This window comes from Phyllobates terribilis, unplaced genomic scaffold, assembly GCF_046119375.1.
Source record: "Phyllobates terribilis strain yellow unplaced genomic scaffold, ASM4611937v1 Scaffold_3__8_contigs__length_932513732, whole genome shotgun sequence".
Classification (NCBI taxonomy): domain Eukaryota; kingdom Metazoa; phylum Chordata; class Amphibia; order Anura; family Dendrobatidae; genus Phyllobates; species Phyllobates terribilis.
In genome coordinates, this window is record NW_027362763.1 from 107,351,833 (window position 1) to 107,496,011 (window position 144,179).

The window sequence follows — 144,179 nt, forward strand, 5'->3', positions numbered from 1 at the left end:
GGGCACACGGATGATGAATGGGGACACACGAATGATGAATGGGGGCACACGGATGATGAATGGGGACACACGGATGATGAATGAGGACACACGGATGATGAATGGGGACACACGGATGATGAATGGGGGCACACGGATGATGAATGGGGGCACACGGATAATGAATGGGGGCACACGGATGATGAACGGGGACACACGGATGATGAACGGGGGCACACGGATGATGAATGGGGGCACACGGATGATGAATGAGGACACACAGATGATGTATGAGGACACACGGATGATGAATGGGGACACACAGAGGATAAATGGGGACAAACGGATGATGAATGGGGACACACGGAATGTAAATGGGGACACACGGAAGATAAATGGGGACACACGGATGATGAATGAGGACACACGGATGATGAATGGGGACACACTGATGATGAATGGGGACAAACAGATAATGAATGGGGACACAAGGATGATGAATGGGGACAAACGAATGATGAATGAGGATACACGGATGATGAATGAGGATACACGGATGGTAAATGGGGACAGACGGACGATAAATGGGGACACACGGATGATGAATGGGGACACACGGACGATGAATGGGGACACACGGATAAATGGGGACACACGGATAAATGGGGACACACGGATGATAAATGGGGACACGCGGATGATAAATGGGGACACACGGATGATGAATGAGGACAGATGGATGATAAATGGGGACACACGGATGATGAATGGGGACAGACGGATGATGAATGGAGACACACGGATGATGAATGAGGACACACGGATGATGAATGGGGACACACGGAAGATAAATGGGGACACACGGAGGATAAATGGGGACACACAGATGATGAATGAGGACAGACGGATGATAAATGGGGACACACGGATGATGAATGGGGACACACAGATGATGAATGGGGTCACATACAGATAATGAATGGGGACACACGGACGATGAATGGGCACACGGAAGGTAAATGGGGACACACGGAAGATAAATGGGATACACAGATGATGAATGAGGACAGACGGATGATAAATAGGGACACACGGATGAAGAATGGGGACAAACGGATGATGAATGAGGACACACGGATGATAAATGGGGACACACGGATGATGAATGGGGACACACGGATGATAAATGGGGACACACAGATAATGAATGGGGACACACGGAAGGTAAATGGGGATACATGAAAGATAAATGGGGACACGGATGATGAATGGGGACACACGGATGATAAATGGGGACAAACAGATGATGAATGGGGACAGACGGATGATGAATGGGGACAGACGGATGATAAATGGGGACAGACGGATGATGAATGGGGACATACAGATGATGAATGAAGACACACGGATGATAAATGAGGACACATGGATGGTGAATGGGGACACACGGATGATGAATGGGGGGACACGGATGGTGAATGAGTACACACGGATGATGAATGGTGAAAAACAGATGATGAATGGGGACACACGGAAGATAAATGGGGACACACGGATGATGAATGAGGACACACAGATGATGAATGGGTACACACGGATGATGAATGGAGACACAAGAATGATGAATGGGGACACACGGATGATGAAAGGGGACACACAGATGATGAATGGGGACACACAGATGATGAAACGGGACACACGGAGGATCAATGGGGACACACGGATGATAAATGGGGACAGACGGATGATGAATGAGGACACACGGATGATGAATGAGGACACACGGATGATGAATGGGGACACACGGATGATAAATGGGAACACACGGATGATGAATGAGGACACACAGATGATGAATGACGACATACGGATGATGAATGAGAACACACGGATGATGAATGGAGACGCACGGATGATGAATGGGGACACACGGAAGATAAATGGGGACACACGGAGGATAAATGGGGACACACAGATGATGAATGAGGATACACGGATGATGAATGGGGACACACGGATGATGAATGGGGACACACGGATGATGAATGAGGACACATGGATGATAAATGGGGACACACGGATAATGAATGAGGACACACGGAAGAGAAATGGGGACACACGGATGATAAATGGGGACACACGGATGATAAATGGGGACACACGGATTATGAATGGGGACACACGGATGATGAATGGGGACACACGGATGATGAATGGGAACAGACGGATGATGAATGGGGACAGACGGATGATGAATGGGGACAGACGGATGATGAATGAGGACAGACGGATTATAAATGGGGACAGACGGATGATGAATGGGGACAGACGGATGATGAATGGGGACAGACGGATGATGAATGAGGACAGACGGATTATAAATGGGGACAGACGGATGATGAATGTGGACAGATGGATGACAAATGGGGACACACGGATGATAAATGGGGACAGACGGATAATGAATGAGGACACACGGATAATGAATGGGGACACACGGATAATGAATGGGGACACACGGATGATGAATGGGGAAACGCGGATGATAAATGGGGACAGACAGATGATGAATGAGGAAACACGGATGGTGAATGAGGACAGACGGATGATAAATGGGGACACACGGATAATGAATGGGGACACACGGATAATGAATGGGGACACACAAATGATGATTCGGGACAGACGGATGATAAATGGGGACAGACGGATGATGAATGAGGACAGACGGATGATAAATGGGGACAGACGGATGATGAATGAGGACAGACGGATGATAAATGGGGACACACGGATAATGAATGGGGACACACGGAAGATAAATGGGGACACACGGAAGATAAATGGGGACACACGGATGATGAATGAGGATACACGGATGATGTATGGGGACACACGGATGATGAATGAGGACACACGGATGATGAATGAGGACAGACGAATGATAAATGGGGACACACGGATGATGAATGAGGACACACGGATGAAAAATGGGGACACGCGGATGATGAATGGGGACACACAGATGATGAATGGGGACACGGATGATGAATGGGGCAGACGGATCATAAATGGGGACACACGGATGATGAATGGGGACAGATGGATGATAAATGAGGACAGACGGATGATGAATGAGGACACACGGATGATGAATGAGGACACACGGATGATAAATGGGGACACACGGATGATAAATGGGGACAGATGGATGATAAATGAGGACAGACGGATGATGAATGAGGACACACGGATGATGAATGAGGACACACGGATGATAAATGGGGACACACGGATTATAAATGGGGACACACAGACGATAAATGGGGACAGATCGATGATAAATGTGGACAGACGGATGATGAATGAGGACAAAAGGATGATGAGTGAGGACACACGGGTGGTGGATGGGAACATACGGATGATCAATGAGGACACACGGATGATGAATGAGGACAGATGGATGATGAATAGGGACACACGGATGATGAATGGGGACAGACGGATGATAAATGGGGACAGATAGATGATGAATGGGGACAGACGGATGATAAATGGGGACACACGGATGATGAATGGGGACACACAGACGATGAATGGGGACACACGGATGATGAATGAGGACACACGGATGATGAATGAGGACACACGGATGGTGAATGGGGACAGACGGATGATAACTGGGGACACATGGATGATGAATGGGGACATACGGATGATAAATGGGGACATACAGAATACAAACGGATGAAATATGGACCATCACATGCAAAGGAGCAAAACGGACATGATCGTGTGAATAGACTGCGTTCACACATTATGGTCAATTTGTGGTTTTTTGGTTGTTATGAAATTGACAAATTTGCAAAATTTGCCTGTACTTTTTTAAAAAATTGAAGAATACAAAAAACGAAATCTTAGTAATTACGGCCCCAAAAAAATCCATCTCATTAATGACTGCAAAAAAATAGCATCAAAGTAATGACTGCAAAAAACGCACGTCTGTAATCCTAGGAAGCAGAGTCATCAGGTCATCAGGTCCTCCATCATCTTCAGATTGTCAACTATCCCAAATTCCCACAATTTTCATGAGCTTTTGGTCCATGTGGCCGTTTTAACCACCCATGGGCCCATTTCACATGTCTGATTTCCTCGCCCGAGCTGCTGTCCGGTTGTGCTCTGGCACTTTACAGACAAGGGTTGTCCCAGTCCCAGTGTGCTGTAGGGTGTGAGGTGCCCCACGCTCACTTGTAGGCCGCAGGCCTCCGCTGCTTCCATGCTTCCACCCTCAGGAGCTGCCGCACACAATGCATAGGACACCAGGTTCTTTGCAACAGACAAACTTTTACTAACCAATCCAAGTACCTCAAGTGGGTGCAGGTGGGATAGGGCACAGTAACTAACACTTCCTTCCTACTTAGTACAACTCCTTTTCAGTCCTGCCACTTGACTACCCCCAAGCCCACTGATTCTGTCAGTCTCAGGGATTTCTTGTTGTCCACTCTGGCAGTGCACCCGGGCCCCCCATGTAATTCCATGTCCACCGACCTCGAGATGTCAGAAGACCAGGACCGCTCCATGGAACCTGGCCAAAGCCTTAGGCTCCAGACGGTGTTGAAATGTCCATCAGGGATCTCCATTTGGCCGCCCACTGCCCTGATCGTTTGGCCCATGCTGTCCCTAGCAGTCCACCGCACCTGAACTTGACCTTTACTATGCACTTCACTAGCTGACACTGAACTTCCACTAACCAGGAACTGGCACAATTTTTACAACCCGGCCTAAGTCTAAATATCCAGTTTAAAGGAATTTTGCCACTATGTAAAGTTATCCATCGTCATCACTGTGGGTCCAACCGCTGGGACTTAGTCCTCAATGATCCTATGGATAGGGCTTAACTTTTATTGGTGGGAAAACCCTTTAAGTCTACATGAATAGTCCCCCCATTATAGCCAGAAGTTTAACAAAGGCCACCAGACCAGTCATGGCAGAAAGAAAAACAAAGCAAAAGTCTATTTAACCAGGGTGATTCCCATAAATGTGTATTGTCAGAAAGAGATTTTTGCAATTTACTGCTTTTTAACCTTTTCAACCATTCTTGAGATATTACCACTTTTGTTTACAGCTTGTTGCCTTGGCGGCCGACCACCTCTGCTAGATAGGGAAACATGCACAGAGCTTACAAGCTTTTTTATATTGAGCTTGTAATTGCTGCTTTGAAGCTGAGCAGAATTGCTTGAATGCGCTGTCACCTGGTAATCCCAGCTAGTTTCAGTGCAGTGCTTACAAGCCAGACAGAAGCGGCGGTCAGTCTCCTAGGCTGCAAATTTTAATAAGCAGTAATTTGCAACAGTGTTTGTTTTTACAAGCATTGTCCGGCAATGCTCATCTATGAAGATAAGAATTAAGAATTAATTAAAAATGCAGGCGTTTTGTAGGCCAGAAACATTTCTGGCATCGATCAGGGAGGCGCATGCTACTTAGGCACCAATGATTGGCAATTCCCTTATAAAGGAAATTTTATTGATAAAATCTACAGTATATGTATGCTAAAATCGTTCAAATAAAAATGTAATTTTTCAATTTTTTTATGACATTTGCCACTGTACCATCAGTTTTTTTTATGACATTTGCCATTTACCATCAGTACATTAATACAGCATCAGAACTACCATCAGTATAGGAACACAGCATCACAACCACCATCAGTACAGGGATACATGACTGGAACCACCATCAGTTCAGAAATACATCACCAGAACTACCATCAGCACAGAAATACAGCATCACAACTACCAACAGTACATGAATACATCATCAGAGCCCCAATCAGTACTGAAATACAGTACCGGAACCACCAACAGTACAGAAATACATCATCATTACCACCATCAGTACATGAATACAGTGCCAAGGTTAGTACAGCGAACAATCGTAATGTCGGGTCAGCCCCATATATAATTGTATTGCAATTATTGTCCTTTCCTTTCCCTCTACTGCCCAGTCTCTACACAGTGCCCCCTCCTCACACTACCCCCCTGCATACTGTCCCCTTCATATTGTGCCCTCACACTATCCCCTCTCTAAACTGACACCCACTGTATATTGTGCCTCCTCTCACTTTTCTCACTCAATACTTACCCCTCACACATTCCTTCCTCCACATACTTTCTCCTCACACATTTCCTCCTCCTCATACTGTCCTCTCACACATCCTCACCTCCCCATACTGTCTCTGTCACGATTCCACCACTTACAATGTCCTGAGGATGCTATGAGTGACAGCTCAGCTGCCCTATAGGATCAGGGGCATGCTGAGCTGTTAGGATTATGAGTGACAGCTCAGCCGCCCAATCAGAGGCAGGGGCGTTCTGAGCTGTCAGTGTTGTGAATGACAGCTCAGCTGTCCAATCTGGTCAGGCCTATGAGGTTTCCTCCAGGTGTCGCCCTTTCTGGGTGATTATCTCGCTATTTAGTTGGCTGGCAATGATTAGAACACTGCCAGTTGTAGCTTAGCTCAAGTGGTGTGTGTCTTGGATTTGCCTTTGACCATCTGTTTGCCTAGCCCCTTTGTCTTGATCCACTAACTTCTTAGAATTCTGACCCCGGACTGTGACCTGACTACGCCTGTCTCTCCCCTCAGAATATGACGTATCCTACTGGCTCTTGACCTCACACTCCTTGACTTCCCCAACTCATGGCTTGTCCATGAGAAGTGACTTAGAGTTACTTTCTCCTCACACATTCCCACCTCCCCATACTGTCCTGTCGAACATTTCTCCCTCCCCATTCTGTCTCTTCATACATTCCACCTCCCCATACTGTCCTGTCGCACATTTTCCCCCTCTCCATTCTGTCTCTTCGCACATTTCCCCCTACTTATACTGTCTCCTCACACACTGCCTGCTCCCTATAGAGTCTTTTCACACATCCTCTCATCCCCATGTCTCCTCACACATCCTTTCCTAACCATACTGTCTACTCATACAACCCCCTGCCCAAAATGTCTGCTTTCAACCCTGAGCCCATATTGTCTCCTCACACATTCTCCCCTACCCATACTGTCTCCTCACACATTTTCCCCTGTCCATACTGTCTCCTCACACTTCCACCCTGTCCATTCTATCTCCTCATGCGTTCCCTTTTCCCGATACTTTCTCCTCACACGTTCATCTCCTCCCCATACTGTCTCTTCACAAATTTCCCCCCTGTACTAGCTACTCACACATCGTTCCCTCCCCATACTGTATCATCACACATTCCCCTGTCCCCATACTGTCTCCTCACACATTTATCCCTCTGCCCATACTGTCTCCCCACACATTCCCCCCTTACCCATACTGTCTCCTTACACATTCTCCCTGTCCATAGTGTCTTCTCACATATTCCCCTGTCCATACTATCTCCTCACACATTCCCCTCTCTTCATACTATCTCCTCACACATTCATCCCCTCCCCATACTGTCTCTTTACACATTCCCCACCTGTACTGGCTCCTCACACATCCTTCCCTCCCCATACTGACTCCTCACACATTCTCCGTCCCCATACTATCTACTCACACAATCCCCCATCCCGTCCATACTGTCTCCACACATATTTTCCCCACGACTCTGCCAATACTGTCTCATCATACTTACCTTACCGCCGATCATGTCCTCTGTGTCACAGCAATGATGTCAGCAACGTGATCAGCTGGACTGAGCCGGCAGTGCCGACAACCATGATTTTAATTGTACTCGTGCCTCAAAGACATGAGCACAGTTGAATGCAGAGAGCTGGTATTTTACACCTTCTCTGAGCAAGCCATCTCAACAGATGGCTCGGAGAATTGCTGAATCCCACTCCGAGGGGGGTGGGCGGCAAATTGCAGCCGCCTGGGACACAGCTCGGACAGCCACATCAGGCGGCCCGATGGCAACCCCTGCTGACTGCGCCTTAGGAAATGCCCGACCTGCCCTCTAGATATGCTACTGAGTTACTAGCATAGCAATTGTTTAGGGTTGCCACAAGCTTTATCAGTGCTGTACCTTTAAATCTGAGGCTGCATTAGGAGCTGTAGTATGCGTTCAGATCGCTGTGTGGTGTCTGAAGACATGCCTTTTGCTACCTGCTGGAATGGAGCTTAGGATTGAGAGGAAACTATGGCATTGACTTGATGTTGGAACTGTATCTAGAGGGGATGAGGAGCGATGTACTGCTGGAGAGAGCTGAGGAGTGATGTGCTGCAGGAGATAGCTGAGAAGCGATGTTCTTCAAGATGGGGTTGAGGAATGATGTTCTACAGGAGGGGGCTGAGGAGCACTATACTGCAGGATGGGGTTGGGAAATCTGTCACGCAAGGTAAGGGAAAGACTAAGTGCAACAGGAAAGGAAGAGGGGGAGGAAGCCCAAACACTAGGGAAAGGGGGAGTGAAGACCCCTAGGCAGATCTGATATCACCCTGCCTACCCTATCATCCCTATATAGGTTCCACACCTATCGCCGAGCAGGAACCTAAACCCTGAATGTCCCTAGAGCTTGGCCCTAGATAGGGAGGGGATAGGGTGAGCACTAGTCAGACGACACTACAAACTAAAGACAACAAAGTAAACAAAGAAAAAAGGATACACTTAGCTTGAGCATACACCAGAGAGATAAGGCCCACTGTCCTCCAACTGCACCAATGAAGAAACTAGCCGACTGCTAGTGCTCCAAGCCAACACAGAGGCACATAGAACTATCACCGGCACCTCTCTGGAGAAACTGAGACTATTTAACTACCCAGCAAGGGTGTGTCAATCAGCAGCAGAAGGTGGAGGCCGCTGCTGGGTCCTAAAGGAAGAAGAATATACCACACCACAGAGATGAGGGAATCAAGAAGGCGTCTGCAATGCCAATCGCAGTGACCTTCTACAGCCAGCTCCAGAGCAACTGTCTGTCACACCTGACACACCCGTGACAAAATCATATACTGCAGGAGGGGGCTGAGGAGTGTTGTTCTGAAGGATTGGGCTGTCTATACAGGGTGAGATGAGTGATGTACTGCAGGAAAAGGCTGTATACAGGGGCTGAGAGTAGAGATATACTGCAGGAGGAAGCTGCATATAGAGGGGTACATGAAGAGTGATGTTCTGCAGGATTAGGTTGTGCATACAGGAGTAGAGGAGCAATGTAGTGCAGGAGGAGGCTGTATACAGAGGGCTGAAAGGAGAGATGTACTGCAGGAAGATGCTGTACATAGATGGGCTGATGAGAAGTGATATTCTGCAAGATGGGGCTGTGTAAACAGGGGTTGAGAGGAGTTATATCCTGCAGGCTGGAACTTTGTATAGAAGGGCATAGAGGTGTGATGTGTAACAGGATGGGACTGTACATAGATGGGGTAGGGAGGAGTGATATACTGCAGGATGGTGATGTACATTGTGGGACTGAGAGGAGTGATGTACTGTAGGTTGAGACAATATTGAGTGGCTGAAAGGAGCAGTGTCCTGCAAAATAGTACTATATATACAGAGCTGAGAGGAGTGATGCACCTCAAGATGGTGCCATTTTATATAGTCGCTGAGAGGAGAGATACACTGCAGGATGCAACTGTTTACACAGGGGCTGAGAGGAGAGATATACTGCAGGAGGAGACTGTATATAGAGTGACTGATGAGGAGTAATGTTCTGACGGATGGGGCTGTGTATACAGGGTCTAGGAGAAGTGCTAAAATGAAGGCTAGGGCTATGTATAGAAGGACTGAGAAGTGTGCCATACTGCAGGATGGGGCTGTATATAGATGGGGCTGGAAGAGTGATATACTGCAGGATGATGCTGTACATAGTGGGGCTGAGAAAAGTGATATACTTCAAGATGAGTTGAGGAGCGATGTACTACAGTAAGGAGCTGAAGAGCGATAAACTGCAGGAGGGGGCTGAAGAGCGATGTACTGCAGTTGCACTGTGTCCGGGATGTTATTATAATGTGGGGAGGGCGAATATATTATAACCTGGTTAAGGGAATTAATTATTCTACTAATTAAGTTGATATTATAATTAGAGGGAAGGTTGTTTATTATTATATTATGGGGGGATGATTACAACAAGGGGGTAAGTGATTGTGATCCTGCAGGGGTGTGAGGGTTCAAGTTGTATCTTCAACTATATAATTGGAAAATATTGTAAGTGCAAATTACTGGATTGTTGTTACGGGCGGCATGGTTTTGCCACCATTAGGGGTGTAACGATCACGGTCGCAGAAGGTGTGACCACGCCCGTGTGGAAGAGGGGCCCACCGACGACAGCACCCATTTAACCTGGATGCACATTCTCAGACGCACATCCAGCTGAAATGTATTGCGGTACAGAATCCCACCGGCTCTTTACACTCATTACATGCTGCTGGCCAATCAGAGGCCGCTAGTAGACGTCGGCGTGCCCATGAATGGCGGAGAATGGCAGTGATATCATGCGCTTCCTGTGCCGGCACACCTAAGTCAGCTGCTCGCTTCTTTGCCTAACGTTGTGGGAGTGGGGGAAGATAATAATTTTTTGTTTCTTCTTAAAATGTGCTGGAGAAGAACGGAAGGGGTCATTAAGCTAGGAAGGGGCCCAGAATGGGGGACATTGTTATAAGATGGGGCCTAAGATGTATTATTACTGGAAGGGGCCAGGATGGGGCACATTATTATAGGAAGGGGCCCAGGAGAGGGGACATTATTAAACAGTGGGCCCAGGATGGGGGACATTGTTATAGGATGGGGCCCAAGATGCATTATTACTGGAAGGGGCCAGGATGGAGGACATTATTATAGGAAGGCGTCCAGGAGAGGGGACATTATTAAATAGTGGACCCAGGATGAGGAACATTATTACATGATGGGGGACATTATACCAGGAAAGGGAAGGGACCCAGCATGGGGGATGTTAATTACAGGAAGGGGTCCAGGAGAGGTGACATTATTACAGGAAGGGGCCAGGGTGAAGGACATTATTACAGGAAGGTGCCCAGGAGAGGGGACATCATTAAATAGTTGACCCAGGATGGGGAACATTATTACATGATGGGAGACAATATACCAGGAAAGGAAAGGGGCCCAGGATGAGGGACATTATTATACGAAGGGGTCCAGGAGAAGGGACATTATTAAATAGTTGGCCCAGGATGGGGAACATTATTACATAATGGGGGACAATATACCAGGAAAGGGAAGGAGCCCAGGATGGGGGACATTATTAGAGGAGGGGGTCCAGGAGAGGGAACATTATTAAATAGTTGGCCCAGGATGGGGGACATTAGTACATGATGGAGGACATTATACCAGGATTGGGACATTAATTATAGGAAGGGGTCCAGGAGAGGGGACATTATTACAGGAAGGGACCAGGATGGAAGACATTATTATATGAAGGGGCCCAGGAGAGGGGACATTATTAAACAGTTGGTCCAGGATCGGGGACATTTTACCAGGAAAGGGAAGGGACCCAGGATGGGGGACATTAATTATAAGAAGGGGTCCAGGAGAGGGGACATTATAACAGGAAGGGGCCAAGATGGAGGACATTATTACAGGAAGGTGCCCAGGAGAGGGGGAACATTATTACATGATGGGAGACAATATACCAGGAAAGGAAAGGGGCCCAGGATGGGGGACATTATTAAAGGAAGGGGTCCAGGAGAGGGAACATTATTAAATAGCTGGCCCAGGATGGGGAACATTATTACATGATGGGGGACAATATATCAGGAAAGGGAAGGGGCCCAGGATGGAGGACATTATTAGAGGAAGGGGTCCAGGAGAGGGGATATTATTACAGGAAGGGACCAGGATGGAAGACATTATTATAGAAGGGGCCCAGGAGAGGGGACATTATTAAATAGTTGGCCCAGGATGGGGGACATTTTAACAGGAAAGGGAAGGGACCCAGGATGGGGGACATTAATTATAAGAAGGGGTCCAGGAGAGGGGACATTATAACAGGAAGGGGCCAAGATGGGGGACATTAATTATAAGAAGGGGTCCAGGAGAGGGGACATTATTACTGGAAGGAACCAGGATGAAGGACATTATTATAGGAAGGGGCCCAGAATGAAGAACATTATTACAGATATTACATGGAGGGCGAACACATGTGTTTACAGGATCTAGATCTGACCAACATGCAGGTGGGGCCCAGGTCCAAATTTTGCAGTGGGGCCCATCGGACTCTAGTCACGCCTCTGGCAGCCATTAACCATCAGTTAAATGTTTCTGATTAATTTCTAATGAGGCAGAGAGTTTTCTGAAATGAGCTGTCAGGAGCCGCTCCTGGGGCACGTGCCGAGTGCTACACGACAACGGCCAGGACCACTTGCTTGCCCCTCACACCACAATTAGTAAATTCTGGCTGATGTGTATGTGTGTATATATATATATATATATATATATATATATATATATATATATATATATGTGTGTGTGTGACCTATATGACTCTTTTTGCATCTCCATCCCTTGCTCTGTCACCCCCTGTGAGTACATGCCCTTACACCCCCTTGGTCTATCACAGTGCTGATCCTGTAGGTTATACACCTGCTTGTGTTGTGTGATCACTTCATTTTACAATGCCATTTAATATTATATTTTTTTAAAGGGGATTTCCATGGCATGTGGAGTGCGGACGATCTCCGGTGCTGAGTGGGGCAGCTCCTCTCCCCAGTGCAGGTGACAATGGAGATGACTGTGCGCTGAGCTCATGGTGACCGCTCTCCCGGACCTGGGCGTGGTCATCCCCAGTTTCATTGTGACGTCACGGCAGATGGGCGGAGCTCCTGTCCTGCTCGCCGCTGCCTGTCACTGACGGCTCATTCCTCCGCTGCCCTTACAGCCGGTGAGCGGCAGCTCCGGCTCAGCGATGGCCGCCAGTCTCTGTGCCATCCTGCCCCGCGGCCAGCCTGCCCTGCCGGAGCGCGGCCATTCCTCTACCCAGCCGGGATACTGCTGAGAGCTGCACGGGGCATGAGCTAACCCCCACACTGCCCGGGACATGGGGGGCACCGGGGACAGGAAGGGCTGCAGCACCCGGACATCTGCTGCTGCTGCTGCGGGCATCTGCCTCCTGGCTGTAAGTACCGCGGTGCCACCCGGCCGCCTCCATTGTGTGCCATGCAGCAGGGCCGGCCCCATCCCGCCGTGCACCTACAGCTGATGATGATAATGATGCTCCTGCTGCAGAACCTCTTTGTTGGCTTCTCACCCTACAGAGCTCTGTGGTATTGGAATTTGCAGGAATGACTTATGGCTATTCAAAGAGGTTCTGCAGCAGTTTACACGGCTTGTAAGATGTTCTGCGCAATGTACAGGTATTCCAAGAGGTTCTGCAGCAGCATATACGAATTTTTAGACTTTCTGTTTGCAGCAGTGTGTGAGAATTCCAAAAGGTTCTGCAGCAGACCTGGGAATGTCAAGAGGTTCTGCAGCAGTTTCTGAGAATTTGAGGAGGTTCTCTAGCAGTGCATGAGTATTTCAAGGGGTTCTTCAGCAGTACACGAGCATGTCAAGAGGTTCTGCAGAAGTGTAGGAGGATTGTAAAGGGGTTCTGCAAGATTGCAACAGCATATGAGAAATTCAAAGGGTTTTAGGACTGTGGCTGAGCATTTCAAGAGGTTCTGCAGCAGTGAAGGAGGTTTTTCAACAGCATATGCGAAATTCAAGAGGTTCTGCAGCAGTTTGACAATTTTAAGCAGTTTCTGCTGCAGTCTGAGACTATCAAGAGGTTCTGCAGCAGTGTAAGGGATTATTAGAAGTTCTGCAGCAGTGTATGAGTATTTTAGGGAGTTTTGCAGCAGTGTTTGAAAATTCCAACAGCTTCTGCAGCAGTGAATAAGAATTTCAAATTCTGCAGCAGTGTCTGGAGACTCGCAAGAGGTTCTGCAGCAGTGTCTGGAGACTCCCAAGAGGTTCTGCAGGTTTTTATGAGACGGCCGAGAGGTTCTGCAGCAGTGTGTGTAGATTCTGACGTGTGGCTTTGAGGTAGGAGGCTCCGGGTGCCTCACAAGTTCTTCACGTTGCGGGTTTCCTATTAGATGACCTGTGTGTGGCTGATGGGCGCTGCAGGCTGGTGTCATACAGTGGTCGCTGGTGTCTGTACATCCCTAGAAGACCATCCCTCTGCTAAAGAGGAGGCTGACAGTGCTGGGACCGTGAATAATCAGGGAGCCGACATTGGCCAATCAGAGGCCAGCTTTTATTTTTAGATAAATTTAGGCTCTAACGTGACTGGTTGCTATGGGCAACACAAACTCTGGGAACCGAGTCTATGAGAACATGTTTTGGTTGCTATGGGCAGCAATGGACATTTTTCCGGTTGCTACTGGAGACCGTAATGTTTTTATCAGATAGAACCGAAGGCGAAAGTCAGTGATATCGGGCGGAGGAGCGGCTGTGTGTGTATGGGGCCGACTGTCTCCAGACCGGTGATGTCAGGGGGGAAGGAACCCACATGGTGGATTTCTGACTGCCCATCCCTTTATTCTCCGGGAGACAAGCTGCCCCCCCAGAGGAGAGAGACCATCGCTGTGTCCTAGAGAAGACTGGAGCTGAGCAATCCTGTGTATGGGAGAGGGAGCGGTCAGCAAAACCGCCAACTGTATGTACACAGTGACTGCACCAGCAGAATAGTGAGTGCAGCTCTGGAGTATAATACAGGATGTAACTCAGGATCAGTACAGGATCAGTAATGTAATGTATGTACACAGTGACTGCACCAGCAGAATAGTGAGTGCAGCTCTGGGGTATAATACAGGATGTAACTCAGGATCAGTAATGTAATGTATGTACACAGTGACTGCACCAGCAGAATAGTGAGTGCAGCTCTGGGGTATAATACAGGATGTAACTCAGGATCAGTAATGTAATGTATGTACACAGTGACTGCACCAGCAGAATAGTGAGTGCAGCTCTGGAGTATAATACAGGATGTAACTCAGGATCAGTAATGTAATGTATGTACACAGTGACTGCACCAGCAGAATAGTGAGTGCAGCTCTGGAGTATAATACAGGATGTAACTCAGGATCCGTACAGGATCAGTAATGTAATGTATGTACACAGTGACTGCACCAGCAGAATAGTAAGTGCAGCTCTGGGGTATAACACAGGATGTAACTCAGGATCAGTAATGTAATGTATGTACACAGTGACTGCACCAGCAGAATAGTGAGTGCAGCTCTGGAGTATAATACAGGATGTAACTCAGGATCAGTACAGGATCAATAATGTAATGTATGTACACAGTGACTGCACCAGCAGAATAGTGAGTGCAGCTCTGGAGTATAATACAGGATGTAACTCAGGATCAGTACAGGATCAATAATGTAATGTATGTACACAGTGACTGCACCAGCAGAATAGTGAGTGCAGCTCTGGAGTATAATACAGGATGTAACTCAGGATCAGTACAGGATCAATAATGTAATGTATGTACACAGTGACTGCACCAGCAGAATAGTGAGTGCAGCTCTGGAGTATAATACAGGATGTAACTCAGGATCAGTAATGTAATGTATGTACACAGTGACTGCACCAGCAGAATAGTGAGTGCAGCTCTGGAGTATAATACAGGATGTAACTCAGGATCAGTACAGGATCAGTAATGTAATGTATGTATACAGTGACTGCACCAGCAGAATAGTGAGTGCAGCTCTGGAGTATAATACAGGATGTAACTCAGGATCAGTACAGGATCAATAATGTAATGTATGTACACAGTGACTGCACCAGCAGAATAGTGAGTGCAGCTCTGGAGTATAATACAGGATGTAACTCAGGATCAGTAATGTAATGTATGTACACAGTGACTGCACCAGCAGAATAGTGAGTGCAGCTCTGGAGTATAATACAGGATGTAACTCAGGATCAGTACAGGATCAGTAATGTAATGTATGTACACAGTGACTGCACCAGCAGAATAGTGAGTGCAGCTCTGGAGTATAATACAGGATGTAACTCAGGATCAGTACAGGATCAGTAATGTAATGTATGTATACAGTGACTGCACCAGCAGAATAGTGAGTGCAGCTCTGGAGTATAATACAGGATGTAACTCAGGATCAGTAATGTAATGTATGTACACAGTGACTGCACCAGCAGAATAGTGAGTGCAGCTCTGGAGTATAATACAGGATGTAACTCAGGATCAGTACAGGATCAGTAATATAATGTATGTACACAGTGACTGCACCAGCAGAATAGTGAGTGCAGCTCTGGAGTATAATACAGGATGTAACTCAGGATCAGTAATGTAATGTATGTACACAGTGACTGCACCAGCAGAATAGTGAGTGCAGCTCTGGAGTATAATACAGGATGTAACTCAGGATCAGTACAGGATCAGTAATGTAATATATGTACACAGTGACTGCACCAGTAGAATAGTGAGTGCAGCTCTGGGGTATAATGCAGGATGTAACTCAGGATCAGTACCGGATCAGTAATGTAATATATGTACACAGTGACTGCACCAGCAGAATAGTGAGCGCAGCTCTGGAGTATAATACAGGATGTAACTCAGGATCAGTAATGTAATGTATGTACACAGTGACTGCACCAGCAGAATAGTGAGTGCCGCTCTGGGGTATAATACAGGATGTAACTCAGGATCAGTAATGTAATGTATGTACACAGTGACTGCACCAGCAGAATAGTGAGTGCAGCTCTGGAGTATAATACAGGATTGTAACTCAGGATCAGTAATGTATGTAGACAGTGACTGCACCAGCAGAATAGTGAGTGCAGCTCTGGAGTATAATACAGGATAAGTAATGTATGTACACAGTGACTGCACCTTTTCTGTAGATTAATTCTCCATGAATAATTAGATTTAATCTTGATCAGACGTGGTTGTGCCTCTTATAATGATCCCATGACACAGTGTGGCACAGAGCGGCAGCCATGTTGCTCTCCTCCGGTCATTAGATAGTGATATGCAGTTGCAGCGGTTGCACAGGACACGTGGCGGTCCCGGTCACCTTCCCTTGTGCAGGTTTCTTGTCTGTAAACTGCATAGAGCGCAGAATATTGTTTATGGCTTATTGTAATCCTATAACACACGCTAATCCCTGTAGTCTGTGGGTGTGTATAATCCTCAGATCTGTCATGTAGAACGTCTCCGTCCAGGATCTGAAGACCGCACCAACCCTGCAGTCACTTAAGAAAAATATGTTCCTAGTAAGGTGATGTGACCCTCAACACGACCCCCGCAGAGGCTTGGTGGGGGTCAGACGTGGACACACTGGACCTTCTCTGATAATTTTGCTTTTGTACGCCGGACGCTGGTGGTTGTTGTTGGCGAGGACTCTTCTGTTGAGAGTTTAGGCGCACGAGGCTCATTGTCAGGAGGACGCTCCCGGCAGGCGACTCCTTAACCTTCCGGCCGGTTAGTGTGCAACGTGTCATCATTTTTATAGCATTACAGTTGTAATTTTTTATCGTCTCTTGTGTTCTCCACGTGAAAAGAAACGCTCGGTCTCGTTGCCAGATGTTTTTTTTTGTTTTCACTGACTGTTCTGGAGGAGAATGGTTTCCGTTGCATCGTACGGTGGCGCGATTATTAGGCTGTGACATTAGCACTACCTTGACAGGTGCAGGCATCAACTTAAAGGGGTCTTTATATAATGCAGCTACATGTCCATACTCTTACTATCCAAAAAACTCTTTTGAATACTGGACAAAAAAATATTTTTGACACTTTGCAGTATAGACTTTGACAGAATCAGCAGAGTCATCTCACTATCATATTGAGGGAGGACAAGTTAAAGTGACCCTCCAACTGGAATTTAAATGTGACCATATATTTTCCTTATTTAATCACCAGACTTGGTACTCTCTGTCGTTGCCTCTCTGTCTGCTTTGTGGCCTTATTTGCCTTTACTGCAAAATGGTGGTCACTGCAGAGACATGGGGGGAAAAGTCTGAAACAGACTTTTCTTGCCTTTCCATCGTCTTGGGATGGACAAGTGACGACTGTGTTATGTCCATCCCTCGGCAGGAAAAAGTCAGGGGAGGCTTGATGCAGACTTTTTACAGTGCTTCCCATCCCTCTAAAGTGGCCATTTTTGTAGTAAAGGAGGCCACCAAACAGACAGCGGCAACGACAACAGAACATAGGGCACCAAGTCTGGTGACTAAACAGGGGGAATGTATAGTCACTTTTAGGTTTGAGTTGGAGGGTCACTTAAGCTTTTCCACTCTCAAATGATAATGAGATGACTCTGCTGACTATGTCACAGTCTATGCTGCAAAGTTTGGAGAAAAGAGAGAATCAGTGATCACTATGGGGCCAAGACTTCTTGATGGAACGTGAATGCTGATAGTTGTCCATATAGTTCTGGGGGTTCCTGGACACAGAATATAGGAGTATAATCTAATTAAAAGCAGTTTGATCCCATTACATCTTTACTTGATTCTTTTTTCCTAGCGGCTTTTACTGAAGCCGCATAACACACAACCTTGTCTTGACATCTCTTATCTTGACGGTTTCTCCAGCAATCAATGAGCCGCAATTCATAAAATAGTTCATCTGATTGACATTGATTCCGAACTTGACTCAATCGTTCTGTCTGAGGATAATGGGCGGAAGGATCAGCGGAAGCGAAGGTCTGATGGAGCGAGGACTGTACTGCAGTGACAAGGGACAATGAAGGATGGGACGGTGCAAGGACTGGTGCATCTGCGCTCCTGTTACGAGGTCGGGGCATTGACTTGTAGGGTCGCTATCTCCAAAAAGTGTCAGATATGAAATCGTTTTCTGTTCTTCCAGCAGAGGACTAATTCACATGTCCGGAACACTCTGCGTAAAGAGAACCTGTCGAGTCCCTTAAATATGTAAACTTTTTTTAAAAGGTGTAAAATCCGGTGTTCTACTGAATCTAGAGATGTTTTTAATTTCTTCCTGTGCCTCTCCCTTCCTGAGATACACCGTCCTCATCTCTGTATATAAATCTAGTCTTATTAGCCAATTGGGTGTGGTCCTCAGCTCTTCTCTGTGGGCGTTTTCAAGAAGACCCTGCCCCCGAGGTTATCAATGCTGCGTTTACATTCAGAAAAGAGGGGTTAACACAGAGACGGAAGAAAAAAAATACATATTAATTAAAAGTCACTGGTTCTCTTTAAGGAGAATTAGACTGATCCACAAAATCTGCAACCAAGCATATCCCACCTGGCCACAGGATAGGATAGGTGATAACCCCTCAGCGATGCCAAAGTTCCCTGTCTGAATGGAGTGATACTGAGCGCGTGCCACCTCCACTCCATTACAGTGAAGGGGTCAGGGGTCGCACATGCTCAATACCATTCATACAGGGGATCATTGTCAATGGGGGGCCCAGAGGTCAGAAACTTTTTGAGTTGCAGTACTTTAAATCACTAACTGATCCGAGTGGCCATCATCAGACGTATCCATTTCCATTAGCAGGTTTGGGGGTTATTTGTGAATTTAGATGGTTTTAAATCAGGGATGTCAAACTCGTACAGAGAGGGCCAAAGTAAAAAACTTGGACAACCAGTATACAGTATAATGGGCCCCGCATAGTCCTCCATACAGAATAATGGGTCCCACATAGTCCTCCATACAGAATGATGGGGCCCACATAGTCCTCCATACAGAATGATGGGCCCCACATAGTCCTCCATACAGAATAATGGGCCCACATAGTCCTCCATACAGAATAATGGGCCCCACATAGTCCTCCATACAGAATAATGGGGCCCACATAGTCCTCCATACAGAATGATGGGGCCCACATAGTCCTCCATACAGAATGATGGGCCCCACATAGTCCTCCATACAGAATAATGGGCCCACATAGTCCTCCATACAGAATAATGGGCCCCACATATAACTCCATACAGAATAATGGGCCCCACATAGTCCTCCATACAGAATAATGGGCCCCACATAGTCCTCCATACAGAATAATGGGCCCCACATAGTCCTCCATACAGAATAATGGGCCCCACATAGTCCTCCATACAGAATGATGGGCGCCACATAGTCCTCCATACAGAATGATGGGCGCCACATAGTCCTCCATACAGAGTAACGGCCCCCACATAGTCCTCCATACGGAGTGACGGCCCCCGCGTAGTCCTCCATACGGAGTGACGGCCCCCGCGTAGTCCTCCATACGGAGTGACGGGCCCCGCGTAGTCCCCCATACGGAGTGACGGGCCCCGCGTAGTCCCCCATACGGAGTGACGGGCCCCGCGTAGTCCCCCATACGGAGTGACGGGCCCCCGCGTAGCCCTCCATACAGAATAATGGAAGGTCGGTGCCGAGGTCGTGGGACAAATATAATTTCCCTGCAGGCCAGAGTTTGATATGTCTTTTAAAGGGTTATTATCCATGTTCATAGATGGATATGGCTGGATAGTGCTGGTAAAAACAAGCAATTTTTTGCAATTTACTGATTATTACAATTTTCAGCCGTTCTTGAGATGTAATCACTTTTTCCTTTTGTTTACAGCTCGTTGCCTTGGAGACCGACCACCGCTGTTAGAGAACAGATCATGCTCAGTGCTTGCAATCTCTTTTTCTATCGAGCTTTTAAGCTGGCCAGGATCGGTGTTGCCTCCTAATCCCAGCTACCTTGAGTGTAGTGTTCACTCTCTAGACAGCAGCAGTGGTCGGTCTCCTAGGCAATGAGTTGGAAAAAAAAAAAGAAATGTGTTAATAAATCTAGAATGGATGGAAATTTTAATGAGCAGTAAATTGCAAAAGTGCTTGTTTTTACGAGCACTATCTGACGATATCCATCTATGGAGATGGGAATTACCACTTTGTGAATAAACCATATGAAGGAGCCGGGTCCAGCTTTCTCCCAGGAGAACGATCTCCAGCTTTTCCCGTTCTCTTCTGCTGGAGGCTTGGTCCCGTGACCTTCATCATTTCTTGCAGTCTCAGCAGCTGGTGTTGGATCAGTGGGTGGATGTTGGTGTCGGGCTGGTCTGGGTGGCTTTGGCAGGTCCCTGCAGTATTCGGGTGGCCTGTGCCAGTCTGTGCCCTCTCTGCCGGGTGAGATGGATGAGTCACGGTACTTTGTATTGGGCTTTTACTCTTGTTTTCTTCGCGGTGATATTTGGCTTCTGCAGCGACCCGTGTCTCACATTCCTGTTTAGTGACAATGGAGTCTGTTGCCACGTGAATTATACCCGTCCCCCGCAGACATGTGAACGGTCTCGTAATTCAGCACAGTGCCACCGACCGCCCGGAGCCCAATCCCGAAAAGAACAGAAATCCAAGGATCATCTGCTCCGCCACGGTTAGGATTCTGCAGAGGGTTTTACATGTTCATTACCATCTCCTAAAATGATGGTCAAAATTGTCATCGTTTTAGATTTCTGCGTTTTGCTATTCGTCTGGCAAATATATTCACAGAACATATGATAAATTGTGTTTAAACACGAAGCTATTGGAGAGCAGGGAAGTGACGCCTAGTTATCAATTCATTTATACTATTCTAGGAGGAATAACAGAGGAATAGCACGTTCTAAAATCACGTCCATACAATATATGGTAATACAGCGTTGTATTTCTATCCACCATTCACAATAGGTGATGTCACAGCTCACCTCCTCCTCCTGTACAATGACTGATAACACCTCTATATACAGTAGATAACACAGGATCCACCATTCCCAATAGGTGATGTCACAGCTCACCTCCTCCTCCTCCTCCTGTACAATGACGGATAACACCTCTATATACAGTTGATAACACAGGATCCACCATTCACAATAGGTGATGTCACAGCTCACCTCCTCCTCCTGTACAATGACTAATAACACCTCTATACACAGTAGATAACACCGGATCCACCAATCACAATAGGTGATGTCACGGCTCACCTCCTCCTCCTGTACAATAACTGATAACACCTCTATATACAGTAGATCACACAGGATCCACCATTCACAATAGGTGATGTCACAGCTCACCTCCTCCTCCTGTACAATGACTGATAACACCTCTATATACAGTAGATGACACAGGATCCACCAGTCACAATAGGTGATGTCACAGCTCACCTCCTCCTCCTCCTGTACCATGACTGATAACACCTCTATATACAGTAGATGACACAGGATCCACCAGTCACAATAGGTGATGTCACAGCTCACCTCCTCCTCCTGTACAATAACTGATAACACAGGATCCACCATTCACAATAGGTGATGTCACAGCTCACCTCCTCCTCCTGTACAATGACTGATAACACCTCTATATACAGTAGATAACACAGGATCCACCATTCACAATAGGTGATATCACAGCTCACCTCCTTCCCTTCTTTTGTCAATCACTATTGCACACAATCCTTAGATGCTTCAATACAAAACATATGGTTAGTCCCTCTTTTGCTGCTAATTAACATGTAGATTTCCTCAAAGAACAGTGCGTGTAGAATACCACTAGTGGCCGATGTGAAAGCGTCACTATATACGGTACTGTATTTATGTAATGTGCCGCAAAACACATGTCAATAGAAATGCATGTAATAAATGATATCCTCCTTCACCTACAAAGAAATAAATACATCTAAAAATGCCATTCTTTAGAGTAAACCACGCTTTATTGCACATATATCAGACAATAAAACATTTATATATACACGACTGTAATAACCTGAAGAATGAATTATTGGAGTGATTTAGTGAAGATGAGATGAATCCTGGAATATCCGAGACCATTGGATCGGGAGCCCCTCTGACTCCCTCACCTACAAATATCGGGGACCCCATGATTCTCCCAGCTGCACAAAGTACTGACCGTGGCCCTGGCCACTAATGATGGCCTCCACCCCGTGTCCTCTCGTCTCGTCCAGTCTTCTTGAGGAAACTCTCTGCAGTATTTCCAGGGAAGAAGCAGAAACCTGCGCTCGGGCGATGGCTGACACGATGACGCTCTTTCACCCATTGCCTCCTGCAGCTTTATCTGCCTCCTGTATTATTGATGACCCTGACTGGGTGAAAAATGAGGTGACCGGCTTCTGGGGGATAATGGCTGCGATACAGTTACAGCTCCTTGTTAGGGTTTAACCCTTGACAAGCTGGAAGCTGCTGCTACGAGCCACCTCCAGGAGGCCATCAGCCCTATCTACAGCAATAAAAGCCCATAAACATAAACTGAGAAAAGTCAGCGGGTAGAGGCATCATTATCTGAACCCAAAGGACAGGTGTCGATTTATTCCTACATTTCCAGGAGGATTAACAGAGGACTGACACTATTATTATTTATTTTTAGAGGACCATTGATTCCACGGTGCTGCACATGAGATGGGGCCACATACAGGATACAAAACTAACAATGACAGAGGGGTACAGAGCGGAGGGTCCCTGCACGGTGTTATAAGGGGAGCACACAATGTGACCATCTTGGTTGGTGAGGAGCAGTTTATGCTTTTGGAAGCTGAGATTACTTTTTACATGCGGCTTTGGGTGTGAACGGAATATAAAACCAAAGCATGTTCTAAGAAATGGCCCCCATTCATCATCCTGGTTTTTAAGCCCCTTTTTTTAATTTTTTATTTTTATTTTGAATCTCGTCGTTCTTTTTGTGATGACATATGTTGCACCAAATTTGTCAAAATGGAGGCTGAATGTTTGCTGAATTTCCACAAATTCTAAGATGTTTAATTTGTCTTTTTTATGCCTTTTTGGAGTAAAAACAATTGCACAATCCTTTTTATTAACCTTTAAACTTCTTTCTTTCTCTTTCTCTCTTTCTTCCCTTTTTTTTTCTCCCTCTCTTCTCCTTTTTTCCCCTTTCTTCTTTTTTTTTCCCCTTCTCTTTTTTCCCCCTCTCTTCTCCCCCCCTCTCTTCTCTCCCCCCTCTCTTCTCCTCCCCCCCTCTCTTCTCCTCCCCCCCCCTCTCTTCTCCTCCCCCCTCTTCTCTTCTCTCCCCCCTCTTCTCTTCTCTCCCCCCTCTTCTCTTCTCTCCCCCCTCTTCTCTTCTCTCCCCCCTCTTCTCTTCTCTCCCCCCTCTTCTCTTCTCTCCCCCCTCTTCTCTTCTCTCCCCCCCTCTTCTCTTCTCTCCCCCCTCTTCTCTTCTCTCCCCCCTCTTCTCTTCTCTCCCCCCCTCTTCTCTTTTTTTTTTTTTTTTTGCCCTGTCTTCTCTTTTGGCCCTGTCTTCTCTTTTGGCCCTGTCTTCTCCTTTTTTTGGCCCTGTCTTCTCCTTTTTTTGGCCCTGTCTTCTCCTTTTTTTGGCCCTGTCTTCTCCTTTTTTTGGCCCTGTCTTCTCCTTTTTTTGGCCCTGTCTTCTCCTTTTTTTGGCCCTGTCTTCTCCTTTTTTTGGCCCTGTCTTCTCCTTTTTTTGGCCCTGTCTTCTCCTTTTTTTGGCCCTGTCTTCTCCTTTTTTTGGCCCTGTCTTCTCCTTTTTTTGGCCCTGTCTTCTCCTTTTTTTGGCCCTGTCTTCTCTTTTGCCCTGTCTTCTCCTTTTTTTCCCAGTAAGCATTGTCGTAGGGACGGGGCCACTTTTTCCAGACTTTTGCAGTGACCGATGACTATTTCCACTGATGTTTGTGGTCAGTGTGTAAGCAGAACTGTGAGTCCGGGCTGATGACTGATGGCCGCGCAGGAGCGAGGTGGTGACAGTCTGCACTGTGAGAAGATGCTGAGCTGTTTCCTCCCAGCAGTCTTTATTGGAGTGTCGGCTGTCAGATTCTTCCTGACGTACGACCCCTCTCATCATATCTGACTACACATAGGCCCCATTCACATGATCGATTCTGCACCAAAATCCACAAAACATTTGCACCCCATGCTTGTGAATAGTGTTTTCGGAAGCCCCGTGCACACGCTCTGAAACATTTCTGGATGTTTTTTAGACTATTCGGGGCAAAAAAAAATTTTCTTTTCAAACTGATCATTTTCAATGCTGGGCTGATGGGCGTTTGTTTGTAGATGAGCCGAAGCAGATAGTGTAAGGACGGAGCGTTCGTCCGTGCCATGATTCGGTCTCACTCCAGTTTTCATGTTCTCGGCAGCACATCTCCTGTACACGTGATGAGATGTGCTGCCTACAATGATTATTTTCGGCAGCAGTAATGATGTGATAAGCCGATGCTTTGGCTGCCGTATTTCCTCGGGCGGATGAATGGCATCTAGTAGATTTTAGCATATTTTTCCCCTTGTTGCTGTTGCGTCACTTTCAGAGCCATTTGCTTGTACAGTGCCGCGCTCTTTACTGTCCCGTTATGACTCCGCACCTCGTGTTTATCTTCTCCCTCCATGGCAACTTGTAGAGCAGATTTTTCTGATTTCTCAGCATCCTCGCCTCTGTCTCCTCTCAGTTCCCCAATCTTCTAATTCTTATAGGCCCCCACCCCCTCCTGATATTCATGGGTGCTTGTACTGGTGACCGGACGTGGTGTACGGGGGGAGGTGGGTTTATGGGATTTCCCTCCTTATGGCCTTTAGGCAGCTATTATATGTTCTCGGCTTTGACCTCTCCCCAAACAAAACTTTTATGTTTGTAACTTGTCTTTACTAGGAGACCTTGAATGACTGGTTGTGTCAGGCGTGTCCTGATGGGGAACTGTGTGAGTCTGGGGCGTAGGCCATGAGACTGCTGAGGAAACCGTAAGTGCGGAGATAGAATTATGTATCTATTAGGAAGCATCGCTGCTTCTGAGCTTGTAACCTACTGGGACTCTGGAATAGTGCCTTAAGATTAAAAAAGTTTAATAAATTGATTAATGCATTACTGATCCTATATTATACTCCAGAGCTGCATTCACTATTCTGCTGGTGCAGTCACTGTGTACATACATTACATTACTGATCCAGAGTTACATCCTGTATTATACTCCAGAGCTGCACTCACTATTCTGCTGGTGCAGTCACTGTGTACATACATTAAATTACTGATCCTGTACTGATCCTGAGTTACATCCTGTATTATACTCCAGAGCTGCACTCCCTATTCTGCTGGTGCAGTCACTGTGTACATACATTACTGATCCTGTACTGATCCTGAGTTACATCCTGTATTATACTCCAGAGCTGCACTCACTATTCTGCTGGTGCAGTCACTGTGTACATACATTACATTACTGATCCTGTACTGATCCTGAGTTACATCCTGTATTATACTCCAGAGCTGCGCTCACTATTCTGCTGGTGCAGTCACTGTGTACATACATTACATTACTGATCCTGAGTTACATCCTGTATTATACTCCAGAGCTGCACTCACTATTCTGCTGGTGCAGTCACTGTGTACATACATTACATTACTGATCCTGAGTTACATCCTGTATTGTACTCCAGAGCTGCACTCCCTATTCTGCTGGTGCAGTCACTGTGTACATACATTACATTACTGATCCTGAGTTACATCCTGTATTATACTCCAGAGCTGCACTCACTATTCTGCTGGTGCAGTCACTGTGTACATGCATTACATTACTGATTCTGTACTGATCCTGAGTTACATCCTGTATTATACTCCAGAGCTGCACTCCCTATTCTGCTGGTGCACTCACTGTGTACATACATTACATTACTGATCCTGTACTGATCCTGAGTTACATCCTGTATTATACTCCAGAGCTGCACTCCCTATTTTGCTGGTGCAGTCACTGTGTACATACATTACTGATCCTGAGTTACATCCTGTATTATACTCCAGAGCTGCACTCACTATTCTGCTCGTGCCGTCACTGTGTACATACATTACATTACTGATCCTGAGTTACATCCTGTATTATACTCCAGAGCTGCACTCACTATTCTGCTGGTGTAGTCACTGTGTACATACATTACATTACTGATCCTGAGTTACATCCTGTATTATACTCCAGAGCTGCACTCACTATTCTGCTGGTGCAGTCACTGTGTACATACATTACATTACTGATCCTGTACTGATCCTGAGTTACATCCTGTATTATACTCCAGAGCTGCACTCACTATTCTGCTGGTGCAGTCACTGTGTACATACATTACATTACTGATCCTGTACTGATCCTGAGTTACATCCTGTATTATACTCCAGAGCTGCACTCACTATTCTGCTGGTGCAGTCACTGTGTACATACATTACATTACTGATTCTGTACTGATCCTGAGTTACATCCTGTATTATACTCCAGATCTGCACTCACTATTCTGCTGGTGCAGTCACTGTGTACATACATTACATTACTGATCCTGAGTTACATCCTGTATTATACTCCAGAGCTGCACTCACTATTCTGCCATTTGGTATTTCATTTCCCTACAGTTACAGTTTACTTGAGCTTGAGCTTACTTGGGTGGTAACTTACTAACCGGTCAGACCTCCACCGATCAACAAGTTATCTTGTGTTCTCTGGACAGTCTCTTTAAAATGAACCCAGACTTGCTGCCACTAGGGGCAGAATTTGGACCGTTTGCCCACATGCTGCTGAAACTCCCATACCCATGTGTGAGATGTGATCCCACTTTCCTCTGCAGCATTGCGGAATCAACTCTGTGGGAGCGAGCAACAATACTATCTAAATCTATATGTCTCCAGCCCGGACTCCTTGGGAATAGTCGTAGGAAAAATTTGCAAGAGTACTCTGCAAAAATGTTACAGATCCATCAGGGCTCCTTTTTTTTATCTTTTGCTATTCCCCTTCCTTTCTCAATGTTAGCGATAGCAGCAGAGAGGAGAAGGGGTGGTACACAGATTTGAGGTGCAGAGAGGGGAGAAACTATCCACAGTCTCAGGGAGGGCAGAGAATACAAACTACATAAGAAACACCGATCTTACATCCAGCCTATATTACTGAGAGACACACTCCCATAAGAGAAAAATCTGAAACTTTGATCAGGCTGAAACTGAGCATCATGGAGTCTGAAAATATATAAATAAATGAAGAATGCCGACTGAAACTTGGTGCTATATAATTAAATGTTGATGAGTTTTATGGAGTAAGTTACAGTTTTAGGGACTTCTCGGTCCAGGAAGATCCTTGGTATTTCCTCCTTGGTATTTCCGGTAGTTCCGGACCTTATTACAGAGAATTCCCTCATTATTCTCACATCATGTTTAGTCATCCTGCAGGAATGCATCCAGTTACTCATTCACAAGGTTCCTGTAACTAAACCGTGAGGTCATCCCTGCTGCTGCCAGTAACAATAGTAAATTACGACAGATAAAGCCGTGACGCTGCATTTCTGGAAAATCTTTTGGGTTATTCATGTGTCTTAATCATAAACTAAACAGCTCATATCTAATGATTTATTCTCCAGTTCTCCTACTGGCAATTACATTCTCATTTACTTAACAGAAACTAAAAAGAACAAAGCTTCCCTGCACGCTACTGACAGATGCTACTGTACCTACAGGTAGAAAAGACATCCGCGTCTGGCGTGGGAGGGCTGGGAGTCCGGGTCTGGCACGGGAGGGCTGGGAGTCCGGGTCTGGCGTCCGGGTTTTGGCGCGGGAGGGCTTGGCGTCCGGGTTTTGGCGCGGGAGGGCTTGGCGTCCGGGTCTTGTCGCGGGAGGGCTTGGCGTCCGGGTCTTGTCGCGGGAGGGCTTGGCGTCCGGGTCTTGTCGCGGGAGGGCTTGGCATCCGGGTCTTGTCGCGGGAGGGCTTGGCGTCCGGGTCTTGTCGCGGGAGGGCTTGGCGTCCGGGTCTTGTCGCGGGAGGGCTTGGCGTCCGGGTCTTGTCGCGGGAGGGCTTGGCGTCCGGGTCTTGGCGCGGGAGGGCTGGGCGTCCGGGTCTTGGCGCGGGAGGGCTGGGCGTCCGGGTCTTGGCGCGGGAGGGCTGGGCGTCCGGGTCTTGGCGCGGGAGGGCTGGGCGTCCGGGTCTTGGCGCGGGAGGGCTGGGCGTCCGGGTCTTGGCGCGGGAGGGCTGGGCGTCCTGATCTTGGCGCGGGAGGGCTGGGCGTCCTTGTCTTGGCGCGGGAGGGCTGGGCGTCCGGGTCTTGGCGTGGGAGGGCCAAACCAAGCATCAGGATAGCTGTGTAGAGAAAGTTAGGGTAGGGAAAGATTGATATTGGGTTTTGTTCTAGATCAGTAGATACATTGGAAGCTAAGATCTAATTTGCTGTTGGGTTGGCCAAAAACCTATAGATGTGATTGCAATTTGCAGATGAGCCTCTACATTGAGAAGTTCTACACCTCCAACTAAAGAACACTGTGCACGCAATATCTTTTGTGTAATGCTTCTCATGGACACATTACTTGTAAAGTTAGAAACGTATCGTCCATTATTGAACTTCTCGCTGTTCCTACCTAAGGAAAATCCTGATAATCTCATTTCTTGTCCTTTCAGATTCTCCTTTTCCATCTTGAACCCACGGGAGCTGAGCCGGGGCAGTTTTCTGATAAAAAGTCAATAACTCTACCATCTGGGAAATATCTGTACACCAATCCAGTGTCGAAGATAAACGTAACCTGTGACAAATGTCCAGCGGGCACGTACGTGTCCAAGCACTGTACCCAGTTTGCCCTTCGAGAGTGTAGCCCTTGCCCGAACGGCACCTTCACAAGACACGAGAATGGGAATGACAGGTGCCATAATTGTAGTCCACCATGTGAACCGCCCATGGTCATGAAAATGCCTTGTTCTGCCTTGTCTGACCGTGAGTGCTCATGCCCATCTGCAATGTACCTCCTGAACGGCACCTGTGTCAATCACACCGTGTGCCCTGTAGGATGGGGAGTGAGAAAAAAGGGAAGCGAGAATGAAAATGTCAAATGTAAGACATGTGCTCACGGTACTTATTCTGATGTGCCTTCTACTACATTGAGATGTAAGACCCAGACCAACTGCTCAGCTCTGGGCCTGATAGTCCTGAAGCCTGGTACAAATGAACGGGACAATATATGTGGACCTATCTCCTCCCCCCCTTCCAAAGACTTCTATTCTACACCCGCTGATTATGGTAAGTTGTGTGATACGGCTCACTTTATTTTCTCAATATTCTACCACGATAACTGTCTACACATTGTTTTTGAGTCTGTTCTACCTCCTCACTCTCCCATCTCTCTATCTTTTTTCTATGACCTATTCTTCTCTTTGCCTCGGCCTTTGGGCCTCTTTGCCTCGGCCTTTGGGCCTCTTTGCCTCGGCCTTTGGGCCTCTTTGCCTCGGCCTTTGGGCCTCTTTGCCTTGGCCTTTGGGCCTCTTTGCCTATGAGTCTGTTCTACCTCCTCACTCTCCCATCTCTCTATCTTTTTTCTATGACCTATTCTTCTCTTTGCCTAGGCCTTTGGGCCTCTTTGCCTCGGCCTTTGGGCCTCTTTGCCTAGGCCTTTGGGCCTCTTTGCCTAGGCCTTTGGGCCTCTTTGCCTTTTTCTACTCTTATACTTTTATGCCTCCTTCCCTAGACCTATTCCCTGTGATTCTTTCACTTGACCTGTTTCCCTGGGCCTTGTCCCCCCCACCCCCAAATCAATCCCTCTATAGCTCTCTCCCTAGACCCATCCCTCTGTGCCTGTTCCTTAGTACCATATCTCCATTGTTCCTCTACAATTTCCTCTTCTTTTTTTCTTCTTCCTTTTTCTACAATCTCCTCACCGCTCACAATAAGGGGTCGTGCACACAAGTTTATTTTTGGTCCTTGCGCAGTTCGTAAAAAAAGAAAAAAAAACAAAATCGGACAGCCCTGGAGCAGTATTATTCAATGGTGCACTGCAGATGAGCGTTTTTATATATTTTTTGTTTTCATGGACCGAATCTGCTTGTGAAAAAAAAACCGCAGCATGCGGTATATTCTTCCGTGTGTCGGATGAGACTCCTCCATTCCAGTCTAAGGGTGTGTAGAAAATAATGAATCCCATACTGAACATCAACACAGCATCTATTTTCTTATGGATACATTTCAATTATTTTACTTAGGAAACTGTAAACGGTTTTGTAAATTATACGTAAAAAAAACCAGACTGCACACAGATGAGAAATGAGAAAAAATTGGATGAAACTCTTGGCGATTTTTTTTATTTTTATTTTTTCATGCGCTCGTGTGAACCCGGCCTTAAACTTATTTTATAATCTTGTTCTAGAAACAGAAATGTTCTATTTGCGCTGCTCCGTGGATGATTCGCCGGTCTCATGTTCCGCAGGGGAGGGATTTGCTCCCGCTTACTCCTCCTCTAACAAATCTGCGTAGGCAGATCAAGGTGACCTGGAGATTTGGGGATATTTTCTTTCCTTAGCTGGAACTAATCATTTTTCTATTTGTCTCTTTTTGGCTGGACACGGGAGGACCTTTTACTTTTAGTTTAGGAGCCTGTATGATCATCCCCCCAAGGTCCAGTGAAACCAAGCAAGTCGCCTACAGGACAAAATGAGTTCTCTAGTGTCACCAATTGGAGATATCTACTCTATATGTCAATGTCAACTTCTTAAGACTCCTCTGATGGGTACATTCAACTGGTGGGACTACATGGCCATTTTTCTACCTCCTGGAGAACTGGGAGCATTGCTTGGGCCCCTCTGCCAGTTGGGGGTCCCCATGAGCAGAATTGGGTACCCTTAGACTAAGAAAGTTAGATGCTAGCTGTGCATCTATATGTATATTGACGACCCGAAACGCGATGGTCATAGTCATAAATGGAAGCTACTTGCAACTGTGACAGTCTGTTTTAAAAAAAATAATAATAATAATTTTTGTAATTTTTCTGGACCCCTTTCAGAGGCGTTCTTTATTTTTTGGCTACACGTCATTTTTGCAGCCTCTGTCTTTCTGACTGCAGAATTTAATTGACAACTTATCACTCTTGTCTTCCTTCTTCCTACCCCTTCTCAGCTGATATAAAGTCACAAGGAAAACTAAGTACACCCTCCTTCAATGGTTCTATGTATCAGGACATTTAAAAAAAAAAAAAAAAAAAAACATCTGGTCCTAAGAAGGACTTAAAGGGAATCTGTCATCAGTTTTTGCTACTCCATCTGAGAGCAGCGTGACGTGGGGACAGCAATTGTGTCACTTACAGGGCTGTTTGCTGCAGTTTTGATAAAAATGGCAGTTTTCTCTGCGACAAATCTAGCAGTGCTCTAAATGCTGAGCTCTGTATAACCCCACCCACACCATGGTGTACACTGTGCATAGGCAGAAAGCTGCCAATCAGTGGTGTGGGCGGGGTTTGAGTACCTGGCAGCAGGTTTACTAGTCCTGTAGTGATAATCTCCTGCTGATAAAACAGTGATTTTATAAAAACTACAGCAAGCAGTCCAGTAAGTGACAAATCACTGGAATCAGGTTCTCTCTCTCTCTCTACATCATGCTGCTCTCAGATTACCTGGTGACAGACTCCCTTTAAAATTGGGTAAATACAACCTCAGATGATCAACACATGACCTATAACACTCTGGAATTATTTCTTTACCAAACTCTTGGCCACAGATATAGCATGTGAGAAATTAAGTACATCCCATGAATAGCTTGTGGAACCACCTTTAGCAGCAATAACCTGTAGTAATGGTTTTCTGTATGTTTGGAGTAATTTTGGCCCGCTCTTCTTTACGGTCATCGAGGTTTTTGGACGCTCATATCTGCGTTGTCCTTTTAAGATCCCACCACATCTTTTATGTTGGGTTAAAGTCTGGACTTTTGGCACTTAAAGCACCACCATGCTTTAATTTTTCAGCCATTCTGGTGTAGATTTGCTGCTGTTCCTGGGATCATTGTCCAGTTTCAGACAAGTTTTAGCTTTTGGATAGATGGCCTCACGCTTGAGTCTAGTAGACTTTGATATACAGAGAAGTTCATGGTCATCTCAATGTCCTGTGGCTGCAAAACAGCCCAAATCGTCACCCCACCACCACTATGCTTGACAGTTGGTATGAGGCATTTGTGATTTGTTTGCATGATGGCCAAACATCTCCACTTTGGTCTTATATTATTCACTCACCAGTAAAAGTTGTGCATATATCAGACACAACGCTGAAGCGCGCGTATTGCTGGTCTCTGGGCGGCTGCTCCATTTGCTGAATCGGAGAACGTCCCATTCACGGAGTATAAAAAATAGTGCAGGATATAAATTAGCAGTGCCCATGAAAAATGATGTGAGTGATAAAAAAAAAAGTATATTTATTTGAATAAATCTTATGTGAGTTTCTATGTATAAATAAGTAATATTTGTTCAGTCTCTTTCTGATTGTGCTGTCATAAACGTGAATATTTAACATGCTGTCTGAGGCCTTTAGAGTCTGAGCTGTAGCTCTTGGGTTTTTTGGAATTTCTATGACCACTGCACTGTCTGATTTTTGGAGTGAATTTTCTTGGACGTCCATTCCTGGGAAGATTGTCAATTGCTTTGAATTTTTTTTTACTACTTGTGAATAATCTTTCTCATTGACCTCCGGCTCACTGCTGCCTATCTGCGGGGAGCCAGCTGGCAATCTGCATGACGTTAGCAGTCACGCCCCGTCGACAAAGCGGTGCAGAAAAGGAAGAGCTGTCCTGTTGACTTGGAGTCGTTGAATCGCCAGCAGGATCGGTCAGTGACTGCTATGAGACTGCGCCGCGTACAACAGGCTGGTAGTTGGCTCAGTTAGCAACTACTTACCTGGTAATTTTTTGGCCCATAATAAAAATATATAGTCCTGGATTACCCCTTTAATTCCTATAGAAGAAGTGAGGGTGTACTTAATTTTTCTGGTTAGGTGTAATTTTTCATTTGATGTTATATTTAAATAATTTTAAGACCTTCTGAGGACCAGATGTTTTTATGGGTTTTTGTTGTTTTCTTTTTTAATTACGCCCGGATATGTAAAACTATACAGTTCAAAGAGGGTGTACTTAGTTTTTCTCATGAACGTTTTGAAAGTTGAGTTGAGCTTTTGTGGTCATTAATGAGCTTGAGAGTACCTCAGAAAAGAAGTTAGGTAAGATTTACAAACTCTCCCATCAGTGATGGTTTCTCAGCTCACTGATGGTTTCTCAGTTAGCTCTTTATGCAGACATCAAATAGTCCAACTTTTTTAATGAAACCCATCGGCAAATATGATTTTTAGCCAAAAATACATGCATTTAGGTAATAAAAAGTGCCCTCGAAGGTGTTCATATCCTGTAAATTTGAGAGCTGTAAAGTCCGACTGTTCCATTTTGGGGTTACTTTTTAGAACAAATAGCTTGTTCCAAAAGCAACTCTCTGCTTCCCCCTGTATGCAAATTAGCTGTCCCCCAGAAGAAAGAAAGAAAAAGTCTTTAACAAGCCTTGCAACACGGTTAAAGCCCCATACACAATATAGCGGTCAGCGACCTCTCCGAGAACGCTCGGCTCGGATGAGAGCTCTTCTAATCTCTTTGAGAGAGCCACTGTCAGACTCCTTGGATGGCGGTTTATCTACTGTAGATAAAAAAAAAAGGATCGTCCATCAGAAGTTTTATTTGTCCGGGAAGGGCCGGGAGGTCCCCTTGCACAAGAGCCTGTCATCTGATCCCACCGAAATCTGCCTGTTTTTACATTGTTAGCCTAATGTGTATGGGGGCTTTAAGGATACAAGCCCAGCTGTAGACAGCTGTGTCGGGTTTATTGCTGCTCATCAGTGCAAACCAGGTACTGATGTGATTCTGGGAGGGTACTCTATTGAGACTCCCAGCTGGTATAGGGATTGAACGGTACACCTGGGGGGTGAGCGGGTGTATGTAAATTAGCTCTCTTCCAGAAGAATAGAGACTGTCTCTCTTTTGGCAGCTATTGGAGGTAGCTGCTGTATAAGCCAATTTTTGACGCTTTTATGATGCCTTACAACATAATTTAAGGTTAGTTTAGCAATGCTGGAATCAACTGTTTCGGGGGTCTTGCCCCTCAGCAGTGCAAAGCAGGGTACTGTATGGCTAATTAAAGGATCAACTAGCTCTAGAGCAAGAGAGTTACTTTTTCTTTTTGGAGGAGATCTAATTTGTAGGGTTGGTGCAAATCGATTCGTAGGTCCTGGTCCTTGGGCCACAACCGTAATCTGTGGCCTCTTGAAAACCTGCCTTTTGCCTGACGGCATCCACATCTCTTCGATTGATTAGCCATCCTGATGTCTTATTCCAGAGAAATCCACGTTTTCCTTAATATGTAAATTAGCTTTTAAGATCTATGGGCCGGACATAGATCTTCCTGAGAATCTGCCTCCGGAGACTTTTATAAATGAAAGGGGGCATTACCAGTGTGAGACATGTAATTACTGACAGTCTGCTCTCCTGATCTCCATGTCTCACACTGGTAACACCTCCTTTCATTTATAATATGCTCTGGAGACAGAGTCTCGGGGAGATCTACCTCCGGCCCATAGATCTTAACAGCTTATTTATATGTTAAGAAAAAACGTGGATTTCTCTGGAATAAGACATCAGATCACAGATATGAAGGTATCAATTTATTCAGCTTCCTGTGACCTAGATGAAGAATATGATGACCTAAAAACAAAGGCAGTGTTACACCAGTGTGTATTTATGACATCATCGTGTTCATTTTCCCTAGACTTTGCCTTTAAACTTCTTCTCGGTTAAACCAACAAACCAATTAATCTATGCGTTTAGGGTCAAGTTTAATTGCTAAATCCGCTAGACATTAATTCAGCTCAGGTAATTAGGAAGTTCTGGCAGAGTTTTGTGCCGGGTGGATGGCTAATGTTTACAATGGAAAGTTACGGAGAAAGGTTTCCAAATTCTTCACTTACCGGCCATGTTCTTACACAAAGGTCTACTTCATCGCACTCTCCTTTCATTTTTATTTATTTTTTGTTTGGTTTCCTAACTTTTCCGTGCAGAAGGTGTTTGGTTTAGTGACCACTTGTCTGAGGGCTGAGCTGGTTGAAGGCACCAGTTCCTGCCAGCACTAACATGTGAGGTCATAGAAGAGTCTGACAAAGAGTTGTATGCGAGTCCTTTTTTTTTTTTTTTGCTTAAAGTAAGAGCACCTTGCCGGGACACATGGCTTTCTATAAGGAGCTGTCACTTGGAGGTTGGTCTTTCTCCAGATTTCGAGAACAGGTCTCGTTGAACGTCTGTGCAGTCTTTGAGATGTTCTCCAGATTTCGAGAATAGGTCTCGTTGAACGTCTGTGCAGTCTTTGAGATGTTCTCTAGATTTCGAGAATAGGTCTCGTTGAACGTCTGTGCAGTCTTTGAGATGTTCTCTAGATTTCGAGAATAGGTCTCATTGAACGTCTGTGTAGTCTTTAAGGATGTTCTCTAGATTTCGAGAACAGGTATCGTTGAATGTCTGTGCAGTCTTTGAGATGTTAGCCAGGCGTCTAGATTCCCACCTCCAATGTTCTCTTTTTCTCCTCCTCTTACAGAGCCGACAGATGTTTACAACGATACTGAAACGAATGAAACAAAATACTTGAACATGACGGAAGATCGAGGCACGGGGCACCCGCAGGAGACTCCAGACAGAAGGCAACCACAGCTAACAGATGAGCATCCTGGTAAATCGAGAGGTGGAGGTGAAGGACTCAAGAGCACCATTTATAAGACCACTAAAAATAGACCTTCCCGACAGGTCCCTCACCACTTTGACATCAACGAGCACTTACCTTGGATGATTGTTCTTTTTCTTCTGCTGGTACTCGTCATCATCGTGGTTTGTAGCGTCAGGAAAAGTTCTCGCACGCTCAAAAAAGGACCAAAGCAGGATCCCAGCTCCATTGTGGAGAAAGCTGGTTTCAAGAAGTCCACGGCTTTGACCCAGAACAGGGAGAAGTGGATCTACTACTGCAACGGGCATGGTGAGTAGTACGGAGATGGTGTCTTGTTGTGAGTGGTCGTTTTTGGTGATCAAGTATCATCCCTCCCATGAATTAGTGTCTCAGGTTTTTTTCTTCTGTTTACAAGGATGATGCACTGTCTAAAACCCTTTGTGGGAATCTAGGAGTCATCTGAGTGATGATCAGATAAGTCCCGTTGGGAAATTTTTATCCTGAACCCTTTTTCCTTCCATTCCGCCTCAACACCCCTTCTGCTCCTCCCCTGGGTTTTTGGTAGAATTTGGAAGTCTCCAGAAAACTCTTCAAGAAATTTGGAAGGTCTCCACTTTTTGCCGGGACCCTACTGTACTTTCTAGGAGAGTTTGTTGGTATGCGTTTAGATTCACCCACTTCCCCCATAACTTTCTGATTACTTGAGTCAGGAGATACCTTTGTGACCCCCACCGATTTTGAGAACAGAGCATTGGCTTACTCCGGCAAACCCATGGCTCCAATCAAACATGACACTTCAGAGTCCTTTCTCCGGGGCGGTGGGGTCTCGATGGCAGAAATCCCTGGTGATCCCATAAGTCGCCCCTATTTTTCCTATTTTTTGACGCTAAATTAGAGGGGTTTTGTAGGGTTTTCCTGTCCTTATCTAGGCCATTAATGCATGATTGCTAGGGGGCACACGTTGGTATAGATAATTTATTTAAGGAACGCTCTGGCCAAACCTTATGGGGCAGATTTATTTAAACTATCTGTTCATACAGAATTATTTAAAAAAAATAATAATTAATTGAGTTAATTGAGCTAAGGTTAAAGGTTACACACCTCCTTGACTTTTTTGAACTCGCTTGTAAGCAAAAAATACATATATTTTTTTCTAATATATAGGGTCGTCATTTCTGTATAGACTTCACACAGCGGATCAGCTTGCAGGGAATAACACTATTTTTTGTAAATCTCTCGTTAATTGCCTTGTGTAATGTAATGTTCACTAATGAGGCGTGATCGCAGCAGGCGCCAAATGATTTATAATTAATGTAATTACCTAGATCGGCTGTAAATGTGTAACCGATGACATCACCGGACGACTGAAGTCACCAAAGCACTACTGATCTTCAGATAATCATTAGTGAAAATCCAACCACTTGATTGGTCCCAGGGGCCTCCTGATCATATTGCTTGGGTGTGCGACCTACTAAGGTCCATGTAGAAGACAACTGAAGCATACATCAGCCTTGTGTAGTTATATAGCTTGAAACCCGGCCTTAAAGGGGTTCTTCTCATCTTCTGAGATGGATACTGTTGGAAAGAGCTTGTGAAAACAAGCACTTTTGCAATTTACTGCTTATTAAAATTTGCAGCCGTTCTTGAGATATTAAAACTTTTCTCTTTTGTTTACAAAATCGTTGTCTTGGAGACCGACCACTACTGTTATCTAGTTTGTAAGCACTGGGCAGAAGCTGGCTGGAATTTGGCGGTAACAGCACGCTCCACCGACCCTAGCCAACTTCAAAACAATGCCTACAAGGTCAATAGAGAAGAGCTTTAAGCACTACACTTTCTCTCTAACAGCGGTGGTCGGTCTCCCAAGGCAACGAGAGGTAAACAAAAGAAAAAGTGTTAATATCTCAAGAACGGCTGAAAATTTTAACAAGCAGTAAATTGCAAAACTGCTTGTATTTACAAGCTCTATTCAATGACACCCATGTATAAAAACGGGAATAACCCCTTAAAGGGAGTCTGTCAGCCCAAAATGACTGTTCAAACTAAGCTCTGTGCACCCAATAGCTCAGTGAACCGTCCCACTTACTTGTATTGGATCAATCTCTGCCTTTCTCTTGCTTGATTGACAGCCGGAGAAGGGACGAAGGTTTTAGCCTTTTTTTTGTGATGTTTTCGGCATTGTATGTAATCAGGTGGTTGTTGTAGGCAATATAGACTTCCCCTCCCCATAGTTTTGGATGTTTTCATTATCTTTTCTTGTTTTTATTACTTCTAGGTATCGGGCCTTGATTCATTATTGCATTTGCACCGCCTTTTTTTTGTATTTTGATGCTCTTTAGCCTGTTTTTCATTTCCGCCTTATACTTTTAATTTTTCACCTTTAAAAAAAAACAAAAACTTTTCTATATGTTTACCTGTGTGTTTTTTTTCTATGTTCGTCATTGCGAACAGGATTTAGGATTCCTTGATGTTTTCGGCTGTTGCATCAATTGTGACTTTTTTTTATAAGTAACAAACTATTTTGCGCAAATGTTCTCCAGCCTCTTGTAATCTTTTTATGTATTTCCGTAATTTTTCCCACACTTGCGTGACATTTTCTTCTAAAAAGTTGTAAAATGGTTAAAGACAAAAATAAAGAAAAATTGTTTGTTTTACGCAAATTTTTAACTAATTTGGGAAATTTTTCTTTTTTATTGGATACTGCAAGTCAAAAAAAAAAGCGTAAAAAAACTCTCCGTCCAGCACGTTCGACTCCGAGATCATTACTATTTTGGAAAACTGTTAGAATAAGTGGGAAATTTAACAAAAAAAATAATTAAAAAAATTATATAATCTTATCGGTGGTTGCCATGGAAAAAGGGAAACTGCAGGCGGTCGTCCATCTAGCGGCACTGAATCTCCAGCGCACGTCTGAAAAAAAAAATAAAAAAATAAATAAATCAGCTATTGAGTTCGTAACCTCCTGCAGCGACGAGGTATCCTCCATCCGGGATCTAATGGGTTAACTCTGAATTACAGCAAAATATATCCCAGTCACCATGAGAAGCTTTGCTCATCCTGATATTGCTGGATCCTGAATAGAATGACAGTTCTGCAGTGAAGACTGACACGCAGATCCAGTAATAGTAGAAATCCCAAGATAGTCTGTGATGACCCCAGGAGGGTTAAAGTCCTGAAGCTTGCTGCCAACTTACCCCCATCAGTCTCCGCTAAAGTCATTGCATAATGTAAATATTTTTTTTTGCAATTTTTTTAATGTCTCCTTGTCGTTAAGTTTTTCACATTTTTTAATGACCTCCGCTTGCAGTCGGAGATTAACTTTTACTTCCAGAAGCCCTGATCCTGCTGTTTGATCCTCTGCTTGAGCTGCCAGGACCACCGTTTCCTCTACGGCTGGGTTCACACTGAGTCTTTTTTTAGTGGAGGATTTTGAGGCAAATCTGCTCCAAAATCGGCTATATATCATCTTTTCCTTTTTCAATGGAAAATCCACTTTGCTGTTCCCCCCCCCCCGACCATGGAGGGGGGTAGGAATTGACATGTCATTTCTTTGAGGAACCTGCTCCAAAATGTTGCAAAAAAAAAAAAAAAAGCCTCGAAAATACTGAAAAGGCAGAATTTCATGGAGTGGATTCCTCTTGAAAAACTAATTGCAAAAAGCTCTGTGACTATATTCTAAGCGAGGTTCACAGCGATCATTGCAAAAAGTTCTATAATTTAGCAAATTTCTGTGTAGTGCCGGCAGAATATTGATTGTTTCTAGGACAGAGGATTCTAGGTGATGTGCTGCCATAACTTACCGCCAGAGCGGCCATTGTGCCCTGCGGCCCAGCACTGCCGGCTGCTGAATGGGGTCAGTAACGGCCCCTCCATCCCCTCATTAGCAGAGCAGTTTGCTGTTTGTCCTCTCTGCCAGGATTTATGATGTGCAGCAGCTATTATATACCGTCCCCCGGGGGCGAGGGTGTTATGAGCGCCCATGCTGGATGTTTTTTGGCTGATTTGCTGGGCACGTTCCTGGCGTGGATGGAGCAAGTCTGAACCAGCTGCACGGAGCTTCAGACGTGGGGGTGCAGGGCTGTGTAGATGTATGGACTGCACGATTTAGAGCAGGAAATCCCCAGAGAAAGTGACGTGTAATAGGACGACATCGCCACGTACCGAGTGCTGAGGGCAGAGGGCAGAAAAGCCACCACCGCTCTGCTGACTCCATAACTGCAGAGTCCTCTAGTGGTAACATCAGCATAAACACTGCGCCCCCGCCAGGAGCTTCATGGCCGAGCAGCTGCATGCAGCCGTACATCACCAAGCACAATGCCGAGCGTCCAGTAGAGTGGTGTAAAGCCGCCACCACTGGACTCTGGAGGAGACGTGTTCTGTGCAGTGATGGACCGCACTTCTCTATATGACATCTGATGGAGGGTGATTCCAGGAAGACGTTGCCCCCTGACTGCGTTGTCCCTGCTTTGGGCTATGGGATGTTTTTTAGGGATATATATTATTTTTTTATGTTGGGAAGGGGTTAAACAACGAGCGCCTCCTGTACTGAGTGTCATGAATGCCCACTGTATCTCCATCATCATGGCACTTAGGACCCCCGGTCTTAGGACCCCCACCAATGTAGAATATTACATTTGGTGCTGACCCCTCTCGCGCCCGATGCGGATTCCTGATGAGACTGTTACCTGTAAGGACAGGAGAACATTTCGCTCTGACATTTACACTCCGTTCTTATTTCCTTCGCGTCGTCCAATAAATCTAACAATTTGGCTCAAACCTTGAATGAGTTTCAGCGCAGATCCTTCCAGCAGCCGCAGAATCTGACAGATGAGGCTCCTGCGCGCCGGGATCCTGGAGGGTTTATGTCATTTCCCAGAAGTGACTGCTCCGACCTTGTGTGAAAACATCGAGTGTCTGTAGATGGCCAAGGAAAATATATGGAGAGCTGAGCCGGGCTTTGTGGTTTATTTTTTAGTTATTGGGACAAACTTGTGATTCATTTTTCTATAATATGGAGATATCTGTGTGATATTTATTGGAGTGTACCTATCCTTACACACCATGCCTGTGGAAATGCCTGCTCTCACACCCCACAGCAAAATACAATTACCATTGGTGTACATATTAGTCTAATATATTCAGGAAGCTGTGCCGATTTTCATGTTCTGTAACTTGCCATTTACTCTTTTTGAGCGGGTGGTTGTTTTTCCGCAGTATTCTGCCAGCACTGTAGGTGCTGGAATTTTCTTTCCCATACTTCCTGGTACATATTACTCCTTCTGTTGTCCAATGGCATGCTTTTCCTGAACTGAAAGATCTGTAGGCAGACCTGTATGTCTGTATGCAATATGACAGACAGAAGAACAAGAACAGACCCACCTCCTACATCCAGTGTAGAGGAACAAAGACCCACCACCACTTCCTGTAGAAGGCCATAGACTCACGCTCACTTCCTGTAGGGGGACAAACACCCGCCCCCACTTACTATACAGAGTCAGAGCCCCCCCACGGTGGCGTGGGGAAGGGGGGCTGCCTCCCTCTACCGCCCGCGTGGGGAAGGGGGGCTGCCCCCCCCCCCACGCGGGCGGTAGAGGGAGGCAGCCCCCCTTCCCCACGCGGGCGGTAGAGGGAGGCAGCCCCCCTTCCCCACGCGGGCGGTAGAGGGAGGCAGCCCCCCTTTCCCACGCGGGCGGTAGAGGGAGGCAGCCCCCCTTCCCCACGCGGGCGGTAGAGGGAGGCAGCCCCCCTTCCCCACGCGGGCGGTAGAGGGAGGCAGCCCCCCTTCCCCACGCGGGCGGTAGAGGGAGGCAGCCCCCCTTCCCCACGCGGGCGGTAGAGGGAGGCAGCCCCCCTTCCCCACGCGGGCGGTAGAGGGAGGCAGCCCCCCTTCCCCACGCGGGCGGTAGAGGGAGGCAGCCCCCCTTCCCCACGCGGGCGGTAGAGGGAGGCAGCCCCCCTTCCCCACGCGGGCGGTAGAGGGAGGCAGCCCCCCTTCCCCACGCGGGCGGTAGAGGGAGGCAGCCCCCCTTCCCCACGCGGGCGGTAGAGGGAGGCAGCCCCCCTTCCCCACGCGGGCGGTAGAGGGAGGCAGCCCTGCCCCTGGGTGGTAGAGGGAGGCAGCCCTGCCCCTGGGTGGTAGAGCACCTGGAATAGTCACAATCGCATGGATACTGCTGTGAAAGGACTGCGGTGCTCCAGCGCTTGGGGCGACCCCCTCTAATCATACATAGATCGGCCTTCACTGCAATATCCTTGAACAATCTCTTATTCTCCCATATTCCTTTTCTAATTGCCGAAACATTTCACTGATGGGGAGGGAGGGAGAGAGAGGAGGAGGAGGATTTGGAGGAGGAGGAGGAGGAGGATTTGTCCATGAAAGAGCTACACGCGCTCATAAAGAATGTTTGGTGTGAAATCTTGCTGGCAGACAGATTCCTTTTAAAATAACTTTACTCGCGAATGATATCGGGTTGTTCAAGAGGCTCCTGGAAAAAGGGGAGACCTCCTGGCCTCTTGGAAGATGTCAAGTTTCTTGCAAGGCAGTGCTTCTCCAGCATTTCCTTCAACAATAACCAGTTGCTTACTGCGTCATCAGGCTTGGCCCCAGCATCCAGATGCACAGTCCCATCGCAATGCTCGGACTGGCCGGCGGCTCTCCTAACCTGAGCGTGACAGCTTGTATTTCTATGCTGCTGTCACCAGTCCACCATGCATTTCATAGAGGGACAATCACGAGTCCACCTCGCGTTACATAGAGGGACAATCACGAGTCCACCACGCGTTACATAGAGGGACAATCACGAGTCCACCTCGCGTTACATAGAGGGACAATCACGAGTCCACCACGCGTTACATAGAGGGACAATCACGAGTCCACCACGCGTTACATAGAGGGACAATCACGAGTCCACCACGCGTTACATAGAGGGACAATCACGAGTCCACCATGCGTTACATAGAGGGACAATCACGAGTCCACCACGCGTTACATAGAGGGACAATCACGAGTCCACCACGCGTTACATAGAGGGACAATCACGAGTCCACCATGCGCTACATAGAGGGACAATCACGAGTCCACCACGCGCTACATAGAGGGACAATCACGAGTCCACCACGCGCTACATAGAGGGACAATCACGAGTCCAGCAAGCGTTACATAGAGGGACAATCACGAGTCCAGCAAGCGTTACATAGAGGGACAATCACGAGTCCACCACGCGCTACATAGAGGGACAATCACGAGTCCAGCAAGCGTTACATAGAGGGACAATCACGAGTCCACCACGCGCTACATAGAGGGACAATCACGAGTCCAGCAAGCGTTACATAGAGGGACAATCACGAGTCCAGCAAGCGTTACATAGAGGGACAATCACGAGTCCACCACGCGCTACATAGAGGGACAATCACGAGTCCAGCAAGCGTTACATAGAGGGACAATCACGAGTCCACCACGCGCTACATAGAGGGACAATCACGAGTCCACCACGCGCTACATAGAGGGACAATCACGAGTCCACCACGCGCTACATAGAGGGACAATCACGAGTCCACCACGCGCTACATAGAGGGACAATCACGAGTCCACCACGCGCTACATAGAGGGACAATCACGAGTCCACCACGCGCTACATAGAGGGACAATCACGAGTCCACCACGCGCTACATAGAGGGACAATCACGAGTCCACCACGCGCTACATAGAGGGACAATCACGAGTCCACCACGCGCTACATAGAGGGACAATCACGAGTCCACCACGCGCTACATAGAGGGAGAATCACATCTGCGCCGGGAGTGCCAGGAGTCAGACCCTCGTTACTCAGCTGCTCTACGGTGACTCCTTTCTGAAAGAGTTGATCTCTGATGAGACTATCCCTCCACGCAGCTGTATTAATTTTTTGCTACATTGATTTTTATGTTATTGAGGTTATCAAATGTTTCCAAAACCCCTTTACACAAGACTAGATGGAAGGTTTGGGTGGAGTTTCACGACGCTCAGCATCTCTGAATCTTTTAAGCTCACTCTGTCCTTTTACAAATAATTCATAATGGTCATAAAACCCGTCCCTGTGGCATCGTACCACTCTGCTCTAATCAAAGCCATCCAATTATTCTTTGTTTACTCAGGACTGACGGCGTCACATTCTCTGCACTGATAGTCCTGACTATCTCAGAACATTGGGTGCATAAGCTTTACTTTTTAGAAGTTTATCTGGGAACTTTTTTTAGTCCGGACACCACTGCCATCTCTACACTAATGTCTGTGCACTCTCCTCCATGCTGCAATGATTCACCAGTCAGTAACTCTGCATCCCTCAGTTTGCAAGAGAGACTTGGTACCCAGGGCTGCATCCCTTCCTTTAAGGGCAGAGCCATACTGTGATAAATGTTCTGCCATCACGGAGGATGGCCCAATACCGACCCCTTTTTTTTGTCTGATCAGTTACTGAGGGGGAAGAGTTGCAATGTACCAGTATTTTCTCAACGCCCACAGAATTGCCACCTACAGGTGGTTCAATTCTTTTGATGTTACTAACAGGCGGCTCCTGCCACTTATGTGGTTGAATTGCTCCCCATAAAATCGCACAAACCCTTTAATAAACTGCAAAGTGTCTATTGTATCTGCTGTGACTACTGAATCAGTAGGGGCTGCTTTGAGTTTAGAGTACTTAAAGTGGTATTACCATCTTCACAAACGGGTATTGTTCCATAGTGCTTTTAAAAACAAGCACTTTTGCAATTTTAATGCTTTTTTTAAACTTCACAGCCGTTCTTGAGATATTAACATTTTTCTTTTGTTTACAGTTCGTTGCCCAGGAGACCGACCACCTTTACTCTTTAACATTGCTCTAAAGATGTTGGGGGTTGGGGAATTGGGGGTAACCGTGTTCTGCAGAGATCCTGGGCAGCTTCAAAACCGTGCTCAACAGCTCGATAGAAAAGAACACTCTTCTGTTTAGCAGCGGTGGTCGGTCTCCAAGGCAACTAGGGATAAACAAAATAAAAATTTTAATATCTCAAAAACGGCTAAAAATTTTTAATAAGCAGCAAATTGCAAAACTGCTTGTATTTACCGGCACTATCCCGACAATGTTTACTTATGAATATGGAATTAACCCTTTAAAGGAATACTGAGCCAATGAAATGAAAGCAATAGATTTTATGATCCTCCTCCATGATGGTCATTATCTGGAGCACAAGGGTATCTGAATATTAATTACCCCATGGATGACCATCATTTCATTCTTTCTGCAGGTATCGACATTCTGAAGTTGGTGGCAGCTCAGGTTGGCAGCCAGTGGCAAGATATCTATCAGTTCCTTTGCAATGCCAATGAGCACGAGGTGGCGGCATTTTCCAACGGCTACACAGCGGATCACGAGCGAGCTTACGCAGCCTTACAGCACTGGACTATACGAGGGCCTGAAGCCAGCCTGGCCAAGCTCATCAGCGCTTTACGTCAGCACCGACGGAATGACGTGGTGGAGAAGATCCGAGGCCTGATGGAGGATACCGTGCAGGTACCGTGACGTCTACTGCCATCACAACCCTTACTGTAGTCCATGTCCAGACCAGACACTCAGATTAGGAGACCCACCTGTCAATCATGGTCTCCATCAGTGCATCCTGTCTCTGAAACCTTCTCTAAGGACATGGCCAAAGTGTCCATCGAGAAGGGGGCTTCTGAGATCTAAAGATCTGTTTGGAATTAGACTTTGCAGTGGTCTACAAGATTGGCTGGTAGAGACTGGGTGGGACGGGAGAATCCCGGAAAAAACTATATTAGGGCTTTCCTATAGTTGCTAGCCCAATAGAAGGTCAAAAGGACCCTCTTTTCTTCTCCTGAGTGAACTGGTGCCTATGGGTAATACCTTTGTTGTATTCGCCAGTTCTGGTGAATATGTGATCTGTGCATAGACGTCACTTTGAATGACAAGGTGTATAAACTCGGCACAACTTGTGCATTTTATGTTTCGGAAGTGCATATTTTAGGCCTTGCTCAGATTACACTTGTAGCCACAAACAGGAATTATTCTTCATATTTTTTTTTTATTTTTTTTTATAAAATGTTACTTGTTAATGCAAATTCCATGATACCAAGTGTTGACTTTATAGAACATTTATAGCTATTTAGGAGTTTAATATGATTTTTTTTCTATTTTATATATTCATATGTTTTGTATAAAAATTGTCCTGGCAAAATTGTCCATAAATTGGAGCCATGGTGCCAGCTGTAACACATCATTGTCCCGTGCAGGACTTTTTCTGTTTGGCTGACGACTATATCCGGCGGCTCCTGGTCCAGGGATGGCACAGTCATGGAGGGATGTGATTCTGTGATAGGCACTGGATTTACTTTGGAGGCTTTTCCGCTGCTAGAGGTGGAGGGTTTGTCGTATGGCTCAAGATTGCACTGTTTGGCTTGAGTAAGATCCAACGTTTGTGATCCCCGGGGTGTGAATTATGGTCGTAGTGCTGCGTCCCATCTTTATATCTGCACAGCAGATGGGGCCGGCTACAATTTCCTTCCAGGCCGGGTGGTATGGCAGCCGCCGTGCATGAAAAATTAAAGGGGGTTGCAGCAGTACACCAGCACTGAAGCCCCTTCATTCCTGGGATCGGGGCAGGTCCCACAGGTTGGACCAGTGATGACAATTACTTGCGATACTTTGCTTCTTCTTCTGTCTTCAGGAGCGAGCCGCGCCTCGGCCACCCGGCTTTCTGCTTGCTGGCGAACAGTGCGCTCCTGATGAATGACAGTTTGGACCAGCAGTATCACTGAGCTGCCGGCCCAAACTGTGCACGCTGCAAGCAAAGGTGGCATCGGAGGCAGTTTGCCAGATCCAGCTTCAGAGCAGCACTTGCAAGCTATGTAGAAAAGAGCTTGCAAGCGCTGCACTCCTTACATGGGAAACCGGCCTCCACTGACTGACAGCAGTAAACTAGAAACTTTACATTTCGGCTGATTCTTGGTGAGGGCACGCCTTTTAGCACCATTTTATCCATTTCTGCTTTTCAGTTTTTATGGCTTCTAAGATCTACTCACCCTGCTTGATTTGTGTCTGTGCATTTACATTGTGGGAATTTAGCAAGTAAGTGATCCAGAATATAATGCGGCTCAGGAATAATATTGTATGGGAGAAAGGAGAAATAATATATGACTTGTATGTCTGTCCACAGTTTTGACAGTAAAAAAAAAACGGCAGAATCATGAATACAGCTCTGGAGTGTAACACTGCCAGTTAAAAGCATTTTTATGTAGATGCACAACTTAAAATGACCTGTTCAAAATACTTCTAACTCTCCAAAAATTAATTATAACTTGTCCGCAAGCAGGGATGTGATTGTATGAAGTGAGTGACACCAGCAGGAGGTGACGGCGGTGGAGCTGTATACAGCAGCGGTGGGATCTGTAATAGATGGTGAGGCGCTGCTCAATAAACCTTCATTAATTTGAGTAGTGTTCAGTACAGAGTCGTTCGCATTTCATCTGGTCATGCTCCATATACCTGGCTTATCCAGTGGCATTTACCATCCAATGCACACGCTGCCTTAACAGAGTGTAATTCGAATTTAATTGAGGTCTCATAAGTTATAGGGTTTTTCTAAGGCTGATATTGATTCCCTATCCTTATCACATCCTTATCCTTTATTATATCTTATTTTTATTCTATTCATAACCGATCCTTACTTATCATAGCCCTAATGTACATTATCCTATCTCAAACTTTATCCTGCCTCCCTGCTCTTGTCTCGCGTCCTTGCCCTTGTCTCGCGTCCTTGCCCTTGTCTCGCGTCCTTGCCCTTGTCTCGCGTCCTTGCCCTTGTCTCGCGTCCTTGCCCTTGTCTCGCGTCCTTGCCCTTGTCTCGCCTCCCTGCCCTGGTCTCGCCTCCCTGCCCTGGTCTCGCCTCCCTGCCCTGGTCTCGCCTCCCTGCCCTGGTCTCGCCTCCCTGCCCTGGTCTCGCCTCCCTGCCCTGGTCTCGCCTCCCTGCCCTGGTCTCGCCTCCCTGCCCTGGTCTCGCCTCCCTGCCCTTGTCTCGCCACCCTGCCCTTGCCTCGCCACCCTGCCCTGGTCTCGCCTCCCTGCCCTGGTCTCGCCTCCCTGCCCTTGTCTCGCCACCCTGCCCTTGCCTCGCCACCCTGCCCTGGTCTCGCGCCCCTGCCCTGGTCTCGCCTCCCTGTCCCCATTCTAACCCCACCCGCAAGACCGGATAGTCTGGAGAAACTAACCTAAGCTGATTTGGCCTTCAGGGATTGAAGAGCAGTGCTCTATAAGTAGTATAGTTTTTATTTTTTTGGACCTAATCAACATAATATATATATAAATGATTGGGTAAAGCATGGAAAGTAATCATTAATGTATTAGTAAAACCGAAAAAGTATGGCATTGCCTTCTTAAAGGGGACCGCTTATTTGCCATACATATGTAATTTTATTACCTGGTGTAAATGCCGCTGTTCTGCTGAATCTGACGATATTTTTCTTTTATTCTTGCACCTCTCCGTTCCGGAGATATGACTCTCTCTTCCCTATACATATATATACAGTACAGACCAAAAGTTTGGACACACCTTCTCATTCAAAGATTTTTCTGTATTTTCATGACTATGAAAATTGTACATTCACACTGAAGGCATCAAAACTATGAATTAACACATGTGGAATTATATACTTAACAAAAAAGTGTGAAACAACTGAAAATATGTCTTATATTCTAGGTTCTTTAAAGTAGCCCCCTTTTGCTTTGATGACTGCTTTGCACACTCTTGGCATTCTCTTGATGAGCTTCAAGAGGCAGTCACCGGAAATGGTCTTCCAACAATCTTGAAGGAGTTCCCAGAGATGCTTAGCACTTGTTGGCCCTTTTGCCTTCACTCTGCGGTCCAGCTCACCCCAAACCATCTCGATTGGGTTCAGGTCTGGTGACTGTGGAGGCCAGGTCATCTGGCGTAGCACCCCATCACTCTCCTACTTGGTCAAATAGCCCTTACACAGCCTGGAGGTGTGTTTGGTGTCATTGTCCTGTTATAAAATAAATGGTGGTCCAACTAAACGCAAACCAGATGGAATAGCATGCCGCTGCAAGATGCTGTGGTAGCCATGCTGGTTCAGTATGCCTACAATTTTGAATAAATCCCCAACAGTGTCACCAGCAAAGCACCCCCACACCATCACACCTCCTCCTCCATGCTTCACGGTGGGAACCAGGCATGTAGAGTCCATCCGTTCACCTTTTCTGCGTCGCACAAAGACACGGTGGTTGGAACCAAAGATCTCAAATTTGGACTCATCAGACCAAAGCACAGATTTCCACTGGTCTAATGTCCATTCCTTGTGTTCTTTAGCCCAAACAAGTCTCTTCTGCTTGTTGCCTGTCCTTAGCAGTGGTTTCCTAGCAGCTATTTTACCATGAAGGCCTGCTGCACAAAGTCTCCTCTTAACAGTTGTTGAAGAGATGTGTCTGCTGCTAGAACTCTGTGTGGCATTGACCTGGTCTCTAATCTGAGCTGCTGTTAACCTGAGATTTCTGAGGCTGGTGACTCAGATAAACTTATCCTCAGAAGCAGAGGTGACTCTTGGTCTTCCTTTCCTGGGGCGGTCCTCATGTGAGCCAGTTTCTTTGTAGCGCTTGATGGTTTTTGCAACTGCACTTGGGGACACTTTCAAAGTTTTCCCAATTTTTCGCACTGACTGACCTTCATTTCTTAAAGTAATGATGGCCACTCGTTTTACTTTGCTTAGCTGCTTTTTTCTTGCCATAATACAAATTCTAACAGTCTATTCAGTAGGACTACCATCTGTGTATCCACCAGACTTCTGCACAACACAACTGATGGTCCCAACCCCATTTATAAGGCAAGAAATCCCACTTATTAAACCTGACAGGGCACACCTGTGAAGTGAAAACCATTTCCGGTGACTACCTCATGAAGCTTATCAAGAGAATGCCAAGAGTGTGCAAAGCAGTCATCAAAGCAAAAGGTGGCTACTTTGAAGAACCTAGAATATAAGACATATTTTCCGTTGTTTCACACCTTTTTGTTAAGTATATAATTCCATATGTGTTAATTCATAGTTTTGATGCCTTCAGTGTGAATGTACAATTTTCATAGTCATGAAAATACAGAAAAATCTTTGAATGAGAAGGTGTGTCCAAACTTTTGGTCTGTACTATATATATATATATATATATATATATATATATAATGTTTACATACAGAGAAGAGAGGGCCATATCTAAGGAACGGGGAGGCGCGGAAAAATATCGCCAGATTCAGGAGAACTGCGGCATTAACACCAGGTAAAAATAATACATATTTATGACAAATGACAGGTCCTCCTTAAAATGGATGTCTCATAATCACAGGCGCTTTTTTTTTTAAATGAAGCCAGCTCATCAAATATCTCTTAAGTTTGGGTACGGGTACTGAATCCTGTTACACCCAGCTGTAGATTTTGTAAGCAGTGGACTGTAATACGCAGGTGGGGGTGGCAGGTTTTGATACTTCCCTAGAGGGGATTCCAGAGCAGTGGACCTTTTGCGACAGTAATCCTAGACCAGAAGGTACGTGTATGGCTCAGCCCCATAATACAAAAGTGGCAAACCTATCAAGACCCTGAATTAGCAGAGAGCTCCTTTGGAAATACCATTTTATAAAGCTGGAGAACAATTTTTGAGTGCAGCTCTGGAAGTGACACAATGTAATGTGAGGTTAAGGCTAGTGATGGGGCGTCCATCACAGGGTTTGCCTTTATAGGGAATGGGTTTTTTAGACCATCCTAGAATAGCCCCCAAGTTTTGACTTCACAATGGAGGGCCCTTCTTCTTTTTTGTACATCCCTATATTTGCAGTGTAACTGCGGTATGTGTCATTTCTAAACATTTCTGACTTGACACATCTGACCTTTTTCGCATCACCTGGTGGCCAGAAACTCCACAGTCTTTAATTTTCGGGACTTGTCCGCAGCTGTCAGGAGCCGGATCGTTTTTATTTTAAAGAAGGGCACGCCGTGGCTCCGGGCATCTCCTTCATGCTGCATTTCACTGATCATCCGTGACAAGGCCGCTCGCTCATTTCTTCGGAGAGCTGGCTAGGGCTCGGGAAGTCTTGACGCTGAGAAAACAAACCCAAGATCTGCTGCGTCAGACGCCCCCCCCGACACTTCATCTAAAAGTTATTGGGCTTCTCGGGAAGATGACGAAGACCCTAAATGTCCTTTCTGCGCAATGAATATTCTAAATTTGTAATGTGTCTCCAGGGTTCGTATTTGCAAACTAAAGCACGAAGAGGAGCTGCTGCTGAACGTTGTGACCAGATTGGTTGTTTCCAAGAGCTTTAGAGGTCCTTAAGGGGTCTTCAAGGATAGGATGTGTCAGGAATGGCACTTGACCTTGTCTATGGGATACACCAGGCAGCTTCATTGAAGTGACTAGGTTGTAATACCTCGCAATACCTGTTGACAGGTGTGGCGCTGTGTCTAGTAGAAATTAGTAATGTTTTTCTAATTTTTGAAAATCCCTTTTAATACTACACAGGTAATCACTATGCTCAATGATAAGAAAGACCTAACACGGGTCACTGTCGGGGGGGGGGGGGTATGAGCACAAGGAGGCTGCAGAAGCCCCATGGGTCACTCCTAAAATACATGGAGGGTCTTCCTGTAATAAAATTGGATATAACGGAACAATGATCCCCCTCTTGTTATTTACATCCTGGTTGTAATAAATGTCCTGTTTCCAGTGCATTGACAATATCTGATGTGGCACGCAAAGTGTTAAAGGGTTTGTCCACCTTTTTGTGATTTTTTTATTTATTTATTTATTTTTTTTAATGCATAAGTTGGCGTCTAAAATTCAGTTTTGCAATTGGGTTTCATTACAAATTTTGCACGCTTTGCTTTTCTGTAGCTACTGTGTTACATTGCATATTGCTGGCTGCGGAATGAGCTAACTGAGAATCTGTCAGTCAGCTCGCTGCAGTGGTCTGTTTTGTTTTCTGAGCTCCTCTAAGATGATTTATGACCACAGACCACATCAAAGTTGAATGTGCAGGGAAACAAAAAGCCTGTAAAAGCTAAATGGTGCAACATTTTTAAAGAAATCAAGTCCCCAAAAGTGAACAACCCCTTTAATACATTATCTAGGTGGATCCTTCGTAGTGTCTGCTATAGATTTGGGTCCTGGTTACAAATGGCACCATCTGCCTTGACACTATGCTATGTACTCTGGTGCTGGTCGGTTTGGGTCCTGGGTACATCCGGTGCTATCTGCCATGACAATATTTGCTCTGGTTGCTGGTAGATTCGAGACCTTGGTACAGTCGGCGTTACCTGCCGTGACAGTATTTGCTCTGGTTGCTGGTAGATTCTTGACCTGGGTACAGTGAGTGATACCTGCTGTGACAGTATTTGCTCTGGTTGCTGGTAGATTTGGGACCTGGGTACAGTGAACAGTACATGCCCTGACAGTATTTCCTCTGGTTGCTGGTAGATTCGGGACCTGGGTACAGTGAGTGTTACCTTCCGTGACAATATTTCCTCTGGTTGCTGGTAGATTCAGGACCTGGGTACAGTGAGCGTTACCTGCTGTGACAGTATTTGCTCTGGTTGCTGGTAGATTTGGGACCTGGGTACAGTGAGCAGTATCTTCCCTGACAGTATTTCCTCTGGTTGCTGGTAGATTCGGGACCTGGGTACAGTGGGCGTTACCTGCCCTGACAGTATTTGCTCTGGTTGCTGGTAGATTTGGGACCTAGGTACAGTGGGCATTACCTGCCCTGACTGTATTTGCTCCGGTTGCTGGTAGATTCGGGACCTAGGTACAGTGGGCGTTACCTGCCCTGACAGTATTTCCTCTGGTTGCTGGTAGATTCGGGACCTGGGTACAGTGAGTGTTACCTGCCGTGACAGTGTTTGCTCCGGTTGCTGGTAGATTTGGGACCTAGGTGCAGTGAGCATTACCTGCCCTGACTGTATTTGCTCTGGTTGCTGGTAGATTCGGGACCTGGGTACAGTGGGCGTTACCTGCCCTGACAGTATTTGCTCTGGTGCTGGCAGATTTGGGACCTGGGTACAGCAGATGCTCTCTGCCATGACAGTGTTTCCTCTGGCGCTGGTACGGTTGGATCCTAGGTATAGCGGGCACTACCTATCCTGGCAGCACTAGGCAGTAGCAGACATGTGCTAAGCGCAGCTCCTACCCTGAATAATGAATGTGTATTGTGCTCCAATTTCCCAGTACTTTGTAATCAAACCTCTTATTCTCAGTCCTGATGTGATCCCCCGTCCCTGGTGCTTCTAGCCATTAATGACCAGGTCCTGCACACAACCGCAACTCTTGAAGACATCGTCCGTCTTCTGTCCGCCCAGTACTGCTTATTTGTAGGAGTTCTCCTAGTTTACATCCCCTGCGACTCCTATACGATGCTCTGCTGTAGAAATGTTTAGGCTACGTTCACTTTGCGCTACATCAACTCTACGGGAAACCACTGGCACATTTGGTGAACGCAGCCTTAGACACTATAAACCTGAAGGAGGCCAAAAGAGTGTCAGGGTGGTTTTCACTGCCGTTAATATGTAGCTCGAGTGGGTCTTGAGTTCCTGATTCTGTTTGCTCCACTTTAAGAATGGGATTGACCACCTCCGGTCGCCTCTTTTATGTGGCATGGATGAAATTTGCTCTTGAAGATGATTCTTGAAGCACCTCCCGTCAGCCGAGCTCTCGGCCCGGGGCGGACGGTGTGATGTTTACCAAGACAAAGACGTAGATCTCAGATCTATAAATATCCAAATCCTTCCCGCATCGTAGTAAACACACAGAGCAAGGTCTGCGAATGCTGCAGGATCCTAAAAAAGAGGTGACATGTCTGGAGAAAGTCTAGTGGCAGACGTCCCTGTAATACCATGACACCTTAAAGGGTAGTGGTGGAAGTAGTGGTATGGCTGTACAGATGCTTGTATCCCACCAAAAAAATGATAACTTTATTTTTAGAGATGTGATGTGCCAATCATAAAATCTCATAAAAAAACAATATGCAAATCGAGGTGGAAGTGCACTGGGGGAGTGTCAATGTACAACCCCCAACGCACTTGCACACTGATTTGCATATGGCTTCCTAGCTCAATTTCTTATAACACAAAAAGGTATAATTGGGTAGACCAGTGCCTATACAACCGTACCACTACTTCCATTTGAAAAAAATCCTGCTGACAGGTTCCTTTTTAAAGGGGTTGTCCCACAATAAACATTTATGGCCCATCCAGGGAATATCTCAGAAGTAGGCATTACCCTACCTGTGCATCCAGACCACGCGGAGTGCTGTGCATCCAGACCACGCGGAGTGCTGTGCATCCAGACCACGCGGAGTGCTGTGCATCCAGACCACGCGGAGTGCTGTGCATCCAGACCACGCGGAGTGCTGTGCATCCAGACCACACGGAGTGCTGTGCATCCTACATACGATATTCAGATGATATGCCATAAATATCTGATAGATGCTGGTCCCAAATCTCCAGATCGGGGGTTCTACATCACGTCCGTCCACCAGTGAGTGGAGAGGTAGCGGCGTATACTCCGACTGACCGATTCCTAATACAGAAGTTGGTATTTGTTGGCCTTTCTTCTGAACTCCCATAGTTGTGGATGGAGAGAGTCAGCGCTTACGCCTCCACCTCTCCACTCACTGGTGGTCGGACAGAATTTGGGACCTCCAATCTAGAGATAGCTACAGGTCCCACCTCTGGGACTCTCCGCTATCAGTAATTTGTAGCCTATCCCATAGATATGTCATAAGTGACTATTTTTTTTAACACCCCTAAACCCTTTAAGATCACCGGATTGGGAGGCATTTATTGACCAGCTTTTCTGTTCTGGATCATAGTTGGGGGTCTTGATCAAGGGGCCCTCCTGTGTGGTCTACATACTCCCTAATAGGACATGCATATTCTTGCTTTTCATGAGAGCACGTACTTTAAGCAGAGTTGTGTATTAGATGTGCATAACCTGAATATTTGGGGTGATTTTTGTTCCCAGGTTCTGTAAATGTGTTTTTTTTTATCATTTTATTTTTTTTTATCCATGCTCGCTAAGTGTGAAGCAAAATCTGTACAGGTCGCTTCTCCTCCCCTCTCACAGCATGCAGTCACAGAAAGGGGAATTCTGCAGCTCCATCTCCCTCCTCCTCCTCCTTTGTAAACATATTAGAAAGTTTTATAAATATACGGGACTTGAACTCTCCAAGACCTTTTATTATGGAAAACAGTTAGATGTGTATGAGACTTTTAGCTAATCTTCTTCCAGATGACCTCTGTGACGCAGTTCGGGGTGTACTCTATAAACAGGGTGCTGGATTCCTTTCTTTTCCCGCTGCTCATCTGGTTGGGTATGGATGAGGTGTGGATGTTATGTGTTCTCAGCTCTCCGGTTACATAAATATTTTAAACCGAGATTTTGGCAATAACATTACGAGCTTGTAGTCCACGTGGTGCAGGAAAGTGTAACTGTGACATATCGAATGTCGCGTGTGGTCGTACCGGTGGGCGTGAATGATGAGAAAGTATACGGTGACGGCATTTCCTCGGTAAGATGATACAAGGAGATTTATCCGGGAACCTGACACGGCTGAAGTAAATCTATATATTTGATCCTCTAAAATTAGACGTGGAAGAAGACGTATCTCTAGTCTGGGCTTGTAAGAAAACAGCTGCCTCTTCTTGTGAGAACTGTACAGTGATGTCATCAATGTGGACAAAAAAAAAATAAAAAGTAAGCTTAAAAATACACTATATAGGTGACCAGATGTTGTGGTGTATGTGGATCCTGTACTATGACGTCATCTGAGGCTCAGCCAGGTTTCGCTGTTGTACCCCGCAGCCTCCGGCGTTCTCTCCTTGTTGTGTGTTTTTCTGCTTTGTGCGTTCAGAGCTGGCTCTGGTTAAACATTGACTGCGCTCTGCTGGGCTCGTGACCCAGAATCACCTCATTTACCAGGCGCACATTGTTACCCATTGTACGGCGGAGATCGTGAGCTGCACCCTTCATAATAAGAGGACAAAGAAAACACCTTATATTGTCTCATTCCTTGGTTCCTCGCGCCGTGATCGCAGCTCATGTTAATGCAAAAAGAAATGTTCCCGTCATGCTCTTTTCTTCACCATTAAGATAAAACCAATGTCGTGTTCTGTACCAACAAAATCCCCACGTTGTGAGGGAATAATAGCTAGCGGGGAGGGGGCATCTGAGCGCCACGCACTTCGCCCATTATTCTGTCTATTTCTCCTCCGCTGCCGCCATAGCTTATGTCATTGGAAAACTCATGGACATGGCAGAAGCAATCTGTTATCAGCTTCACTTATGTTCACAGCTGTTACAGCTTTTGGATTTTATATGGACAAAAATATGTGCCCCCTCCACATTACACCCCCTTTCTCACCTTACATTCTGCATCCACAGACATTATTATGGAGTCGGCCCCTCCTCAGATATAACGGCTCCCGCTCTTCTGGGAAGGATTTCTACAAGATTGTGGAGGCATCTTTGTTTTTTTTTTCCCCCTTGATCCAGTAGAGCATTTGTGAGGTCAGATACTGATGTTGGGGAGAGGCCGGGCTGACCATCTCTGGTGTATATGTTGTATGGGGCTGAGCTCCAGGCTCTGTGTGTCTGGCCATGTTCTCCTCCCTCCACTGGGCACTGGGCAGAAAAAAGTCCTCCCCAAACTTTTCCCACAAAGCTGAAAGCTACAGTTGTCACAATGTCTTGTGCTGAAGGATTAAGATTTCTCATCACTGGTACAAAGGGCCGAGCCCTGAAAAATAAGCCCATAGCATTATCTTCCTCCACCAAACTGTACAGCGGGCACAAAGCAAACAGGCAGGTAACGTTCTCCTGGCATTCACCAACCCCAGACTCATGCATCAGATGCCAGATAGAGAAAGGTGACCCATCACTGCACAGAACACATCTCCTCTAGAGTCCAGTGGTGACAGCTTTACACCACTCCATCCGACGCTCTGCATTGTGCTTGGTGATGTAAGGCTGCATGCAGATGAAAACTCATACCCTGAGGCTTTTGGCATACCAGTTTTGCTCTAACTAGACTAAGGCAGGTCCCCGGCACTTTCTCACCACTCCACTTGCCTAGATTGACAAATCTCTCCCTATGTGTGTATAGGGAGAGACTTGTTGGTCAAAGGGACCAGGGCTGGGACAAGTCGCTGGGGACCTGCCTTGAACTAGTCAGTTGAGACACAATCCCCAGTTGGGTTTTCAAAGTATGTTTTCTCTAAAAGAATACTCGCCGCACCTACACCTCTCATTTCAACTCCGCACGGTCCTCATTTGGTCACTACTTTCTGCCGCAGCGATGATGTCCCAACACAGGAACATGTCATCGCCGCAGCAGGAAATAGGAGGGGAATCAAGGAATGGGTGAAGAGCATTGCTTTTTAACTCGCAGAGCATTGTCTATGCTGATACTGTATTTTCCTCTCAGCTGAGGGCAGGACTAGCCATGAGAAACCAATTTGGAGTTAGAATAATCTAAAATAGTAATTTTGCTCAGTTAACATTGGGAAAGGACTTTATCATGAATATTTTTGGTCGTAACCAGACATCCTGGAAGCCTGGGGGGATTTTTTTTTTTGGACTCATCCCAAACGTAATGAGCCCATGATGTATGAGCCCAAAACAAGCGGACCATTTTTCTGAATGGAAAAGATCTGTCAGTCATCTGTCAGTCATGTGGTTGTGTTCAGTTACACCTCGTTCAGTCCAGCCCAAGCAGTCAGAAGTCCGATTCCTCTCCTGACCTGACGGGAAGCCATGGGGTGAGATCTGTTTGACAGATGCGGTTTAGTGACTTTTCCATCCTCTCTGTAACTTTCCAGACCTCGAAGAGTTCAATTGAGTTCTGTGACCAGACGGACGAAGCGGCTGAAAGACTCATTGATTTTGTAAAGGGAATTACTGCTGTAGCTCTGGTACCTTCAGAGCATAAACGAACATTCGGTGAAAAGCCAAAAGTAGAGAAAAGTTAATAACCAGCGAGTGTTTCTGCTCAAAGCTTATTTTTATCTGACCATAAGACGCCATGACACGTTTATGAGATTTCTAGGTCATATAATGTCATTATATCGATCATTGGTCTAAGCTGTAACATCTTCTGAAGAATAAGCCTGACAAGAGGACATATGTAGGCTTGGGTTAGAAGAAAAAACCTTTGAGAATTTGGGCTGGGATAGAAGATCGCTGCCCATGATTGTTTTCTCATGTACAATTGGTTTTCCTTACCAAAATACAACTTTTTCCGGAACATCCAAGGGGTGAGGTCTACTGGTAGAGTTGGCAAACCCCCCCGAACCTCATGTAGAGCGGCGATTCCAGGAGGTTTCTTCACTGGACAGAGCTCCGAGGTCCATTCAGGGGGCAGGAAATTAGTTGTGGAAGAGTGCGAGGTGGCGGTGTGACCTGGAAAAAGGGGCATGGTTTGGAGGTAAATGTTTCGCCTGAGCACTGTATATGCCACATTGGTACAACCTTCAAGAAAACCCTCTAAAGTTGGCAAGTTTCATGACCTGAGGACATGGACCAACTTTGAGGGGTGAAAGCCTTTTGGTCCTTATTTTTTTTACTAGAGAGATAGAAAGCAAGAGCGCTCCCTGTATAACACCGTGGCAGGATGAATAGTCCTTTCCTTTCTCCATGTGCATATGGTCTTTGCACTAATGTTAGCTGGCCCGTGTCCTCCTGTCAAACTTATGGATATGCTATAGTACCATTACAGGAGAGAGGAGTGCGGTGGATCCCAGGAGCTGCTGCAGATAAAGGTTAATACAGGTGGTAAGTACAAAAAAAAATAAAAAGCTTCAAGTTCATCACGACGCGTTTCGGAGTAGAGCCTTCTCCTTACTTGGGTTATGTCTGAAGAATCGGGGTATCTGCCCCTACATCATGGTGCTCTCAGATGGGGCATCAAAAACCTTCTGACAGATTTCCTTTAAAGCCAATCCACCTGATCATCTTTAGACCTAGCTGCCGAACTCATTGTAGTATAATTCACCAGAAAGCAAAGTTCTTGAGAAATGGTTAAGAATTGAAACACAAGCTGAAGAACGTTCCATTGTACGATAATTGAGCCCCTCTCGGAGGAGCTTTGATGCGTCTCACGGCTCGGACATTGATTGTGTGAGTTATGGAGGGGACGGATTGGGGAACCTTCTGTACAGACACCTCCCTTTGGTGATTTGTTTCTACCGGCGGCGCCCGGTACCGTTTAGGGAACGGTGTTTTATTATGTTCTGACTGTGGCTCCTAGGTGCAGGATTAAGTAGATTAGTCTCGTGAAATGTTTCTGTGTTTCTGCCTGTAATGAAATTACTGAAAGAGCAGATTTTGTAAATATGTCTTAATGCACTCGTCTGCCAGAAATACCTGCAATGCAGAGGAATATTTATCTGCTCCCAGATCTGCATCTGCAGGGGCTCAACGGTAAGACTGGGTTGGGGGTTGCAAGGGTAGTTTTCAGGGGTAAAGCAGAGATTATTATCGCTGACGGGTTAAAGGAGTGTCCCATTGGCAACATAAAAAGACAATCCACAAATTAGGTGATAAATGTATGATCACTGGGACCACCGATCACGAGAACAGAAGTCCCAAAGTCTGAGCATGTGCGACCATTGCTTCAGGAGTGGTGGTCGCACATGCTCAGTACTGCTACAGTTACACCTTCCCGAGACTGGCATGGATCTCCGCATCTAGACCCCTCAGTGATCATATATTTATCATCTGTCCTGTGAATAAATGTTGTTTATCGGACTAACTCCTTCTTAAGCTCTTTTTTTTTTTTTTTTTTTAAATGTAGCCGGGGCCCCAAATTTACTGCAGATCACTGACTGAACCATATCAGCAACAAGAGAGAGGTGCAATAAATCCTTACTAGTAACCGAGGCCTCTACTGTGTGACCAAAGACAGGACCATGTACAGGAACAATACGAGGTCCAGGCTGTTAAGGCACAGATCCCCAGCAAAAACATGGAAATTATCTATATCCTTAAATGAAATGTGTCATCAGAAAACAACTTATTGCTTAAATCTGGGTTTTTATGTTAAAAGTATTTTAAATTTGTTGATTTATTTTTTTTCATATCGTGACCTATGTTGTGAAAATAAACTTCACAGCTCACCTCCTCCTGTACAATGACTGTGATAATACCTCTATATACTATAGATAACACAGGATCCACCATTCACAATAGGTGAGATCACAGCTCACCTCCTCCTCCTGTACAATGACTGTGATAATACCTCTATATACTGTAGATAACACAGGAGCCACCATTCACAATAGGTGATGTCACAGATCACCTCCTCCTCCTGCACAATGACTGATGACACCTATATAAACAGTAGATAACACAGGATTCACCATTCACAATAGGTGACGTCACAGCTCACCTCCTCCTCCTGTACAATGACTGATAGCACCTCTATATACAGTAGATAACACAGGATCCACCATTCACAATAGGTGATGTCACAGCTCACCTCCTCCTCCTGTACAATGACTGATGACACCTATATAAACAGTAGATTACACAGGATTCACCATTCACAATAGGTGATGTCACAGCTCACCTCCTCCCACTCCTTTACAATGACTGGTACCACCTCTATATACAGTAGATAAAACAGGATCCACCGTTCAAAGTGTTATCTGTATATAGAGATGTTATCAGTCATTGTACAGAAGGAGGAGGAGGTGAGCTGTGACATCACCTTTTGTGAATGATGGATCCTCTATTATTTACTGTATATAGAGGTGTTCCCTTTCATTATACTCCTGTCTGTGATGATAATGTGATAGCTGAAAAAGACTTCTGTACAGAACAGGGAGTGTGACGCTAGTATAAAGCCTAGTGATAATTGCAAAAATTGCAAGATTTCTAAAAAAAAGAAGAAAAAAAAGTCATTTTGGTAATGATAAATTGGATAACAACATATTAATCATGAATCTTGGTTGAAATAATAGATCATTTTCTGATTATACAGTAATGTATGTTTGTGTAGGATATGTTTGCTGTCTTGGAATATTCCATGAATATTCTAGGTATATAGAAGATATAAGTGTATTGTGTTGGCGTACAGCCTGTCTTGGCACACGGCGTACCGGCCGCTGACCAGCTCTGCAGAGAATAATGCCTCCAACGGTGATACAGCCGCTTACTGCGTAGACAAGTTGTTAAAGAGGAATTTATTGCCGGTTGTCGCCTACTGTAGGATTAGTGTCCCTGCTGCTGTCTCACCGCACGGTTATGTATTACCAGTTTATGGTGCTGATGCATCTATATACATGGGAGGAGGGGCGATTTTTCCACACTACTACACATCAATGTAGGACTTCATCTTAAAGGAATTTTTCGAGACTCAAGTATTGATGGCCTATTTTTGGGTTATCCTTTCATTGTGGGGGTCGAACCTCGGGAGCTCTGCCGATTGACACGAAACTGAGATGCGAAATAGATGAGCCGCTGTGCCTGTGTAAACATGGGAGGGGATTGTAGCCTCTCGAAAAGGTCATAGTTATTTCAAGGGCTCATCCAGCGCTGCTCACTTTTGAATCCGGAGGTGAACATCTCTTCTATGGCGCCAATGACGTCCCTCCTGATCACGCACAAGTAACTGCTGGTATATGTAGACGTGACCTCCCAATAATGAGGTAAGTGGCCTTTGGACAGTCACTTTACATCACCGAAAACTCCCTTTAAAATTTTAGAGGGATATTGGTTCTTCCAACCTCATCATCCATCTTCTTGCCATACAGAATAGTCCAAGGCGCCGCCAGTATATCCAATTACTACTTTATCGTGGAGCGTGCAGCGACGTTTCACCAGTGATCATATTCGTTGATGCTTTGGATTACTTACGACTTTTGATTCCTCGGGAGGCCCAAGGTGGAAACCACCAATTAGTCAGCACGCCACCTTCTTGGATACTCCTCTTCTGGCCGGTCATCGGCACGCCACCTTCTTGGATACTCCTCTTCTAGCCGGTCATCGGCACGCCACCTTCTTGGATACTCCTCTTCTGGCCGGTCATCGGCACGCCACCTTCTTGGATACTCCTCCTCTGGTCGGTCATCGGCACGCCACCTTCTTGGACATTCCTCTTCTGGCCGGTCATCGGCACGCCACCTTCTTGGACATTCCTCTTCTGGCCGGTCATCGGCACGCCACCTTCTTGGACATTCCTCTTCTGGCCGGTCATCGGCACGCCACCTTCTTGGACATTCCTCTTCTGGCCGGTCATCGGCACGCCACCTTCTTGGACATTCCTCTTCTGGCCGGTCATCGGCACGCCACCTTCTTGGATATTCCTCTTCTGGCCCGTCATCGGCACGCCACCTTCTTGGATATTCCTCTTCTGGCCCGTCTTCGGCACGCCACCTTCTTGGATAGTCCTCTTCTGGCCGATCATCGGCACTCCACCTTCTTGGATATTCCTCTTCTGGCCGGTCATCGGCACGCCACCTTCTTGGATACTCCTCTCCCTCTCTTTTGGGCAGAATCATCTTTTCCATAAAGCTGGTGATTACCTAAAAAAAATTACTTCATCCAGCCAAAAGAAAATCCTAATCAGATGAAATCCTTATTTTTGGAATTTATTGCCTTCTAGATGCCACAAATAAGGTCTGGTATAGCGATGGATATTCTGCATACAGCTGCCAGCAGGAGGCACGTCCCGTCACGGGTATACATCGCTAATGAACTGCAGATGTCTGGCATTGAGTGGTCCGGTCTGGTAGACTCCTGTAATGAGTCAGGCTGGAGCTGAATCGCTGTGTAATTGAGTCAATAATGACATTTACTCTGACAGAAGAGCTAGAGAAGTTCCAGCTTGTTGTTGGACTTTTTTTTTTCCTGCAGGGTGAGCTGATATTTCTATTTTAACAGTTTTGCGACATATTTGACATTATGATCACTGTTTCTTCAGTTTTTATTTACAGTATTTTCTTTTATGGATTAATGATTTAAATTTTTTGTAATACATATTTTTCCCTCCCAAGTCCCCCGCCTCCAGTTAGCGTGCACCTGTGATCACTTGCTCTATATCCCGCAATTCTCAAAGGGGTATTCTACAGTCATTACATTGCTTTAATTAATTAACTAGACAGCATGAAAATAAGCATGTTAGCAATTGACTTGCTTTTATTCTCCTGTGTGAGCTTTTATCTTTCATAGTGTACAGCTGGTTTCCATTGCACTCGGCTACTAGTGTCTGCCCAGACAGTAGTTATATTCCAGGAGAGAAATTAACTCCTCCTAACATACCAGTCAACTCTCTTCAGTCCGTTGATTTCTATACAGCAGATACAGCTGCTCACTTCCCTCCCCCTCTCTCAGCTCCTGACAAGCTGCTGTTATAAATCTGGTAAAAGCATCAGCTCCAGAGCAGTTCTCCTAATCATGGCTCTCACTGAGCCTTGTGTTTATTCAAATCCCCTGTTATCTGTGTGTAACGATAGTAATAAGTGTAGACTCCAGAACAAACCACTGACAGCTGAATATGTTACAGCCGAACATGTGCTGAGATTTACAGTGCTACTCAACAGAACCGTCACTCAAGGAGAAGAGCCAGCCCTGCCAGAAACAAGGAAGTAAGGAGACTGCAAAGCTCTGAACTGCTCAGGAGACCACTTGAGAATTAAGAAATACATTATCTAGTGAAAATAATGATCTCCTGTGAAGCCCAGACAAAGCCGCCCCACCTCCCCTCGAATCTTATCTCAAACCACTTAAATGTAGTTGTTAGTGATTGACAGCGGCACTTAGGTGATTAAACAGGAGAGGTCAGCTGTGTTATAGCTCCGATCTCTTCGGTGCAGGTAGTTGGTTCAGCTCTTGAGCCCGCACCCACGTCTGTCAGAAATGAATAGGGAAAAATCACCATTAAGTCCCTGCCCCGCCTCTCTCTTCCATGGTTCCCGATTGTCTATATTTACATGACGCCAGTAATTGACTGCAGCCGTAACACGAATGTACATCACTGCAGCAAAAGGAAAAAACAAAGACCGTTGGAGTTTGTTGGCGGTTTGATCTGCGATCGGGCTAACTTTAAACAATTCCCGGACAACTTCTTTAAAGGAGTTATCCATCGCCGCTCGCTTCCACATTGGACCTATGCACAAAAGAGGTATCGTATTTATGTCCTATTCTAATGAACACACGCTTGATATTTGCCGATCGCACACGCGTTTCAGCCTGTTAGTGGGGTCGTAACATCATGGGCACTGCTCAGCTCAGATACGGAAGTGATGGATAACACCAGTTTGAGGTTGAAGCCCCTTTAATAATCTTATGCCTTTCCCCTTCCCCAGAATTGCATACTGAATATGCCACAGAAAACACCATGTCCGCCTCCTGCATGGCACAACAGGCAGGTTGGGTATAACGATGTGTCGCGCTCTCAGTGGAGTACGGTTTCACCGGTTAATCAGGGAGGTTTTTATATTTTTCCTCCCTGTTGTGCGGTCTCCAGCTGGATAGAATTGGTATTCACATCGTGTCCTATTAGACGTTGCTGCCAAGACACGTGCGGAGATCCTCTGTTACTGCGAGTGTCTGCTCGCTGGTCCCCCTGTAATTGCCGAGAGGTGTCTATGTCTGCCTTTACCTTCCCTGGTTACTTATTACCCTCAGTGTCCTCTGACAGCCATCAAACTGGTAACCTTCAGCAAGCTGTGTCTATTGAATATTCTGTCCTCATCTTCTAGGACAAGGTTGCATGTATTATAGGGAAGGCCCCACCTATGGGACACATGGAGTTCGGTGCCTCTTTTTGTAATTACTTCTGTTCTCCGTGAATGGTAGCAATTTTACGGTGGGTAAGGGCTTCACTCCTGTAGCCAATCTCATGGCTCAATTGAGAAATTTAAAGAAACCTGCCACGTCCCAGATTAGATGGATGATGCAATCTCAGCAAGTGGATCCTCCGCGTGATGTCATTACACTTTGCAGTTGCAGATATCTAGCAAAATTGTACTCATCTGTGGTGTGCTCCCCGGCAGCAAGAAAGTAGATTGTAAGCTCCACCGAGACAGCGAGCGAGGTTAATGTCTCATCTAGCGCCTTCTCCTTCAGGGAGTACATGGTAACGTCAGCAGTTGACTGGTTTTCCTGAGTCTCCTTTGATCCTGCTTTAGTGGCCAATGAGGGTCATGATGTGGCCTAATGATGTGCTGGTGAGCTGCAAATAGTTTTTATTCAAAATCTCCAAGAGTTTTGTGTCTGCAGCTCTTATACAGACCTAAACGTCTCCATGATTTAAGACTACAAGCAACCCCTCTGGGTAGTCTGTCCCCTGATGGACTGCTCTGAGTAACGGTCACCACAGAATAAGCTGCCACAAGCAACAGTTTTCACGTGATTGGCTGCTCCGAGCAACAATTGTCACATGATTGGCGTCACTGAGCAGCATTAATGAGTTGACCTGAGCAACATTTTTCACCTTGATCAGCTTGCTCTGGGTAATGGTTGTGATGTGATGGGCTGTCCTGGGCAATAGTTATGTGATGGGCTGTCTTGGGGAATGGTTGTGACATGATGGGCTGCCCTGGCCGATGGTTGTGACGCGATGGGCTGCCCTGGCCGATGGTTGTGACGCGATGGGCTGCCCTGGCCGATGGTTGTGACGCGATGGGCTGCCCTGGCCGATGGTTGTGACGCGATGGGCTGCCCTGGCCGATGGTTGTGAAGCGATGGGCTGCCCTGGCCGATGGTTGTGACGCGATGGGGTTCCCTGGGCGACGGTTGTGACGCGATGGGCTGCCCTGGCCGATGGTTGTGACGCGATGGGCTGCCCTGGCCGATGGTTGTGACGCGATGGGCTGCCCTGGCCGATGGTTGTGACGCGATGGGCTGCCCTGGCCGATGGTTGTGAAGCGATGGGCTGCCCTGGCCGATGGTTGTGACGCGATGGGGTGCCCTGGGCGACGGTTGTGACGCGATGGGCTGCCCTGGCCGATGGTTGTGACGCGATGGGCTGCCCTGGCCGATGGTTGTGACGCGATGGGCTGCCCTGGCTGATGGTTGTGACGCGATGGGCTGCCCTGGCTGATGGTTGTGACGCGATGGGCTGCCCTGGCCGATGGTTGTGACGCGATGGGCTGCCCTGGCCGATGGTTGTGACGCGATGGGGTGCCCTGGGCGACGGTTGTGACGCGATGGGGTGCCCTGGGCGACGGTTGTGACGCGATGGGGTGCCCTGGGCGACGGTTGTGACGCGATGGGGTGCCCTGGGCGACGGTTGTGACGCGATGGGCTGCCCTGGGCGACGGTTGTTGCATGGCTTCCCTAGCACCTATTCTCATTTGATGGGCTACCTTGTGGAAAAAGTTGTCATCTGTTTCCCAGTGTAGGTGTCACATGCATCCATGTCTGAACATACTACAGTCACCTCTGCCCTGGTCACTAGTCGGCACTGCATTAATATCGCAGCTACTGCTGGACAACGTTAGCGTAGCATATGGCAGTTTAGCTTAGGTTGCTGATACTAGTTGTCCCTTTCCTGTCCAGCTGTGGTTTGCTGCAGTGAGCTGGTAATGTAATTGGCTCACTGCTGGGAGCTATGAGCAGCGCTCCTTTCTACAGCCCCTGTTAAAAATTATGGAATCACCGGGCTCGGAGGATGTTCATTCAGTTGTTTAATGTTGTTGAACAAAGCAGATCACAGACAAGGCACAAAACTATAGTCATTTTCAAATGGCAACTTTATGGCTTTAAGAAACACTAAAAGAAATCAAGATAAAAAATGTGGTACTCAGTATGGGTAATTTTTTTCAGACCAAGCAGAGGAGAAAAATTATGGAATCACTCAATTCTGAGGAAAAAATTATGGAATCACCCTGTAAATTTTCATTGTTGTGAAATGATGGGCTGCTTTGCGCAATTGATGTGATATGATGGGTTTCCATGGGCAATGGTTGTGACATGATGGGCTTCCCTCGGCAATGGTTGTGACTTGATGGGCTTCCCTGGGCAATGATTGTGACCTGATGGGCTTCCCTGGGCAACGATTGTGACTTGATGGGCTTCCCTGGGCAATGGTTGCGACGTGATGGGCTTGTCTGAACGTCGCTATTCATATTAGCCTGAACCAAGCAACACTTGTTACTTGACTGGATTCCCTCGCAACTGTTCTCATTGGATGGGTGACCCTGAGCAACAATTCTCACCTTGTTTGGCTTGCCCTGGACAACATTTGTCACCTCAGTTGGATGCTATGGGCAAGAGTTTAGATCTATCTGGCTCCTGTGGGCAAGGGGCAATACATAACTGGCTGCCTGGGAAATGGTGGTGATGTGATGGGCTGCCCTGAACATCACTTGTCATGTTACAGACTGCCCTGAGCGACAGTAGTCAGATGGCTGCCTTCTCTGACAGCTGTTGTCTTCTGGATTGACTGCTGTGAGCAAGAGTTTATATCTGATGGAGTGTCCTGGCACCCTATTGCCCAACGGTGGTCTTCTTTGGTTATGGCCGTCAACCATGAGCCCTAACATAGCTTATATCTATGCACACACAGAATGCTCCTCCATAATGGATCATGATTTTTGCCTTTTTACATTTTTCATTTACCCTGTAGAATACGATGTGATTTCTGCTGTGCGGAGAGTGGGGGTTGTGGCTGCGTACAGTAGTAATCTTCTCAGAGACACACCCGTCTAGTGCCGCCGCATCCTGCATTTCAATGCGCTCTCCGCCACAAGCAGCTGTCAGTAACAAATGGGAGCACTTACATTATCTGCTGGGGAGCAGGACTCTCTAATGGGCTCTTACAAGATGAAAGTGCTGGAAATCTTATAGTTACAGATCTCTATTATAGTGGTGGTGTGCCGGGAGTGGTGGTAGCTTTCCAACATATGGAGAGGATCTCTCCGTGGCTGTGGACCATTTACCAAAAGGCTTAAATATGTAGATGAGACAATGACCTAGTGCTATGAAGATGAAGAGCAAGAGCGACACTGCTGCAGATACACACGTAAAGGGGAACTGCACATACATGACAGAGCAATGTGCTTGGAAAGCCGTGTCTGTGCTTATGGCCCGAAGGTTGTCCTGTAAACCGCAGATACATCCGAGGTTATGTACAGCAAACACCGCCGTCACGTCTGATCTCAGGCCCATATTCTCTTTACCTCGGAGGAAAATTTCTCTGCACGTTGATGCGGCTCCCTGCTGTATAAAGCAATGTGTAATAGGACTGAGGCAAGGAAATTACCACAGCTACCAGTCAAGATTAGAAGTACTATAATACTGCCCCTATGTACAAGAATATAACTACTATAATACCGTCCCTATGTACAAGAATATAACTTCTATAATACTGCCCCTATGTACAAGAATAGAACTACTATAATACTGCCCCCTATGTACAAGAATAGAACTACTATAATACAGCCCCCTATGTATAAGAATATAACTACTATAATACTGCCCCCTATGTACAAGAATATAACTACTATAATACTGCCCCCTATGTACAAGAATATAACTACTATAATACTGCCCCTATGTACAAGAATATAACTACTATAATACTGCTCCTATGTATAAGAATATAACTTACTATAATACTGCTCCTATGTACAAGGATATAACTACTATAATACTGCTCCCTATGTACAAGGATATAACTACTATAATACTGCTCCCTATGTACAAGAATATAACTACTATAATACTGCCCCCTATGTACAAGAATATAACTACTATAATACTGCCCCTATGTACAAGAATATAACTACTATAATACTGCCCCCTATGTACAAGAATATAACTACTGTAATACTGCTCCTATGTACAAGAATATACCTAGTATAATACTGCCCCATATGTACAAGAATATAACTACTATAATACTGCTCCTTTGTACAAGAATATAACTACTATAATACTACTCCTATGTAGAAGAATATAACTACTATAATACTACCCCCTATGTACAAGAATATAATTACTATAATACTGCCCCTATGTACAAGAATATACCTAGTATAATACTGCCCCATATGTACAAGAATATAACTACTATAATACTGCCCTTATGTACAAGAATATAACTACTATAATACTGCTCCCTATGTACAGGAATATAACTAGTATAATACTGCCCCCTATGTACAAGAATATAACTACTATAATACTGCCCCTATGTGCAAGAATATAACTACTATAATACTGCCCCTATGTACAAAAATATAACTACTATAATACTGCTCCTATGTACAAGAATATACCTAGTATAATACTACCCCATATGTACAAGAATATAACTACTATAATACTGCTCCTTTGTACAAGAATATAACTACTATAATACTGCTCCTATGTAGAAGAATATAACTACTATAATACTGCCCCTATGTACAAGAATATACCTAGTATAATACTGCCCTTATGTACAAGAATATAACTACTATAATACTGCCCTTATGTACAAGAATATAACTACTATAATACTGCCCCCTATGTACAAGAATATAACTACTATAATACTGCCCCCTATGTACAAGAATATAACCACTATAATACTGCCCCCTATGTACAAGAATATAACTACTGTAATACTGCCTCCTATGTACAAGAATATAACTACTATAATACTGCCTCCTATGTACAAGAATATAACTACTATTATACTGCTCCTATGTACAAGAATATAACTACTATAATACTGCCCCTATGTACAAGAATATAACTACTATAATACTGCCCCCTATGTACAAGTATATAAGTACTATTATACTGCCCCCTATGTATAAGAATATAACTACTATAATACTGCTCCTATGTACAAGAATATAGTTACTATAATACTGCTCCTATGTACACGAATATAACTACTATTATACTGCTCCTATGTACAAGAATATAACTGCTATAATACTGCCTCCTATGTACAAGAATATAACTACTATAATACTGTCCCCTATGTGCAAGAATATATCTACTATAATACTGCCCCTATGTGCAAGAATATAACTACTATAATACTGCCCCTATGTACAAGAATATTACTACTATAATACTGCTCCTATGTACAAGAATATAACTACTATAATACTGCCCCCTATGTGCAAGAATATAATTACTATAATACTGCTCCTATGTACAAGAATATAACTACTATAATACTGCCTCCTATGTACAAGAATATAACTACTATTATACTGCTCCTATGTACAAGAATATAACTACTATAATACTGCCCCTATGTACAAGAATATAACCACTATAATACTGCCCCCTATGTACAAGAATATAAGTACTATTATACTGCCCCCTATGTATAAGAATATAACTACTATAATACTGCTCCTATGTACAAGAATATAACTACTATAATACTGCTCCTATGTACAAGAATATAACTACTATCATACTGCTCCTATGTACAAGAATATAACTGCTATAATACTGCCCCCTATGTACAAGAATATAACTACTATAATACTGCCTCCTATGTACAAGAATATAACTACTATAATACTGCCTCCTATGTACAAGAATATAACTACTATTATACTGCTCCTATGTACAAGAATATAACTACTATAATACTGCCCCTATGTACAAGAATATAACCACTATAATACTGCCCCCTATGTACAAGAATATAAGTACTATTATACTGCCCCCTATGTATAAGAATATAAGTACTATTATACTGCCCCTATGTACAAGAATATAACTACTATAATACTGCTCCTATGTACAAGAATATACCTAGTATAATACTGCCCCATATGTACAAGAATATAACTACTATAATACTGCTCCTTTGTACAAGAATATAACTACTATAATACTGCTCCTATGTAGAAGAATATAACTACTATAATACTACCCCCTATGTACAAGAATATAATTACTATAATACTGCCCCTATGTACAAGAATATACCTAGTATAATACTGCCCCATATGTACAAGAATATAACTACTATAATACTGCCCTTATGTACAAGAATATAACTACTATAATACTGCTCCCTATGTACAGGAATATAACTAGTATAATACTGCCCCCTATGTACAAGAATATAACTACTATAATACTGCCCCTATGTGCAAGAATATAACTACTATAATACTGCCCCTATGTACAAAAATATAACTACTATAATACTGCTCCTATGTACAAGAATATACCTAGTATAATACTACCCCATATGTACAAGAATATAACTACTATAATACTGCTCCTTTGTACAAGAATATAACTACTATAATACTGCTCCTATGTAGAAGAATATAACTACTATAATACTGCCCCTATGTACAAGAATATACCTAGTATAATACTGCCCTTATGTACAAGAATATAACTACTATAATACTGCCCTTATGTACAAGAATATAACTACTATAATACTGCCCCCTATATACAGGAATATAACTACTATAATACTGCCCCTATGTACAAGAATATAACTACTATAATACTGCCCCTATGTGCAAGAATATAACTACTATAATACTGCCCCTATGTACAAGAATAGAACTACTATAATACTGCCCCCTATGTACAAGAATATAATTACTATAATAATGCTCCTATGTACAAGAATATAACTACTATAATACTGCCTCCTATGTACAAGAATAGAACTACTATTATACTGCTCCTATGTACAAGAATATAACTACTATAATACTGCCCCTATGTACAAGAATATAACCACTATAATACTGCCCCCTATGTACAAGAATATAAGTACTATTATACTGCCCCCTATGTATAAGAATATAACTACTATAATACTGCTCCTATGTACAAGAATATAGCTACTATAATACTGCTCCTATGTGCACGAATATAACTACTATTATACTGCTCCTATGTACAAGAATATAGCTGCTATAATACTGCCTCCTATGTACAAGAATATAACTACTATAATACTGTCCCCTATGTGCTAGAATATAACTACTATAATACTGCCCCTATGTGCAAGAATATAACTACTATAATGCTGCTCCTATGTACAAGAATATAACTACTATAATACTGCTCCTATGTACAAGAATATAACTGCTATAATACTGCCCCATATGTACAAGAATATAACTACTATAATACTGCCTCCTATGTACAAGAATATAACTACTATTATACTGCTCCTATGTACAAGAATATAACTACTATAATACTGCTTCTATATACAAGAATATAACTACTATAATACTGCCCCCTATGTACAAGAATATAAGTACTATTATACTGCCCCCTATGTATAAGAATATAACTACTATAATACTGCCCCCTATGTACTAGAATATAAGTACTATTATACTGCCCCCTATGTACAAGAATATAACTACTATAATACTGCTCCTATGTACAAGAATATACCTAGTATAATACTGCCCCATATGTACAAGAATATAACTACTATAATACTGCTCCTATGTACAAGAATATAACTACTATAATACTGCTCCTATGTAGAAGAATATACCTACTATAATACTGCCCTTATGTACAAGAATATAACTAATATAATACTGCACCTATGTACAAGAATATAACTACTATAATACTGCCCCCTATGTACAAGAATATAACTACTATAATACTGCTGCTATATACAAGAATATAACTACTATAATACTGTTCCTATATACAAGAATATAACCACTATAATACTGCCCCTATATACAAGAATATGACTACTATAATACTGCTCCTATGTACAAGAATATAACTACTATAATACTGCCCTTATGTACAAGAATATAACTACTATAATACTGCCCCTATGTACAAGAATATAACTACTATAATACTGCTTCTATGTACAAGAATATAACTACTATAATACTGCTCCTATGTACAAGAATATAACTATTATAATACTGCTCCTATATACAAGAATATAGCTACTATAATACTGCCCTCTATGTACAAGAATATAACTACTATAATACTGCCCCCTATGTATAAGAATATAACCACTATAATACTGCTCCAATGTAGAAGAATATAACTACTATAATACTGCTCCTATGTACAAGAATATAACTACTATAATACTGCCCCCTATGTACAAGAATATAACTGCTATAATACTGCCCCTATGTACAAGAATATAACTACTATAATACTGCTCCTATGTACAAGAATATAACTGCTATAATACTGCCCCTATGTACAAGAATATAACTACTATAATACTGCTCCTATGTACAAGAATATAACTGCTATAATACTGTCCCTATATACAAGAATATAACTGCTATAATACTGCCTCTATGTACAAGAATATAACTACTATTATACTGCTCCTATGTACAAGAATATAACTACTATAATACTGCCCCTATGTACAAGAATATAACCACTATAATACTGCCCCCTATGTACATGAATATAAGTACTATTATACTGCCCCCTATGTATAAGAATATAACTACTATAATACTGCTCCTATGTACAAGAATATGGCTACTATAATACTGCTCCTATGTGCACGAATATAACTACTATTATACTGCTCCTATGTACAACAATATAACTGCTATAATACTGCCTCCTATGTACAAGAATATAACTACTATAATACTGCCTCCTATGTACAAGAATAGAACTACTATTATACTGCTCCTATGTACAAGAATATAACTACTATAATACTGCCCCTATGTACAAGAATATAAGTACTATTATACTGCCCCCTATGTATAAGAATATAACTACTATAATACTGCTCCTATGTACAAGAATATAGCTACTATAATACTGCTCCTATGTGCACGAATATAACTACTATTATACTGCTCCTATGTACAAGAATATAACTGCTATTATACTGCCTCCTATGTACAAGAATATAGCTACTATAATACTGCCTCCTATGTACAAGAATATAACTACTATTATACTGCTCCTATGTACAAGTATATAACTACTATAATACTGCCCTTATGTACAAGAATATAACTACTATAATACTGCTTCTATGTACAAGAATATAAGTACTATAATACTGCCCCCTATGTACAAGAATATAAGTACTATTATACTGCCCCCTATGTATAAGAATATAACTACTATAATACTGCCCCCTATGTACAAGAATATAAGTACTATTATACTGCCCCCTATGTACAAGAATATAACTACTATAATACTGCTCCTATGTACAAGAATATACCTAGTATAATACTGCCCCATATGTACAAGAATATAACTACTATAATACTGCTCCTATGTACAAGAATATAACTACTATAATACTGCTCCTATGTACAATAATATACCTACTATAATACTGCCCTTATGTTCAAGAATATAACTACTATAATACTGCACCTATGTACAAGAATATAACTACTATAATACTGCCCCCTATGTACAAGAATATAACTACTATAATACTGCTGCTATATACAAGAATATAACTACTATAATACTGTTCCTATATACAAGAATATAACCACTATAATACTGCCCCTATATACAAGAATATGACTACTATAATACTGCTCCTATGTACAAGAATATAACTACTATAATACTGCCCTTATGTACAAGAATATAACTACTATAATACTGCCCCTATGTACAAGAATATAACTACTATAATACTGCTTCTATGTACAAGAATATAACTATTATAATACTGCTCCTATATACAAGAATATAGCTACTATAATACTGCCCTCTATGTACAAGAATATAACTACTATAATACTGCCCCCTATGTATAAGAATATAACCACTATAATACTGCTCCTATGTAGAAGAATATAACTACTATAATACTGCTCCTATGTACAAGAATATAACTACTATAATACTGCCCCCTATGTACAAGAATATAACTGCTATAATACTGCCCCCTATGTAGAAGAATATAACTACTACAATACTGCTCCTATGTACAAGAATATAACTACTATAATACTGCCCCCTATGTACAAGAATATAACTGCTATAATACTGCCCCTATGTACAAGAATATAACTACTATAATACTGCTCCTATGTACAAGAATATAACTGCTATAATACTGCCCCTATGTACAAGAATATAACTACTATAATACTGCCCCTATGTGCAAGAATATAACTGCTATAATACTGCCCCTATATACAAGAATATAACTGCTATAATACTGCCCCTATGTACAAGAATATAACTACTATAATACTGCTCCTATGTACAAGAATATAACTGCTATAATACTGCCCCTATGTACAAGAATATAACTACTATAATACTGCTCCTATGTACAAGAATATAACTGCTATAATACTGCCCCTATATACAAGAATATAACTGCTATAATACTGCTCCTATGTACAAGAATATAACTACTATAATACTGCTCCTATGTACAAGAATATAACTGCTATAATACTGCCTCTATGTACAAGAATATAACTACTATAATACTGCCCCCTATGTACAAGAATATAACTACTATAATACTGCTCCTATGTACAAGAATATAACTACTATAATACTGCTCCTATGTACAAGAATATAACTGCTATAATACTGCCCCTATATACAAGAATATAACTGCTATAATACTGCTCCTATGTACAAGAATATAACTGCTATAATACTGCCTCTATGTACAAGAATATAACTACTATAATACTGCCCCCTATGTACAAGAATATAACTACTATAATACTGCTCCTATGTACAAGAATATAACTACTTTATTACTGACCTCTTCATTTATCAAAGTAATTATACCTCTTCCATTGCTCCACCTCCCAGGCGATTTACTTCTATATTTGCTTCTTTTCTTCACCATTCTTATATTTAGAATTTTTTTAACTGAATTTAGCCATTGAAACTGTATCTGATAATCTGCAAATCTGTTCACCTAGAACTGAGAATACCGTGTGCTTATGATGACGTGCCTACTGAGCCATGTGTAACGTTAGTGTGAGGTTGCAGAAGAGCCTTGGCTTTTTTGTCTTTGGTAATAAATACATGAGAGCATTGCCTACCACCATTCATTTTATATTTCTTTTGTTTGCCTGCACAGATAGAAGATGACAAGCCAGTCCTTCAAGTTAATCCTAACCAGCCAATACCAACTCAGGATCCCTCCCTCAAGGCACCCGATTCTGCCGCCTTGACAATAGAACCATCTCCGCTGGATAAGAATAAAGGCTTCTTTGCCGATGAGTCAGAACCTCTCCTGCGATGCGACTCTACGTCCAGTGGTTCCTCTGCTCTTAGTAGAAGAGGCTCCTTTATAACCAAAGGTAACTGGACCGGGTTCACTTTGGTGTCAGTCACGCATGTGCATCAAAGCCTAGATCTTACTTGATGGTCAATAGAGCGAACTGGAGAATTTAAGAACCAGAACGTCCTGGCACATCTTCCTCAAAAAGATATTCTTACTACTGATATTCAAGGGATAGACAATATATGCCTTATCACTGACGCACCCACCAGTCATGTCTCTAATAAACTCTTCTCAATCTGTGGCAAAAATGGGTATAAGAGGACCATTGGTTCTTTAGTATCTCCACGTAGGAGAATCCATTTCTTTCCTACCCTTCAGTGGAGTGGTTGGTACACCAAGCCCCCTTTTCCTAATGTATCACTAGGGCACACCTCAAATAACTCTCCCAAATTTAGAACAACAAAAAAAAAAGTATGTGAGGACCCTTGGTTTTTACCCTTTAATGGAGTGGTTGGTACACCAGGCCCTCTTTACTTGATTTTTTTTTTTTTTTTTAATCACTGAGAGACCCACCAATCGTGTGAAATAACTCTTCTAAGTCTGAAGCAAAATGGGGTTTGAGATGACCATTGGTATTTTAAGGTTTGCTAGCCTTTTGAGAAGTAGCAGGAACAACAGACTATCTTTTTCCATACGCCTCCTAGCAATGGGACTGTAAGGACAACAGCCAGGAGATCACGTAGAAACACCCCCCAACTTGTTACCAAATTATCACAAACCAGCACTCTGCTGCCTCCAATCGTCAGGACAACTACGCAATTGACTAACAAGTGATGGGCGAGGCCACGGCTGCTTTCACTACTATGCCAGTTATTGGAGAATTCACAGTGAATGTATAGTATATACACATCCATTCCAATGCATGGGATATATATACTCTAGTAGGTTATTGACAGGCTCCGAAATAACCCAAGAAAAGTAGCTGCCACCACCAATTGTTTATACAGGCTGATTGGACACCCGTCACAGGTAGCTTATGGCTTCAGGGATGCGATTCATAGAGCAAGAGGAACAAAGCTATTAAAATGTATATATTTAATCCGAAAAGTAGGCAGTGTTTATAAAAAATATATATAAGATTTGCCCTTATACCTGCCCTGGATGCACTCAGATTGGGGCTGGTCAATTGGGCAAGGTCCCAAAAAATTACGGGATCCCCAATTTACAGGATATCTCACCACCTGGAGGTCCCAGGCTGGAGATATTAATGCCATATTTCCTTTCATGATTTTAGCTTTCCATAGATAATGAACATGGCATATATATATATATATATATATATATATATATCTATATCTCGTTATCCATCTGCCCAAAATAAATTTTAAAGTAAAGTCATAACGCCGATAATATGTCTCCCATAACTGTAGGACCTAAGCCGTTCATAAAAAAAACAATATTCATAACTAGAATCCGGCTCCACAAAGTCTGCTATAATTATTTTGTTGACGAAACCATTTTTTTTCCAAAGGTGATAGATTTGTCGCTTCTCTTCCTCTTGTATAGACTGAGCCCAGACTTCATAGCTGTTCTTCAGCAGATAACCTACTTCAATTACCTGACCCCAGCAGGAGCTTATAAAGCAACCGGGGTCAGATGAAGTGCTAGCTCTTGTTTCTTTCCAAAGTTATAATTAAGCCATGTTTCAATGTTCAATATGAGGGTGACAGGGACCTTCTTACGATTAGTCGTTTATGGAATATTCTACAGTTATACCATATATTTTATGTTGCATTAATAGCCCTTGAACCATTGCAGTATGAATTTATACTTGTATCTGTTTTGTTAGAATCCACATTTATACCTTTTGTTCTTCTCACAGAAAAAAAGGACACTGTACTCCGCCAAGTTCGCTTAGACCCCTGCGACCTGCAGCCGATCTTCGATGACATGCTACCCATCCTCAGTCCCGAAGAGATCCACATCATTGATGAAATACCACAGTCCGAAGACAAACTAGACCGTCTCTTTGAGATAGCAGGTGTCAAGAGCCAAGAGGCCAGCCAAAAACTCCTCGACTCGGTCTACAGCCACCTCCCTGACCTGCTGTAGCCTTGGTGAAGTCTACAATAAAGAGCTTAAAGAGTTTGCCTTGAATGACAGAACGAGCGGGTACCTTGTTTCTCCAGGCCAGTCGTAACGAAACATCATCCCCACTTATCGCATTCACCCAACCGTGGCATTGATCGGGATGCTACGCGTGCTGCAAACGTGTGTTGGATTTGCGGCTTTGTACATATCATGTCCATTTTCTGTTCAAGGGAATACTCGTCACCACGTTCGCATAACCGTTATAGTCCGTTCCATATGACGTGAAGCCGTGGAGGTGCTCTTTGGATTCTCAAAGGCATTCCACTACAATATGGCGGGATCCATTATGTAGACCACTCTTGGCACTTATCTTCTAGTTTTCTGTAGATCACAGACCTTTGGGCTGATGATTATAATTAAGGAGCTGGAAGTTGATAAGCCGCCCTCACGAGCTGCTGATGAGACTTACAATGCATGGTACTTACCTATATCACAGCCGGTACGAGAGTATAGCTTTCTACGACTCCTCATGGGAGGGACTTCAGTCCAGTGAAGGAAGGTTCAGGTTCAAAAATGCTGCAGTCGTCTTAGTCACCGCATCTCTACCCACCCTTGAGGGACTCTGCATCTCCACTCACCCTTGAGGGACTCTCACCTCATTATTTCACCCCATTTAAGTATTATCAGACGGTATTTTGTTTTCGTAAAAAGGCTAGAAAGTTTATGTCTCATGAACGTTTGCAGAGATGAAAGTCTCATTTTTGGGTTATTGATTTGCTTTTTGAAATATAAAGTAAAAAAAAAAAAAAAAACTTCTAGAATTTTGTCAAATTTAGTCATCTGGACTATTTTTCTCAGGAGGAGTGGATCTGGCATTCATTTTTTATCTTTTTTTTTTTTGTTTATGGAAAGATACCCCACCACCCACATATGGTGGTAAGATCCATATTTGTGGTCTAAGCCATGGCTTGAGGTATGACGACCTCGTTCCTTGGTCATAAACGTGCTCGTCATAGGATCCCAACATGGCCAACGTGCACTCAGACTTTAATTCATGGAGATATCAGGCAGAAATATGTTACCATCTCTTACAGAAGGGGGTTTGAATTTTTGGGCCAACTCCCATAATGTGATTACTTAGTAGTATCAGCGGATGAAAATCTGGCATCTTTGTTTGATCTCTATATGACATTTTTCCTTTTTTTTTATTAGTTAATTTTTACCTCGCAGTGTAAAAAAATTACTTTCTGGAAACCATCGCTAAGCTGCTGTTGACAGATCTTACTACGGTTTCCTTTCAATACTAATCATGGTTTGCATCCCTCTACCTCTCTACTCTGCTTTCTTTTATTTCTACTTTTAAGAGCGCAGAAAGTGCACAGGATTGACCGACCAATCCTTTCAAGCAAGGACACGAGACCCCCATTCATGTGGTCGTGGAGGGTCCCAATGTTAGGACATCTCGCGATCACACACTTTATCATTGTGAATAGGTGATAAGGTGATGCAGCAGGACACGGTTATGCACTGAAAGTACCAGATCTGTCTGCAGCAGCTTGCTGACTGTTTCCTTCAATCTTTAAAAAAAAAATAAGCAAAAACACAAAATATATTCTGAAAATATGAGACAGATGCCGAATGTTGCATCACTAGTGTTAATAAATGGTGGAGGCACCGCAGACCAGCAGGATATAATAATATTATTTGTAGTCATTGGAAAATAATATGATGGAAAAAAAAATTGATATTTTATTCTCCAATCCTGATATTTCATAATTTATCATTATAGGGGTTGGAGTCCTATTTTTTTTTAATAAAAAATCCCCAGCTGCTTTTTTTTTTTTAATGCCGAAATGTAAATGAAATGAAAATTCCTCACTGCCTTCTGCCACCACTAGGGGGAGCTGAATGCGTACAGATTTACTTCTGAGGATAATAAGAGCTGTATATGCAGTAGCCTCCCGGGCTCCCCCTAGTGGTAACGCAGGTGTACAGACCTATATTATGGAATCGGTACAAGTTCTGGACTAATTTGGAGTAAAAAAGTGTGAACAATTCTCCATGGTGATCCCAATCACGAACGCTTCACCTGTTAACACATTTTCATTGCACCTGTCAACAATCTTTGTTAGAGATCTCCATGTATTTCATATTGCGTGACTTTTCCTTAAAGGGGAAACTCCACTTCCAGGTGAAATCATTATCGTGTGTCCATCATCACTCTTGCTGCCTTTTGGAGAATTAATTTCTGCCTGAAATTCTCTACTAAAAGTTCAGACGTTGGATGTGATCAGACTTCTTCAGCATCTACAGTAGCCTCTGAATTATTAAAGGCCCATTTACTCGGGCAGATTTTGGCCCTTAACGAGCTCCAAGCCATGGTGTATCGAGTGGATTGGCGCTCATTTAAAGGTCCATTTACTCGGGCAGATTTCGGCCCTTAACGAGCTCCAAGCCATGGTGTATCGAGTGGATTGGCGCTCATTTAAAGGTCCATTTACTCGGGCAGATTTCGGCCCTTAACGAGCTCCAAGCCATGGTGTATCCAGTGGATCGGCGCTTGTTTAAAGGCCCATTTACTCTGGCAGATTTTGTCCCACAACGAGCTCCAAGCCATAGTGTATCGAGTGGATCGGCGCTTGTTTAAAGGCCCTTTTACAAACTGCATGGCGACGATCTATCGCATTAATGATCAGTTTGCCTATTGCTGGCAGAAAGATTTGCAGAACCCTGGCTAAGCAGCCATGCCGGTGGTCCATGACCTCCAGACCAGAGCCCTGAGAACCTCCTCCTCCTCCCTGCCAATATCCACGGCACCTCTTCTGACGCCATTCCAGGCCTACTTATTGGAAGATGACTGCAGGTACGAGGAGGTTGTAGGACTCTTGTTTGGCGGCTGTGGACTACCAGCTTGGCTACTGGACCAAGGTCTTGCGAACCTTCTCCTTCTTACTAGCATCCCCAGAACCTCCTCTGATTAGTAAGCCCGCAGGTGTCATGCCACAACAAGTTCCTGCTAATCAGAAGATGCCCTGGCGATGCCGGCAGGAGGGAGAAGGTTTTGGCAACATGGCCACTGGACCAGGATCCTGCAAATCTCTTTACTCCACTCTACCAGCACCTTCTTTGGTTATAGAGGAAGAGCTGTATTATTTTTTTGGGCTTCGTTAATGATGCGATCAGCCAACAATTGATCAGCTGATCGCTGCCATCTTGTGCCCTAATGATCCGACACGAGTGTCCTTTAGAAAACCTTAGTTTGGCTGAATATCGGCCAATGTGAAAGTTGTTTCCATGCCAGTTACAGTTTTGAGTTTTCAACATTCAATTTTGGGCAAGTTCTTCCTCCAGTCCTCAACCTTTCTTCATTCCTCTTCATTTTGGAATCGCCCTTTAAATTCTGAAATATTTTCTGGTGCTGATTTGTTTTGTTTTTTCCTTTTTTTGTGTTTTTTAAATTTTTTTTTTTTTTTTTTCTTTTTTGACGTGTGCTCCAAAACCTGTCTGACAAAATGAAGATTTGCCTTTAATAGAACTAATTTATTAGCTGATGTCACCGGACGATGCTTCTGTACGTTCACTTCATGAAGATGAGATATTTCCATGTACTTTAACCTTACTAGTAAGCAGATATGTTAAGCATTAAGCAAGTGCGTTCTTCTTTTTTTTTTTTTTTCTTGTTTTCTAAGAAAAATATAAAAATTACTATTTATATTTCAAGAGCTGTTTGTGTTTTATTAATGGTGATGGCCGCCGTCCCCACCGCCGCTGCGTGACTTATGAGGTCGTGTGTTTGTGTTACGTCTGGCTACCGGTCGTGTATATGTATATATATATATATATATATATATATATATATATATATATATATATATATAATTTTTTTTTTACATGCGACCTACATACCGATCAATTGTTTTACAATGAGCTTTTTATTTCTTCTTTCTACTTTAACCCTTTTTTCGATGCCGGGGGGGGGTTTCAGACAAATTTGACATTTTGGACAAAACAAAAAACTAAATAATAAAAAAAAAAATAAAAATGATTATTCACTGATGTTTTACAAAAGTCCCAGCCATCACGTTACACTCTCGAGTGCCTTCATGCAACTTTGCAGCAAAATGTAACTTTTTATTAACTATTATTCTGAATTAAATATGAATATTCATGAAAAAAAATCCTCTTGAGATGCTAAGGCCGTGTTCCCACGTAGGAATAAATGTTGCTTTTTTTTTTTTTTTTTTCTGCTGCAGATTTTTTTTTTCGTACTGAAAACTTGCATTTCTCAGTTCAAGCAGAGTGATTTCATGAAAATTCATAACACCGACAAAAAAAAAAAAAGCGCAAGTGATCATGGGAGGATGATCTTAAAGTTTGACCTAAGCGAAGCCTAAAACGTGAAAATCTGCCACTATTAATCCACTCCAGAAATGGCCTGGAGGAGTGATTATATATTTTCTCGCCTTTTAGTGAAGAAAAAAAAATGCTATTTGGTACAGCTAGAACCCCTGTATCTAACTGATAAGCGGATGATAAGTTATAGAGGAAAGATGACAGTTCTTTCTTCAGGTTCTCGCTTGGTGCTCCCCTACACAGATACAGAACCAGGAAGCACATTGATTTTTCCCACTTCTCTAATTTCAAAGAAGTGTTGTGCTCCGGATATTGTACTTTAAGCTTTGACCCCGGTATCCTATATATTCTAATTCTGGCATATTTTTACAGTCTTTATGTATGAGATATACAATCTTGGTTGTGAAAGGGTCAAATGACTTGTTTTCTGCAGGTAAACTACATGGGAAAAGGATCATTTGGGTTAGAGAGATCACTCCTCCTAACGAGATGAGCGGATACGTGAAAGTTCGGGTTCTGGCACCCGACTGAATTTTAGTCCAAAGTTCGTTTCGGGTACCAGAACTGTACCCAAACTTGAACCCAAACGCCATTGAAATCAATGGGGACCCGAACTTTGGAGCTGAAAACTCTCTCTCCTCTCCCCGGACTCCTGAACTGTAAAATGGACTCCCAGGAGAAGTCACTGTTCAGAGTTCAGCAACGGATACTAGGTGTCAAGTTCGAACCCCAGACTTTACAGTTCAGGTTCACTCATCTGTACTCCCCATAAACACGCTCCCCCAAGGGTGCACCAAGTCATAACAGGTGACAGAAAATGTCAAATGACTGATTTTAGAGAAATTTAAAGAAGTTGCTCGAGGTTACAAGTGGGATATGAAGGCTACTGCAATATTACTTTGCAAAGCAATATCTATACGGCATAAATGTTAAAAAAAAAAAAAAAAAAAAAAAAAAGCACTGTCTTCTGTCTGTCGTATGAGCATGTGCATGATTTTTTAATTAGTTTTAATGAAGAGTCACCAGTGTGGGATGGATGTTCTCAATAAGGCTAGTCTTCCTGTGTCTACCTCTACAGAACCCGGTGCAGCCTGGACAGGATTTCTACACTTAAGACTGTTGCGTTGCTTCCTTCTTTGATGGTTTGAGAAAGATTTGTTATTTCTTATACAGCTAAATGAAGGCGAATACAGGACGGGCAAGTTCTGTAACAGGTACTTCACTCATTCTACCATAGCTGTAGAAAAAGAGCAGGACCGCACATCCAAAACTCCTACATTAATCATGTGGCGCGTGGCAAAAATTAGCAAAACTGAACATGAGGTTCTTAGTTTAACATTCTGATTGGACTGTATGAAGCCCACTGCCACGTCATGGTCAGCCTCTCAGTGGGTTCTTAACACTTTATAGCCTTAAAGGTGCGGCGCTGTGCCACATCGCCCCACAGGCACAAAATCACAACAACAATGATTGCCACTATGGAAGTCCGTTTTATAGGAGAAAAAGAGAGTTTCCAGCTCCAAAGTTCGGGTCCCCATTGATTTTTATGGGGTTTGGATACAGTACTGGTATCAGAACTGAACTTTGGACTAAAGTTTGGTTGAACCAGACGAACCCGAACTTCCTTTCATCCCTAAATATAAACAAAAAAATTATTTTGGGGTCTCAAAGAAAAGTTAAATAAAAGTTACAATATAAACTACTGAGTAATTTTATATAACAGTGCTACTCACTTGGGAGCGATCTGAGGTATTACAGGAACCATTTCTATTTAACCCCTTTCTGACGTGTGACCTAATAGTACGTCATGGTGACCTGGGCCGATTGGACCAATAACGTACTATTAGGTCATATGGCAATCGCGCCCGCACACAAGCGGTGCAGGACGATCGCCGCCGGGTGTCAGCTGATTGTCACAGCTGACACCCGGTACTATGTGCAGGGAGCGGTCCCATTGCGGTGGCAAGGGGAGGTGATCGCAATACTCATCTCCTCTCCCGGCCTCCAGCGCTGTCTGCAGCGGCTTCCCGGATGTCGTCATGACAACATCTGGGTCACCAGACAGCAGGAAGATATTTTGGTCATGCGCAGTGCATGACCAAAGTATCTTCTGCCTCTGCAGCGCTGACAGACTGCATAGCACAGGGATGGTGCTCCATCCCTGTGCTATACAGTCGATCAGAATGAAAAAAGTGAAAGTCCCATAGTGGGACAAGGTGTAAAAGAAAACAAAAAAAATAAAATAAGTAAAGTAATGGTACCAATAAAAACGTCAACTCGTCCTGCAAAGAAACAAGCCGTCACATGACTCTGTAGGCCAAAATCTGGAAAAATTATAGCTCTCAAAATATAGCGATGCAACAACTAGATTTTACAAAAAAATGCGTCTTTTAGTATGTGACAGCTGTCAATCCTAAAAATCCGATATGATTCTGGTATCGTTGTAATCGCACCGAACCGAAGAATAAAGTCGTCTAATCACTTATACCGCACGAGGAACGGCGTCAAAAATAAACGTTAGGGGTAGGGATAGGGTTGTGCTAGGGTTAGCGTTGGGCTAGGGTTAGGGTTGGGCTAGGGTTAGGGTTAGGGTTGGGATTGAATTAGGGTTGGGCTAGGGTGAGGGTTGGGATTGAATTAGGGTTGGGATTGAATTAGGGTTGGGCTAGGGTTGGTGTTAGGGTTGGAATTTTTTTCAAAAGTAAAAAAAAAAAGATGACGATATGGCGACTAGTGTTGAGTGCAAGTGCTCGCTACTTGAGTTTGAATTGAGTGCTCGGGTATGCACTGAGTATCGCGGGTGCTCGAGTGACATGCTCGAGTCTCCGCCCCATATGCTTCGTGGCCAAAAAAAACTCGGGGATTGCCTGCCATGCACGAGCGATCCCCGCATGTTTTTTTTTGGGTGTCTAATAACCGTGAAACATGTGGGCGGGGACTCGAGCATGTCACTCGAGCACCTGCAATATATGGTGCATACCTGAGTACCCGATGCAAACTCCAGTAGCGAGCACTTGCGCTCAAGACTAACTACAACATTTTCAATATGATGACCTAATGTTATCAAATTCTGTGTCGTACCTCTGGGTTCAAAATGTTTACTATACCCCTTGATAAAATCCTTGAGGGGTGTAGTTTCCAAAATGGGGTCACTTGTGGGGTTTTTTCACTATTTAGGCACATCAGGGGCTCTCCAAACGCGACCTGGCGTCCGCTCTCAATTCCAGCCAATTTTGCGTTCAAAAAGTCACATAGTGCTCCTTCCCTTCTGAACTCTGCCGTGCGCCCAAACACTGTATTTTCCCTACATATGGAGTATCGGTGTACTCATGAGAAATTGCAAAACAAACTGCATGGTGCAATTTCTCCTGTTACCCTTATGAAAATGCAAAATTGGGGGCTGAAAAACATTTTTGTGGGAAAAATGTGAAATTTTATTTTTACGGCTCAATGTTCTAAACTTCTGTGAAGCACCTGGGAGTTCAAGGTGCTCACCACACATCTAGATAAGTTCCTTAGTTCCTTGAGGGGTCTAGTTTCCAAAATGGTGTCACTTGTGGGGGTTTCCACTGTTTAGGCACATCAGGGGCTCTCCAAACGCAACATGGCGTCTGCTAATTATTCAAGCAATTTTTACATTCAAAAAGTCAAATGGTGCTCCATCTCTTCCGAGCCCTGCCGTGCGCCCAAACAGTGGTTTTCCCCCACATATGGTGTATTTGCGTGCTCAGGTGAAATTGCACAACAAATTTTGGGGTCCATTTTTTCCTTTTACTCGTGCGAAAAAAAAAAAAATTGGGTCTAAAGTAACATTTTTGTGAAAAAAAGTTAAATGTTAATTTTTTTTTCTTCCACATTCCAAAAATTCCTGTGATGCACCAGAAGGGTTAATAAACTTCTTGAATGTGGTTTTGAGCACCTTGAAAGGTGCAGTTTTTAGAATGGTGTCACTTTTGGGTATTTTCTGTCATAAAAGCCCCTCAAAGTGACTTCAAATGTGATGTGGTCCCTAAAAAAAATGGTTTTGTAAATTTTGTTGGAAAAATGAGAAATCGCTGGTCAACTTTTAACCCTTATAGCTCCCTAAAAAAAAAAATAAAAAAAATTGGGTTCCAAAATTGTGCTGATGTAAAGTAGACATGTGGGAAATGTTATTTATTAACTCTTTTGTGTGACATATCTCTCTGATTTAAGGGCATGAAAATTCAAATTTTGAAAATTGCAAAATTTTCAAAATTTTTGCCAAATTTCCGTTTTTTCACGAATAAACGCAAGTGATATCGAAGAAATTTTACCACTATCATGAAGTACAATATACACGAAAAAACAGTCTCAGAATCAGCGGGATCCGTTGAAGCGTTCCAGAGTAATTACCTCATAAAGTGACAGTGGTCAGAATTGTAAAAATTGGCCTGGTCACGAAGGCAAAAACAGGCTCTGGCGCGAAGAGGTTAAGGTTTATCTCCCATCCACTAGGTGTCCTACTGTCTTCTTACAATATGTACCTCAAAAAAACGGTAAAAAAAAATTTACATTTTTCCCTTCAAAAACAAATCCTCACTCATACAGCAGCAACGTCAATGAAAAATATAACAAATTGTTGGCTGCTAAAAAAAAAAAAAAGAAAAAAAAAATAGTAGAGGCAATTTTTTTTTTTTTTTAATTGTTCCATGGTTAAGGAGTTAATGCAATAGAGGAAGGTTTTCATCAACTTTTATTTCCTCCTACCTGCTATTAGTAAGCAATAACCCTCGCTGATGGCAGATCAGTAGATTTTAGACTCTGATTTCATCATTTAGATAGAGTAACTAAAGTTTCCAAATGGCTTTCTCTGCTGTAATTTGCATTCTGGAGCGCTGCCAGCTTTTATGGAGACTGTGCTGCGGATCCTTCCTTGTGTCCTCAGCGAGCACAAATAGCAGGAACGTACCCACAGCTACTACAATGTCCTGGCCGCAGGTCCACCACTATATTGTATGCAAACATGTCGCGCTGGCTTCCATTGTTTTAGGCTGGAGGGATAGGCTTCAGACTTCAAGGCTTTATTTTTTATACATTACACCATATAATAAAGTATCTCCACCATCATGTACTGCTGCTAACCCTATTCCTGGAGTACTAACCACGCTAAGTCACTTTCTAAATCACCGAGTCATTTAGTAATCGATAGAAGATAATATTTGGCAGCTATTGATAGCTCCTTGCCAGTAACTACAGTCTTTTTGGAGTCTCCTGCTGCCTGCAAAAATTACTGTTTTAATTAGGACTTGTCACAGGGTCAAATGTGGCCAGTTTGGGCTTATTTTATTCCCGACGCTCCCCTGAGTATTCCGTTTTTTTGTTTTTTTTTCAATCCGTCATATTGTTCCAGAGATATAGACCTTTTGTACTTTGGGCTAGTTTTTATGGCTCCTCGGGGGCGTGTCTTTAGGCTCCTCTGCATTATTACCCTACGAGCCACGCCCCTTTGCAAAGATCATAAAAATTAGCACTCAAAAGGATCATATCTCTGGAACCGTATGGCGGATTTTAAAAATACAAAAAATGGAATACTCAGGGGAGCAGCGGGAATAGAATAAGACCGGGAGACAGGTTCTCTTTAATTTTAGTTATAGTAACCGGTTATGCTTGTCAAAGCCCCCCTAACATAGGGGGACGGCCCAATATCAGCAACTTTTTTCTTCCACTTATAGCACAACGTTTTCCTTGTAGATGAGGAACTGCTGCTCCGGAGGCGACTCCATTCATCCATATATTACCATGTCTGAAATTATTGCAAAATGCTAATTCTTTACTGACAACTCAACGAGATGAAAAACTGTTCAGCCCATAATGTACAAGGAGCAGAAACTATGAATATACATTAGAGGATAAAAAAAAATGATGGCGAGTCCGGCTTGGAATCAGAATCACTCGGGTTCATCGAGCTATGAAGGTTTTTAAGTTCCTGGATTAAAAAAAGTTATATTTTCATGATTTGGTCCATATAGAGACTCAAAGAGAATGGGGACAGGAGATAGAGATGTTCCTAATGCTCCCAGCGAAGGCTATAATAGGAGATGGAGTGATTGTAGGATTAGTCGCTGGCAGCTAGGAAGAGTTTGGAGAGGATTTAAAAACTTTACAAAAGTTTATCGTGATTAAAAAATGGAAAAACATATATTATGAATTTTTGACCAAACTCAGAATATTGTGCAAGCTGCACATTGACCTTGTTCTCATAGCTTCGTCAACAGCAGGATGAGCCAAAGATGTTGCCGTCCGCGATTTAGTTCCTAGTCTTAATTTGTGTATGGAAGACTGGGATCCATTTTCCATGGTGCCACAATAGTAGTAAAGGTTCTGCTACAACATCAAGATAGTGAGGGAAGACTGTGATTTCCAGTGCTTGAGGGGAAAAAAACAACAGAATCTTAATAAAATAATAGTCATACACTGTAGGTACCATGTAATACAAGAGCTAGTGCAAGAAATACAGAACACACCATGGTCACACATTTCCTCCACAGTGTATGAATATATTACTGTATCATTACCAAATAATACCGCCACACCATAATGACTAAATATTACTGCCATACTGAATAAAAAATATACACAAAACATTGTTACCTCCATATAATGGTAGATATTAGTTGTACACAGGCACTTAGCTAAATCAGTAATTCACAAACCACGCAGACACTTGGTATTCATTTTCCCTTTTCTTCTCCATCCATCACAGACCATCATCATGACTTCTCCAAGCCACAGCTCATCTCTACAGGTTTTCCAGCCTACACATTTTTTAACTCACTTTATCAGCACTCTCCCTGCATATTCTCCACACTCTATATCTTACCAAAAATTAAACAATACTATTAAGCTTTTTCCCCCAATGTTGTGCCTGCTGCCCCCATAAAGATAGGTAGCCTAGAAAATGTGGCAGATGCTGTAGACAGTAATAGTGCCCCACACACTGTGGTGCCCTACACGTTTAGTTCCTGTATCACAGTAATAGTGCCCCCTCACACATTTAAAATGCCGCTTTAGTTCTCTGCACTTCATAAAAGGGACCAGTTACTGTCCTTAAAGTGGCTCTGTAAGATGACTCTTTTTTGACTAATGACGGGGTATGACTTTCAGTAAGTATGGCAATGCATTTATTCTGCAGAAATTGTGGCGATTTAATCCCCAACCAAATGACTGATACAAGGGTGCCCACTTTTGGGTGTGATTTTGATAAGCTCTACCTCCTACATTTAACCCTAATGGATCAACAGTATTCAGCACATAGAAAAGGCAGACATTCCTAAAAAAAAAAAAAGCTGTATCATACAAGCCTTATGCAAAGGGTGTACATACTACTTTGCATGCTTGGTTCCTGTTTTCTTCTGGATCAGATAGAGTTTGGAAATATGAAAAAGTCCATTTCTTGCATTTTCAGTTGACTATTCAGAAAAAGCTGTAATTTGTGTGTATATGAGGGCCAACACTATTTCTGGCCATTATATGACTTGAATCCAACATCTTGACCATTTTTCCCCTATGCAGACTCTATCTCTAATTTTCAGTTGTCTCTGAGATAATGGGTATAGACTAGCTGCTCCCATACACAGCACACTTGAGGGATCCCTGTTCTCCTGTCTCTTTGTAGCATGTTCAGAAGCAACATGGAGGATGTTATACAGCAAATCCAACACCAGGGTGAGATAAAACACTTACTAGAAAGTAGCAGCACTATTTCTCTGCCTGTTTCTCTGTGTTCTCCTTTCCAACTCATCTGCCTCTTCTCTCTATATTTTAATAGGCAGCTGTAGCCGAAGCAACATGGAGGACTTTGTACAGCAGTACTGAGCAGTGTAGTTAAGAATCCAACACATGGGTGAGATAAAACTCTTGCTAGAAAGTAGCAGCACTATTTCTCTGTCTGTTTCTCTATGTTCTCCTCCTTTTCAACTCCTTCGCCTCTTCTCTCTAAATACTTAAATAGGCAGCTGTAGCAGAAGCAACATGGAGGACTTTATACAGCAGCACTGGGCAATGTAGCTGTGAATCCAACACAAGGGTAAAATAAAACAGTACTACAACTCAGTGCAACATTGGCAGCACTATTTCTCTGCCTGGGTCTCCATGTACTTCTCCTTCTCAACTCTTCCGTCTCTTCTCTCCATAGACTTTAATAGGCAGCTGTAATCTGATCCCTCAGTGAGCATGTAGTCTGTCTTGTTTCGAGCAAAACAGATTTCAGAATTAATCAATTGTAGGGATTTAACACTTTAGCAGTCGGCAGTATTCACACACAGGCACAAAGTTCTTATGGCACTCAGGAATGTTTATTAAAGTCATAACACTTCCAGTATAGAGAAAAATATACAGCCTTCGTCCAGCATAAAGGCAAGCAACGGAAAACAAAACAGTCCACATGACACAACAGGCGCTCTCTTTCAGTTACGCATCCGACTTTCCGAAATAGTCTGTCTGAACCGCCACCAAGACGTCTTTCCACTTCTCACCCTCGGACAGTGGTCCTTGCTTAGTCTTGGTCAGCAACAAATTGATCCCCCCCAGTTTCAGTATAATTTTCAACCTGAGCTCAAGCAGCTTCTAGCGCCAAATTATTCAAATTTTGGCACAGTTCACCTTGAACACTCTGCGGCTTCCATACGGTTCTCTGCAGCTCCAACACACACAGACTGCTCAGCTTTCCTAGCTGACCCATGCAGTCTCCATTCAGAGAGAGAACTTGATACACCTCTTTCTCAGCTATGGCTCACACTTTGACTGGTCACTCACCAGCAGCACACTTGACTCTGCTTCATCCAGAAGACTTACACCCCTAGTGAACACAGGTCCTAGTTCTAGTAAAAAGTTAGGCAGGTGCATCTAATCAACTCCTGCAGAGCTAGGACTAGTCCTACCTGGTTCTGTTACACAATTTAGGAGGCAGGAGGAGGAAAAGAAATGGATCATAAGTGGAGAAAGAAGAATTCTTTTCTGATAAGATATATTACAAAATCCTACTGATTTTTGCAAATTTGGCGAAAAGACAAAGTAAGAGTTAATGTGGGCCTGTGCTGTGCATGTGATACATTTGTGTATGCATGATATTATCCAACGCAATCGCCAACTTGACATGTGGTCATTCTAGTCTGTACACAGTATTGCCCCACATCACTATAGGTCCTGAACACTGAGCCTTTCTTGTCTAATGCGGCCCATTCATTCCTACTACAATGTTCTTCCTGGAAAAAAAAATATAAAAAAGAGAAAACAATTGACCCATTAAAGGGCCTTTCGAGGGCGGATTGTGTTCCTGAATGTAGAGTTTGTTTTTTTTCAAAGAAACTTTTTTGATGCAGGAGAAACATGGTATTGTATGTACGGCGACATGGGCGTACGGGAGAACAAGTTGCGTAATCTCAGTGAAAATAGTAGTTGTGCTTCAGAGTTTGATTTGACATTGTTCATACAATGCAGCTGATTAGTAAACATCACTACAAAAAGCAGCATCATTTTATGGGGTCCTCGTAGGAGTGGAGGGGGTAGAAAAAATGACTGCTGTTATAGTAAATGTATAGTTAATTCTATGAGGTGGAAAAATTATTTTTCTCATACAGTAAATTATCTTTTACTTTGAGGGCTTCATTCCAAAGTTTTGGAAATTCGTTCCATGCCTGGAAAGGTTGGAGTGGAGGCGCTATTGCATTGCTGTCTATGGAAGGCACACTCTTAGATGCGGTGGTGAAAGTTGGTACTGCAAGTAAAAAAGAAAGCTTATAGATAAAATAAAGTCACCTGAATATTATTTTTAACATGTCCAATGATGTTCACAGAATTTTTTTTTTAATTTTGTTGAACCAACAGGTCAAGCTCAAAATTATTTAAGTGATGGAGTGTATAAAGCAGTATATGTCCTGTTATATGGTGGACCAAAATTCTTCTTCATTCCTCCCGAGGTCCCTCAAATATTCTGAGTCAGTGTTTCCTGCATCTGACCAAATACTGGGCTCATCTGAGTGCTAGAAGTTGCTCCTGTAGGACCAGGTTCTGCCACAATAATGGGACCCCAAGGTCCACCAGAAGACGGCCATGGTCCTAAGTTGATATGGAGCCAAAGTTTTGCTGCTAAAAACAATTATTATGGAACTGATAACTAATTTATTGATATGTCCTAGATGTGGAATGGTGACAAATAAAAGGATAATGTCGGGGTGATTTTATTAATGAAATTAATGGTATAGCCAAATAGGTGTTAGAATGAGCATAAAAGTTATAGCTGATGTGAAAGTGATGAGAAACCAAGCTTTGACGTCATCAGCTAATCAGCCAGGAAGTGCACTGGGGGCGTGTTAATGTACACAGAGTGCATCGGCCCCGCCACCACTTTCTTCTCAGGTCACCTCTGCCACATCTTCAATATGCACATGCCACATTTACTAAAGAAGATCCCTCCATAAGATGGAAATTTACAGTACCTTACCCTAAGCTATCGATAATGTTGCCCAGGATCTTTGGGAAAAATTGGCTCCTGCTCCCCACAAGTATTGTATCCTCCCCTGCACAGGAGCTTCTCCCCTGCACAGGAGCTGTTCTACTACACATGTGTTTCTCCTGTGCACAGGAGCTCCTCTCATACTCTTGCAGAAAAGCTTTTTTGCTGTACTGGATGCCATCTCTTTCACAGGAGCTGTCCCCCTGCATAGGTGCTCTTCCCTTGCACAAGAGGCTCTTCTGAATATTCCCTTGCACCGGAAGCCCTCCCCTGCACAGAAGCTATTATCTTACAAAGCAGGCCCTCCCCTGGAGAGGAGCTATTGCCTTGCACTGGAGGCCCTCACCTGCCCAGGAGGCTCTCCCCTGGAGAGGAGCTATTCCCTTGCACAGGAGGTCCTCCCCTGCACAGGAGCTATTGCCTTGCACTGGAGGCCCTCACCTGCCCAGGAGGCTCTCCCCTGAAGAGGAGCTATTCTCTTGCACAGGAGGCCCTCCCCTGCACAGAAGGCTTTTCACTGACGAGAAGCTATTGTCTTGCACAGGAGGCCCTCCCCTGCACAGGAGGCTCACCCCTGAGGAGGAGCTATTCCCTTGCACAGGAGGTCCTCCCCTGCACAGGAGCTATTGCCTTGCACTGGAGGCCCTCACCTGCCCAGGAGGCTCACCCTTGGAGAGGAGCTATTCCCTTGCACAGGAGGTCCTCCACTGCACAGGAGCTATTGCCTTGCACTGGAGGCCCTCACCTGCCCAGGAGGCTCTCCCCTGAAGAGGAGCTATTCTCTTGCACAGGAGGCCCTCCCCTGCACAGAAGGCTTTTCCCTGACGAGAAGCTATTGTCTTGCACAGGAGGCCCTCCCCTGCACAGGAGGCTCACCCCTGAGGAGGAGCTATTCCCTTGCACAAGAGGCCCTCCCCTGGACAGGAGCTATTGCCTTGCACTGGAAACCCTCACCTGGGCTCACCCCTGAAGAAGAGCTATTCTCTTGCACAGGAGGCCCTCCCCCGCACAGGAGCTATTGCCTTGCACTGGAGGCCCTCACCTGCCCAGGAGGCTCACCCCTGAAGAAGAGCTATTCCCTTGCACAGGAGGCCCTCCCCTGCACAGGAGCTATTGCCTTACACTGGAGGCCCTCACCTGCCCAGGAGGCTCTCCCCTGAAGAGGAGCTATTCTCTTGCACATCAGGCCCTCCCCTGCACAGAAGGCTTTTCCCTGAAGAGAAGCTATTGTCTTGCACAGGAGGCCCTCCCCTGCACAGGAGGCTCACCCCTGAAGAGGAGCTATTCCCTTGCACAGGAGGCCCTCCCCTGGACAGGAGCTATTGCCTTGCACTGGAAGCCCTCACCTGGGCTCACCCCTGAAGAAGAGCTATTCCCTTGCACAGGAGGCCCTCCCCCGCACAGGAGCTATTGCCTTGCACTGGAGGCCCTCACCTGCCCAGGAGGCTCACCCCTGAAGAAGAGCTATTCCCTTGCACAGGAGGCTCTCCCCTGCACAGGAGCTATTGCCTTACACTAGAGGCCCTCACCTGCCCAGGAGGCTCTCCCCTGAAGAGGAGCTATTCTCTTGCACACCAGGCCCTCTCCTGCACAGGAGCTATTGCCTTACACTGGAGGCCCTCACCTCCCCAGGAGGCTCTCCCCTGAAGAGGAGCTATTCTCTTTCACAGGAGGTCCTCCCCTGCACAGGAGCTATTGCCTTACACTGGAGGCCCTCACCTGCCCAGGAGGCTCTCCCCGAAGAGGAGCTATTCCCTTGCACAGGAGGCCCTCCCCTGCACAGGAGCTATTGCCTTGCACTGGAGGCCCTCACCTGCCCAGGAGGCTCTCTCCGAAGAGGAGCTATTCTCTTGCACAGCAGGCCCTCCCCTGCACAGAAGGCTTTTCCCTGAAGAGAAGCTATTGTCTTGCACTGGAGGCCCTCCCCTGCACAGGAGGCTCACCCCTGAAGAGGAGCTATTCCCATGCACAGGAGGTCCTCCCCAGCACAGGAGCTATTGCCTTGCACTGGAGGCCCTCACCTGCCCAGGAGGCGCACCCCTGAAGAAGAGCTATTCTCTTGCACAGGAGGTCCTCCCCTGCACAGGAGCTATTGCCTTACACTGGAGGCCCTCACCTCCCCAGGAGGCTCTCCCCTGAAGAGTAGCTATTCTCTTGCACAACAGGCCCTCCCCTGCACAGAAGGCTTTTCCCTGAAGAGAAGCTATTGTCTAGCACAGGAGGCCGTCCCCTGCACAAGAGGCTCACCCCTGAAGAGGAGCTATTCCCTTGCACAGGAGGCCCTCCCCCGCACAGGAGCTATTGCCTTGCACTGGAGGCCCTCACCTGCATAGGTGCTATTTCCCTGCACAGGAGCTCCCCCCTTGCTGCTTAATTAATAATGTTAAAATACCTAGACTGTAAGGAGTGAGATGTGCTGTCTGGCTGTGGTTTGCCTTTGGAGGAATGAATTCAGGACACAGAGCCCAGGTGTCTACTGCCATTAACTGTAAATGGGCCAGGTATAACCCATTCACCCCTTCTATATACTATAACTCGCTTATGACATGCATTCTGTGTAACCTTTCTCAGAAATGAATATCTAAATAACAGAGATGAGGGCAGGAAGCGTCCCTGACGTGCTTTGATGTGCTGCGCGGGGCCGATGCTTTATTCATGAGAGGAGCCAGGATAATTGGAATACAAATAGCTTTCAGTGAATTATTTCATTTCATCTTCCATCAATGTGCCGCCTCCTTTTAATTGGAAAATAAGTACAATCAGACGATGAATGAGGGATAGCAGCTTCCTTAACCCCTGTGCTGCTGGAAAAATCTTATAGTCCTTAGTACCAAACCAGCTCTATATTGACAGTCCCAGAGACGTAAAGGGAATGTGTGATCAGAAAATGACCTGTTCTTTAAATCAGAAAATATGCTCAATGTGGTTTTATATGATTTTTTTTTCTCTATTTTTTCATATTATATGAAAATATAAAATCATGTCGGAGAAGGTGAGCTGTGACGTCACCTATTGTGAATAGTGGATCCTGTGTTATCTACTGTATATAGAGGTGTTATCAGTCATTGTACATGAGGAGGAGGAGGTGAGCTGTGACATCACCTACTGTGAATGGTGGATCCTGTGTTATCAACTGTATATAGAGGTGTTATCCGTCATTGTACAGGAGGAGGAGGTGAGCTGTGACATCACCTATTGTGAATGGTGGATCCTGTGTTATCTACTGTATATAGAGGTGTTATCCGTCATTGTACAGCAGGAGGAGGTGAGCTGTGACATCACCTATTGTGAATGGTGGATCCTGTGTTATCTACTGTATATAGAGGTGTTATCCGTCATTGTACAAGGCGAGGAGGTGAGCTGTGACATCACCTATTGTGACTGGTGGATCCTGTGTTATCTACTGTATATAGAGGTGTTATCCGTCATTGTACAGCAGGAGGAGGTGAGCTGTGACATCACCTATTGTGAATGGTGGATCTTGTGTTATCTACTGTATAAAGAGGTGTTATCAGTCATTGTACAGGAGGAGGAGGAGGTGAGCTGTGACATCACCCATTGTGAATGGTGGATCATGTGTTATCTACTGTATATAGAGGTGTTATCAGTCATTGTACATGAGGAGGAGGAGGTGAGCTGTGACATCACCTATTGTGAATGGTGGATCCTGTGTTATCTACTGTATATAGAGGTGTTATCCGTCATTGTACAGGAGGAGGAGGTGAGCTGTGACATCACCTATTGTAAATGGTGGATCCTGTGTTATCTACTGTATATAGAGGTGTTATCAGTCATTGTACAGGAGGAGGAGGTGAGCTGTGACATCACCTATTGTGAATGGGGGATCCTGTGTAATCTACTGTATATAGAGGTGTTATCAGTCATTATACAGGAGGAGGAGGAGGTGAGCTGTGAAGTGATGGGCGAGCACTAAAATGCTCTGGTACTCGTTGCTCGGGTCGAGCAAATTGGAATACTCAGGTGCTCGACCCGAGCAACGAGCTCCCTGGCGGTCTGCAGAGGGCCTAAAAATTGCCCAAATCAATGGGAACAGTGCTCAAATGACATGGGAACAGCATGGGGAAGACCCCTGGAAGCATTTCTGACTCCCAGGTCACTGCTGTCAACAACGTGGTCAGAGTATTACACCACTTTTACGGACTCACAATAAAACATACAAAAACAAAACCAAATTGGATTTTCCTGGGAAATATGTTAAGGAACATCCTTTCCATGACAAGTGCAATGTATATAAAGCAAAATAAATAACCAAAAACAAAAATACTCCTCCACACCTTGGGCTATGTTCACACGTAGCGTTTTTGATGCGTTTTTGCACTTTTGCATTGCCTTCAACCAAGACAAATGCATTCACTGGGAAATGTCATTTTAACATTTTACAACCTTATCTGGCCATGTGGGGTGTGACACATCAGACACATGCATGCAGTGCTGAAAAGACATGGGAACAGCATGGGGAAGACCTTTGGAAGCATTTCTGACTCCCAGGTCACTGCCTAAAAGTGTGCCCATCATAAGTGATCCTTGTGACGATGCCTCCCGCCATGCACCTGTCATTGCAGACTTGCTACAATCACCATCCACGTCCTTGTCCCAGTGCAGCGTTCAGTTGTCCCAACCCCATTCCTTGTAATGCAAGCGCAAGTATGTAGCCATCCACCCATCCACCCACCCACAGGCTGCAATACTATACTTCCAAATTTTTGACAGATGCTTGCACTTGAAATGTGGCCTTTTAGGCTCAAGGAGGCGGAAGCTTTTCATAACCTCATGCCAGAGGGGGCTGGGTGTCCATACTCGGTCCCCAGCCGCCACTGTTTCTCCCGGTGTCGCCTCCGCCTTCCAAAAGCACGGGTCCCACAACATTGCCCGTGCCCTCCCCAGTGCACTTACTGGGAAGGACTGGCTAACCACAAACACGTGGACAGGTGAATGTGGCCAGGGACGGTACGGAGCCAGTCCACAGCTTTTTTTGCTGAGAGTCGTTTTTAGCTCGGTGAAAGGACTGGCATAGAGAGAAACCATATCTACTCCGGCTGTCATTTCTCCCTCACCAGGTTGCGTCCATTGTCACACATGACCATGCCTAGCTTGATGTTCAGCAGTGAGAGCTACAGATCAGGCTGCTGTGTTACAGCTTTCAAAAACTCTGCAGCGCTGGGCTTTGTCAATTAAGCATTAAGCATGTTATCTTCAGCACAGCCTGTTGCCTCTTGGCCAACACAATGCTGCAGTGCTGTCAGCTTGTGACTGATGTGGTCATTTCGGAGATGGAGGAGGAGGTGCAGGAGCTGAACAATGTGATTACATTGAGGTTAAATTGGTGAATCTATTTTTTATACTAAAGAAAGATCCTATTGTTTTGTTTTTTTACGTTATTTTTTAAGACAAATGCATTCACCGGGAAATGTCATTTTAACATTTTACAACCTTATCTGACAATGTGGTGCGTGACACATCATCAGACACATCCGGTTTTATTTATGATCGAGGGACTCTGAAAGTCATAAAGCCTATTTTTATAGGGTCATCAGACGGCCCTTACTATTCTTGAAAGGCCAGCAGTCGGCCCTCGCTATTGTTAGAGAGCCATCAGCCGGGTATGCTTTGTTCTTCTCATTATTAACAAGTGGGTGTCCTATACTGTTATTGCGTACCCAATGACTGCAAGAGCTGCCAAAAATTTGGACGCAACCCAATACCCTTTTGAAGAGACATAGAGGGTCTCAGTAAAAAAAATGTTCCCATTATAAAGGAGCGGGTCTCCTATAGTGGTAATGCCCATGCTGTGACTGCAAGGGCTGCCAAAATTTGGGAAAAACCCCACTAAGAATGTTAAGACACACAGAGCAGGGTCACAGTAACAAGGTACGACATGTTCCCATTAGAAAGAAGAGGGTCTGCTATACAGTTATAGGGTATGCAGTGAGTCCAACGGCTGACCAATTTTAGGAAAAACCCCACTAAGAATTTAAAGACACATAGAGCAAGGCCACAGTAACAAGGTATGACATGTTCCCATTAGAAAGGAGAGGGTCTGCTATACAGTTATAGGGTATGCAGTGAGTCCAACGGCTGACCAATTTTAGGAAAAACCCTACTAAGAATTTAAAGACACATAGAGCAGGGCCACAGTAACAACAAATTCCCATTAGAAAGGAGCGAGCCTCCTATACTTGTAATGCCCATGCACCATGGGCTGACAAACATTTACCCCTGGGGGGTATACATGAACATACTGTCTAAAAAATTTTTTTTACGGGCATCATAAACACCCTTTAAAAAAATTAAGTGGGTGTTGCATCATGGGCCACGGTCACCCTGGTGATATGGTGGTGGAGGATGAGGAGAAGGAGGAGGACAAGAGCAAATAGCCAAAATCAGGAAGCGCATATGACGCACCCCCTGGGCCATATTCCTTTTTGAGGGGAATACCCGGCACCGGATCAGATGGGGGGGGTTGTAGTCTCCGAGCGGCTGTGACCCGGCCCGTGCCCAGGGCGTCAAGCTAAGTGTTATGTGGCAGTCCTACAGACGTTATTAAGAGTTCTTTTGTGTCGACTACGCCACCCGTTGTGATGCGGTCACTGTGGCCGCCGCTGCAGCAGGGTCCGCTGAGGCTGATGGTGGGTGCGCAGCTTGGTGGGATAACCCCCAACGGGAGGGGTATAGCCTCAGGGGGGACAGGTGCAGAGGATGGGGGTTGTGGTGGTGCAGTGCAGACGGCAATGAAGACAGAGTCGGGTTGTGCAGTTAAGGGTGTTTACTTACTGCAGATGTTGTACTGGTCACTCCAGCTTCGAGTGACCACCCGAGCCGTGCTGCGTCCACCAGGTCCTGGATCCAGCCAACCCCCAAACAAGTCCGGAGCGTGGCCCTGAGCTCTCCTTCTGTCCCGTTCTCTGGCCGTCCCCACCAGTGATCCACCTAGGTCCAGCTCCCTCGGGCCTTCTGTTGGGACACCCTTGGCCTTGGGTTCCCTGACCCTTCATGTGGTGTGCCTTCGGGGTGGATGTGATGGGTGGCCGTGGCAGATGCTGCCCACGGCCTCCGGTCTCTGGCTAGGGTGTGTTTTCTGCCCCCGCCAGTTTGGGATCCGGTACCCTGTGCCGACTCTTCACCCGGGGATTTAAGTTGGGTTCTTGGAGTCCTCTTTTCTGTTTCCCCCTCTGGGTCTCTCTTCTCCTCTGCTTGCTGACTTGTTCTCTGCATCTGACCCTGTTCTTAGTTGGTGCCCACCTTATATACACCCTCTATGTGTGAGCTCAGGTGACCAGCACCCAATGAGCTCCTATCTTTACCCAGGCTGCTCCCCCTATCTGCCCCTACACTACTTGGGATGTACCACCCCCCTCCCACTCCAGCCAGGAACAGACTCGGTCGTACCTGCACATTTCTAAGTGGGAGTACCGTCGGCCTGTTCCCCGGAAATGGGATGTGTGTAGTGCATGCAGCCTACCGAGCTCAGTTCCACACTCCTTCCTTACCCGGGAGTGGAATATCACACCTCTGGGTCGAGGTGCAATACCCCTGTAGCAGCCGAATCCTCAGGGTGCTACATTCCCCCCTGGTAAATCACAGCACGTCCTCGGGCTGTAAGACAAAAACATCCAAACATACAAATTTTTTTTTTTCATAAACATATAAAACATATAAAACATCATATAAATTAGCAGCATCAATAAAACTTTTTATAATAAACATTCTCGTCGTCTCTTGCTCCTCCTCCGGTCACTGTGCAACGTGTGACCGGGCAAAGTGCGACAGTTCCTTTCCTTAAGGTGGTTTTACAGTAAAACCAGTAGGGGGCGCTTTAGGACGCGCAACTATATACAGGGATATGGCCGCTCTCAGTCCTCGGCCAGGTAAAGGGAAGGGAATGGCTGCTCACAGTCCTCAGCCTGGTATGGATACGGAATAACGGGTAAACAGTTCACTCATGCTGGTCCCAACGGGGACTATATATATGTAGCAACAGTTTCTTTGGTACCCGGTCGGGTAACTATTTACATCCACTGCTCTGCCGCACTCAACGGCGTCTTCCTCCTGCTCTTTGCTTGTAGCTGGTTGTAACTTCAGACCCGTCCGGGTCCTCTTGCTCCTCCTCCTCGCACCGCAACTCCTCCTCCGTCAGGCGGTGTACGTGGAGGGCGTAAGGTCCTTTGGCACACTTGTGCCGGGTGAAGGTGACCTCGTCTCCGATGTAGAGGTCACGACCTCTGTGCCCCTCCGGCAGATGGGACTCCACGTCTCTGCGCGTGACAAAGACGTCGCCGGGGGTGTTGTTGTCTCGGATGAAGCCCCACCCATGCTGCTGGTTGAACTTGATCACTGTCCCGATGGTGCGGGGACAATGCGCTGCACGGGGGTCCCTCCTGGTCCGGCTCTTCTGCTCGACACTCCGTACTTGGGCCTGCTGTTCCCGGACCCGCCTCTCTCTCCGCTCCCTCGCAAACTCTTCGAGCTGCTGTCGGCAACACTCAGCACGCTCCGCTGCAGCTGCCCTGGTTTCCTGAGTGAACCCCATTAGGTCTTCTCCGGTGGGGTCCCACTCAAATTGGGCCTCTTCAAGCGGGGGCGAGATCCGTGCCACGGGCTTCGGAGCCGGAATCAGGGGCTCACACAAGGGCCCTAGTCTCTGCCGCCGTTCCAGCTCATGGAATTCTTCGGGCCAGATGAAGGGCCGCCCGTCCGGCCATGTGAGCTGGCTGAACAAGTCCTCCCCCAGGTGTGGCACCCTTGGTTTTACGGGCGCGGTGGTGGTGGCGCCCGGGTTGCCCAGGCCTTGCGGCCAGGCCTGGGGCACCTGGAAGGTGAAGGGCACCGTTAGGACGGCGGCGCCCTGGGCTACCTGGCCTTGCGGCCAGGCCGGAGGCTCCGCGGAGGTAGGGGGCGCTGTTGGTGATGCGGCGCCCGGGGGTACTAGGCCTTGCGACCAGGCTGGTGATATTTCCTGCTTTGTTACGCTCCGGGTCGAGGCGCGTGACGTCACAGGGGTCGCTGCGGCGGCTTCCGGTCGGGGCTTAGTCCATAGCGGTGACATGGCGGCTACGGGCACAGCAGGGGGACTTTCGGGCTCTGCGACGGGGAGCTGGGGCAGGTGGGCGGTTTCCCGGCTTGGGGTATAGGTGTCCCCTTTACCTGCCTCCATGCGTTCGGCTCCCTTCTCGGCGCCGTCTCCGGCCTTGGGTCCTCCCGCGCCATCCTCAGAGGCGGTCTGTCTCCTCATCTTGGCTGGCGTGCTCCGGGTCTTGATTTGCTGGGCCATCTCTCGGCTCCACTCCGCCAATGTCTCTCGCTGTACCCGGGCCATCCTCCGTGCGAGGCCCTCCAGGGCAGTCTGTGCACACTCCCGGTCTCGGGGGAGCTGTGCAAGGACCTCCACTAGGCCTAGTGGGGTCGTGGTTTCTAGCAGGCTCCTGACCAACGGGTCGGTGCTGCTCTGCTCCTCTTCCAGCAGGCTCCTGGCCAGCGGGCCGGTGCTGTTCTGCTTTCTCTCCATCTCCGGGCAAGCTCCTCCGCCACTCCTCTCCAGGCTTCTTGCCTCCGGGTGTGCTCGCTCCAGACTCCTCGTTAGACTTCTTGTCTCCGGGTGCGCTCGCTCCAGACTGCTCCAGGCGGCACCCATCTTCGTTCTTTTCTTTCGTCTCCTCCCACTTCGAGGGCGGTCCCGGGGCAACTCGGTGACTGTCAGCTCCAGGGGTAGTTCTTTCACGCTGACAGACACCTCCAGCATCACAGTCTCTGTTGGTGGGGGCGGTTTCCACTTTTGGCGCCATTTTCTGTCCTGGCCCACGATGGGAGGTGGCCTCTTGCCCTCCTTTGGCACGCCCATAATGGCGTCCGCTGCTCTTCCAAGGCGGGAAATCTGCGGATTTGGCGGGAAGCGTCGCCCAGTGGCGGGAAACTCTGCAGATGGCGGGAACAAGCTGGAAATGGCGGACAATCGGCGGGAAACGACCTGTGATGGGGTCCGATGGCGTGGACCCTCCGGAACCGGCGGGAGACTTCTTTCTGAGGTAAACTTGCACTTTTCTTCAGGCACGCAGTACCCGGTTTTTGTGGGCACGTAATCCTGCCGACTACGCCAAAGTTGACGCACCCCCTGAGCCATATTCCTTTTTGAGGGGAATACCCGGCACCGGATCAGATGGGGGGGGTTGTAGTCTCCGAGCGGCTGTGACCCGGCCCGTGCCCAGGGCGTCAAGCTAAGTGTTATGTGGCAGTCCTACAGACGTTATTAAGAGTTCTTTTGTGTCGACTACGCCACCCGTTGTGATGCGGTCACTGTGGCCGCCGCTGCAGCAGGGTCCGCTGAGGCTGATGGTGGGTGCGCAGCTTGGTGGGATAACCCCCAACGGGAGGGGTATAGCCTCAGGGGGGACAGGTGCAGAGGATGGGGGTTGTGGTGGTGCAGTGCAGACGGCAATGAAGACAGAGTCGGGTTGTGCAGTTAAGGGTGTTTACTTACTGCAGATGTTGTACTGGTCACTCCAGCTTCGAGTGACCACCCGAGCCGTGCTGCGTCCACCAGGTCCTGGATCCAGCCAACCCCCAAACAAGTCCGGAGCGTGGCCCTGAGCTCTCCTTCTGTCCCGTTCTCTGGCCGTCCCCACCAGTGATCCACCTAGGTCCAGCTCCCTCGGGCCTTCTGTTGGGACACCCTTGGCCTTGGGTTCCCTGACCCTTCATGTGGTGTGCCTTCGGGGTGGATGTGATGGGTGGCCGTGGCAGATGCTGCCCACGGCCTCCGGTCTCTGGCTAGGGTGTGTTTTCTGCCCCCGCCAGTTTGGGATCCGGTACCCTGTGCCGACTCTTCACCCGGGGATTTAAGTTGGGTTCTTGGAGTCCTCTTTTCTGTTTCCCCCTCTGGGTCTCTCTTCTCCTCTCTCACTCTGGGTCTCTCTTCTCCTCTGCTTGCTGACTTGTTCTCTGCATCTGACCCTGTTCTTAGTTGGTGCCCACCTTATATACACCCTCTATGTGTGAGCTCAGGTGACCAGCACCCAATGAGCTCCTATCTTTACCCAGGCTGCTCCCCCTATCTGCCCCTACACTACTTGGGATGTACCACCCCCCTCCCACTCCAGCCAGGAACAGACTCGGTCGTACCTGCACATTTCTAAGTGGGAGTACCGTCGGCCTGTTCCCCGGAAATGGGATGTGTGTAGTGCATGCAGCCTACCGAGCTCAGTTCCACACTCCTTCCTTACCCGGGAGTGGAATATCACACCTCTGGGTCGAGGTGCAATACCCCTGTAGCAGCCGAATCCTCAGGGTGCTACACATACCCATGTGTGGGTGTGAAAAGGTGCATGGTAATACACCTCCCAAGAAAAAACACTGGATTTGAGTTTATGTTACGCTGCTATCATTCGGTGGTGTTGAGAAGTCTGGCCCAATCCCTTGTTCATTTTTATAAGAGTCAGCCTGTTAGCATTTTCAGTTGGCAGGCGGATGCGCTTATCAGTTATAATTCCACCAGCGGCACTAAAAACCCGCTCTGATAAAACGCTGGCGGCAGGGCAGGCGAGGACCTCCAAGGCATAGAGAGCCAGTTCATTCCACGTATCCAGCGTGGATACCCAATAATTATAAGGCACAGCGGAATCACGGAGGACGTTGGTACGGTCGGCAAGGTTCTCCCTCAGCATCTTCCCAAACTTTGCACTCCTTGTGAGAGTACCCCGCACCTCAGGGCCTGTGCGATGGGAGCGTCTGAGAAAACTCTCCCAGAACTATGACAGTGTTCCCCTGCCTCTGCTGGATTGAAGTTGTGTCTCTCTCGCCTGTACTCCTTGGTTGTCCAATAAAGTGTGCCCTCTGCCGCCAGCGTTTTCAGATGGGAATTTTTTTTAATAGTTGCGCAACAAGGGCCTTCTAGTACTGCCCCATTTTTGTAGACCTGTCCGCCTTAGGAATAAGAGATATAAAGTTCTCCTTGTAGCGTGGGTCAAGAAGTGTCACCAACCAGTAATGACTGTCACCCAAAATTTTGAGAACGTGAGGGTCATGGGAAAGGCAGCGTAACATAAACTCAGCCATGTTTGCCAGACTACTAACAGGCAAGACTTCCGTGTCCTCACCAAGAGGATGACTGACCCTGCTCTCCTCCTCCTCTCTGTCCTCTGGCCATCCACGCTGAACAGACGGTATGACAGCTGTGCAGGTAGTACCGTCTATAGTGCATGAAACTAGCTCCTGTCCTTCCTCCTCCTCCTCCTCATTGTCACCCAATCCACATTGAGATGAGATGAGGCTTGGCTGTGGGTAATCACACTGTATGCTTCCTTGCTCCATCTCATCGTGCTCCGCCTGCAATGCATCCTCTTTGATTGTGAGCAGAGAGCATTTCAGAAGACAGAGAAGCGGGATGGTGACGCTAATGATGGCGTCATCGCGCTCACCATCTTGGTGGAGTCCTCAAAGATTTGGAGGATGGTACATATGTCTGACATCATGTCCACTCCTGAGGTTTTATGTGTGGAATCTGAACTGAATACCGACGGCCTTGTTGATGCTGGTACTCAATAACTGCCCTCTTCTGCTCACAAATCCTTCCCAACATCTGCAGTGTAGAGTTCCAACGCGTGGGGACATCACACACTAGTCTGTGAGCCAGAAGCTGCAAACGCTGCTGAAACACTGCAAGGGTGGCGGAAGCTGTAGCTGACTTTCTAAAATGGGCACACAGGCGGCGTAATTTAACAAGCAGATCCGGCAGCTCCGGATAGGATTTGAGAAACCTCTGAACCACGAGGTTAAGCACATGGGCCAGGCATGGTACGTGTGTGAGCTCACCTCGTCTCAGAGCTGCCCCCAGGTTCCGGCCATTGTCACACATGACCATGCCTGGCTGTAGGTACAGCGGTGTGAGCCACAGATCTGCCTGCTCTTTCAGAGCTGTCCACAACTCTTCAGCATTGTGCGGTTTGTCACCTAAGCATATTAGCTTCAGCACAGCCTGTTGCCGCTTGGCCGAGGCAGTGCTGCAGTGCTTCCAGCTTGTGACTGATGTGGTCATTTCGGAGATGGAGGCTGAAGAGGAGGAGGAGGCTGAGGAGGATGAGGTGCTGGAGCTGTAGACCATGGGGGCAACCCTGATTGACCTAGGGCCCACAATCCTTGGCGTCGGGAGGACGTGTTCCGTCCCAAGGTCCGACTGGGTCCCGGCTTTCACTATGTTAACCCAGTGTACCGTCAGCGAGATGTACCGTCCCTGCCAGCACTTGTCCACATGTCCGTGGTTAGGTGGACTTTACCGGCAACTACGTTGTTGAGGGCACGGCTAATGTTTTGGGACACGTGCTTGTGTAATGCGGGGACGGCACACCGGGAGAAATAGTGGCGGCTGGGGACCGAGTACCGAGGGACGGCCGCCGCCATCAGGTTGCGGAATGCTTCCGTCTCTACGAGCCTAAAAGGCAACATTTCGAGCGCAAGCAGTCGTGAAATGTGAGAATTTAGTAGTGTGGCCTGTGGGGAGTTGGCAGCATATTTGCGCTTGCGTTCCAATTACTGGGGTATGGACAACAGAGCGCTGCGCTGGGACAAGGACATGGATGTGCTTCCTGATGCTGCTCCTTGAGAGTGTGCAACGACAGGTGCAGGGCAGGAGGCATCTTGGACAGGGGATTGGCTTGCATGCACAACAGCGGAAGAAGCAATGGTGCCATCCACAGACACTGTTCCTGGACCCTGGGGTTCAGCCCACAAAGTCGGGTGCTTTGCTGCCATGTGCCTGATCATGCTGGTGGTGATCAGGCTGCTTGTTTTGCCACCCCTGCTGATGCTGGCCTGGCAGGTGGTGCAAATGGCCTTTTGGGGGTTATCGGCAGAGTCTTTAATAAACAACCAGACTCGGGAAGACCTAACAGTTGTACTGGCAACTTCCTTTGTGTTGGTGTTACGGGGAATGGTTGCCTGTCTTCTGTCTGCGGCCACCACACTGCTTCTTCCTACCTGTTGGGGTGCTCTGCCTCCCTCCCCCTGTGTGCTGTTGTCCTCGCTCTGCATGTCCTCCTGCCAGGTTGGGTCAGTTACTATATCATCCACCACATCGTCTTCCACTTCCGCACCCTGGTCCTCCTCCTGACTTTCTGGCAATTGTGTCTCATCATCGTCCACCTCTTGTGACACTTTCCCAGCGTCGCCTTCGTGTGACCGTGGCTGCTCAAATATTTGGGCATCGCTACACGCGATCTCCTCTTGCCCCGCTTCAAGTGGACGGGGCGAGAGGCCCGAATCTATAAATGGAAAAGTGAACAGCTCTTCAGAGTGTCCAAGTGTGGGATCGGTTGTCTCTGGGTACTCGGCATGGTAGGAGGAAGGAGGATCAGGGTGAGGAATATGTGCTCCAGACTCACGGCTACTGAGACTTGACCGTGTGGAAGACAGGGTGGTGGTGGTGGTGGTGGTTAAGTGACTGGAAGCATTATTCGCTATCCAACCAACAACCTTTTGACACTGCTCTGTGTTCAATAGTGGTGTGCTGCGGTCCCTAGAAATTGGGACAGGAAGGTCAGGCGAGAAGATGCGGGTGTTTGTTGTGGCACAATTTCTGCTTGCCCACGGCCTCGGCCTCTGCATGCACCATTACCATCACGTCCAGTTCCCGTCCCTTGCCACGTGCCTTACCCATTTTAAATGGAGGACAGTATCTTCCACGCTCACAACAAATGACTGAGTTTGGAGCGAACTTATATGTGATCCGTGTGATGGAGAAAACAGAGTTTTAAATACCTGGCCTGTAGGTAAGTAGTTTGAACAGCAAACTGGTGTGAATTGCTTCACTGACACACTGAAAGAAATTTTTAATGGAGGCCAGAAATGGCAGTATTTTCAGACAACGTATATGTGATCCGTTTGACGGAGAAAACACAGTTTACAATAGCTGGATTTCCAGCGCTCTAATATGGAAAGGACCTGGCTGTATTCTGCAGTGCCAACAAGCCAACGGCGCAGAAAAAATGGTGTTCTCTGGATTGCTTTTTAAGCAAATAATGAGGATTAAGATCCAAAGAAAAGTATTCCTGGCCCCTGAGACCTGGGCCTTTGTATAGAAATATCTAACAGCAGCAGAAGGCAGAACTGGAATGGAGCCTCTTGTGCTATATGCACTGCAGTCTGCTATATACTCTGCCTGCCTGCCTATATACACTGCCTGCCTGATATCTCTGCAGATGGATTAGTCCTCAGAAGGACTGTTTGTTAAGATGGATATGTGTAATGTACGGTTTTTCTCCCTACACTACCTAATACACAATCAAATCTCTCCCTAGCTCAGCAGCAGCTCTCCCTACACTGTCTGATTCCGGAGTGACTGTGACGAGCATGGCGGCGCCAGGTCTGATATAGACCTGATGACGCTGTGCGGCCAGCCAATCACTGTAATGCCACAACCAACATGGCCACGGCATCACAATGATTGGCTGCATGTTCATTGGCTCGCTAAAGAGCGCCAGACATGCAGGGAGGGGACCTGAGCTCCTGCCCGAGCAACCCGGAAATACTCAGCGAGCACCGAGCAGTAGCGAGCATGCTCGCTCATCAATAGATCTGTGACATCAACTATTGTGAATGTTGGATCCTGCGTTACCTACTGTATTTAGAGGTGTTATCAGTCATTGTACAGGAGGAGGAGGTGAGCTGTGACATCATCTATTGTGAATGGTGGATCCTGTGTTATCTACTGTATATAGAGGTGTTATCAGTCATTGTACAGGAGGAAGAGGAGGTGAGCTGTGACATCACCTATTGTGAATGGTGGATCCTGTGTTATCTACTGTATATAGAGGTGTTATAAATCATTGTACAGGAGGAGGAGGTGAGCTGTGACATAACCTATTGTAAATGGTGGATGCAGTGTTATCTGCTGTATATAGAGGTGTTATCAGTCATTGTACAGGAGGGGGATGAGGTGAGCTGTGACATCATCTATTGTGAATGGTGGATCCTGTGTTATCTACTGTATAGAGAGGTGTTATCAGTCATTGTACAGGAGGGGGAGGAGGTGAGCTGTGACATCACCTATTGTGAATGGTGGATCCAGTGTTATCTGCTGTATATAAAAGTGTTATCAGTCATTGTATAGGAGGAGGAGGTGAGCTGTGACATCACCTATTGTGAATGTTGGATCCTGTGTTATGTACTGTATATAGAGGTGTTATCAGTCATACAGGAGAAGGTGTGCTGTGACATCACCTATTGTGAATGGTGGATCCTGTGTTATCTACTGTATATAGAGGTGGTACTATTTCTTATAATCTCTGTACTGATAAGAAGACTACTGAATAGTTTATTTTTGCAGGAAGTATGAGTCTAGTATTAGGCAAGTTTTCAGATTTTTTGGAGTGATTTTAAAAATGTAAAAAAAAACATAAAAAGTAAAAGAAACATTTAACATAACAACCTGAAACCTGATGAACAGCTGGCCATTTTCTGTGGATACGTTCCCTTTAAAGAATTTTTTTGTTTACTGTAAATAAAGCTTGAACAGATTTTCCATTTAAAGCCAACACACATTTATGTCAGATCAGCAATAAAAACAAATTCCATAAATTACCTTACATGAGTGTTTTACCCTCCTACAACTATTCTGCTCACAGACATGTGAGCGCGGCAACACTTCCCTTTGTGGAGTAACTTATGATTAATTGATCGTCCTTGCTCTTTCTTGGCTAAGCTTCTCCTACTTTTCATAAAGTTGTCAGAGCTGCTGTGAAATTGTCTGAAAACTACAAGTTGCAACACAATTTTGGAACATTTTAAATGGTTTTATGCCTGAATTCTAGCAAAAGCTGTTGGATGAATCCGGTGCATTGTGTTTCAATTCCTCAAAATATTTTTCATCATTTTTCACCAACTTTTCCCATCTGCAGATTCTATCTCTAATTTTCAGTTGTCTTTGAGCTAGAGGGTGTAGACTGGCTCTTATTATTTCTCCCATACACAGCACACACAGGAATGATGCGTTCCTGCTTCTCTGTGTCTATATAGCACATGCAGAAGCAGCATGGAGGACATTATACAGTAGTATTGAGCAGTGTAGCTGTGACTTAAGCACTAGGATGAGATAAACACTGCAGTGTAGCTGTGAATCCAGTTTTTGTGTGAGATAAAGACTGCACTGTAGCTGTGAATTTAGCACTAAGTTGAGATAAACATTGCAGTGTAGCTCTGAATCCACTTCTAGGATGAGATAAATACTACAGTGTAGCTGTGAATCCAGCACTAGGGTGAGATAAACACTACAATGTAGCTGTGAATCTAGCACTAGGGTGAGATAAACACTACAATGTAGCTGTGAATCCAGCACTAGGGTGAGATAAACACTACAATGTAGCTGTGAATCCAGCACTAGGGTGAGATAAACACTACAATGTAGCTGTGAATCTAGCACTAGGGTGAGATAAACACTACAATGTAGCTGTGAATCCAGCACTAGGGTGAGATAAACACTACAATGTAGCTGTGAATTCATCTCTAGAGTGAGATAAAGACTGCAGTGTAGCTGTGAATCCAGCACTAAGTTGAGATAAACACTGCAGTGTGTCTGTGAATCCAGTTTTAGGATGAGATAAACACTGCAGTGTGTCTGTGAATCCAGTTCTAGGATGAGATAAATACTACAGTGTAGCTGTGAATCCAGTGGGGTGAGATAAACACTACAATGTAACTGTGAATCCAGCACTAGAGTGAGATAAACACTGCAGTATCGCTGTGAATCCAGTTCTAGAGTGAGATAAAAACTGCAGTGTAGCTGTGAATTCATCTCTAGAGTGAGATAAAGACTGCAGTGTAGCTGTGAATCCAGTTCTAGAATAAGATAAATACTACAGTGTAGCTGTGAAGACAGCACTAGGGTGAGATAAACACTGCAGTGTAGCTGTGAATAGAGTTCTTGGGTGAGCTAAGTACTGCATTGTAACTGTGAATCCTGTTATAGGGTGTGATATACACTGCAGTGTAGCTGTGAATCCAGCACTAGGGTGAGATAAACACTTACATGAAGGCTGCAGCACTAGATCTGTGTCTCTATCACTCTGCTCCTCCCTCCACCTCACTCTATCAGCATAGACTTCAGTGGGCAGCTGTAATCTGATCTCTCAGTGAGCTGACAGTCTGTCTTACTTTAACCAAGATTTTAGTTGTTTTTCAGAGTGAATGATGAGTTCATTGGTTATAGGAGAGAACTGCCTCATAAGTGGAGAAAGAAAATGTATCTGATATTACATAGTTTCCTGTCTTCACTTGCACTATTAATTAATGGAAATTTTGCAAACATAAGTCAAACTATATGGTCAAAATATATGTTTTTGCTTTTGTAGCCACAAGGCTGTAAAACAACTCCCTGTATGTCCATTAATTAAATATGTGCAATTGGCTTAAAAAAAAAACTACATGCATGTAGGACACATTGGCTTTATATAGGGGTCCCACCACTGCCCTCTACGGGGAAGAACAGAGCACTGCAGACATCTGCATGTGCAGTAAATGTCACAGCAATGGAGATATGCGACATAAAGCAACGATAATAAGGACAGGTTTTTTTTCTTGTCAGTTACCCCATTGTCTCCCTGCTGTCAGCTCCTAGAATCGAAGGATCAGATTGGCAGATAACAGAGAACAATAGTTGTTATATTGCACAGTAAATAACGAGGCCTTGGATTTAGCATCATTTAAAGGGGGAAACATCATTTTGGAAAGCAAAATTCTTGGTCTTGTACAGAGGTCATGATGGGAAGCTCGCTGACTGGTAACGCAGATCGCCAAGAGGCAAAAGGATGGCAGACGCCGCTCTGCTCATTGTCATCTGCACAGGACCGGGCCTCGGTGACATCCAGTCCCCAGTAAACATCAGGCTGAGCGTGAATCAGCGGGAATTCCTATACTTACTCCAGGCTGCCATCTAGTGGTCGTGCCTGGTTGTGTGGTTATCTATTTTATATCTATTTTATTTTATCTCTATAGTGCCAACTTATTCCGCAGCACTTTACAATTAAGTGGGGACATGTACAAGCAGTAAAGACATCACAAAGTAACACATGGTTCACCAGTTACAGGAGGAGTGAGGGTCCTGCTGCTCCAAGCTACAATCTATAAGGAAATAGGGGGGGACTCAATAGTCATGGTACGGTCCATCATTATAATAAATAGGGGTGATAATAGAAAGCTGCATGATCCGGTCATCAGCCATTATCTGTCTAAGTGCAGTTACCGTGTGCTATTGGGTGCATGGAGAATGTGGGGACCACATCGGATCGTCTGGGGCAGTGCATTCCATAAAACTGGCGCAGCACGAGAGAAGTCTTGGAGACGCAGGTGTGAGGTTCGGATTATGGAGGATGTTAGTCTTAGATCAGTTGCAGAATGTAGGGTATGGGGAGGGTGATTGACAGATGAAGGAGGAGATGTAGGATGGTGCAGAACTGTGGAGAGCTTTGTGGGTGAGAGAGAGGTTTGTATTGTATTCTGTAGCGCAGGGGTCCTCAAACTACGGCCCGCGGAGGTCTTTTATACGGCCCGCCGGGCTATGAGCGGAGGAGAGGAGAGCGGTGCCATTGCCCGCCCTTCCCCCCGCTCGCTCAGGGCCCCGGCAGCCGGATACTTACCTCTCCTCCTGCCTCCGCAGATCCGCTGTCTTCCTGCTCTGCGCTTCCTGTGACGTCTCAGGTCAGAGGGTGCGGTGACGTCTTTACACCGCGCCCTCCCGAGTGCTGTCACAGGCAGCGCAGAGCGGGACAACGCCGCCGCGACGCTGGAGTCCAGATAAGAGCAGTGGCAGCGGCAGCAAGTGAGAAGTGAGGTGAGTATTGGATTTTTATTTTTTTTTTTATGTATGGAGGCATGGGACATTATATGGGGGGTGACATCCTGCATGGGACATTATATGGGGGGTGACATCCTGCTTGGGGCATTATATGGGGGGTGACATCCTGCATGGGACATTATATGGGGGGTGACATCCTGCTTGGGGCATTATATGGGGGGTGACATGCTGCATGGGGCATTATATGGGGGGTGACATCCTGCTTGGGGCATTATATGGGAGGTGACATCCTGCATGGGACATTATATGGGGGGTGACATCCTGCTTGGGGCATTATATGGGGGGTGACATCCTGCATGGGGCATTATATGGGGGGTGACATCCTGCTTGGGGCATTATATGGGGGGTGACATGCTGCATGGGGCATTATATGGGGGGTGACATCCTGCTTGGGGCATTATATGGGAGGTGACATCCTGCATGGGACATTATATGGGGGGTGACATCCTGCTTGGGGCATTATATGGGGGGTGACATGCTGCATGGGGCATTATATGGGAGGGTGACATGCTGCATGGGGCATTATATGGGGGGGTGACATGCTGCATGGGGCATTATATGGGAGGGTGACATGCTGCATGGGGCATTATATGGGGGTGATATCCTGCATGGGGCATTATATGGGGGGGTGACATGCTGCATGGGGCATTATATGGGGGGGTGACATGCTGCATGGGGCATTATATGGGAGGTGGCATCCAGCATGGGGCATTATAAGGGGGGAACAACCTGCATGGGGCATTATAAGGGGGGAACAGCATGCATATGGCATTATAAGAGGGAAACAGCCTGCCTATTGGGAACATTTACCTGCCCATTGAGGACCTATGCTGCCTATTGGGGACCTATGCTGCCTATTGGGGACATTTACCTACCTATTGAGGACCTATGCTGCCTATTGGGGACCTTTACCTGCCTATTGGGGACCTATGCTGCCTATTGGGGACATTTACCTGCCTATTGGGGACATTTACCTGCCTATTGAGGACCTATGCTGCCTATTGGGGACATTTACCTGCCTATTGGGGACCTTTACCTGCCTATTGGGGACCTATGCTGCCTATTGGGGACATTTACCTGCGTATTGGGGACATTTACCTGCCTATTGAGGACCTATGCTGCCTATTGGGGGCATTTACCTGCCTATTGGAGACCTATGCCTATTGGGGACCTTTACCTGCCTATTGGGGACCTATGCTGCCTATTGGGGACATTTACCTGCCTATTGGAGACCTATGCTGCCTATTGGAGACCTATGCTGCCTATTGGGGACCTTTACCTGCCTATTGGGGACCTATGCTGCCTATTGGAGACATTTACCTGCCTATTGGGGACATTTACCCGCCTATTGGGGACATTTACTTGCCTATTAGGAACCTATGCTGCCTATTGGGGACATTTACTTGCCTATTAGGAACCTATGCTGCCTATTGGGAACATTACCTGCCTATTGGGGACATTTACTTGCCTATTAGGAACCTATGCTGCCTATTGGGGACATTTACCTGCCTATTGGAGACCTATGCTGCCTATTGGGGACATTTACCTGCCTATTGGGGACCTATGCTGTCTATTGGGGACATTTACCTGCCTATTGGGGACCCATGCTGCCTATTGGGGACATTTACCTGCCTATTGGGGACCTATGCTGTCTATTGGGGACATTTACCTGCCTATTGGAGACCTATGCTGTCTATTGGGGACATTTACCTGCCTATTGGGGACATTTACCTGCCTATTGGGGACCTATGCTGTCTATTGGGGATATTTACCTGCCTATTGGGGACATTTACCTGCCTATTGGGGACCTATGCTGTCTATTGGGGACATTTACCTGCCTATTGGGGACCTATGCAGCCTACTGGGGACCTTTACCTGCCTATTGGGGACCTATGCTGCATATTGGAGACATTTCCCTGCCTATTAGGAACCTATGCTGCCTATTGGGGACATTTACCTGCCTATTGGGGACCTATGCTGTCTATTGGGGACATTTACCTGCCTATTGGGGACCTATGCAGCCTACTGGGGACCTTTACCTGCCTATTGGGGACCTATGCTGCCTATTGGAGACATTTCCCTGCCTATTAGGAACCTATGCTGCCTATTGGGGACATTTACCTGCCTATTGGGGACCTATGCTGTCTATTGGGGATATTTACCTGCCTATTGGAGACATTTCCCTGCCTATTAGGAACCTATGCTGCCTATTGGGGACATTACCTGCCTATTGGGGACATTTACTTGCCTATTAGGAACCTATGCTGCCTATTGGGGACATTTACCTGCCTATTGGGGACCTATGCTGTCTATTGGGGACATTTACCTGCCTATTGGAGACCTATGCTGCCTATTGGGGACATTTACCTGCCTATTGGAGACCTATGCTGCCTATTGGGGACATTTACCTGCCTATTGGAGACCTATGCTGCCTATTGGGGACATTTACCTGCCTATTGGGGACCTATGCTGTCTATTGGGGACATTTACCTGCCTATTGGAGACCTATGCTGTCTATTGGGGACATTTACCTGCCTATTGGGGACATTTACCTGCCTATTGGGGACCTATGCTGTCTATTGGGGATATTTACCTGCCTATTGGGGACATTTACCTGCCTATTGGGGACCTATGCTGTCTATTGGGGACATTTACCTGCCTATTGGAGACCTATGCTGTCTATTGGGGACATTTACCTGCCTATTGGGGACATTTACCTGCCTATTGGGGACCTATGCTGTCTATTGGGGACATTTACCTGCCTATTGGGGACATTTACCTGCCTATAGGGGACCTATGCTGTCTATTGGGGACATTTACCTGCCTATTGGGGACCTATGCAGCCTACTGGGGACCTTTACCTGCCTATTGGGGACCTATGCTGCCTATTGGAGACATTTCCCTGCCTATTAGGAACCTATGCTGCCTATTGGGGACATTTACCTGCCTATTGGGGACATTTACTTGCCTATTAGGAACCTATGCTGCCTATTGGGGACATTTACCTGCCTATTGGGGACATTTACTTGCCTATTAGGAACCTATGCTGCCTATTGGGGACATTTACCTGCCTATTGGGGACCTATGCTGTCTATTGGGGACATTTACCTGCCTATTGGAGACCTATGCTGTCTATTGGGGACATTTACCTGCCTATTGGGGACATTTACCTGCCTATTGGGGACCTATGCTGTCTATTGGGGATATTTACCTGCCTATTGGGGACCTATGCTGTCTATTGGGGACATTTACCTGCCTATTGGGGACATTTACCTACCTATTGGGGACCTATGCTGCCTATTGGGGATATTTACCTGCCTATTGGGGACCTATGCTGCCTATTGGGGATATTTACCTGCCTATTAGGAACCTATGCTGCCTATTGGGGACATTTACCTGCCTATTGGGGACATTTACCTGCCTATTAGGAACCTATGCTGCCTATTGGGGACATTTACTTGCCTATTAGGAACCTATGCTGCCTATTGGGGACATTTACTTGCCTATTAAGAACCTATGCTGCCTATTGGGGACATTTACTTGCCTATTAGGAACCTATGCTGCCTATTGGGGACATTTACTTGCCTATTAGGAACCTATGCTGCCTATTGGGGACATTTACTTGCCTATTAGGAACCTATGCTGCCTATTGGGGACATTTACTTGCCTATTAGGAACCTATGCTGCCTATTGGGGACATTTACTTGCCTATTAGGAACCTATGCTGCCTATTAGGGACATTTACCTGCCTATTTGGGACATTTACTTGCCTATTAGGAACCTATGCTGCCTATTGGGGACATTTACCTGCCTATTGGGGACATTTACCTGCCTATTAAGAACCTATGCTGCCTATTGGGGACATTTACTTGCCTATTAGGAACCTATGCTGCCTATTGGGGACATTTACCTGCCTATTGGGGACATTTACTTGCCTATTAGGAACCTATGCTGCCTATTGGGGATATTTACCTGCCTATTGGGGACCTATGCTGCCTATTGGGGACATTTAGTTGCCTATTAGGAACCTATGCTGCCTATTGGGGATATTTACCTGCCTATTGGGGACATTTACTTGCCTATTAGGAACCTATGCTGCCTATTGGGGATATTTACCTGCCTATTGGGGACCTATGCTGCCTATTGGGGACATTTACCTGCCTATTAGGAACCTATGCTGCCTATTGGGGATATTTACCTGCCTATTGGGGACCTATGCTGCCTATTGGGGATATTTACCTGCCTATTAGGAACCTATGCTGCCTATTGGAGACTTTTACTTGCCTATTAGGAACCTATGCTGCCTATTGGGGACATTTACTTGCCTATTGGGGACTCTTGCACCACACCAGTCTGAGCTTGAGGTAATTTGTTAAAGAATGCCTTCATTCTGTTCTCCAACCAGATCAAGACTAACTGATGCACACTTGCATCACTTGTTACGACTAGCAGTGACAAATATGGAATCGGACATTGACCATCTCATTAGCCAAAAGCAGGCCCATAGTTCCCATTGAAATACCGGTAAGTTTGTTGATTTAACTTTACTTCTTCTTCATTTTAAATATTATATTTGTTCCCGTTTTGTTTTTTTACTTCAAAATAAGATATGTGCAGTGTGCATAGGAATTTGTTCATAGTTTTTTTTAAAACTATATTCCGGCCTTCCAATGGTCTGAGGGACCGTGAACTGGCCCCCTGTTTAAAAAGTTTGAGGACCCCTGCTGTAGCGGATGGGTAACCAGTGTAATGACTTGCACAAGGTGGAGGCATCGGTGTAACTGCTGGACAGAAATACAACCCTGGCTGCCGCATTCAGGATGGATTGGAGTGGAAAGAGTTTAGTAAGAGGGAGACTGATCAGTAGAGAGGTGCAGTAGTCCAGGTGAGAGTGAATAAGAGCGACTAAGTGTTTTTACAGTTTCACAGGTGAGAAAAGGTCGGATTCCGGAGATGTTTTGTAGATGTAGGTGACAAGAGCGAGTGAGTGATCGGATATAGGGAGTAAAGCAAAGTTCTGTGTCAAATATAATCCCGAGACAGCGAGCGTGCTGCTGGGGAGTAATTGTAGTAATATTGGGAGTTCAGTTTTGGAGAGATTCAGTATCAGATAGAGGGAGGACATGATGTTAGAGACAGCGGTCAGACAGTCACTGGTATTTTTAATAATGCAGGGTGATGTCAGGAGAAAATGTGTAGAACTGGGTGTCATCAGAGATGGTCTTGGAAACCAAATCTGGTGGAAAAATTATGATAATAATAATAATAAAAAAAATGATACTCTTCTTCTTTCCTGACTCCGCTCCTCCGTATTCAGTGCTGTGCCCTGCACTAATCTCCTGACTTTCTGTCACATGACTGCAGTCTTCAGTCTTCACATTCGTAAGAGTGGGGGATATGGTGCTGAATATAGAGGAGCTGCACTGGTCCTGGAGGCGAGCATTAAGAGTGGGGGATATGGTGCTGAATATAGAGGAGCTGCACTGGTCCGGGGGAGAGAATTGTTTTTTTTTCCCGCCACCCCTGGGCCAAAAGAGAAAGCTAAGAGACCGGCAAGAAAGCCTGGGCAGTGCTGGGTCCAGATGGAAAAATAAGCCTGGACAGCCCCATTAAGTTCCTAAATAAGAGTAAATAAAGATACATTTTGCATTATTTACACTTATATTGAATTTTGCTTCAGCAGCTTTGTGATGAGTTGTATACAACAAGCTCAGCTCTGCTACATCGGTGCTCTCATTTAGCAGATTAGTCAGGGCGGACACACCATAATTCCTGTGACAATAAATTCCTCCAACCATCACTCTACGTAAAACATTGTCATTCCACCATTCATTATTACTATCATTAGTGTGTAGTGGAAAATCACACAATCCCGGTTTTATTCTTTTCCGGTGATGTTTGTCACCATCTAGTGGTCAAGAGTGGAACTTTCTACACCTTTCCATTACGATGTATGGAGATTGTTGCAGCAAGAAATTGGCAAATGTCTGTCACCATATGTTCTCAGATAATGTGAACTAAAAAAATTTGACTTTTACACTTTGCATACTGCAGGATTTTAACTGGATATTTTTTTATACATGTTCCAGGGCTCCACAATCGGTTTACATTGTGAGAGTTTTTTTTTCTACATAAACAGAATGAATGTATGGATCCAGAGGATAGGAGATGACGTGCTGATTGCTGGGGGTCCGACTACTGGGATTTCCAGAAATTCCAAGGTCGAGGTTTCGGAACCCCAAGAAGGTCTCTGCAGCCCCATCCTGAATGGAGTGCTCAGACTGCGTTCCAATCATTGTCTATAGGACTGCTGAAAACAGCTCAGCACTGTTTCCACAGTGCCATAGACAATGAATGGAGCAGGGACCAAGCATTTAGGATGGAGAGCCCGTTTCTTGAGCTACCAGAAGCCCAATCCTGGGATTCAGAGGGGCTGTCCCAATTTGGCAGGTTAGTCCCGCTGTCCTAGCACATCAGGGCTTTGTCCCGGCTTCCAGTCATTCTCTTCTCTCGGCGTCTTCATTGCTCCATAGCTTCTCCTCCTCCTCGGTGGGGCTAGTTGGCATCTCTGCTCTGTACACCCTTATATTAATTAAATATACTTCTCTTAATATAATTCTCTTGTTTTTTTGTGATCTGGTCTCCATGCGAATCACACCCACAACGTTCATCATTCTAGACAGCAGCTAATGCTATGAGCCAGAGTCTATACTGAACAATATGGGAGAATTTGGTATACTTCAAGCTGCATTGCAGACTTTGACAAGCAGATTATACAGGTACATAGAGATATAATTATACATACCAGTGTATTTCTATGTACCTGAATTCTAGAGGGAAAGCAAAAGTCAGATTTTTTTTCTTCCTATAAAATTACTAAAAACAAAAACAATTACAATAATGTTATTTATGTAATAATGTGAATGTGCTTTTTAAAAAAATTATAAACATCACAATTCAGCAAACAACAGAGATTGTAACAATCCATACAACTGCATTTTATTTATGCGCTTTCCCCCTTTTTTGATGGTTTTTGGTGCAGATTAGTAAAGAAAAGCTTTGACTGTGTGCTTAAAAATGCAACGGAATATTTTTTTACATGTATTTTTTTCAGGCTCCACATAGAAGTCTGTAGAGAAAAAATGCAGCAAAACCCACAGTTCAGCAGCGTCTATAGAGGCACCGAGGGCAAAAGTTTTCATGGAATCACATCCACTTTACATGGACATTTAGATCGTGTTCACATGTAGCAGAAATTCTGCGTTTTTTTTAATGCTTTCTTTGCAGAAAAATTCTGCTGTGTTTAACCCCTTTACCCCCGAGGGTGGTTTCACGTTAATGACCCGGCCAATTTTTACAATTCTGACCACTGCCACTTTATGAGGTAATTACTCTGGAACGCTTCAAATGGATCCCGCTGATTCTGAGACTGTTTTTTCGTGACATATTGTACTTCATGATTGTGGTAAAATTTCTTTGATATCACTTGCGTTTATTTGTGAAAAAAACGGAAATTTGGCGAAAATTTTGAAAATTTCACAATTTTCAAACTTTCAATTTTCATGCCCTTAAATCAGAGAGATATGTCACACAAAATAGTTAATAAATAACATTTCCCACATGTCTACTTTACATCAGCACATTGGTTAGGAAGTTATAAGGGTTAAAAATTGATCAACGATTTCTCATTTTTCCAACAAAATTTACAAAACCATTTTTTTAAGGACCACATCACATTTAAAGTGACTTTGAGGGGTCTTTATGACAGAAAATACCCAAAAGTGACACCATTCTAAAAACTGCACCCCCCAAGGTGCTCAAAACCACATTCAAGAAGTTTATTAACCCTTCAGGTGCTTCACAGGAATTTTTGGAAAGTGGAAGAAAAAAATGAACATTTAACTTTTTTCACAAAAATGTTACTTTAGACCCACATTTTTTTATTTTTGCAAGTCTAACAGGAAAAAATGGACCCCAAAATTTGTTGTGCAGTTTCTCCTGAGCAAGCCAATACCCCATATGTGAGGGAAAACCACCACTGTTTGGGCGCACGCCAGGGTTCGGAAGGGAAGGAGCGCCATTTGACTTTTTGAATGTAAAATTTGCTTGAATAATTAGCAGACGCCATGTCGCGTTTGGAGAGCCCCTGATGTGCCTAACCAGTGGAAACCCCCACAAGTGATGACATTTTGGAAACTAGACCCCTCAAGGAACTTATCTAGGTGTGTGGTGAGCACCTTGATCCCCCCCAGGTGCTTCACAGAAGTTTATAACATGGAGCAGTGAAAATAAAAAAATCTTTTTAGCTCCAAATTTTTTATTTTCATAACGGTAAGAGGAGAAAACGGACCCAAAAACTGTTGTGCAATTTCTCCTGAGTACGCGGATACCCCATATGTGGGGAAAATACAGTGTTTGGGTGCACGGCAGAGTTCAGAAGGGAAGGAGCACTGTGTGATTTTTTGAATGCAAAATTGGCTGGAATTGAGAGCGGACGCCATGTCGCTTTTGGGGAGCCCCTGATGTGCCTAAATAGTGGAAACCCCCCACAAGTGACCCCTCAAGGATTTTATCAAGGGGTATAGTGAACATTTTGAACCCAGAAGTATGATACAGAAATTGATAACATTAGGTCATCATATTGAATAAGTTGTCATTAGTCTTGAGCGCAAGTGCTCGCTACTTGAGTTTGCATCGGGTACTCGGGTATGCACCATGTATCACAGGTGCTCGAGCGACATGCTCAAGTCCCCGCCTTGCATGTTTCATAGTTGTTATACACCCCCCAAAAAAAACAATCAGGGATCGCTCGTGCATGGCAGGCAATCCCCGCCTGTTTTTTTGGGCCGCGAAGCATATGGGGCGGAGATTCGAGCATGTCATTTGAGCACCCGCGATACTCAGTGCATACCCTGAGCACCCGATGTAAGCTCAAGTAATGAGCACTTGCGCTCAACACTAGTCGCCATATCGTCATTTTTTTTCTTTGCTTTTGAAAGAATCCAAACCCCAACACAACCCTAACCCCAACCCCAACCCCAGCCCTAACCCTAGCACAACTCTAACCCTAGCACAACCCTAACCCTAGCACAACCCAAACCCAACCCTAACCCTAGCACAACTCTAACCCTAACACAACCCTAGCCCTAGCACAACCCAAACCCAACCCTAACCCTAGCACAACTCTAACCCTAGCACAACCCTAACCCTAACACAACCCTAGCCCTAGCTCCACCCTAACCCAACCCTAACCCTAGCACAACTCTAACCCTAGCACAACCCTAACCCTAACACAACCATAGCCCTAGCACAACCCTAACCCAACCCTAACCCTAGCACAACTCTAACCCTAGAGTTTATTTTGTATGCCTTTCCTCGTGCTATATAAGTGATTAACGCAGGTTGCAATTACACATTTTTTAGATATGGTGGGTTCTCATGTGTTTGTAGCACCACTTTGACCATTGTCTAATAAAGGTCTTTTATATATATTTTGGTTTATGTCTCTTGTATATTGGACTGGACATTCGGTGGTTCTCCTTTCTCCTATATAAGTGATGAGATTACTTTATTCTTCAGGTCGGTGCGATTACAGCGATACCAGATTCATATGGGGTTTTTATGATTGACAGCTGTCACACACTAAAAGGCGCTTTTTTTTGCAAAGTCTAGTTTCTGCATCGCCATATTTTGAGAGCTATAATTTTTCCATATTTTGGCCGACAGAGTCATGTGACAGCTTGTTTTTTGCGGGACGAGTTGACGTTTTTATTGGTGCCATTTTCAGGCACGTGACATTTTTTGATCGCGTTCTATTCCAAATTTTTGGGATGCAGAATAAACAAAAACCAACAATTCAGAAATATATATATTTTTTATTCTGTTCCGCATGTGTTAAAATTGATAAGGTAGCTTTATTCTTCGGGTCAGTACGTTTACAGCGGTATCACATTTATATAGTTTTTCTATGTTTTGGCGCTTTTACACAATGAAAACTATTTTATAGAAAAAAGAATATTTTTTGCATCGCTTTATTCTGAGAGCTATAACTGTTTTATTTTTCAACTGATAGAGCTGTATGGTGCCTTGTTTTTTGCAGGACAAGATGACGTTTTCAGCGGTACCATTTTTATTTACATTTGTCTTTTTGATCGCGTGTTATTTAATTTTTTGTTTGGCGATATGATGATAAAGCATTGTTTTTTGCTTCGTTTTTTATTTTTATTTTTTACCGTGTTCACTGAAGGGGTTAACTAGTGGGACGGTTTCATAGGTCAGGTCGTTCCGGACGCGGCGATACCAAATATGTGTACTTTTATTTTATTTTTTCATAGCACTATTTATTGATGGGTACAGTATATTTTTATTTTTTGGGGATTATTTTTTCATTTTTTTAAAAAATATTTGTACAATTTTTTTTTTTCAATTTCTGATTCTTTTTTAACTTTTAGACGTTGTCCCACTATGGGACTTTCACTTTTTGCAGGCTGATCGCCTGTATAGCACAGGAATGCAGCAGCATCCCTGTGCTATCCAGACTGTCAGCGCTGCACACAGGCAGAAGATACTGTGATTGTGCAATGCGCATGACCAAAGTATCTTCCTGGTGTCAGGTGACCCGGATGTCGTCATGACGACTTCCGGGTCACATGACCACCACGGTGCCCGGCCACAGACACCGCGGGACGCAGGAGAGGAGGTGAGTACCGGCACTTACCTCCTCTTGCCACCGTAATCCTGAGATCGCAGGGGTTAATGTGTTGGGAGCGTTGCGAGACCGCTCCCAGCACATAGCACCGGATGTCAGCTGTGACAATCAGCTGTGACAATCAGCTGACACCCGGCGGCGATCTCGTGAATGTCTGTGAATGTCTGCGTACTGTGTGTGTATGTCTGTGTATCTGACACGCCACCCGGGCTGTGGGGTACTCGGCAGCCGGGCCTCTGGTTGCTGGGAGAATATCACGGTGGCTGGCCTGGTCCGTGACCCAGGGCGGTCAGTAAAAAGGGAAACTTATAGGGGATTTGGAAAGTTCGTGACGCCACCTGTGGAATGCGGCCAAAGGGAGCCGCCGCTGCGGAGCAGTCCTCTGTAGCTGATGCTACGGCAGCAGGGATGGTGTGGCTCTTCACACGTAGAGCTAGCTCCAGGGCAGTGTAGATAGCATAGGTTGCGCTGGGCGCTGTAGTGCCGGGAAGGAAAGAGGGCGCAGATGAAAGAAGGGACGGAGGCAGTGCGGTGCAGTCATCCGAGTTTTTACTCACAGTTCTTATGACAGTTCCACTGGTGCACTGTGCAGGTGTTAGCCTCCCACGTTGCGCTGCGTTCACCAGGCAGGGGTTCAGCACTTCCTCAGGCAGATTAGGAGTACCTGACGGAACCCCACTTTCTCGTGTTCCTAGCTACACCGTCTTCACGCTGGGTCTTTCTCCCTCCTGTCCTGCGCTTCCCACTCTCAATCCCGCTCGGGTGCCCTGAAGTCCCTCCTGTCTCGTTGGAGTTCCCGGACCTGCTTGACCCTCACGGGGATTAGAATGAGGCTTCGGCAACTGACTATATAAGCCAGCAGCCTCCGGTTTTCCCAGCCGAAGACCTAGAGTAACACAGCTGGACCAGGGGCCGGTCCCCTTCTTGCGGCCTATGATCCCTCTGTCTTCTGACAGATTCGGGGCGTACGGGTGCCGTCCTGCACTCACCGTACCCCCTAGGATCCCTTCTGTAGATCGGAGCCTACTCCTCTGCTCCCCACCTGGGCCTCTAGGACTGGGCCCTACTTGTGGAGCAGAGCTCCTAGAGAGACTCTGCTCCCTGACTGACTTCTCCCTCTTACTAAACTGCCACCCTAAGATGGCTTCCCTATTTATACCTCACTCTATAGTGCTCCCTCAAACTGCTTCCTCCACCCACACCCACTACTGGTTCCCCCTACCTCTGGGTTCCCCCCACTCCAGCCAGGGACAGGGCTCAGCAGCTGCGCTCTGCATGTTGCCCTTCCAGCCGGCCTGGAGCAGTGTAGTGTTGGATGCAGGTGTTGGGGTTCCAGACAGCACTCCCTCCTTTCCTGAGAGGAGATACCACACTTCTGGGTGAGGTGCAGTACCTCTGTGGCGACTGAACCCTCAGGGGCGCCACATATCGTGTGTGTGCATGTCTGCGTACTGTATGTGTGTGCATGTCTGTGTACTGTATGTGTCTGCATGTCGATGTACTCTGTGTGTGTCAATGTCGGCGTACCATGTGCATGTCTGCATACTCTGTGTGTGTATGTCTGCGTATCGTGTGCATGCCTGCGTACTGTATGTGTGTGCATGTCTGCATACTGTGTGTGTATATCTGCGTACTGTGTGTGTGCATGTCTGCATACTGTGTGTATATCTGCATACTGTGTGTGTGCATGTCTGCATACTGTGTGTGTGCATGTCTGCATACTGTGTGTGCACATGTCTGCATACTCTGTGTGTGTGCATGCCTGTGTACCGTGTGTGTGCATGTCTGCGTACTGTATGGGTGTGCATGTCTGCAGGGCCGGCTCCAGGTTTTTCTGGGCCCCGGGCGAAAGAGTCTCAGTGGGCCCCTTTAACACATACACGATTCATGATGCACAGATACCGCAGAGAAATATAAGTATAGTACAATGCAAAGATTTCACTTCTTATATTACATGAGTGATATCTATTGTAAATTCCACAATAGCTCAGAAACCGGTGAATCGCTCCACACAGAATACTGGCCCCCATATAAGGCTTCATACAGAATACTGGCCCCAATATAACGCTTCATACGGAATACTGGCCCCCATATAATGCTCCATACGGAATACTGGCCCCCATATAACGCTTCATACGGAATACTGGCCCCCATATAACGCTTCATACGGAATACTGGCCCCCATATAAGGCTCCATACGGAATACTGGCCCCCATATAATGCTTCATACGGAATACTGGCCCCCATATAAGGCTCCATACGGAATACTGGCCCCCATATAACGCTTCATACGGAATACTGGCCCCCATATAAGGCCCCATACGGAATACTGGCCCCCATATAAGGCTCCATACGGAATACTGGTCCCCATATAACGCCCATACGGAATACTGGTCCCCATATAACGCTTCATACGGAATACTGGCCCCCATATAAGGCCCCATACGGAATACTTGCCCCCATATAAGGCTCCATACGGAATACTGGTCCCCATATAACGCCCATACGGAATACTGGTCCCCATATAACGCTTCATACGGAATACTGGCCCCCATATAAGGCCCCATACGGAATACTTGCCCCCATATAAGGCCCCATACGGAATACTTGCCCCCATATAAGGCCCCATACGGAATACTTGCCCCCATATAAGGCCCCATACGGAATACTTGCCCCCATATAAGGCCCCATACGGAGTACTGGCCCCCATATAAGGCCCCATACGGAATACTTGCCCCCATATAAGGCCCCATACGGAATACCTGCCCCCATATAAGGCCCCATACGGAGTACTGGCCCCCATATAAGGCTCCATACGGAATACTGGTCCCCATATAACGCCCATACGGAATACTGGCCCCCATATAACGCTTCATACGGAATACTGGCCCCATATAAGGCCCCATACGGAATACTTGCCCCCATATAAGGCCCCATACGGAATACTTGCCCCCATATAAGGCCCCATACGGAATACTTGCCCCCATATAAGGCCCCATACGGAGTACTGGCCCCCATATAAGGCCCCATACGGAATACTTGCCCCCATATAAGGCCCCATACGGAATACCTGCCCCCATATAAGGCCCCATACGGAGTACTGGCCCCCATATAAGGCTCCATACGGAATACTGGTCCCCATATAACGCCCATACGGAATACTGGCCCCCATATAACGCTTCATACGGAATACTGGCCCCATATAAGGCCCCATACGGAATACTTGCCCCCATATAAGGCCCCATACGGAATACTGGCCCCCATATAAGACCCCATACGGAATACTGGCCCCCATATAAGACCCCATACGGAATACTGGCCCCCATATAAGACCCCATACGGAATACTGGCCCCCATATAAGGTCCCATACGGAATACTGACCCCCATATAAGGCTCCATGCGGAATACTGACCCCTATATAAGGCTCCATGCGGAATACTGACCCCCATATAAGGCTCCATGCGGAATACTGACCCCGATATAAGGCTCCATGCGGAATACTGACCCCCATATAAGGCTCCATGCGGAATACTGGCCCCCATATAAGGCTCCATACGGAATACTGGCCCCCATATAAGGCTCCATACGGAATACTGGCCCCCATATAAGGCCCCATATGGAATACTGGCCCCTATATAAGGCTCCATATGGAATACTGGCCCCCATATAAGGCTCCATAAGGAATACTGGCCCCCATATAAGGCTCCATACGGAATACTGGCCCCCATATAAGGCTCCATACGGAATACTGGCCCCCATATGGAATACTGGCCCCCATATAAGGCTCCATACGGAATACTGGCCCCCATATAAGGCTCCATACGGAATACTGGCCCCCATATAAGGCTCCATACAGAATACTGGCCCCCATATAACGCTCCATACAGGATACCGGTCCCCATATAATGCTGCATGCAGGCTGTTACCCCCCACATAATGCCCCATACAGGCTGTCCCCCCCTTATAATGCTCCATCCAGGCTGTTACCCCCCACATAATGCCCCATACAGGCCCCCCCCTTTTAATGCTCCATGCAGGCTGTTACCCCCCACATAATGCCCCATACAGGCTGCCCCCCCCCCCTTATAATGCTCCATGCAGGCTGTTCCCCCCCACATAATGCCCCATACAGGCCCCCCCTTTTAATGCTCCATGCAGGCTGTTACCCCCCACATAATGCCCCATACAGGCTGCCCCTGCCCCTTATAATGCTCCATGCAGGCTGTTCCCCCCCACATAATGCCCCATACAGGCCCCCTCCTTTTAATGCTCCATGCAGGCTGTTACCCCCCACATAATGCCCCATACAGGCTGCCCCCCCTCTTTATAATGCCCTATGCAGGCTGTCACCCCTCCTCTTTATAATGCTCCATGCAGGCTGTCACCCCTCCTCTTTATACTGCCCCATGCAGGCTGTCACCCCTCCTCTTTATAATGCCCCATGCAGGATGTCCCCCCCTCTCTTTATAATGCCCCATGCAGGCTGGTCCCCACCTTATAATGCCCCATGCAGGCTGTCACCCCTCCTCATTATAATGCCCCAAGCAGGAATCCCCCCTCTTTATAATGCCCCATGCAGGCTGTTCCCCACCTTATAATGCCCCATGCAGGCTGTTCCCCACCTTATAATGCCCCATGCAGGCTGTCACCCCTCCTCTTTATAATGCCCCATGCAGGATGCCACCCCCTCCTGGGGTGGCATCCCGCCGGCCCTGCATGTCTGCATACTCTGTGTGTATGCATGTCTGCGTACTGTGTGTGCATGTCTGCTACTGTGTGTGTGCATGTCTGCATACTGTGTGTGCATGTCCGTGTACTGTGTGTGTGTGAATGTCTGCGTACCGTGTGCATGTCTGCATACTGTGTGTGTGCATGTCTACAAACTCTGTGTGTGTATGTCTGCATACTATGTGTGTGCATGTCTACAAACTCTGTGTGTGTATGTCTGCATACTGTGTGTGCATGTTCGTGTACTCTGTGTGTGCATTAGTGTTGAGCCACCCCCGTAGTGTTCGAGTTCGGTTCGGTTCGTCGAACACCCGTGTGTTCGCCGAACTGTTCGTCGAACTGTTCGTCGAACACCTTCGAACACCGTTAAAACCAATGGCAGGCAAACAAAAACACATAGAAACACATAGAAAACACCTTCAAAGGTGTCCAAAAGCTGACAAACTGCTCAGAAGACACAACTAACACATGGAAAAGTGACAAGTACATATAGTCATGCGAAAAGAAAAGAGGTGGAGGAGTAAAAGGAGGGGGAGACACAGATATAGGCATGTCATGCCCTTCTAAAATCCAAAAAGTGAGAAGCCGACACGTTCAGTCCGCTCCTGCCCGTGCCACCTCCGTGTCGCCGGGTTTGTGCCAGAGCCGCGGTGAACCCTGACGGCCAGCCCCCCTCTCCCAATACTGGTGCCTGTCCGCTGGTGGGTCGAGCGAGCCCCCCTGTGGTGGAGGCAGCTCTAAGCTTTTTAATTTAAATTGTCTCTCTAATTTGAATAAATACACTTTAAATCCATTTACAAGGATCTATTGGAGGGCAAGTCTCATGCCAGCAGCCACGTAATTCCAGCTCCAGTAGCGTCCACTAAAGCTGCTGCAGTTAAAAAGCTTTTATAAGGATCGAGCTCGGCTGTCCACCGCAAGGCATCCTACTGCCAGTCCCAGCCCCTATGCCTTGGGGTGCCTCCTGATGCTCTTCACTGAGTATCCCGTGGTCCCGAAGCATTTCCTTTGAAAAAATGAAGTGTCCAAACTACAGGTGGTGTAGCTTGCTTAACAGCCGGGATAATCCGCTGACTAGCAGACCCTGCTACTAGGCACAAAGTATTTCCTGGGCTAGATGCAGTTAAAAATTTGTAATTAGATACTCTCGTTGGATGCTGAGAAAGCATTCCATAGAGTCTCCTGGCACGCCATATATGATTCTCTTAAAAAGCTTGGGGTAGGGGTCTAGGGGACCCTTTTATAGCCAAAATCACGGCCCTGTATCGCAATACGTCACCTAGGCTGAAGATAAATGGAACTGTAGCACCCTGAGGGCTCGGTTGCTACAGAGGTATTGCACCTCACCCAGAGGTGTGATATCTCACTCTCAGGTAAGGATGTAGTGTGGATCAGGACCCGACACCTGCATGCATTACACCACATTGCCGTGGGGCAGGGCGACCAATATGCTCCTGAGATGGGCACGACAGTCCCTGTCCCTGGCTGGAGTGGGGGGAGGGAACACTGAGGAAGGGGAACCCTGTAGTGCAGGAGCAGGGAGGAAGCAGTTCCTGGGTGCATTGAGAAGGGAGTATAAAAGGTGGGCACCATCTTAGTTCAGTGCAGAGAAGTCTGAGCAGAAGTGGCAGGGAGCAGGGGCTCTGCATGAGCTCTGCTCCGGAGGCGGGCCTAGTAACAGAGGCCCAGGCCTGGAAGAGGGAGAAGGAAGGAAGAGGAGCGGAGAAGGCTCCAGGAACGAGGAACGAAGGGATCTCAGGGGTGCGGACGGGCGAGTCGCCACCGCACGCCCGAATCCACCTGCGTGGAGGGGTCAGGCCAAAGGGGGAGACCGGTCCCCGAAACTAGTGGAGGCAGGAAACGACCCTCAGCTAGAAACAGGAGGCTGTGACATTTTATGTGGCGCAGCCCCTCGCTACACCCGCTAGGAAGGCACCACATAGGGTCAGGGAAACTGGCGCCAAGTTTACCAAGAGGAGGCCCGAGGCAGCCGGACAGAAGGGTTGGTAAGAAAGGCCAGACAAAGGACACACAAAGAGGGTCCTGTGAAGCACTCCAAAGTTATCTGGGAGTTGTCTGAGCCCCTCACCTGGTGAGCACAGTACGACGTGGGCAGCCGTTACCTGCAGACGTGGTCTGGATAATAAGAACTGTGAGTAAAGGCCCTGGACTGCATCACTGACTCCGTGTCATTACTGCTGCTGCCCTGCACCATCACCCCCATCCTCCGCATACACTGCCCTGAGGCTATACTCCTCCCGTGGGGAGTTATGCTACGCTCTGCTGCACCCACAACACCAGCCTCAGCGGTCTGCCCTGCAGCGGCGGTTCACTCTGACCGCAATCCACGGGTGGCATAGTCGGACATTTAAACATCAAAACCACATAAATAGTTCCGCCACTGGTTTGACCGCCCTGAGCCACGGAACCGGGTTGCCGCCACGGAGACTACAACCACCAGCATCCACCAAAATGGGTCCGGCTCCGGGTGTCCCAAGGCCCAGGGGGCGCGTCAGAACATTTTCATCACCTTTCACAATCACCAATGGGACAAGGCAGGGATGTTCTCTGTCCCCTCTCTTATACATCCTAGTGACGGAGCACCTGCTCTCATCAATTCGCCATAACCCCAATATTAGGTGGATTGAGGTGGGAGGCACCGAGTACAAGTGCTCTCTATTTGCTGATGATGTCCTAGTATATATCACTCAATCACATATATCCATCCATGCTGTTATGGCTGAAATAGATCACTTTGTTACATGGTCAAATTTTAAAATCAATGCAGCGAAGTCTGAGGCCCTCGATGTCTCCCTCCCCAAATCCATATAGGATTCCATCCAGTCCAACTTTCCCTTTGCCTGGCCCTCACAGGGTATCAAATACTTAGGAATTCCTATTCATAGAGACATCTCCCATCTATGTTATCTTAATTTTGGGCCCTTTATTGAACAACTCCATACAGACCACGGTTGGCAAGTTAGAACTGTAAGATTCACTACGTGAACCACTGGTGTTTTGTGGAAAAGCACATGTACACTGTGTTCCAAATTATTATGCAAAAAGTGTTTAGGAGTGATAAGGGAAGAATTTGTTTGTTTGTCAGTTAAACTCATTGATGGTGATGTGTGTCAGGGCTCTTTATATCACTGTAAGCAATTGCAGACACCTGTGCTAATTAGTTTGGCAGGTGTGTCCAATGAAAGGCAAGACTACTTAAGAAGGCTGTCTCACATTATTAAGCAGCCTACATTTTCTGCCAAAATGGGAAAGAAAAAGGATGTGTCGGCTGCTGAGAAGCAACAAATTGTGGAGTGTTTAGGTCAAGGCATGACTACAATCAACATTGTGCGATGATCAGGATGAAGTGTCTTGGCAATCAAGAAGTATGTAGCTGATTCACAGTACACACGTGTGCGTGCTGATAAGGGCAAATTGAGGACTCTTTCCTACAGGCAATTACGTCAGGTTGAAAGAGCAGCGGCAAAAAAGCCTTGTCATAGCAGCAGACAAGTTTTTGAAGCTGCTTGTGCCTCCAATGTCCCCCGAACAACAAGGTGCAGGGTCCTTCAGAGGTTTGCAGCTGTGCATACGCCATCCTGTCGACCTCCTCTATCCACTTCACACAAGCAGAAACGGCTCCAGTGGGCCAAACATTACATGAAGACTGATTTCAAAACTGTTTTGTTCACGGATGAGTGCCGTGCAGCGCTCGATGGTCCAGATGAATGGAGTGGAGGATGGCTGGTTGATGGACACCCCACGCAAACACGGCTACAGCGCCAACAAGGAGGAGGTGGAGTAATGTTTTGGGCTGGAATCATGGGGAGAGAGATTGTCGGCCCCTTTAGGATCCCTGAAGGCGCTAAAGATGAACTCCATAATGTATGTGGATTTTCTCAAACAGCACTTCCTGCCATGGTTCAAGAAGAAGAACCGTGTATTTCACAGCAAGATCATTTTTTTGCATGATAATGCACCATCTCATGCTGCACATAAAACATCTGCATCTCTGGCTGCTATGGGCATAAAAGGGGACAAACTTATGGTGTGACCCCCATGCTCCCCTGACCTCTACCCCATTCAGAACCTCTGGAGCATCATCAAAAGGAGTGTATATGATGGCGGGAGGCAGTTCACATCTAAGCAACAGCTCTGGGAGGGTATTCTGTCCTCATGCAAAACAATTGAAGCAGAAACCATCCAAAACCTGACAAATTCAATGGACGAGAGAGTTCAGAAGCTCCTTTCGAACAAGGGGTCCTATGTGAAAATGTAACATCACCTAGAATAAAGTTTTGAGTTGAAAACTGTTTGATTTCAGTTTCTAACAACCTGCTAATGCTTATAATTTCAAAAATGACCATTTTTTTGGTCTTTATTAAAATGAAAAGGTTGATCGAAAAGTTTGGGGGATCTAAGAGTGTGGCAACCCAGTAGTCATGATTACTTCGAATTCTGACAATATGAGGGTCATGCTGCAGGTAGTGCAGCAAGAAGGCACTTATGTGTCTTGCGCATCTCGGAGCCCCAAAATTATTTTCCGGGCTAGATGCAGCTAAAAATTATTATTAATTTTAAATCTGGTGAAGCTTTAGTATAGATGGCCTAATAGGATCAGTGCTGCACACTGCTACAAAGCCCAAATTATTTTCCAGTCAAGATACAGATAAACATGATTAGTAATTTTAAATCTGGTGGAGCTTATTATAGATGGCCTAATAGAATCAGTGCTGCACACTGCTACAGAGCCCAAATTATTTTCCAGCCAAGATACAGATAAACATGATTAGTAATTTGAAAGCTTAAAACGGTTGGTAGGGTGATTTTAACCAATCATCAAGCTTTTACTCTCCCCAGGATGACACAGGGGTAGAAAAGTCGTTTCGGATCCATGATTTGTTCATCTTTATGAACGTGAGTCTGTCTACATTATCAGTGGAGAGCCGCGTGCGCTTATCTGTCAGCACACCACCAGCAGCGCTGAACACACATTCAGACAGAACGCTGGCTGCGGGGCATGACAAGATCTCCAAGGCGTAAGTGGCTAGCTCCGGCCATTTATCCAGATTGGAAGCCCAAAAAGAGCAAGGGTCCAGTGACACAGTCGTGGCTTCAATGTTTACTTGGATATACTCCTGTACCATCGTCTCTAGGCGTTGACTATGTGTCAGACTTCTTGTCTCCTGTGGCCTTGCAAAGGATGGGCTAAAAAAGTGGTGAAATGATTCCGCAAAATTGATGTTACCAGCAGATTCTGTGTTTCTGTTACGGTTTGAGTGCTGAACACTCGACGGTCCCACGGTTGGCAAGTTGGAACTGTGAGATTCACTACGTGCACCACTGGTATTTTGTGGAAAAGCACATGTAAGATTCTGCAACAGTCTCTGCTGATACTCCTGCATGCGTGCATCCCTTTCTATGGCAGGAATAATTTCTGCAAATTTACTTTTGTACCGGGGATCTAACAGTGTGGCAACCCAGTAGTCAGGATTATTTCTAATTCTCACAATTCGAGGGTCATGTTGCAGGTAGTGCAGCAAGAAGGCACTCATGTGTGTTGCGCATCCAGGAGCACCAAGTCCCTGTTGTGTTGGTGGCGAGGTAACAATCATGCTTCCTTCCTCTGTCCTCTCCCCCCAACCTCGCACAACAGAAATGTGATCAAGGTCTCCCTCATCTGATGAGTCTTCCATCAGTTCGTCCTCCACTTCTTCCTGGGCTCCTGCACCTTCCTCACTAGTTTGGCTGCTACCATGCGCCCTGGTAAAACCATCTCCCCCACCCTCACATGCCTGCCGCCTTGGTGCTGCCGACCGTCTGGACCTTGCAGATGTTAGCCCTTCCGCATACAACTCCTCCTCCTTGTAGCGCCGGCGTCCCTGCCCTCTGCCAGGCAGGGACGCTGTTCCCCTCACCTCCCTGCTCCGTGCCCGGCGTCCTCCTCCCGCTCTGCTGGCAGCGCGCGCTCCTTCCTGGCAACTGTGCTTAGGGCGCGCGCGCTCTCCCTCCCTCTTAAAGGGGCCGCGCGCTCCGTCCTAAGGAGTCCCCGGCCAATGGCCGGAGGACTTCACCATATATAAGGCACCTCCTCCAAAATGGAGGTGGCCGAGCAATGTTGTTGCACTGTTCACTACTCTGCTTCAGCCCTCAGGTCCCGTTGCCAGTTACCTGCCAGTTACCTGCCAGTTACCTGCCAGATTCCTGCCTGATTATCTGCTACCTGCCTGCTAGTCTGAGGTCCGACGGTCTGCCTTACTACTCCTGTCAGTCTGTCTAAGGACCAGCCTGCCCGCTCACCTGGGAGCGCACATCAGCCACCTGCCTGCTTGCCTGAGGTCCGACGGTCTGCCTTCCAACTCCTGTCAGTCTGTCTATGGATCAGCTTGCCCGCTCACCTGGGAGCATACACCAGCTACCTGCCTGCTAGTCTACCTGGAGGCTCCGCCGTCACGTGCTGTGACCACCTGCCTGTCCAGTGACTCCTGCTCGCTCACCTGGGAGCGCTCTTCTGCTGCCTGTCTGCTAGCCTACCTGGAGGCTCTGCCGTCACGTGCTGTGACCACCCGCCTGTCCAGAGACTTCTGCCCCCTCACCTGGGAGCGCTCATCTGCCGCCTGTCTGTTGGTCTTCCTGGAGGCTCCGCCGTCACACGCTGTGACCACCCGTTCATCCAGAGACTCTCGCCTGCTCACCTGGGAGCTCACGTCTATCATCAGCCGCCACAGGTCGTACCAACCCTTTACCTAGAGACTGCCCCGGTCACTTGCCGTGACCATCTGCCCGTTCATCCAGAGACTGCCCCGGTCACTTGCCGTGACCATCTGCCCGTTCATCCAGAGACTGCCCCGGTCACTTGCCGTGACCTCCAGCCCGTTCACTCAGAGACTGTCCCGGTCACCTGCTGTGACCTCCTGCCCGTCTTCCCTGGTCGCCACCCGCTCCCTTACAAGGACTGCCCCCTTGTATAGTAGCTCAGAGGTTCCGCCTCCCAGACCCGTTACACTCCTCTACTTCCTCCACCTCCTCTTGTGCCACCACCTGACTCCGAATTCTGTTTAACATGTGCTCCAGCATGTAAATCACCGGAATAGTCATGCTGATAATGGCATCGTCAGCACTAAACATCTTCGTTGCCATTTCAAAACTGTGCAGAAGGGTGCATAGGTCCCTGATCTGAGACCACTCCTCCAGCGTGATTTGCCCCACCTCTGGATCTCGTTGGCCCAGGCTATACGTCAGAACGTATTGCACCAGGGCTTGTCGGTGCTGCCACAGTCGCTGCAACATGTGCAGAGTTGAATTCCACCGGGTAGGCACATCGCATTTTAGCCGGTGAAGTGGCAGGCCCAACGACTTCTGTAGAGATGTAAGTCGCTGAGCTGCGGGATGCGAACGGCGAAAGTGAGCACACAGCGACCGTGCCCTCTGCAGAAGGCCATCTAGTCTGGGATAGTGGGCTAAAAATTGCTGGACAACCAGGTTCAACACGTGAGCCATACAAGGCACGTGTGTGACATTGCCCCGGCAAAGGGCCGCACCCAGGTTTGTAGCATTGTCGCACACGGCCTTCCCTGGTTTCAGGTCCAGTGGAGACAACCATTCATGAAATTGGTTCTCCAGAGCTGACCACAACTCCTCAGCTGTGTGACTCACATTTCCCAGACATTTCAATGTAAAAACCGCCTGATGACGTTGAGCCCTACTGCCAGCATAGTAAGGAGCTGTGCAGGATCCCTTCTGCGCAGTTAGAAAGCTTGTGGCATGACCAGACAGGCTTTGGGTGCAGGTGGAAGACCGAGAGGAGGTTGAGGAGGCAGAAGCAGTGGAGGAACTTTGACATAAAGAGGATTGACGCACAACTCGTGGGGACGGCAAGACTTGGACAGCAGCCCCTTGTCCTGCTGTCACCATAGTTACCCAGTCCCCAGTCAGCGACATGTAACGCCCCTGTCCATGCCTACTCGTCCAAGTGTCTGTGGTGAAATGCACCCTGTCACACACAGAGTTTCTCAAAGAAGCGGTGATGTTGTGTGCGACATGCTGGTGGAGTGCAGGCACACCTTTCTTTGAGAAGTAGTGCCGACTGGGCATCTGGTACTGGGGCACTGCGACGGACATAAGGTCTCGAAAATCCTCTGTGTCCACCAGGCGGAAAGGCAGCATTTCTGTAGCCAAGAACTTGCAGATGGTGAAATTCAACCTCTTAGCTTTCTCATGGCTAGGAGGAAATGGTCTTTTACTTGTCCACATCTGAGGGACCGAGGGCTGGCTATTGTGCTTAGACGGGGTTGATAAGGGTGTCCCCGGCAAACTGCCGGTCTGTGAGGAAGATGCAGGCGGACATGTTAGGTTGCCTTGATCCAAAGGTGGTGCTATCGATGTCGGACAGCGCTCAACACCAGCTGGTGTTACCACCTCCAAAGAAAATGATGACCTGCCAATCACGCTGGCTGTTGCGGGTAAAGAGGTGGCAGGTCTGCGCCCCAAAACAGGTGTGACTGCTGTCCCCCCAGTCACAGAGGATGAAGAGGCCGCGGATGCACAAGATATGGCAGACGGTGGTTGGCCCGGCCGGCTAGGCCGCATTGTAGCACACTGAGCTTCCCACTGCAACTTATGCTTCATGTCCATGTGCCGGTTCATGCATGAAGTACTCAAACTATGTATTTTTTGGCCTCTACTTAGCTTTTGCTGACAAATGTTACAGATAACACGAGTTGGGTCATCTTTATCGATCTGAAAAAATGCCCAGGCTATGCAAGGCTTAGCACCCATGCGACCTGAAGAGCCACCACGACTTGTGGTGAGAGGCAGAGTTGTGTTTGAGGATGCAGTTGTTGACGTGCTTCCAGTACTACGTCTCTGTCCAGGAAGGCGCAACCTGACCTCGTCGTCACTAGCATCTTCCTCCACCTCCTCTGCTGACCTCATCTCTTGGCTGACTGTGGGTTGACAGTAAGTGGGATCTCCAACCTCATCATCATCACCCTGTGCGTTATCACACCCGTCGTCCTCAGAGCCAACCTGTTCCTGCCCTGACAAAAAACTAAAGTTGTCTCTCCAATCAGGTATTTGAGTCTTATCATCGTCTTCCTCATTGTCTCCACCAACAGGAGTTACAGTTTGGGAATGAGGGTCTACATTATGGTCAGAACCTTCTGCGTCTGGTCCTGGATCCGACTCATAAAGATTCTGGGCATCAGTGCAGATCATTTCCTCGTCTGGATTCACAGAAGCGCTGGAGTCGACCTCTGATTCCCAGGCTATAGTATGAGTAAACAGCTCTGCAGACTCAACCATCTGTTCTACCTCATACTCAGACGGGCAGCTGGAGATTTGGGAGCTGTGAGGAAGCAAGTGCGATTTGGGTGACACCTTTGAGGACTGGAGTATTTGTGATGTTGAAGTTGATGTGGAGGAGAGCCCACTTAAAGGAGCACTTGATATCCGTTGAAGCACCTGCTGTTTTTGTGCCTCATCTGGAATTTGTAGCGATTGGCGTGGCCGTAAGAAAGGGATCTTATCACATTGTCCGCTAAAAGAAGTAGACATTTTAGTTTGGCTGGAAGATGGTCTTTCTTCTGCAGATGTTACTGTTGCTTTAACACCTACCCCACGGACACAACCTTTTTTCCCCTTCCCAACACGCCTATTCCCCTTTCCACCAGCAGCAGGCCTTTTTCCACTCATTTTGGTGGTTAACTAATTCACAACTCTGGAGTTGTTTGCACAAAAAAACAATGGATGGGAACCGAGCAGAGCTGAGTGGCCAAGCTGTGGTATTAGGCCAAAACTATTGGCTGGGTTAGATGCAGAAAAAAATTATATTCAATTTGCAACCTGATGGAGGTCAGTATAGATGGACTAATAGAGAAAGTCCCACACACTGCTAGAAGGCCAAATATTTTTTCAGAGGTAGATGCAGAAAAAAATATATTCAGTTTGCAACCTGATGGAGGTCAGTATAGATGGACTAATAGAGAAAGTCCCACACACTGCTAGAAGGCCAAATATTTTTTCAGAGGTAGATGCAGAAAAAAATATATTCAGTTTGCAACCTGATGGAGGTCAGTATAGATGGACTAATACAACAAGTCCCACACACAGCTAGAAGCCCAAATATTTTTTCAGAGCTAGATGCAGAAAAAAATTATATTCAATTTGCAACCTGATGGAGGTCAGTATAGATGGACTAATAGAGAAAGTCCCACACACTGCTAGAAGGCCAAATATTTTTTCAGAGGTAGATGCAGAAAAAAATATATTCAGTTTGCAACCTGATGGAGGTCTGTATAGATGGATTAATAGAACAAGTCCCACACACAGCTAGAAGCCCAATATTTTTTCAGAGGTAGATGCAGAAAAAAATATATTCAGTTTGCAACCTGATGGAGGTCAGTATAGATGGACTAATACAACAAGTCCCACACACAGCTAGAAGCCCAAATATTTTTTCAGAGGTAGATGCAGAAAAAAATTATATTCAATTTTCAACCTGGTGGAGGTCAGTATAGATGGATTAATAGAACAAGTCCCACACACAGCTAGAAGCCCAATATTTTTTCAGAGGTAGATGCAGAAAAAAATATATTCAGTTTGCAACCTGATGGAGGTCAGTATAGATGGACTAATACAACAAGTCCCACACACAGCTAGAAGCCCAAATATTTTTTCAGAGGTAGATGCAGAAAAAAATTATATTCAATTTTCAACCTGGTGGAGGTCTGTATAGATGGACTAATAGAATGATGCTATGCCCAAAAGGTTTTACTTCACTAGGTGCAGTTAAAAAAATTGGTATTCTATACACAGGTGGTATATCTTGCAACACAGATAGGCTACTCCACTGACTAACACACTCTGCAATAGGCCAAAAAGGATTAGCTTTGCTAGATTCAGCCAAATGCTGTGAAAAAAACTTGCACAGCACTGGCACAGACCTGCCTAGCAAAAAGGAAATGCTGTAACCTAGTCCTGAAAAGGACTCCAATTACAATTAGTCTTTACTCCCACAATCTATCTATTTAAGAGCACAGACCTGCCTGATAAAAGTCGTAGGAAATGCTGTAACCTAGTCCTTAAAAGGACTGCAATCACAACTATTCCCTACTCCCAAGCTATCTGTAGATTTGTGCGAAAATTGGCTTGAAATTAACAAGGTATAGCGCACACAGCAACAGCGGTGCCGTCTAACACGCAGCTGCAGCAGTGAGAAAATGGTGGCTACGTGGAAAATGGCTTGGTCTTATAGGGCAAGGACATGTGACATACACTGCCAATGACACATGCCTTTGCTTGTGTGAAAAAAAGCACTTCGCTCCGTGTGTGCGCTGCTGATAGGCTGACAGATTGCACCTCCCCACTGTAAATGCGGGAAAGAGAAAAAAAAATGGAGATCTTCATTGTTCCTGCAGAGATCCATCCCCTGCCCCTCCCCCCACCCCGCTGTACACTCAAACTGCGTATTAACATTAATTTTCATCATTACTGAGAAAAAATCCAGTTATGATTTTGGTGCACGAACAGTTATGGAACATAACCTCGAACAGCCGGATTTTTCTCAAATTGTTCGTGTTCGCCGAACGGCTCGAACACTGCCCAAAACAGCTCGAATTTGAGATTGGCGAACAGTTCGAGTAGAACAACGCTCATCTCTAGTGTGCATGTCTGCATACCATATGTGTGTGCATGTCTGCATATCGTGTGTGTGCATGTCAGCGTACTGTATGTGTGTGCATGTCTGCGTACTGTGTGTGTGCATGTCTGCGTACTGTGTGTGTGCATGTCTGCGTACTGTGTGTGCATGTCCATGTACTCTGTGTGTGTGCATGTCTGCGTACCGTGTGTGTGTGCATGTCTGCGTACGTGTGTGTGTGCATGTCTGCGTTCTCTGTGTGTGTGCATGTCTGCGTACCGTGTGTGTGTGCATGTCTGCGTACCGTGTGTGTGTGCATGTCTGCATACTGTCTGTGTGTGCATGTCTGCGTACCGTGTGTGTGTGCATGTCTGCATACTGTGTGTGTGCATGCCTGCATACTGTGTGTGTGTGCATGTCTGCATACTGTGTGTGTGCATGTCTGCGTTCTCTGTGTGTGTGCATGTCTGCGTACCGTGTGTGTGTGCATGTCTGCGTTCTCTGTGTGTGCATGTCTGCGTACCGTGTGTGCATGTCTGCGTACCATGTGTGTGTGCATGTCTGCGTACCGTGTGTGTGTGCATGCCTGCATACTGTGTGTGTGTGCATGTCTGCGTACCGTGTGTGTGTGCATGTCTGCGTACCGTGTGTGTGTGCATGCCTGCATACTGTGTGTGTGTGCATGTCTGCGTACCGTGTGTGTGTGCATGTCTGCGTTCTCTGTGTGTGCATGTGTGCGTACTGTGTGTGTGTGAATGTCTGTGTACTCTATGTGTGTGTGCATGTCTGCGTACTGTGTGCGCATGTCTGCGTACTTTGTGTGTGCATGTCTGCATACTGTGTGTGTGTGCATGTCTGCGTACTTTGTGTGTGCATGTCTGCATACTGTGTGTGTGTGCATGTCTGCATACTGTGTGTGTGTGCATGTCTGCGTACTTTGTGTGTGCATGTCTGCATACTGTGTGTGTGTGCATGTCTGCGTACTTTGTGTGTGCATGTCTGCATACTGTGTGTGTGTGCATGTCTGCGTACTTTGTGTGTGCATGTCTGCATACTGTGTGTGTGTGCATGTCTGCATACTGTGTGTGTGTGCATGTCTGCGTACTTTGTGTGTGCATGTCTGCATACTGTGTGTGTGTGCATGTCTGCATACTGTGTGTGTGTGCATGTCTGCGTACCGTGTGTGTGTGCATGTCTGCGTTCTCTGTGTGTGTGCATGTCTGCGTTCTCTGTGTGTGTGCATGTCTGCGTACTTTGTGTGTGCATGTCTGCGTACCGTGTGTGTGTGCATGTCTGCGTTCTCTGTGTGTGTGCATGTCTGCGTTCTCTGTGTGTGTGCATGTCTGCGTACCGTGTGTGTGTGCATGTCTGCGTTCTCTGTGTGTGTGCATGTCTGCGTTCTCTGTGTGTGTGCATGTCTGCGTTCTCTGTGTGTGTGCATGTCTGCGTTCTCTGTGTGTGTGCATGTCTGCGTTCTCTGTATGTGTGCATGTCTGCGTACCGTGTGTGTGTGCATGTCTGTGTACTCTGTGTGTGTGCATGTCTGCGTTCTCTGTGTGTGTGCATGTCTGCGTTCTCTGTGTGTGTGCATGTCTGCGTACCGTGTGTGTGTGCATGTCTGCGTTCTCTGTGTGTGTGCATGTCTGCGTTCTCTGTGTGTGTGCATGTCTGCGTTCTCTGTGTGTGTGCATGTCTGCGTTCTCTGTGTGTGTGCATGTCTGCGTTCTCTGTGTGTGTGCATGTCTGCGTACCGTGTGTGTGTGCATGTCTGTGTACTCTGTGTGTGTGCATGTCTGCGTTCTCTGTGTGTGTGCATGTCTGCGTTCTCTGTGTGTGTGCATGTCTGCGTACCGTGTGTGTGTGCATGTCTGCGTTCTCTGTGTGTGTGCATGTCTGCGTTCTCTGTGTGTGTGCATGTCTGCGTTCTCTGTGTGTGTGCATGTCTGCGTTCTCTGTGTGTGTGCATGTCTGCGTTCTCTGTGTGTGTGCATGTCTGTGTACTCTGTGTGTGTGCATGTCTGCGTTCTCTGTGTGTGTGCATGTCTGCGTTCTCTGTGTGTGTGCATGTCTGCGTACCGTGTGTGTGTGCATGTCTGCGTTCTCTGTGTGTGTGCATGTCTGCGTTCTCTGTGTGTGTGCATGTCTGCGTACCGTGTGTGTGTGCATGTCTGCGTACCGTGTGTGTGTGCATGTCTGCATACTGTCTGTGTGTGCATGTCTGCGTACCGTGTGTGTGTGCATGTCTGCATACTGTGTGTGTGCATGCCTGCATACTGTGTGTGTGTGCATGTCTGCATACTGTGTGTGTGCATGTCTGCGTTCTCTGTGTGTGTGCATGTCTGCGTACCGTGTGTGTGTGCATGTCTGCGTTCTCTGTGTGTGCATGTCTGCGTACCGTGTGTGCATGTCTGCGTACCATGTGTGTGTGCATGTCTGCGTACCGTGTGTGTGTGCATGCCTGCATACTGTGTGTGTGTGCATGTCTGCGTACCGTGTGTGTGTGCATGTCTGCGTACCGTGTGTGTGTGCATGCCTGCATACTGTGTGTGTGTGCATGTCTGCGTACCGTGTGTGTGTGCATGTCTGCGTTCTCTGTGTGTGCATGTGTGCGTACTGTGTGTGTGAATGTCTGTGTACTCTATGTGTGTGTGCATGTCTGCGTACTGTGTGCGCATGTCTGCGTACTTTGTGTGTGCATGTCTGCATACTGTGTGTGTGTGCATGTCTGCGTACTTTGTGTGTGCATGTCTGCATACTGTGTGTGTGTGCATGTCTGCATACTGTGTGTGTGTGCATGTCTGCGTACTTTGTGTGTGCATGTCTGCATACTGTGTGTGTGTGCATGTCTGCGTACTTTGTGTGTGCATGTCTGCATACTGTGTGTGTGTGCATGTCTGCGTACTTTGTGTGTGCATGTCTGCATACTGTGTGTGTGTGCATGTCTGCATACTGTGTGTGTGTGCATGTCTGCGTACTTTGTGTGTGCATGTCTGCATACTGTGTGTGTGTGCATGTCTGCATACTGTGTGTGTGTGCATGTCTGCGTACCGTGTGTGTGTGCATGTCTGCGTTCTCTGTGTGTGTGCATGTCTGCGTTCTCTGTGTGTGTGCATGTCTGCGTACTTTGTGTGTGCATGTCTGCGTACCGTGTGTGTGTGCATGTCTGCGTTCTCTGTGTGTGTGCATGTCTGCGTTCTCTGTGTGTGTGCATGTCTGCGTACCGTGTGTGTGTGCATGTCTGCGTTCTCTGTGTGTGTGCATGTCTGCGTTCTCTGTGTGTGTGCATGTCTGCGTTCTCTGTGTGTGTGCATGTCTGCGTTCTCTGTGTGTGTGTGCATGTCTGTGTACTCTGTGTGTGTGCATGTCTGCGTTCTCTGTGTGTGTGCATGTCTGCGTTCTCTGTGTGTGTGCATGTCTGCGTACCGTGTGTGTGTGCATGTCTGCGTTCTCTGTGTGTGTGCATGTCTGCGTTCTCTGTGTGTGTGCATGTCTGCGTTCTCTGTGTGTGTGCATGTCTGCGTTCTCTGTGTGTGTGCATGTCTGCGTTCTCTGTGTGTGTGCATGTCTGCGTACCGTGTGTGTGTGCATGTCTGTGTACTCTGTGTGTGTGCATGTCTGCGTTCTCTGTGTGTGTGCATGTCTGCGTTCTCTGTGTGTGTGCATGTCTGCGTACCGTGTGTGTGTGCATGTCTGCGTTCTCTGTGTGTGTGCATGTCTGCGTTCTCTGTGTGTGTGCATGTCTGCGTTCTCTGTGTGTGTGCATGTCTGCGTTCTCTGTGTGTGTGCATGTCTGC

General features: G+C 45.9%; 1 protein-coding gene across 1 annotated transcript; it reads left to right on the forward strand.

Annotated features, from left to right (window-relative positions):
• The first annotated feature begins 12,746 nt into the window (after positions 1–12,746).
• Positions 12,747–81,222, forward strand: TNFRSF21 (TNF receptor superfamily member 21). Its single transcript, XM_073674105.1, has 6 exons — positions 12,747–13,048; positions 29,229–29,841; positions 36,197–36,628; positions 45,581–45,846; positions 76,394–76,616; positions 78,423–81,222. Exons 1-6 carry the CDS (start codon positions 12,971–12,973, stop codon positions 78,650–78,652), a joined length of 1,842 nt encoding a protein of 613 aa, XP_073530206.1. The 5' UTR covers positions 12,747–12,970; the 3' UTR covers positions 78,653–81,222.
• Positions 81,223–144,179: the final 62,957 nt, after the last annotated feature.

What these genes read in the sequence shown, in the direction of transcription:
- TNFRSF21 (XM_073674105.1), top strand. Translation starts at nt 12,971, where the DNA reads ATGGGGGGCACCGGGGACAGGAAGGGCTGCAGCACCCGGACATCTGCT. An exon ending in CGGGCATCTGCCTCCTGGCT is followed by an intron (nt 13,049 to 29,228) that starts GTAAGTACCGCG and finishes TTGTCCTTTCAG; the next exon opens with ATTCTCCTTTTCCATCTTGA. An exon ending in AGGCTCCTTTATAACCAAAG is followed by an intron (nt 76,617 to 78,422) that starts GTAACTGGACCG and finishes TTCTTCTCACAG; the next exon opens with AAAAAAAGGACACTGTACTC.